Source organism: Erinaceus europaeus, chromosome 19, assembly GCF_950295315.1.
Source record: "Erinaceus europaeus chromosome 19, mEriEur2.1, whole genome shotgun sequence".
Lineage (NCBI taxonomy): Eukaryota > Metazoa > Chordata > Mammalia > Eulipotyphla > Erinaceidae > Erinaceus > Erinaceus europaeus.
In genome coordinates this window covers 58,193,948-58,337,286 of record NC_080180.1, presented here as the reverse complement: position 1 = coordinate 58,337,286, position 143,339 = coordinate 58,193,948, and the positions used below count along the sequence as shown (strand labels likewise).

Genomic DNA, 143,339 nt, shown 5'->3' with positions numbered 1-143,339 from the left:
ATTACAGAGAGTAGAGCAACAGTTGAAAAGTACAGCTGCAATTCAGAACACAATTTAAAAAGCTTTGCAATATTTTGTTAAATTTTGATAGAGTCACACACATGAAATGTGACTTGGTCGATGGATATGTGATTCAAACACTTTCAGCAGCTGAGACTACAGAGTGGAGAGTGGAACCAAATTCAGAAAACCAGAAGTAGGGTGTGGACAAAATTTAGAGGGCAGGAGTTACCCAAGGACTCAGTAGCAGCCTGGGAGGTGGCATGAAAGATAAAGCATTGGGCTCACCCACCCCACTAGGGAAAGAGAGAGGCAGGCTGGGAGTATGGATCAACCTGTCAATTGAGTGGAAGCAATTACAGAAGCCAGACCTTCCACCTTCTGCATCCCACAATGACCTTGGGTCCATACTCCCAGGGGGATAAAGAATAGGAAAGCTATCAGGGGAGGGGATGGGATATGGAGTTCTGGTGGTGGGAATTGTGTGGAGTTGTGCCCCTCTTATCCTATGGTTTTGTCAATGTTTCCTTTTTATAAATTTTTAAAAAAAAGCAGGAGTCGGGTGGTAGTGCAGCGCAGGTGGCACAGAGCGCAAGGACCGGCGGAAGGATCCCAGTTCAAGCCCCTGGCTCCCCACCTACAGGGGAGTCGCTTCACAAAGTGGAGAAGCAGGTCTAGAGGTGTCTGTCTTTCTCTCCCCCTCTCTGTCTTCCCCTCCTCTCTTTCTCTCTGTCCTATCCAACAACTACAACAATAAAAAGCAACAAGGGCAACAAAGGGGAATAAAAAAAAAAAAATAGCATTGGGCTCACAAACACAAGATCTTGAGTTCAAGTATAGGCTAGAGTCATGTGGTGGCATCCTCTCTCTCTCTCCCTCTCGCTCTCTCTCTCCACACCCATTGTTAGTAAATAAAATCTGTTTAAAGAAGCACCCGATAAACAAATTGGAACTAGACATCAAAACTAGATAGCCAGAGATTAGAGAGAATTGGTTTGTCAGACATCAAGATAGTGCCGGGGAAGTAGCTCACTGCATAAGATGTGTGTTTTGCCATGTGTGGTCCAGGCTTGGACCTGAGCACCACACAGGAGCCTCCATGGCAACGAAGTAGGCTCTGGTGCTGTCCTACCTTTCCCTTTCTCCCCCCCTCTCTGTCTTTATGTAAATGAGAGAAAAAGGGGGGAAAAGGAAAAAAAAAAAAAGGAGGTACCGGGTGCTGGCTCATCTGGTTGAGCGCACATATTACAATGCACAAGGTCCCGGGTTCAAGCCCCCAGTCCCCCCACAAGCGGTGAAGCAGGGCTGCAGGTGTCTCTCTGTCTCTCTCCCTCTCTATTTCCCCCTCCCCTCTCAACTTCTGTCTCTACCCAATAATGAATGTGTAAGTAAAATAATTGTAATAAAAGATGAAGCATTGTGCCTAGAGCCGGAACTGTGAGAGATCAAGAACCTTATCGATGAGAAACCCTCTACCACTTCCTTCCAGAACACAAGCCAGTTCCATCCTGTGGAGCTGAGGGTCTAAATACAGAAGACGACCCCCACTTGAAAAATGGCAAACAGATGGGAAAAAAAACCATGAATAAGGACCATTCCTTGCACTTGTGCAGACCCAGGGGTTTTCGACAAGGCCTGCAAGAGATTAGGCCCTTAAGCTTATATGAAACAAATAGCTCAAAGTTCTGAGAGAGGGGACGGATGTTATCACCGAGCTGCTGGCCAGAATGTTTGTGTTCTCCACAGCGTCCAGTGCCTATGTGTCAGCGGGTTAAGCGCAGGTGGCGCAAAGCACAAGGACCGGCATAAGGATCCCGCTTCGAACCCCGGCTCCCCACCTGCAGGGGAGTCGCTTCACAGGCGGTGAAGCAGGTCTGCAGGTGTCTGTCTTTCTCTCCCCCTCTCTGTCTTGCCCTCCTCTCTCCATTTCTCTCTGTCCTATCCAACAACGACGACAACAATAATAACTACAACAATAAAACAAGGGCAACAAAAGGGAATAAATAAATAAAATAAATATAAAAAAATTTTTTAAAAGAAGAAGAGGAGGAAAGAAAAGAAGACGGAGGAGGAAAAGGAAGAGGAGGAGGAGGAGGAGAATGAGAAAACAGGCTATCCTTCCCCACAGCATAAAGAAGCTTAAAGTGAAACTGAAGTAAAACAGTAAAACCTGTAAGTCAAGATGATACTGGTGATGGGACCAGCACACTAACTTCCCACAAAAGAAAACAGCAGTGACTACTGTCAGCACAAGAGGAAAGTGTGTGTGGGGGGGCAATTATTTATCTTTTTCTCATCACCTACCCATGATTATAACTTGTATAAGTTATAAAGCAATCATTGATAACATTCCCCAAGACAGCTATGCAATTTTATAGGGGAAAAAAGTTGTAGTACGTCCTAGCACGGCAGTGATTATAGATCACACACACACTTTAATCCTCTTTCTAGATCCATTCAAGCAACAACGGCTTCTTGTAGGGCCGAATTGTCTGTTGAGGGGGGAAGTGCTGGCTTTGGGGGCAGTAAACTCAGAGCAGAGAGTGGTGTCTGTGTCCTGCTGATTCCATGGATGATGCACTAGCTAGCAAACACCCAATCGCAAAGTATTTTTTTAAATGTCAAAAATAAATTCACTTCTCCACTCTCTAGAAATCAAACACTGAGAGCAAAAAACCATTCCCAGCTTACCTGGGCTAAAATGGATATCCGCTTTATGCCAGGAATTGGCTGGAGGTTGTGCCCATGAAGTGGCTGTCAGCTTAAGAGCTGATGGGGGAATTCCAGCAATAAAGGTGTGGATAATATACCAACTCAGAGGAAATAAAACCATCACATAACTAGACAAATGCCAGGCCCAGAGAAATAATTTCTCATTCATTTGAGAAATCAGAAAGAAATGGGAAAAGAGGGACCTTTAAAATGAAAAACCCAATGTGATAATATAAGGAAGAGCTTAGTTATTACCCTAAAAACACACAGTGATGTCTACCTCTAAATAATGTTTACCCAAGAAATAAAAGAAAATTTTACATGGTTTTAGGGTGTATTTTAATCTCGATGAAATGAAAGGAAGCACAGATTCAGTACAATAAGAGACACAAGACAAACATTGAATTGGCAAACAATAATAAAAACACTGATAAATCTAGAGAGAAGGACAGGTCCAGGGCTGGGGAGATAGGATAATGGTTCTGCAGAAGACTCACATGCCTGGGGGTCGGGCGGTAGCGCAGCGAGTTAAGCACACATGGCTCAAAGGACAAGGACCGGCATAAGGACCCTGGTTCGAGCCCCTGGCTCCCCACCTGCAGGGGGGGGTAGCTTCACAAGCAGTGAAGCATATCTGCAGGTGTCTATCTTTCTCTCTTCCCCTCTGTCTTCCCCTGCTCTCTCCATCTCTCTGTCCTATCCAATAACAATGACATCAATAACAACAACAATAATAACCACAACAATGTTAAACAACAAGGGCAACAAAAGGGGGGGGGGAATAGCCTCTGGGAGCACTGGGCTCATGATGTAGGCACCGAGCCCCAGCAATAATCTTGGAGGCAAAAAAAAAAAAAAAAGACTCGCATGCCTGCGGCTCCAAAGTCCCAGGTTAAACACTATGCAGAGTACTCAAAGTACACAACGAGGTATGCAAAGTGCAAAAGTTAAGACTGCATAAAACTTAACCAGTAACAGCCTGGGGAATGAGCTGGGGCAGTGAGGGATCCAGTGAAGAAGATGCAACAGGGGTACAGGCTGCACCCCTCAGGAAGCAGAAGAAACAGCATCTCAAAAGGGCTTGCCCAGATCCCAGGTAAGTTCATATAAAATATACTGATGTAAGCATGAGACAGAACAGAAGCTTAACTGAAAGTGTTTATAAAAACTCGGGCAGACAAACAACTGAGAGAAAATCTAACATCATCAGATAAAGAGAGGAAAACAAAAGTTGGATAAGGGCACGAGACCGGCCCACTTAATAATGGCCTGTCTGGTCAATATCACACCACCTGATCATCTGGGGCCCTAGTTAGGGAATCTTTGGATTCCCACACACACATGATGGGCCTTGACCTCTAATGGATCTCTCTCTCCACTACCACTGGTCACTTCCATAAGGAACAGCGTCTTGTGGGCCCTCCTAGGACCTTAGCTCTACCATAAAGTAATGACAGTGAGGATAGCCCCAGTCTCTGAAGGGAGGCTGGGGGTATCCTGCCCTAACACTTGAAAAAGTCTGGTCTTGAAATGAGTGCAGCCTGCAGTGTTCCTCAGATGTGACCATGAGCTATAAGCTCAGACCGGCAGGGACTCAGAGGTCACACGGGCTCTGGTGCTAAATATAAATGTGTATTTACATATGAGCCCTGGAGCAGGTGGATGGAGGGAAACAGTTCATTTTAACCATAATTTTTTTTATATAAGAATAGGAGCTACTCCCTGCCCTAATCCAACTTTCTAGCTCTTTTCTCCACTCTTACACCATTCTCTCAGACAATATTCTCATCCAACCTCAGCCCAGCTACCAAACTCAAGCAAAACTACTCTAGTTGTGTGCCCCCAGGAACACACCTAAAATGGTTCTCCTAGCTTTCTTCTACCCTAAAATCCCTAATCTCATCTGATCCTACTTTCTGGTTCGTGTTCATTAACCATCTTGTCTCAGCTTAGCTCATGCCACCTTCCAGACACCAAGCTACAGATAATACCATGACTCCACCCCGACTTCTCTGGGCAGATGACCTCACCAATGTGTCCTGGACCCTCGCATCTCCAGAGCTCTGGTCCACTAGGGAAAGATAGAAGCAGGCTGGGGATATGGATCGACCCGTCAACACCCATGCTCAGTGAAGAAGCAGCTACAGAAGCCAGAACTCCTACCTTCTGCTCACCATAAACAACTTTGATCCAGACTCCCAGGGGGGAGAAGGGACAGGATGAAGATAAGAGGACTCTGCACTCCAGCTCCATCAGCACCCGGAGAGAGAGAAGGAAAAGGAGAGGGCCACATGGAGGGAGTTATGAGGTCATCAGTGGCTTAGAGGGGAAGAGAGGAGTGAATCAGAAAAAGAAGGGACAGCTATGTGTACATGTGGACAGAGAGTTGTAGAGAAGATGGTTGGCCCATGTCTACAACTTTAGGGGGACTGTGGGGGATTGCAGTGGGGAGAGTGAAGATTCAGAACTCTGCTGGTGGGAATGGTGTGGATTCAAACCCCTGTCAATACGTAATTCTGTAATATAGAAAGAAAGAAAGGAAGGAAGGAAGGAAGGAAGGAAGGAAGGAAGGAAGGAAGGAAGGAAGGAAGGAAGGAAGGAAGGAAACTCAGGCAGAAGGAGTGGAGAAGAAACACAGACACAAAGCGCCAGGAGAATTCTGGCAGGGAGAATTAGCCCATTGGATAGCACACCACTTGGCTGCGTGCACGACCCAGGTTCAAGCCCCGCCTCCTCCACAATGAAGAAGCTTCAGTGCTGTGGGCTTTTCACTCTGGATCTCTGCCTCTGTCCCTCTGCCCCTTTAACACACCCATCCAGAAAGATCTATGTCTACCTAGGTTCAGAACAGCACCATTTGTAACAGCCAAAACCTGAAAGCAACTTAGGGGTTTAACAACAGATGAGTGGCTGAGAAAGTTGTGGGATATATACACAAAGAAATACTACTCAGCTATCAAAAATGATAGTCACCTTCATCACCTGCTCTTGGGTGGAGCTTGAAGGAATCATGTGAAGTGAGATGAGCCAGAAAGAGAAAGATGACTGCGGGGATGATCTCACTCAAGAACAGAAGTTGAGAAATAAGGACAGAAAGGGGAAACACAAAGCAAAACATGTAAATTTGTAAATCAATACTTGATTTGAATTGCTAATAAAAATTTAAATTACACCTGTGTTAACATGTAACTTTGTAAATCAATACTGAATCGCTAATAAAAATTTAAATTACACCTCTGTTAACATGTAACTTTGTAAATCAATACTGAATCGCTAATAAAAATTTTAAATTATACCTCTGTTAACATGTAACTTTGTAAATCAATGATGAATTGCTGATAATTTTTTTTAAAATTTTGGTCCATATTCCCAGAGGGGTAAAGAATGGGGATGCTTCCAATGGAGGGGATGGGGAGTGAAATTCTAGTGGTGGGAATTGTGTGGAATTTTACCTCTCTTATCCCACAATCTTATCAGTCGCTATTAAATCACTAATAGGAGAGAGAGAGAGAGAGAGAGAGAGAGAGAGAGAGAGAGAGAGAGAGAAGGAAGGAAGGGAGGGAGGAGTGTGGCCTGCAGCCAAAGTAAAACTTGGACTGGTTGTGTGTTTTGCACCAAAGCAAAGAACTCTGGGGAAAGAGGGAAAGGGACAGGGGTGGGAGGGAGAGCTTTCAGATCTTGGTACATGATGGTGGAAGAACCTAATTTGGGGGTGGGGTGTTTTGCACACCCCTACCATGGCTAGAAGGGAAATTGGACCCATGTGTCAACAACTATACTGTAAACCATTAACCTCACAAGAAAAAAGAAAATTTAAAAAGGAAGAAAGTTAGGGAGGGAGGGAAGGAGGGAAGAAGGGAGGGAGGGAAGAAAGGAAGGAGGGAAGGAGGGAAGGAGGGAGGGAGGGAGGGAGGGAGGGAGGGAGGGAGGGAGGGAGGGAGAGAGGAGGAAAGAAAAGAAAGCTAGGGCCCATGTCTACACATGCTTAGCACATGAGCCTGTGCATGCTCTGCATGGCTGCTGGCTGGAACTCACAGTCCATGGTCACAGCTGGGAACATTCTAGCCTGCACTCATTTCAGGAGCTGTCTTCTTCAAGTGGCAGAGTGTACGGACCCAGCCTCTCTTTGAGTGGGGCAGTTTCTACCAGCTTTCTAATCCTATCTGCAACTCTATCACCATCTTCCTAGACAATACTTTCAGCCCACCTGCATGTTAGCTGTCTGGCTCAGGAAAAAGTTAGTAGTCGTGGGCCCCTTGGAATAGACCAAAAATAAACTTCCCAGCTCCCTCCAACATGAAGACCCCAAAGCTCATCTGCTGTACTCTTACCTTTGAGATCCTGACTATTAAACAAATCATTCTGCTTTATATCTTTATGCTTGTCAGCCATCAAGTTGCAGATGCCACCATGACACCAACCTGACTTCCCTGGGCAGACGACCTCACCAACGTGTCCTGGAACCTCACCTCCCCAGAGCTCCCCACCTGCAGGAACCTCACCTCCCCAGAGCTCCCCACCTGCAGGAACCTCACCTCCCCAGAGCTCCCCACCTGCAGGAGAGTCACTTCACAGGAGGTGAAGCAGGTCTGCAGGTGACTATCTTTCTCTCCCCCTCTCTGTCTTCCCCTCCTCTCTCCGTTTCTCTCTGTCCTATCCAACAATGACGACATCAACAACAACAATAAAAAACAAGGGCTTTCTCAGCCACTCATCTGTTGTTGGGCACCTGGGTTGCTTCCAGGTTTTAACTACTATGAATTGTGCTGCTATGAACATAGGTGTATACATATCTTTTTGGCTGGGCATTATGGAGTCTTTGGGGTATATCCCCAGGAGAGGAATTACTGGGTCATATGGAAGGTCCATGTCTAGCCTTGTGAGAGTTCCCCAGACTGCTCTCCACAGAGGCTGGACCAATTTACATTCCCACCAGCATTGCAGAAGGGTTCCTCTGTCCTTACAGCCTCTCCAGCATCTGTTGCTGCTGTCCTATTTGATGTGTGCCATTCTCACAGGAGTGAGGTGGTATCTCAGTGTTGTCTTTATTTGCATTTCTTTCTCTCTCCCTCTCTACCATCCCTTTCATATTCAATTTCTCTCTGTCTCTATAAAATAAAATAAAAATTAATAAAATAGGGAGTCGGGCTGTAGCGCAGCGGGTTAAGCGCAGGTGGCGCAAAGCACAAGCACCAGCATAAAGATCCCAGTTCGAGCCCTGACTCCCCACCTGCAGGGGAGTCGCTTCACAAGCGGTGAAGCAGGTCTGCAGGTGTCTTATCTTTCTCTCTCCCTCTCTGTCTTCCCCTCCTCTCTCCATTTCTCTCTGTTCTATCCAACAACAATGACAGCAATGATAACAACAACAATAAAACAACAAGGGCAACAAAAGGGAATAAATAAATAAATAAATAAATAAAAGAAAAAATTAATAAAATTAAAATATGTGAATATAGAAAGAATAGCAGGTACTGTTATTCAATCTGCTACTTTCCTAAGTTGTTATGTGATCATTTTTACATGTTCTCTGTAAAGTTGAGTATATCTAGTAAATAACCTTATTAACTGGACCAATTATTTTTTTTCTTATTGGGGATTAATGGTTTACAGTCAACAGTAAAACACAATAGTCTGTACATGCGCAAATTACCCAGTTTCCCACCAGGTTCTCCTCTGCCGTCCTGTTCCAGCACCTGAACCCCCCCCCCCCAGAGTCTTTTTCTTCAGTGCAATGCACCAACTCCAGTCCAAGTGCTGCTTTGTGTTTTCTTATTTTTCAATTTTTTAAAAAATCATTAGTGATTTAATAATAAGGAAAGTAAGCTCCATGTTGTCCAGCTTATATCCTCCGATTGCAAAATAAAACTGACAATTAACTACCAAATACAGTCGAAACAAAGAACATCCAAGAAAATCATTTGGAAATATATTATTTTTAAGAAGTACAGTCGTTTATACTGATAAAGCCCTGTTACATTTTATATGCTATATACAAATAAGTAAACATGGAAAACAATTTGCTGTATAAAAATGCTAAGCAGAGATCAATGACAGAGAGAAAAATACAGCAGGATATGAACTGAAAGACTGACATGGTGCAGGAGACTGTTATTTTTGACTAAACAGTCACCAGAGGTTTAGCTGAAGACGTGCCATTTGAACCAGAGACCTGATAGAATTGATCATGACAAGAAAATGCCTGAAGGCAAGAGTGTGAAGGGGAAAAATGCACAAGTCTGTAAATCAGAGGAGTGTGAGCTGTCTTGGAAAAAGGAGCAGACTCGCCTTTGAAAAATACTGCTCAGAGATTCAAAAACTCTGGTGTTTTTGCACACACCAATACAGCTGCAAGAAGTGATAACAGCAAGTCTAAGAGAGATCAAAAAAAAAAAAATCCAGGGCATAAGTAACATGACAGAGCACGCAGATCCTTGCTCTGGTTATAATGCAAAGCGTTCGTGAATCCTGAATCTCCAAAATGCTAACTAGTGGCACACCTGCGGCCCTGCCCTGGAAGTCACACCTTGGTCATGGGGCGCCCAGTATACTCTTTGCCGTCACTTAGCAGCCCTGCCGGCCTGTGCTGACTTTTCTCACACCTAATGGCCATTTTGCTGGAAGCAGCACACACGTCCTCACTTACAGGGTCCAGGAACAACAGAGGCTGAGGTAACAGAGGTAGCAGAGCCGCCTTGGACCCCAGGTGGGCTCAGCCCAGATTTCCAGTCAGCACAATTCAAGACTCTGTAGTGGGGGCCGAGCGGTGGCGCACCTGGTTAAGCGCACACATTACAATGCACAAGGACCCAGGTTCAAGTCCCTGGTCCCCACCTGCAGGGAGAAAGCTTTTGCGAGTGATGAAGCAGGGCTGCAGGTGTCTCTCTGTCTCCCTCCCTCTGTATTTGCCCCTTCCCTCTCGATTTCTGGCTGACCCTATCAAATAAATAAAGGTGATTTTTTAAAAGTAAAGAAAAAAGAAAAGGCTCTGTAGTCAGGCTGGGGAAATAGCATAATGGTTATGCCAACGACTTTCATACCTGAGGTTCCAAGGTCTTAAGTTCAATCCCCTGGGACACCAGAAGCCAGAGCTGAATGGTGCGCTGGTAAAAAAAAAAAAAAAAACAACCTCTCAAACCATGGAACCAGGGCATAAAGAATCAACTGTGAGGAGCCAAACCTAAAATAGATGAAGTCAACTGAATAATTAAACAACATGACTGTGAATGAAAAAGCAGATTATACATTTTATTAGTAAAAATGTATATTTAGAAAAATTAATTTAGACATAGAAAATTAAGAAATGAGGATGCAAATCCGACTTCTTTTGCAGTCTGGGAATACTAGATCAATGTTCAGAGAAACCCCGCTTTCATGAAAACACCAAGAGCCAAGTGTCCATGCCAAGGTTTACTAAAAGAAATCAAATCTGATTTCTTCCATCTCTCTCAACCCATATTCATGGAATATAAAATTTAGTACTTTTTTTTTAGTATTTTCTTTTTTAACTTTATTTATTACTGGATAGAGATAGAGACAAATCAAGAGGAAGGGGGAGATAGAGAGGGAGAGAGACAGAGAGATACCTGCAGCCCTGCTTCACCACCATGATACTTTTCCCCCTGCTCATGGGGACCAGGGACTTGAACCCAGGGCCTTGTTTGTTGTAACAAGTATGCTCTATTAAGTACACAATCGCCTGGCCCCTTGCCACCTTTTTTAAAAGCACAAATGAAAAATAGACTGTTTTTTAATCTTTAAAAATTTGGAAGGGGAGGAGGGAGAGAGAGAGAGAGGTCCCAAAACAAACGTGTACACACAATGCTTCAATTCCTTCCCTGCCCAGCAGAAGCAGGGAGTCAGGGTTTCTCTGTACTAAACTGGGGCAGGGGTGGAGAGGGCAGAGAAGGGGAGGACTAGAAAGACTCGTGCTGATAATCTCAGCTGCCTTGGCCCATCATCTCTCACCCTAGAGTGAAGCAAGCCTCAACTGATGGATTTCTGAGAGGGGCAGACTGGGACAGCAACGTGCAAGGCTTGGCCAGAGCACCAGCCCCACTGCACTGACAGGGTCCTGCTGACCATAATCATGAAGATTAAATCAACTGAATGATGAAAGCCCCAAGATCAAAGTGATGCAAAAGTTGCCATTCCAAAGAAAAAAAAAACTATCTAATGCCAAAGTGGTTTGTGCAGCGGAGAGGTAACTCAAGGGTAAAGTGTAGGAATTGGCAATTGTGAGGTCCCAAGTTCGATCCCCAGTAACCTGATTCTTATTCTCCCTCCTCCCCGTAAACAAACAAACAAAAAAAATGAAATAAAATTTCAAAACAGACCCTCCCCCCACTGATAAATCAGTAACTTAAATTTCATAACAAAGAAATAGCTTGAAACATCCCAAGCAAGGAAATATGCAGTCTGGTCTCGCAGCAGCTCCTTATACAGATTCTCCTGCTGTCGTTGAAGTAGCTGTTGTATTGGGCACTGGTGAGATGGGGAACGAATAGAAGCTCTAGTAAATATTAGCAGCTTCTTCTTTTTGCCAATGTGCCTTGTAATGTAAAGTAATCCAGGAAGAAGAAATCAAGCCGGCAAGTGTGTGCTTAATGGGACAATCGTTTAGCACAGAGAACAGGAAAAAGATGTGGCTGTTTCTGTAGGGAAAACCACTGAGACCATCAACCCGTGCAAAACAGCAAGAAAGGAAAAGGAAATTGAGACGCTGGGCTATTCTTAGCAGAAGAAACAACCAAATGGCCAGTGTTTTCCCAAAAGGAGTCTGCTCACTCCCAGTTGGAAAATTAAGTGCAGAACTGATCACCAGAATAAACAAAAAAGAAAAGAAAAAAAAGACACTCTAAAGTAGATTTGTTTTCCAATCCCTGCACACAAGGACTAAAATCACTCTGACAAATTTGGATGGAAAGAACTTAATAATACTTTGTGACCTGGCATTCCTTGTAACAAATGAGGAAACAGAATCTTTCACTCTGGCATTATGTTCATAAACAAGAAAGCATCAAAAATTCATCAAGCATCAGCAAGTAAGTGTTGGAGCCAGCCAGAAATATTATTCCCCATAAAGGGTAATATATCAAATGGGTTTCAGTGGATGACGAAGTGGGAAAGAAACCTCTTCTATGTTCACATAATTTAGCAATTGTTAAGGGAGACTGATACTGCTTTGAAAACCCAACACTTCCCAGAAGTGGCATTCAACAGTGAGACTCTAATAGTCATGTGTAACATTCATTTAGAGAATGAAATTACTTTATTCCCTTCCCTTTAAATAATTCAACATCATATTACTTGATTTCACTATAAGTACAACCAAAGTCAAGTATCTTTTTCAAACTTCAGGCTCTAAGTTCTTTGCTACTTTAAGGAACAACAGTAATTACCATTATCAAATTTAATTTCTCTCACAATACAGGAATACTTAAAACCCATGTATGGAAGCAATTATTTTCCAACCGCATGGATACTCATGACCTAGAAGTCTACATGGGATATTCATTAGACACAGAAATCTCTACTCTGTGAAAATTAACACGGCACTTTAAAAGACTACACTACTTCAAAACACAACTCATACCTTAGTCCAGATATGTCATGGGAGTCTAGAACTGAAAAATAAACTGGGGTTTTTTAAATTTCAAAATTTTATCACTTTTTAGTTGATTTATTTATTATCGGATAGAGACAGTAAGAAATCGAGAGGAGAGGGGGAGATGGAGAGGGAGACAGACAGAGAGGCTCTACTTCACCACTCAGGAAGCTTTCACCCTGTAGGACTTTGAACCTGGGCCCTTGCACACTGCAGTGTGCACTTAACCAAGTGTGCAATCAGCTGGCCCCACAAATGTTTAATTATTGCATCACAACTTCAAACTTTTTGCAATAGAAAAAAACAACAGCAAAAAATATCAGTATTCATTTTATTTTTGCTTTGTCTCTTCAAATATTTAACCTACGAAGTCTCCATAAAACAACTTAAATGTTTTTTTGTTTGTTTTTTTTTACAACAGGGAACTTTTGATTAGAGCATCTTTGCATTTTGACTGCACTGGATTCAGAGTAACTTCAAAATCAACACTTACAAAAGGAAACTAAAATCTGTGTTGTGGGAGAAAACTGTTGTTGGGGTCAGGCAAGTGGCTCACCCAGTTGAGAACACACATCACCACGCACAAGCACCTACACTCAAATCCCTGGTTCCTACATGCAGATGGGGGGGGGGGGGGGCGGGGGGAGCTTCTCTGCCTCTAAAAGGAAGGAAAAGAAAAAAAGAAAGGAAGGAAGGAAGAAGGAAAGAAAGAAAGAGGAAGAGGAAGGTGGAGGAAGGCAGAGGAAGGGAGAGAGGAAGAAAATACTTGTTTAAATGTCTTTATTGGGGGATTAATGTTTTACAGTCAACAGTAAATACAATAGTTTGTACATGCAGAACATTTCCCAGAGGAAAAATACTTTTAAGCAAATAGAAGAACAAGCCATAAACCAAACAGACTATTTAGAAAATATGGTTTCTGAGATAAAGTGGTTTTTCTTCCTAGTGTTACCAACTTTTTAAATTTTTGTTGAGGAAAGGTTTTGCAAAGCACGTGTTGTCTCAGGAGTATAATTTCACATCTCCCCAAAATATGTGCCAACACCAAAGTGCCACTAAGATTAAAAAGAAAGAAAGAAAAAAACTTGCATCCAAAAATACACAATGATGTGGTCCTGGAGGTAGCCTAGTGGATAAAGCACTGAAATCTCAAGCAGGAGGTCCTGAGTTCAATCCCCAGCAGCACATGTACCAGAGTGATGTCTGGCTCTTTCTCTCTCTCCTCCTATCTTTCTCATAAATAAATAAAATCTCTTTTTAAAATGCACAATGACATTTAAAAACTCAAAAATAATCCTTTTTAAAAATATATTTTTTATTTATTATTGGATAGAGACAGAGAGAAATTGAGAGGGGAGGGGAAGATAGAAAGAGAGAGAGAGAGAGAGAGACCTGCAGCCCAGCTTCGCTACTCGTGACGCTTTGCCCCTGAAGGTGGAGATCAGGGGCTTGAACCTGGGTCCTTGCACAATTCAATGTGAGCACTTAACCAGGTGTACCACTGCCTCAATATTTTTTTAATAAATTAAGTTTTTATTTATTTATTTATTTATTTTCCTTTTTGTTGCCCTTGTTGTTTAACATTGTCGTGGTTATTAATGTCATCGTTGTTGGATAGGACAGAGAGAAATGGAGAGAGGAGGGGAAGACAGAGAGGAGGAGAGAAAGACAGACACCTGCAGACCTGCTTCACCGCTTGTGAAGCAACTCCACTGCAGGTGGGGAGCCGGGGGCTCGAACTGGGATCCTTAGGCAGGTCCTGGCGATTTGCGCCACGTGCGCTTAACCCGCTGCGCCACCGCCCGACTCCCAATATTTTTTTAAAAGAACTTCAAGGGGAAAAATATCTCAGCACGCCATCATATCTAAATTGTGGGCATACCTAAAACCATGATCTAAGTCGTTTGCTATTAAAGAACTACACATCCAAACACCAAAGGCACACTACACCATGTCAGAATGGTTCAAAAGCCAAAACTCTGACAATACCAATTGCCGGTACAGAAACCAGGCAATGGGTGGTGAAAGTGCAAAAACAGTCCAGCCATTTGGAAAGACAGTTTGCCAGTCTCTCATAAAGGTAAACAGTCCTACTACACAAAGCCAGCACGCAGGCATCTACGTATTGACCCAATTTACTCAAAAAGTCCCATCTGCAGAAATCTGGCACCACTCAAGTGTCTGGAAGTTGCTATGCCATTGTCACAAGCAAAAAACCCCCAACAGACCAACAAGTCAACAACTTGGATCTACAGGAGTGAGTGGTAAGGAAACAGATCAAAAAAAAAAAAAAAAAAAGCCAGCTTATTTGCAGCCTACCTGAGCAGATGGCCACCGGCACAAACTACCTCACCCAACAAGTGTTTGAAGCACAGCATCCAACTGTAATTGATAGAAAGCTGGAGCTTGAACTTTTGAACCTCCTAAATTCCAGGTGACACAGTCCTGGGGGCTCCGGGCACTTTTGTGAGTTTCACCTCCTGGAGGTCAAGCAGATTTTTACCAAAATATAGTAGAGGAAAGGAAATTGGTGGAACACTAGGAGGTGGGAGAGAGGGAGAAACAGTTAAGACCTGCAAGACTGCTCTGTTCTTAGCACTGCTCTACCTTCAGGGGGAACAATTAACCGCAGTTTAACTAGCTCTGCTATTTTAACAGCCTAGGTGACCTGCCCACGAAAAAAACAGTTCCAGTCCAATCAGTTCTAGGCTTCCCTGTCCACCTAGGGCAGGGATGGGGACACTTTTTCTGCCAAGGGTTGTCTGAGTATTTATAGTGTCACCGCAGGCCATACAAAATGTGCAACTTAAAAGAGAGCACTTAATGTTGTTATGCAGAGAGCTCCTAGACTGATCTGAATTTTCGAGTCCTGCCTGCTGTTGCCATGGCTGGGCCAGATATTTATTCCCCACCACCAACCTGAGGAGAGAAACGAAGCATGAGAAACACCTGTGAACCTCCCGAGTCCAGAAGCCTGGCTCATCGGAAAGCGGGCTAACCCCGGAGCTTTCCAGCATTTTCCCGCCCTAGATACCACATATCTCACTATAAGGGACCTATCTATAGCAGCTCCCAGCTCAAGTCTGGCTATCAAGAAATAAATAAGTCATACAATAGGGTATAAATTGACAAGACCGAGAAGTCCCAGCCAGACAGGGCAGGGCTGTGGAAATGATCAGACCAAGACTTTACAAAAACCTTAATATGCAGAAAAAGTGCTTATGGATAGAATAGCCAGCAGGCAAAAACAGATGGGCAGTAGTGAAGTGGAAAAACAGATGAACACAGGGGTCACGCTCTCCCTACTCAGCCTATGTAGGTATTTTAGTCTGTGTGCCTGGGTGAGATTTGCATTTCTGCTGTGGGACAGAGACACAGCGCCTAAGTCTGCATTTCCTCTGTGCCTGGTGGGCCTCGCAGCAGTTGGTGTCTGCGGCTACAACGTCTCCTCCCTCCACATTCCTAAGCTGGACAGCTATCAGCAGAGAGCTGGAAATCCTAAAGTCAAAAGACATACAAGATATGCAAAACACTGGGAGGGAAGTGAAGAAAGTTCTTTGATAGGGTTATTAGTGGACGAGACAGAGCTAAAGACTAGACCCAGCTGGGTGATGTCTCCACATGAACTTCAATACTTAAAAACTAAGTAGAGGTAGTTAAGCAGTAGCGCAGCGCATTAAGTGCGTGTGGCGCGAAGCCGGCGGAAGGATCCCGGTTCGAGCCCCCAGCTCCCCGCCTGCAGGGGAGTCGCTTCACAGGTGGTGAAGCACGTCTGCAGGTGTCTATCTGTCTTCCCCTCCTCTCTCCATTTCTCTCTGTCCTATCTAACAATGATGACATCAACAACAATAATAACTAGAACAATAAAACAAGGGCAACGAAAGGGAATAAAGTAGGAAGACTAATGAAAGAAAACAACAATACTGAAGAACTGTGGGACACCTTCAAAAGGCATGATATACATGCACATATACAAAAATAAGCAGAAGAAAAGAAGAATATTTTAAACCGTCGTGACTAAGAATTCCCCCCACCAAATCCATGCTAGATATCAAATCAAACTCAGGAAGCTCATAAAATATCAGGCAGGGGGGCCAGGTGGTGACGCACCAGGTTGAGCGCACATTACAGTGTGCAAGGACCTGGTTTTAAGCCCATGGTCCCCACCTGCAGGGAGAAAGCTTCACAAGTGGTAAAGCAGTGCTACAGGTGTCTCTCTGTCTCTCTCCCTCTTTATCTCCCCCTTCTCTCTTGATTTCTGGCTGTCTCTGTCTAATCAATAAATAAAGATTTTTTTTAAATATGGAATATTCTAAAATATATATATATATATATATATATATATATATATATATGGCAGAATAAATGCAAAAAGATGGCATACCGGTATATCAATGTCAAGATAGAAGATATCAAACATAAAGGAATAAAATTTTTGTGCAACTATGAATAGAAATTTTACTTATTACTACTATTATTTATTGCCTTTGGGGTTATTACTGGAGCTCAGTGCCTGCACTATGAATCCACTGCTATGGCGGCCATTTTTGTCCATTGTTGTTGCTGCTGCTATTGTTGTTGGATAGGACAGAGAGAAATGGAAAGAGGAGGGGAAGACAGAGGGGGAGAGAAAGGTAGACACCTGCAGACCTGCTTCACCGCTTCCCCTGCAGGTGGGAAGCCGGGGGCTCAAAATGGGATCCTTCCATTCTTCCTTGCTTCCTACTATGTGTGCTTAACCTGGTGTGTTACCGCCCGGCCCCAACTCATAATTCATTTAAAAAGTAGCAGTCAGGTTGGTGGGTCAGTGGTGCACCCGGTTCAGTGCACACAGTAGTCAGTGCAAGGACCTGTGCAAGAATCCAGATTCAAGCCCCTAGCTCCCCACCTGCACAGGGTCGCTTCATAGCAGTGAAACAGGTCTGTGTTTATTTTTCTCATTCTCTCTCTCTCTCTCCCCTCCTCTCTCAATTTCTCTCTATCTATTCAATAAAATGGGGGGAAATGGCCACCAGGAGCAATGGATTTGTAGTACTGGCACCAAGACCCAGTGATAACCCTGGGGTCAAAAATAGATGGATAGACAGACAGACAGACAGATGTAGTAATCAAGATCTCCTTCAGTTGGCACGGGTAACCAGGGAGGCACATTCAAACAGTGCTACTCAGTGACACAAATGAGCATTCCATGGGTCAACACAAAATACACACTACTACGCAGAGTTTACATAGGCTCCTGTGCTTAACATGGGCCCCAGATCAGATCCATGGGAATTACAGTTAATGGTATCTATATACTTTTCCCATATTTGGGAGCTACTCTCTCCCCTGATCCAGATTTCTAGTTCTGTTCCCAACTCCTGACACCATCTCCCCAGACAAAACCTTTAGCCCACCTGCATGGTAGCTGTCTGGCTCAAGCAAAATTAGTAAAATTTTGGGCCCCTTGGAATAGACCTACTAGTTTTTTCCAAAAAAGGAGACTGCCAAATCTCATCTGCTCTATTCCAATCTTTAGGTTCCTGATTATTAAATAATTTGCTCTGCTTTATATCTTAATGCTTTTTTAGACACCAAGTTACAGATGCTACCATGATGTCAAACTGACTTCCCTGGGCAGAGGACCTCACCAGTGAGTCCTGGAACCCCACTCCCCAGACCCCTACCCCACTAGGAAAAAAGAGAAACAGGCTAGGGGTATGGATCCATCTGCCAATGCCCATGTGCCTTCTGTACCCCATAATGATCCTGGGCCCATACTCCCAGAGAGATAAAGAATAAGAAAGCTTTCAAGGGAGGGATGGGATGTGGAACTCTGGTAGTGGGAATTGTGTGGAATTATACCTCTCTTATCCTGTGGTCTTGTCAATATTTTTTATTTTTCATTTTATAAATAATTTTTAAATAAACTAATTCATTAAATTAAAATTTTTAAAAATAAGGAAATTTCCGATGGAGGGGATGGGTAATGGAACTCTGCTGGAGGAAATTGTGTGTAAGAGTACCCCTCTTATCCAAAAAAACAAAAATTTAAAAAATAAAATAAAATAAAAACACAGTAAGTGAAAGAAGCCTGTCTGACAAAAGACAAATCACTGAAAATTCCAGGCCATTCTGGAAAAGTCAAAACTGATGGGAAACTCTTTGAAAATGCTTGACATGTGTTTGGGGACAGAAGTGCTCCATTAGGTGGCAGTTGGCAGTGAAATTATTTCCTATAATACTAAGTTGATGAATACCTGATATCATGCTTTTTTATTTTTTTTTTCACCAGAGCACTGCTCAGCTCTGACTTATAGTGGTGCTGGGGATTGAACCTGGGCCTTGGGAACCTCAAACAGCAAAATCTTTCACAGAACCATTACATTATTTCTCCACCAACCATGCACTTCGGAAAGCTCAAAAAAGCTTAATGAAGTGATAGGTACAACTTGCTTCAGGGGCCGTGCTGCAGTGTCACAGGTGTCTCCCCTATCTCCCTCTTTCTCCTCTCTCCACCACTTGATTTTGGTCTCTATTATTAAAGACATAATAAATAAATAAACAAATAAATAAATCCACTGGTCAAATCTTCCTGCAGGTACCAAGCCCTAGAAATAACTCTGGTGGCAAGTAAAGGAAAGATAAATAAATCAACATCACTCAGCACCAGTGAATGCACGGAATGCCTGGTACCAATATTGTTCCACAATAAAGGGAAACCAGGCTTCTTAGAGTTGAGTCCAGCTCATACCCAAAACTGAGGAAATGAGCACATATTCTCTTGCAGAAAGGAAGAAATGGCTAACACAGGCATGAGGAGGGGCCTGGAGGAGGCTGACCTGATAGAGTGCACAGTCTGCCAAGCTCCGAGACACAGGGTCAAATCCCCAGCCACAAGATGGGTGCTATGGTGCCTCTCCTTCTCTAAGTCACTCTGTTTGAAGAAAGAGAGATAGAAAGAAAGAAAGAAAAAAAGAAAGAAAGAGACGGAAGAAAGAAAGGCAGGAAGGAGAGAGAAAGAAAGAAAAAGAAAGGCAAGAAGAAAGGGGAGAGAAAGGAAGGAAGGAAGGAAGGAAGGAAGGAAGGAAGGAAGGAAGGAAGGAAGGGGCATTCCAGAAAGAAAGAAAGAAAGAAAGAAAGAAAGAAAGAAAGAGGCATTCTGAAAGATGGCAGACTGAGAAGCTGCTAGTGGCTTGAGCTCCGACAACATCTACTGGAAACGCCTAGACCAAGTAGATCAGAAGCATCCAATAGCACAGCTATATACAAGATACTGGATACTGTACAGCAAACCCTAACAAAAGAACTTTTCAAAGTTAACCCACTTACCAAATAATGTGATGATAACAATAACTATCCATTGTCTTTTTGAACCCTAAGACAGCAAGAACCTCACATCTCCACTATAGAGCCTATTATTTCCCCCAGTCCTAGAACCTTAGGATAGGGCCCACTTTCCCACATGCCTCTCCCAATCCATACCAAATAATATTGCATCCGCCAATCACAACCTAACCAACGCAATGATTGCTACCTCAACATGCTTCACTTCAGACTGTGTCCAGAGACTTCACGTGTGGAATGACAACCCTTCAGCTTCATTACTCGGGTGAGACCTTTCCTTTTATAGTACACTCTAATTTCATCTCAGGTGGTTCACCTTCTAACAAAGTCCCAAAACCTAGATATACACCAGTTTCTATGAGAGAGAGCTTATGTTCACATGTATCCATAAACTACTGCAAAATGTATACCTGAAAGCAGAAGTACACTAGAGTTTGCAGTGAGTACCTCCCTAACACTTCCTCTCCACTATTCCAAGCTTTGGGTCCATGATTGCTCAACAATTTGTTTGGCTTCGTATGTTAACTCTCTTTTTAATCACCAGGTTCCAGATGCCATCAGGATGCTGGCCAGGCTTCCCTGGATTGAAGACCCCACCAATGTGTCCTGGAGCTCAGCTTCCCCAGAGACCCACCTATTAGGGAAAGAGAGAGGCAGACTGGGAGTATGGATTGACCAGTCAACGCCCATGTTCAGCGGGGAAGCAATTACAGAAGCCAGACCTTCTACCTTCTGCAACCCTCAATGACCCTGGGTCCATGCTCCCAGAGGGATAGAGAATGGGAAAGCTATCAGGGGAGGGGGTGGGATATGGAGATTGGGTGGTGGGAATTGTGTGGAGTTGTACCCCTCCTACCCTATGGTTTTGTTAATTAATCCTTTGTTAAATTTAAAAAAAAATTTAAAAACCTAGATATAGACCAGGCTCTGTGAGAGAGAGGATATGTTCACACATATCCATAAACTACTGCAAAATATATACCTGAAAGCAGAAGTACACTAGAGTTTGCAGTGAGTATCCCCCTAACACTTCCTCTCCACTATTCCAACCTTTGCGTCCATGATTGCTCAACAATTTGTTTGGCTTTGTATGTTAACTCTCTTTTCAGCCACCAGGTTCCAGATGTCATCAGGATGCTGGCCAGGCTTCCCTGGGCTGAAGACCCCATCAATGTGTCCTGGAGCTCCGCTTCCCCAGAGACCCACCCTACTAGGGAAAGAGAGAGGCAGACTGGGAGTATGGACCGACCAGTCAACGTCCAAACATGGAAGCAGTTACAGAAGCCAGACCTTCCACCTTCTGCAACCCACAACGACCCTGGGTCCATGCTCCCAGAGGGATAGAGAATGGGAAAGCTATCAGGGGAGGGGGTGGGATATGGAGATTGGGTGGTGGGAATTGTGTGGAGTTGTACCCCTCCTACCCTATGGTTTTGTTAATTTATCCTTTCTTAAATAAAAAAATAAATTAAAAAAAGAAAGAAAGGAAGGAAAATAAAGGACGGAGGGAAGAAAGAAAGTGAGAAGAGAAGGAAGGAAAGAGGAAAGAAGGAAAGAAGGAAAAAAGGAGGAAGGAAGGAAGGGAGGAAGGGAGGAAGGGAGGAAGGAAGATAATTTTTTTTAAATCCCTCTAGGCAAAATACGCATGCACACACACACACACACACACACACACACACACACACACACACACACACACTAGCACTATTATTTCAAAGACACCTAGTTTAAACACAACATTACCAGCTGTGTGCTGTCCTGAGCCCCCTGATCCAGGCCCTGAACCCGGGTCTCGGTCACCGGAACCTCTCTGCGGCCTGGTCTGGCAGGTGCTGCGCCCCCAGAGCCCGGGCTGAGCCGCCCTGAACGTGGCGACCGGACTCGGCCCAGCCCAGCGCACGTGGCCAGCGCGCGCTCCTGCACCTGCCGCACGTGCCTCACCTGCCACACGTGCCTCACCTGCAGCAGGTGCCTCACCTGCCGCACGTGCCTCACCTGCGCGCCTTCCCAGGACGGGAGCACGGGCACGCGGGGGGCGTGGCGGACTGGACCTGGGATGGGCTCTCCTTTCACAAGCCCAGAAGAGCCCCTAAACTTCGCGGATGGCCCCCACCCCCTTGGAAATGGCCTGAATGCCCTGTCCACCACCTGCCTCCCCACCCCCCTCCCCCTAGTAAAAAGGTTTCTGACGCCCTTTAGTGAACAGCTAAGTAATTCTTTTTTCTCTTAAGTGCTTTCCAGATACCATACTGCGCAGTGTGCATGCCTTGTTCTTGCTCTGCTCATCTTGGATGGAGTTTGTAGGGATCCTGTTAAAGTGAAATCAGCGAAAAAGAGAAGGATGAATATGGGATGACCTCACTCGTAGGCAGATCCTAAGAAACAAAAACTAAAAGGGAAAACACTGAATTTGATGTATTGCACCAAAGCAAAGGACTCTGGGGAAGGAGAGCTTTGCGATCCTGGGAGGAAAAGGACCTAAGCTGGGCATAAGAGTGCTTTGCAGACTCCTATCATGGAAAGATGAGATATTGTGCCCACATGTTAACAACTGTACTACAAGCCATGAACCCACCACCTCCAACATGGACCCAGGTTCAAGCCCCCAGTCCCTACCTGTAGGGGAAAAGCTTCACAAGTGGCAAAGCAGTGCTGCAGGTCTCTCTCTCTCTCTCTCTCTTCCCCCTCCCCCTCCCTCTCCCTCTTCCTCTCTTTCTCCCCATTTTCCTCTCAATTTCTGACTGTCTCTGTCCAATAAATAAATAAATAGAATTTTAAAATGAGAGATAATAATAAAAATAAATAAAATTAAGTCAGTAGATCAAAAAAAGGTCACCCTGACCAAAACACACACATGAAAAATGTATATTATTACTATGAATCATATCAATTTCTGTATTGGGCTAGCTGCTAAGTTTTGTCAATTTTTTTTTTTTTTAGTTTAGCTATGGGCCAGCAAGATAGCTCAGCTGGGTAGTGTGTCTGCTTTGTCATGTACACCACCCAGGTTTGAGCTGGGCCCCCAGAGCACTGGAAGAAGCTTCAGTGCTATGGTGTCTTTTCTTTTTGTCTCTCTATCACTCTCTTTCTGTTGGAAAAAGTCGGCTCCCACCCCCCAAGCAGTGAAGCCAGCTTGTACCACTCTGACTTAGGAGTCTGGAATAGGGCAGAGAGATGGCATAGCAGCAGAGCACAGGACTTGCAAGCCTAAAGTCCCAATTTCAAACCATAGCATTACATATGCCCACGCTGAGTGTACTGTCACAAAACTAAAATAGATCTTTTAAAAAAATGTTTGGGGGTCGGGTGGTGGCGCAGTGGGTTAAGCGCATGTGGCGCAAAGCGCAGGGACCGGCGTAAGGATCCCGGTTCGAGCCCCCAGCTCCCCACCTGCAGGGGAGTCGCTTCACAGGCGGTGAAGCAGGTCTGCAGGCGTCTTTCTCTCCCCTTCTCTGTCTTCCCCTCCTCTCTCCATTTCTCTCTGTCCTATCCAACAACGAATTGCGTCAACAAGGGCAATAATAATAACCACAACGAAGCTACAACAAGGGCAACAAAAGGGGGAAAAAAATGGCCTCCAGGAGCGGTGGATTCATGGTGCAGGCACCGAGCCCAGCAATAACCCTGGAGGAGGAAAAGAAGGAAAAAAAAATGTTTAAGCAGTTCAAAGCTATGGAAAGATTAAAAGATTGAAGTCAGCTTGAGCATCTCACCACAATAACAGACCATTCCCTCAGCTGAGCATCTCACCACAGTAACAGAGCCATTCCCTCAGCTGAGCTTCACACCACAATAACAGACCATTCCCTCAGCTGAGCTTCACACCACAGTAACAGACCATTCCCTCAGCTGAGCATCTCACCACAATAACAGAGCCATTCCCTCAACTGAGCTTCACACCACAATAACAGAGCCATTCCCTCAGCTGAGCTTCACACCACAATAACAGAGACATTCCCTCAGCTGAGCATCTCACCACAATAACAGAGCCATTCCCTCAGCTGAGCATCTCCTTCCATGGTAACCTTCTGGCCAGTCAAAGCAGCAAGAGAGATGATGATATCATGCTCACCCAGGATGCTCCTGGCAGAGTCAGCCCCAAGGATCTCATTCCTCCTTCTCTTCCTCCTCTTCCCACCCAACCCCCTGCCTACCCCCCTGAAATCGCTCCTGCTTGTAGGGGGAGCTTGAAAATGGGGAGTTCTGACCTTGTTCTGTCATTGGCTACCTTTCTCCTCAAGAACATGTGGCCTTTTACACAGAGAAGGATGAATGGGGTGGAGAGCAGACATTACTACAGTTTCACCAAAGACAGTTCAACGCCTCTCCAAATGTCATGTTCTTCCGATTCATCGAATCTTCACAATCACAGAATACAAGTGCTCCTGGGTCCTTCCCCTTGTCTCCTGTATCTTCACGTCTTTTATTAACCAAGACTTTATCTCGTAAGTCCACTAATGCCTCACACTCCATTCTATTGTATTTCTGTTATGTGCTTATTATTTCCAAGCATCAGTAACAATAAGCCTAACTATTCAGCAATACACAGTTTAGAGCACATTACCTGAACAGTAGACTATCTAATTAGAATTGTCAGGTACCATAGCGTGAGGTTGTTAAGCATCTCCTATTATCTTGCTACCTTGTCATTTGAATGGGTCTGGCTTTTTGGACCCAAACAGACCTGGTTCTCACACATCACAGTATGCCTACCTTCTTTCTTGGGCATCATTTGACCTCTCAGAGTGTTCCTTTCTACTATATAATGGCTCAGATAATAGCTAAGCCAAGATATGTGGCTTATTTAGCTCTCTTTACACAGTGTCAAACAGCATACTCAGGTCACTTATAATCCTCACAGTAACTGATAGCAAAGCATTTTGAATTTTGATGAAAAATTAAAGAGCCCATGATCATGTGTTCAGAATCCCTGACTGAGCTAACTGGGAAATGTTATGCATGTACAAATTATTGTATCTACTGTCTAATGTAAAGATATAAAACATTAATTCCCCAATAAAGAAACTAAAAAAAGAAGAAGAAGAATCCCTGACTACTTAGCTGATCATCAAAGAAATGCAAATAAAGACAACAATGAAATACCATTTACAGCTGTGAGAATGTCATACATCAGAAAGGACAGAAATGACTAATTTGGAGAGGCTATGCAGGAAAAGGGACACTTCTGCACTGCTGGTGGGAGTGAAAAATGGCCCAACCATGGTGAGAAGCAAGTTAGAGGCTTATTGGGACACTAAGAACAGACCTACCTTATGACCCAGCCATTCCTCTCCTGGGGATTCACCCAAAGGAGACAGAAATACCTATCCAAAGAGATCTGTGTACACCTGTGTTCATAGCAGCACAGCTTGTGATCACAGAACCTGGTCGCAACCCAGACGTCCAACTTCAGATGAGTGGCTAAAACAACTGTGGTGTATAGACACTGTGGAATACTATTCAGCTGTTAAAAATGATGATGGTCTCTTTTGCATCCTCTTGGATAAAACCTGAGGACAGCATGATCAGTGAAATAAGCCAAAAAAGAGAAGGACAAATATCAAATGATCTCACTTATTAGCAGGACTTAATAAAGTAGGAAACAGGAAGGGAGAAAACAAAGTGAAACATGGACTGGACGTGGTGTGTTGCACCAAAGCAAAGGACTCTGGGGAGGGAGGCGAAGGGCAGAGAGGAAGAAAATTTGGGAGCCTGGTACATAATAACATTGTCTGCATATACGTCAGCGCAGTAGCCACCTCCATAAAAAATATTTTCTAAAAAATCACTGACTTAGAGTTTACAAGCTACCTACTAATAAAGTTTAATCCATCGGGGGCCAGGCAATGGTGCACTGAGTTAAGCACACATTACCAAGAGCAAGGATCCCGGGTTCCAGGTGCCACTCCCCACCTGCAGGGGGTCCACTTCACAAGCAGTGAAGCAGGTCTGCAAGTGTCTATCTTTCTCTTCTGAGATCAGACAAGATCGGGCACGTTCCGGGTGGTGTGGCCTTAGAACTTTCTCTTCGTTTCTCTCTCTCTCTCTCTCTAACTCCCATCTTCTCTCAATTTCACTTCCTTCCTCTCTCTCTCTCTCTCCCTCTCTCTCTCTCTCTTTCTCTAACTCCCATTCTCGCTCAATTTCTCTTTGTCTTATCTAATGAAAATTATAAAGAATAAAAGGTTGCTGGGAGCAGAAGATTTGTAGTGCCAGCTCTGAGCTCCAGTAATAACACTGGCGGCAATAAAAACAAATAATTTATCCATTAAAATAATAATGACATTATTACTACTCAATCATTCTACACACACACAAAGACACCAGTAGTGTTTAATTGTTATTGCAAATATCTGTAGGTAAAATTCAGACATAACTTTGCTTAAAAAAAAAAACTATCTCTGGGTATGCTTGTGTGTGTGTCTAGATAGATTTATATAGACATGCATATTTATACTATCAATATATCTAATTCCAAAGTAACATTGCAAGGTTTCTCCTGTCTAGTCTCTAATCTCTAATTTTTATCAGCCTTCTTCTATAGTGAAAACTCTGATTCCATACAACATTATCATGCATATTCATCTTCTCAATTTACAATGCACAGAAAATAGAAAACTATGCAGAACCACTATTACTGAGCCTACTGTGTGGAATTAAAATTGTAGATGTATGAAGTTTTGTTTTGTTTGTCTTTCCATTAAAGTGCACAGTCAGAGTTCATTCTCCTAACAAAATAGTAACAACTCAGAAAACGGGCTTAAGACATGAACAGATTTTTTTCAGTAAAGAGGACAGATAGAGGAGGCTGGGCAGTAACGCAGCAGGATAAGTACACATGGCTCAAAGCACAATGACCAGCGTAAGCTTCTGGCTCCCCCACCTGCAGGGGGTCACTTCACAAGTGATAAAGCAGGTCTGCAGGTGTCTATCTTTCTCTCCCCTTCTCTGTCTCCCCTCCTCTCTTGATTTCTCTCTGTCCTATCCAACAATGACAGCAACAGCAACAATAATAATAACAGCAACAATGAACAACAAGGGCAACAAAAGGGGAAAAAATGGCTTCCAGGAGAGGTGGATTTGTGGTGCAGGCACCAAGCCCCAGCAATAACCCTGGAGGCAAAAAAAAAAAAAAGGACATATAAACAGGAAATATACACATGGAAAGATGTTTGACTTAATCATTGGGGAGATGCAAAATAAAACACAATTTTATATCTCCACACACCTGTTAGGACAGCCAAAGTAAAATATATTGACAGTAGCAAATGCTCATGAAGGTTTGGAGAAAGCAGTGATTCACTCATTACTAGTAAGACTGTAAAACTGTACAGCCATGGGGCTGGGTGGTGGCACACCTGATTGAGTGCACATGTTACAGAGTGCGAGGACCTGGGTTTGAGCCCCGGTCCTCACCTGCAGGGGAAAAGCTTCATGAGTAGTGAAGTAGTGCTGCAGGTGTCTCTGTCTCCCTCCCTCTCTATCATCCCCTGCTCTCTCAATTTCTGGCTGTCTGTACCCAATAAATAAATAAAGACAATTAAATTAAAATAAATAAATTATATTGTACAGCCACTCTGGAAAAGTTTGACAAGTCTTATACAAAAGCACACAAATATCCAATGACCATAAGGCCCAGTAAAGGCTCTTTTTATTGCCTCCGGGGTTATCTCTGGGGCTCGGTGCCTGCGCTATGAATCCACAGCCTGGAGGCCATTTTTCCCATTTTGTTGCCCTTGTTGTTGTCATTATTGTTACTGTTGCTATTGCCGCTCTTGTTCTTGGACAGGTCAGAGAGAAAAAAACAACAGTGCATCACTCTGGCACATGCAATGCCAGAGACTGAACTTGGGACCTCATTCACACAAGTCCAGAAGTCTAACTACTACACAGCTTCCCAGGCCACAGGGGAGTGGGTTTGTAGATAGGGGACAAACCCAGGAATGCTTAAGCCTTATGGGGGAAAATATATATATTTCTATTTACTAATCTTTCACATAACCAATGATCTGTTTCTATGCATTTTACCCATATATATGCATATATATACATACATATATTGAATCACTCTGTACCAATTAATAAATGTATTTTCCCCTTCGTTACAGCAATAAATTTCATTCACAACTAAGCACTGGTCTGTTTATTGATTGCCTTTGAATTCACTGCTAGTCCAGCTCATTAAAATGACAATTTCCACTTGCCTTCGGGCCATCTCGTCAGCTGGAAATATGGAAATGTCTTTTGTTCCTGCTGACATGCTAACATCCTCATTATTTACGATCTTTTCTTTTTTTTAAGATTTTTTAAAAAATTTTTATTAATATTTATTTATTCCCTTTTGTTGCCATTGTTGCTTTATTGTTGTAGTTATTATTGTGGTTGTTACTGATGTTGTTGTTGTTGGACAGGACAGAGAGAAACAGAGAGAGGAGAGGAAGACAGAGAAGAGGAGAGAAAGACAGACACCTGCAGGTGGGGAGCCGGAGGCTTGAACCGGGATCCTTACGCCAGTCCTTGTGCTTTGCACCACATGCGCTTAACCCGCTGAGCTGCCACCCAACTCCCCCATTCACGACCTTTTTTCCCAAACCAGAGAGCTGAAAATTACTGCTGCCTGAGCACCTCCTCACCCCACTTATGAATCTTCTTTAGTTAATTGGGAAAACATTTCTCTGCTGTGCTCAAAGGAAAGAGAAGTGCTCTCCTTCCCTTCAATTACAGTTTTTTCTGGAAGAATCAGATACAAGAGGAAGATGAGTGAGGAAAAACAAAACATGGAAGGGAGTTACCTTAAATTGTAGTCACAATGATTCTTGAAAGCAACCAAGATAAGCCTAGCACAGCAACCTCTAACTTTCCATGTCCCCATGGGAGAAAAGAAATTATAGCCTGGTCGGGACTCTAAACAGATGTCTTAGCAAGTGGATGCATATCTAAGGAGGTTCAGCATAATGGAAATCTTACATGTGTTTAACACCTTTCCCTAAGAGTTTTTAACAACTATTATATTAATTTTATGAGTCTATAAAAATCTCTGAGCAGATATCCTCCTTTTTTCTTTTCTTATATATAAAAGTAATGCATGTCTTTCCCTTTAGTAAAAGTTCAGGTAATACTATACACAGAGCAAAATGGGAAGGGCCCCTCTCTCTCTCTTGCTCAAGGTCACACTGTTCCTTGAGCCATTTCCCCCCAGCATGTGGACACACAGAGAGCTAGCTGGGACAGCTAGCTATTCGCTGGAATATTTCACATCCTGTTTTTTTGAATATTTATTTATTTATTATTATTTATGTATTCCCTTTTGTTGCCCTTGTTGTTTTATTGTTGTAGTTATTACTGTTGTTATTATTGATATCGTCATTGTTGGATAGGACAGAGAGAAATGGAGAGAGGAGGGGAAGACAGAGAGGGGGAGAGAAAGATAGACACCTGCAGACCTGCTTCACCGCCTGTGAAGCGACTCCCCTGCAGGTGGGGAGCCGGGGTCTCGAACAGGGATCCTTACGCCCGTCCTTTTGCGCCACCTGCACTTAACCCGCTGTGCTACCGCCCGACTCCCTACATCCTGTTTTGTGAGATGGTTTTCCTGCATGAGGACATGACCTGAAGATGTTGCCATGACAATAACAGAGCCATGCCCACTTCTTGTAACTGACCCCCAGAGCAGCTTATGCTATGGACATATCAGAAGTTAGAAAATCTCTCCCCTAAAGGTTGGGCAGAGGTGGCACTGGTAGAGTGTACATGTTACCATGTGTCAGGACCTGGTTCAAGCCACCAGTCCCCACCTGCTCAGAGGACGGAAGCTTCACCAGTGGTGAAACAGTGCTGCAGGAGTCCCGCCCCATCTCTATTCCTATCTCCGTTCATTCTCTCAGTTTTTCTGTTTTATCAAAATTAAAATAGATACATAAAATCACTCCTCTAGACATCATGCATGAAATTTGATTCACTACAACAGGTTAAGAGCTCGAACATGCAGAGCTAGATTTCTTTTAAAAACAATATTTTTATGGGGGGCCAGCAATAGCAGCAGGTTAAGTGCACGTGGTGTGAAGCGCAAGGACTGGGGTAAGGATCCCGGTTCGAGCCCCTGGTTCCCCACCTGCAGGGGGGGGTCACTTCACAAGTGGTGAAGCAGGTCTGCAGGTGTCTATTTTTCTATTTTTCTCTCCTCCTTTCTGTCTTCCCCTCCTCTCTCGATTTCTCTCTGTCCTATCCAGCAATGACAGCAATAACAACAATAATAATAACGACAACAACAATAAACAACAAGGGCAACAAAAGAGAAAAAATAGCCTCCAGGAGCAGTGGATTTGTAGTGCAGGCACCAAGCCCCAGCAATAACCCTGGAGGCAAAAAAAAAAAAAAAAAAAAAAAAAAAAAATATATATATATATATATAAATTGGATAGAGACAAAGAAATTGAGAAGGGGTGAGTAGAGGAGAGACAGAGAGACACCTGCAGTTCTACTTCACCACTCATGAAGGAAGCTTTCCCCCTGCAGGTGGGGACCAGGGACTTGAACCTGGGTCCCTTGCACACCATAGTACATGCGCTTAACCAGGTGTGCCACCGCCTGGCCCCTCATTCATGTAGACTGAACCCGCATGACTCTGCCATCCGGCACGCAGCACCTCCCACCACCATTTCCCACCTCACACAGAATCCCACCTGCCTGCCTATAAACAGCTCGAGAGCAACAACTGGGCCGTGTTCTGGCTCCTGAGCCCCGTCACAAACAGGTTCTGCAGAAGCCTTCTGCTTCATTCCTTTCCAGAAAATCACCTCTCACACCCCAACTTTGGGGGGTGCACCATTTCCTAAATAAACTTATCTGTATTTATTTTTTATTGTTAGGTTAATGGTTTATGATACAGTTGTGGGGGCACATGGGTACAGTTTGTTTCTGCAAAACACTCTCACCTCCAACTTAGGTCCTTTTCTGTCATCATGTACCAGACCTGTAAGATCCTTTATTTGTTTGTTTATTTGACCAGAGCACTGCTCAGCTCTAGCTTATGGTGGTGTGCGGAATTGGGGGTGCCTCTGAGATCTCAGAGCCTCAGGCATGAGTCTCTTTTTTTTAATCTTTTTATTTTATTTATTATTGGGTAGAGACAGAAAAATTGAGTGAGGAGGGGGAGATAGAGAGAGGTAAAGAGATAGAGAGACACCTGCAGCCCTGCCTCACCACTTGTGAGGCTTTCCCCCTGCAGGTAGGAACCAGGGGCTTGAAGCTGGGTCCTTGCACACTGTAGTGTATGCAGTTAACCGGGTGCACCACCACCTGGGCCAGGCAAGAGTCTCTTTGCAGAACCATTATACTATCACCCTCGCCCTGTCCTTAGTTCTTTATCCAATAAATTTTCTTGTCACTGAACAACAAAAAGAAGATGTGCTATGACACTAATTAAATTGAGCACACCAGCAGGAGAGAGAAGGCAAAAGGAGACAGAAATCCACCCCAGTTATTCAATTTTAGGATAGGAACCTGAAAATTCTGTAGAGATTCGTTAGGGGAAAATTTAAAAATCCAATGACCCTCAGGAAGCTGGAAACCATTTGTAAACACGTCATAGAAAACCCAAGATAAAAATATATGTTCATTTTTTAAATACCCTGAGAGAGGAAGACAGGAGGGGGAGAGAGAAAGGGAAAGAGAGAGATAAGGAGGGGGAGAGAGAGAGACTATATGTATACCAGACAAGGTTAAGAGATGATGGGAGTTTTCCATTTACTAGAACTATTTAGAAAGACTTTTTTTTTTTAAGGAAGGAAAGAAGAAGGGAGGAAAGAATGAGAAGAGAAAATCAGAGAGAGAGAAAGGAGGGCCAGGCAGTGGCACACCTGGTTAAGCACACACATTACAGTGCCGCAAGGACCCAGGTTTAAGCCCCTGGTCCCCACCTGCCAGGGGAAAGCTTCACAAGTGATGAAACAGTGCTGCAGGTGTCTTTCTGTCTCTCTCTCTCTATCTCCCTCCTCAATTTCTCTCTGTCTCTGTCTCTATCAAAAAATAAACAAAATTTTTAAAAAAGAAATATGTTTTAAAAGAGAGAGAGAGAGAAAGGAAAGGAAAGAATCTTCACAGGCAAAACTGCTCAACTTGAGAGCAGAGAAACTTCTCAGGAGAGATGTCAGATTGGGAATAGAACAAAATAACGTGCTTTTCAGTGACCCCTTGTGTACAGATAAAATAATTCTCACGTACATCCAAAAGCAAATAAATAAGACCACTTGGCTCTGCTTCTGTGCTCTTTCAAAACCAGAGCCAGTGATCAGGGTTGTCAGCACAATCCAGCAGAAGTAACATAAATATTCTAATGGCTGAACCTTTCTCTTTAACAAACATGAACACAGAGGCGGTGTTTGTCTGCTCTCTAAAACGGGGTTGCTATTCTCTGTTTATGTTCCCAGAGAAAAAAGAATCCTTTTCATCATTTTCATGTTCTTATGTTCAAGCTGAAAGCAAAGGTGATCTTCCTAGAACTTACTAGTGAGGAGTCTTCCGGTAACCTCTGTCGGGGTGTTGGCCTCAGCTCCTCATCTTCCAGGCTTTTCTGGGACGGACATCCCAGCTCCTCTCCCATTCAATCATAACTGCATCATTAGTAGGCAACTCATTTGCATGTTGTTTACACATTTGAAATTCCAGCACACAGTTGTGCTAATCACGCATCCTTCTGGGCATATGGAGCATAATGATTCAGTCATGCTGCTGAAGATGCCAGGTGAGACTTATTGCTAGAATTTTATTCACATAGTCGACTAATATTTATGGAAAGCTTACTGGGTGCCAGGGCTTGTTCTATGTGTTGACGCTGACAGGGTCCCTGTAGTCCACAAACTTACAGTGAAGTAAAGGAGTGACTGACAGGAAGAGAGCTATTCAGATACAGCGGTAGGCCACCCGGAAATTGTCCTCCTTTTCAACCTATTTGTTGCCACAGGGTTATTGCTGGTACTCAGTGTTGGCCCTACAAATCCACTGCTCCAGGCAGCCTTTTTTTTTTTTCCTTTCTATTTTATTGGATAAGACACAGAAATGTGTCTTATCCAGAAAGTAAGGAAGAAAGAGGGAATTGGGTGGTGGTGCATGGGGTTAAGCATACACAGTACAAAGCGCAAGGACCCACACAAGGATCCCTGCTCGAGCCCCAGGCTCCCCACCTGCAAGTAGATCACTTCACAAGCGGTGAAGCATGTCTGCAGGTATCTATCTTTCTCTGCCTCTCCATCTACCCTCCCCTCTAAATTTCTCTGTCCTATCAAATAAAAAAAAAAAAAAAGCCACCAGAAGCAGTGGAATCATAATGCAGGCACCGAGCCCCAGAAACCTTAGGCAAAAGAAAAAGAATGAATGATAAACAGAATGGGAGAGACAGAGAAAGAGAGAGAGAAACCTGCAGACCTACTTCATCACTAATGAGACACCCCCCCCCCTTATAGTTGGGAAGCGGGGCTTGAACCCAGGTCCTTGCACATAATAATATGTACACTTAACTGGGTGTGCCACCGCCTGGTTTGCTACGAATGATCTGTACCTTTTTCTCTTGTGGTTTTGATCTGCATCATTGCAGCAGGAGTGCTAGCTCACCTGATAAGTTGTATGCCTTGCCACTCATGCTACCCAAGATTGAGCCCCATCAACTAATGAAAATACCACATTGAAGGCCTCTCTCTCTCTCTCTCTCTTTCTCTCTCTCTCCTTATCTCTCTATTTCTCTGCCTCTTTATCTGAATGAAAAAGTCAGTCTGGGAGCCGTGAAATCAAGTCAAGTATGCAATAGTTCTGAGCTACACACACACACACACACACCGCCATCATCATCATCCTCATATGCATTTTTCATGTGGTCAGTACTAGTTGGCAGAAAAAAATAAGTGAAAATAAATCATGAAAAATTTAACTTAAAAACCATAAAGACAGGAGTCGGGCGGTAACGCAGCGGGTTAAGCGCACGTGGTGCAAAGCACAAGGACCCACATAAGGATCCTGGTTTGTGCCCCCAGCTCCCCACCTGCAGTGGAGTCACTTCACAGGCGGTGAAGCAGGTCTGCAGGTGTCTTTCTCTTTCCCTCTCTGTCTCCCCCTCCTCTCTCAGTTTCTCTCTGTCCTGTCCAACAACAACAACAATAATGACTACAACAATAAAACAACAAGGGCAACAAAAGGGAAATGAATAAATAAATAAATGTTTTTTTAAGAAAACATAAAGACACAGAGCTAAAGATAACCAGAATTGTCACCTAATAGCACCAATATCTACAAGATGCACTGTAATAGCAGATGCAAATCTCTTCTTGTACCTGTAATTCTTTCTCAAGATTATGATGCCTATTTTGAGTTTTGTTTAAGGACCATGGTGCCCTTTTCCTCTCTAGCTTTTCACCCATCCAACTCATCCAAGAGCCTGTCTCATGTTTCATTCTGTCTCAATGTTTAATTCACATGCTCAGATGAACACAATAAATGGATCACTGCTTATCTGCTCTCATGTCCCCTTTTGGTGCAGAGTCTATGTGCTAATAAACTTGGATGCTTATTTCAACTTGAGTCCCTTCGTTTTACATGTCTAAATATTTTTTTTTTACTTTTTTCCCATTTCCCTGCAAATCAGGATAGAAGTTTTCCAAATAGAGTACTGCAAAATAGACAGGAAATTCAGAGACAGAAATTCCAGACACCCTGGAGCTCCTGCTCCATTCATGGGTGTTTGAAACATATTAAGAGGAGACTTTTTTGCAATACTTCCTACTTGGAGGTGGGTTCTTTGTGTCATTTTTATAGACACGTCACTTCTTGACATTCTTTGCAAGTCATTTTTGACACATATCATTATGATTCATGATTAACTTCTTTGAATTAGAATTTTTCACATTTCAATATGAGGCCATAGATGAATATTTTTTTAATTTTTTATTTATAAAAAGGAAACATTGACTACACCATAGGATAAGAGGGGTACAACTCCACACAGTTCCCACCTCCAGAATTCCATATCCCATCCGTCCACTGATAGCTTTCCTATTCTTTATCCCTCTGGGAGTATGGACCCAAGGTCATTATGGGATGCAGAAGGTGGAAGGTCTGGCTTCTGTAGTTGCTTCCCCCGCTGAACATGGGCGTTGACAGGTCGATCCATACTCCCAGCCTGCCTCTCTCTTTCCCTAGTGGGGAAGCAGAGCTCCAGGACACATTGGTGGGGTTGTCTGTCCAGGGAAGTCTGGCTGGCATCATGCTAGCATCTGGAACCTGGTGATTGAAAAGAGAGTAAACATACAAAGCCAAACAAATTGTTGACCAATCATGGACCTAAAGGCTGGAATAGTGCAGATGAAGAATTGGGGGGTCCTGCATTTTGTAGATAGCTAGTAGGCATGTTTTAGTTATATTCCCAAAGGCCTGTGGCTATACTAGTTATTTCTTTATTTTTCTTTTTTCCCTTGAGCCTGAAATCTGATATGCATGTGGATCCAAGTTATTGTCTGGGTTAATGATGTCATGGCTGACAGAAGGACCAGAAAGCTGGATCAGGGAAGAGAGTAGCTCCCAAATATGGGAAAGGGGTATAAACATTGTTGACTGTAATCCCCATTGGTTTGATTTGGTCTGTGGCCCATATTCAGCTTAGGAGCCTATGTGACCTCTGCATCCCTGTAGATCTGAGCTCACATTCTGTGGTCATGAGTAGGAACATTCCAAGCTACCCCAATATTGACTCATCTTCCTCAAGCTGCCCCAATATCAACTCTTCCTCTCTTGCCCATACAGTCTATTGTCCATCCTCCCTTCAGAGGATGGAACACTCTCTACCACTGTTTATCCAAGTTGAGGGCAGGGTCCTATGGGGATCCACAAAGAGGTCTATTGTGCTGTTCCTGATAGAAACGACTGGTAATAATGGAGAGAGGGATTTATTCGGGGTCTAGGCCTATCCTGTCTGGGAATCCCAGGACTCCCTGAATAGGGCCCCAGCTGATGGGGTGGCCTGATAGTGACTAAAGAGTCATCGTTAAAGTATGCCAGTCTCTTGCCCTTATTCAACTTTTGCAGTCCTTGCTTTGATGAGGTTAGCTTTGAAGTGAGTGAGAGAACTGTAATAGGAAGTAGGTGATGAGGGTAAGATGAATGTTTTTTATATCTACAGATTTTTTTTGCATATGGCTCTTAGATATCTGGATATCAATGACTAATAAGCCATGTCATGTCATGGCTTCCTCGGGGTGTGTGAATTGTGTGATGCAAGCTGTCTCTTAACTGTTTTACTGGTTCTTTTGCTTCCAGTTCTCATATTGAAACTAAATGCCTTGGTCAATTGCAACTGTAAGAAAGCTTTCTTTCTCTGTCAGGTGCTTGTGATGCTCACTTATCTCCCAAAGTATTTCACCCCAGTGAAATACTCTGCTCCTTGGTATCATTCCATGGACACAGGGCTCTTCCAACCAATCAATAAAAATTTCAGACTCCTGGAGGTTCCTTATCCCCCTAGAAAATGAAAGCCAGGGACCAGGTGGTAGCACACCTGTTTGAATGCACATGTTACAATGCACAAGGACCCAGGTTCCAGTCCGTGGTCTCCACCTGCAGGGGGAAAGCTTCACAGGTGGTAAAGCAGGGCTGCAGGTATCTGTCTCTCTCTCCCTCTCTCTTCCTTCCTCTTTCCTCTCAATTTCTGACTATCTCTATCCAATAAATAAATAAAGGTAATAGAAAAATTTTTTTTTAATTTCAGACTTCTGAATCTCAGCAAGAATACTGCGGACAGCCCGTCTACTGTGAGTAGCTGATGTGATGACATCCATCGTTTATCAGTACAAGCCACCTGGAATGCTGTGGTGAGTGTGATCTGTGGCAAGGGGTTTCTCTGTCTTCCTTCAGCAGCCTGGTCTGTGCAGAAGGGGGTTTCAGAGGGAAGCCTCTGTGTCTGATTCAAATACAAAATGGAGACTCCATCAACAGAATAACAACAAAGAAGGAGTGCTTATGTTATAGGGAAGGCTAGTGACTCCCAAATTAATATGAGGTTCTTGACTCTATTAGCGCAGAAATCACTAGTTTGAGGTTCTTACAATTTTTGTTCATTTGGGTTTTTTAATTTTTTATTTAATTTACTTATAAAATAGAAAATATTGACAAAAACCATAGGATAAGAGGGGTAAAATTCCACATATTCCCCACCACCTGAGTTCTACATTCCATCCCCTACCTTGATAGTTTTCCTATTCTTTATGTCACTGGGATCATAGACTCAGGATCATTAGGAGGTGCAGAAGGTGGGAGGTCTGGCTTCTGTAACTGCTTCTCTGCTGAACATGGGTGCTGGCAGGTCGATTCACACCTCCACCCTGTTTTTTTTCTTTCCCTAGTGGAGCAGGGCAGTGGAGAGATGGGGTTTCAGGAAACATTGGTGAGGTTGTCTGCCTGGGGGAGTCAGGTTGGCGTCATGATAGCCTCTGCAGCTGGTGTCTGAAAAAGTAGTATGATGTAAAGCAGAGCAAATTCTTGAATAATCTGGAACCTAAAGGTATTTGACCAAAGTAAAGTACTCTAGGGAAGGGGGCGGTGGGGAGGAGTTCCGGTCCTGGCGCCTGATGGTGGGGAAGGGCCTAGGCTGGAGGTGAGAGTGTTTTGCTGAGAACAAGATTATACACATGTGCCAACAACTATATTCACTGCAAACCATTAATTCCTCCCAAATAAAAAATTAAGTGAAAAAATATGTAATATATATGTGTGTGTATATATATATATATATGTATATATATATATATATATATATATATATATATATAGTCACCTTCTAGAATATTTCCACCTACCCAACCTAAAGTATATAGCTCCCATTCTTATCTCTAATTGAAAAATGCCCTTTTCCTTTATAGCACTTGGGATAATTTTTAACTGTGCTTTGATTTGTTACATATTTGATTTTTATGTTTCCCACTAAGCCACAAGCTCAATATAAATAGGAATCTGGTCTGTTTCTTTGAGACTGTTACAACCAATTGCATATCTTAATGTTCAATAATACAGGATGTGCAGCTAAATTAATGAATTAAAAGGCTATGCTGGCATGTAATTGCCCCATGTATCAGAGCCAAGAGGCAGCTCTGCTTCTCACTCACTATGTGAAATGGGACTCTCATTCATGGAAACTGAGGCAAATTCTCAGTTTAGTAACTGGAGAAAGAGCCCTGCATCATTCTGAGCAGAGAGCGCAATTACTTTGGTGAATTGTTTTGTGGTAGTCATCTTGGGAGGACAGGTGAAGGATGGTTTCCATCCTTAGACAGCGGAGGAGCAGAGGTGTCTTCCTTGGTAAGTGTAAAGTACTGGTACCTCCAGCTGGCAGTCATGTTGTGGCTAAGCATGGAGTGAAAGAATGGACCACATAGACTGGTTCATGTTGTCTTCAGCCATTTCCCTCCTGGGATGATGTGTGCGAAACATTGGGAAATGTACTTGGGCCTCTTGCTGTATGTCAAGAACACACGCTCAGAGGTATCATGTTGAGTGGAATAAGCCAGATAGATAAGACAAAGACCAGATAATCTCACACATAGGTAGAATTTAGGAAGCAAGGACAGTTAGGGATAACATAAGGTAGAACTTGGCCTGTGTGTGGTGTCTTGCACCAAAGCAAAAGACTCTGGGAAAGGAGGTAAAAGATAGTAGAAAATAATCCATGTTGGATGACAGTGTGTCTTGCAGACACCTATCACAGGAGGTGAGGGGTCGTATGTATGTGTCAACAACTGTACTGTAAGCCATTAACCCCCCCAATAAAGTGGGGGGGGCGCATGCAAAGAGTCAGCCATTTCTGATTCTCAATCTGCTGCTGAGAAGATCCCAATCAATTAGAAAGCAAAACTGACATTTCTCATATTTGGGTTAAAATCAAGTATGGGATTTGAAGTTGTACAAGACCTTAGGGTAAGAGGAGTACAATTCCACACAATTCCCACCACCAGAGTTCCACATCTCTTACCCTTCACTGGAAGCTTTCCTATTCTTTATCCCTCTGGAAGTATGGACTCAGGATCATTATGGGGTGCAGAAGGTAGATGCTCTGGTTTCTGTAATTGCTTCTTCTGTAATTGCTAGGCCTGGGCATTAGTATGCCCAGGCCTAGCAATTACAGGTTGGTACTCTCAACCTGTTTCTATATTTCCCTAGTGGGGTAGGGTTTTGGGGAGGTGGCATTCCAGGACACATTGGTGAGGTTGTCTGCCCTGGAAAGTCAGGTTGGTGTCATGGTAGCATCTGCAACTTGGTGGCTGAAAAGGATTATGATATAAAGAAGAACAAATTGTTTAATGATCAGGAACATAAAAGTAAGAATAGAGCAGATGAGGTTGGAGTCTCCCCTTTGGAAAAAGCTAGGAAGTCTATTTTAGGTATATTCCAAGGGACCCAAGACTTTACTTATTTTGCCTGAGCCTGGCAGCTAACATACAGGTGGGCTAAAGGTATTGTCTGGGGGAAACTGTGTCAGAGTTGGGAACAGGAATAGAAATCTGGATCAGGGAAGGGAATAGCTCCCAAATATGGGAAAAGTATATAGATACCATTAATTGCAAACCTTATGGATCTGATCTGGGGCCCATATTCATCAGAGGAGCCTATGTAACCTCTGGATCCCTGTAAATCTGAGCCCACATTCCATAATCCCAGCTAGGAACATTCTAGGCCGCACTCATTTCAGGACCAGTCTTCCTGGAGTGGCATAGTATGCTGACCCAGGCACCCTTCAGAGTGGAGCAGTCCCAGCCATTGTTGTTCCACACTGAGGTCAAGGTGCTGTAGAGGCCTACAAGAAGGTCCATGATGTTATTCCTGATGGAGATGATCAGTGATGTGCCAGTCCCTGTTCAGGTGCCAAGATGCCGGGCTAGCTTCGCAGGTGGAAGACAGATGACAAGGGACTCATGGCTGAGCTGGGAACACAGTCCAGTCTTTACTGATGAGCGAGGATGCAGTGCAATCTATCTAATCTCTCTTCATTAGAAAATCCTGTCCTTTATATCTCCTGAGGCGGAAGTGTCAGGAAGAGGAAGTAGGTAGGGTAGGGGGTGGGGAGAAGGAAGAAAGCAGCGAACCAGTGGGGACTAAACGGTGGAAAACAGGAAGTGACTAGGAGGTGGAAAACAGGAAGTGACTAGGAGAGGGGGCGGAGTGGAAAAAGAGAGTGAACCAGTGGGGACTAAACCAATGCGGGTCTCAAACAAAACAATGATTATGTAAATAGACCACAGCGTTAAGCAATGAAAGCAAACCTAACATAATGATCAAAACAGAAGGTCTTTTTTTTTTTTTTTTTTTTTATTTATTTATTCCCTTTTGTTGCCCTTGTTGTTTTATTGTTGTGGTTATTATTGTTGTTGTCGTTGTTGGATAGGACAGAGAGAAATGGAGAGAGGAGGGGAAGACAGAGAGGAGGAGAGAAAGATAGACACCTGCAGACCTGCTTCACCGCCTGTGAAGTGACTACCCTGCTGGTGGGGAGCCGGGGTTCGAACCGGGATCCTTATGCCAGTCCTTGTGCTTTGCGCCACCTGCGCTTAACCCGCTGCACTACAGCCCGACTCCCCAAAACAGAAGGTCTTAAAAGCAGAATTAGAAGCAGACCAACAGTGATGGTGGAGAGAGGGATCTGTTAGAGCTCTAGGCCCATCATATCTATGTGGGAATCCCAGGATTTCCTGATTAAGGCCCTGGATGATGGGGTGGCTGTATAGTGACCAAAACAGCCATCACTAAAGTGTGCCGGTCTCCTGCCCTTAAACAGCTTTTAAGTGGGATGCATAAATAATATAGGTTTAGAATCACTTGCTTTTTTTTTTTGTAGAACCTGCATGAATATTTATTTATAAAGTAAAAAATATAGACAAAACCGTAGGTTTTCTGGGGGAATACCTAAGTTCCAAATTCAAAATAAAAAGAAATAAGAAGGGGGGGTAGGCAGTGTCACACCTGGCTAAGCGCACATGCTACAATGCACAAGGACCCAGATTCAAGCCCCCTCAGTCCCCACCCCTGCAAGGAGAAAGCTTTGCAAGTGGTGAAGCAGGACTGCAGGTATCTGCCTGTCTCTTTCCATCTCTGTCCTCCCCTTCCCTCTCAATTTCTGTCTCTGTCCAATAAATTAAAAAAAATTTTTTTTTAAAGAAGTGAAAAAGGAGGTTTCATTTTAGGGATGCAATTTCACTATGGAAACTTGATAATGGGAACAGAAAGTATTCCGTTCACAAGCTTTTCATATTGCTGCCATTGTGTTGATAGGATTACTGGCATCTACATATAATCCTCTTTAATTAACTGAGCTACAAAATCCAAGATTGACTGTGATGCCAAGACTGCCTTTTTTCAGAGTATGACCTGAGAATCCGCACTAGGCACTATGATGGGGGCTCATTTCAGAATCTCCTGTCATTATTTCTTGACCTTTTACCTGGGGGGACAACCTTAACACTATATATCTGATCTTAAGCCCACGAGGTTAACAGCATAAATAATAAACTCACGGGACATAGGTAATAAGTAAGGGCAAACAGCCTGTATAGTCATTAATGGCAAGAAACAAGCCAAACTAGACCAAGCAACACAGAATTTGATTGGAAACAAAAACTGAGAAAATCAAGGAGGAAACAAAGGCATTTTAAAAATTCCAGGGGTTGGAGTCAAGAAGTAACTCATTCATGGGGCGGCAGGGAGAAGACAGCGTAATGGTTATGCAAGAGACTCCATCAGGTCTAAAGCTCGGATGACCCAGGCTCAATCCCCCTCTGGTAAAAAAAAAAAAAAAAAAAAAAAATCACTGGCTCAGCTGTTCCTGCCTCTTATCACTCCTCCTTCCAAGCTTCCCCAAGAGGTGAGAGAACAGAGCTGTCTTCTCAGAATAACACATATTCAGCTGTCTTGCAGTCCAAACAAAGAATGAAACCCCCCCCCCATAGTGACACTTAGAAAAAAAAAAAAAAACTCAGGGAAGTACGCTGACTGGTGGAGCTTGGGCTGTCTGCAAACTACCGAGTCAATCCCATTGTCAGGGAAATACCATTATCCCATTGGTTGGGGTCTGGTGCTCAGCCCGGAGAGATGCAGCTGTGTGAGGGTTGGAACTTTTGCAGCATAAGGATGTAAAGGAGTGAGAAGTCGCCCACCAAAAACAAGAGCAGTTTTCTCTCTTTTTAAAATATTTCTATTTGGGGAGTCGGGCTGTAGCGCAGCGGGTTAAGCGCAGGTTAAGCGCAAAGCACAGGGACCGGCATAAGGACCCCGGTTCGAACCCCGGCTCCCCACCTGCAGGGGAGTCGCTTCACAGGCGGTGAAGCAGATCTGCAGGTGTCTATCTTTCTCTCCTCCTCTCTGTCTTCCCCTCCTCTCTCCATTTCTCTCTGTCCTATCCAACAACAACAATAATAACTACAACAATAATAACTACAACAATAAAACAACAAGGGCAACAAAAGGGAATAAATAAATAAAATAAATATAAAAAAAATATTTCTATTTATTTATTATTGAATAGAGACAGAGAGAAACTGAGAGGAGACAGATTCACCTGCAGCCCTACTTTATCACCTGCTAGGTTTTTCCCCTGCAAGTGAGGACTGGGGGCTAGAACCCAGGTCCTTGTGCATTGTAACATGTGTGCTCAAACAGGTGTGCCACCACCTGACCCCAACAGGTATAGTTTTCTAATAAGAAAAGGGCCTGAAGGTTGGAGAGATATTCACTGGCTAGGGCATGTGTGTGGATTTGAGCCCCATCCCAGGTTTGAACCCCAGTAAAAAAAAAAAAAAAAAAAGGAAGCTTTGGTGCTATGTTATCTCTCCCTTTGCCTGTCTCTCTCTCTCTGAGAAGCCCTAACTACTTATCCACAATCTCTTTTCACTCAACATGTAATGCCAAGTGAGGGCTTGGTCTCTCTTTATGTCATCTATGACATATGGGTATATGTCATAGATGCTGAAAACAGAAGGCTTTCTTTGTGGGGGGTCGGGGGGTTGACACTAGTTACATATAGACACATCTCAGTATCTATTATTTCCAAGAAGCAAATTAATGTCCCGAGGATTCTGTGGCCCCATAACTAGAACCTACAGCTGTGCTTCCTTCCATGACAAAGGGAGTTTTGAGAGTGTGACTGCAGGGGCTTTGAGCAAGGGAGAGTGCCTGCATTGTTCAGTCACAGACAGAGAACCTTTACAGCCATGGTCAGAGAGAGAGACATGTGACATTGGTGGCTTGGAAGCCAGACAGTGCAAGTGCTTATAGAAGTGGCAAAAAAATCAAGGCAACGAGTGCCACCTCACCATGCTTCACTTCAGACTGTGTCCAGAGACTTCAAGTGTGGAATGACAACCCTTCAGCTTCATTACTCAACCACCAGGTTCCAGACGCCAGCATGATGCCAACCAGACTTCCCTGGACAGACGACCCCACCACTGTGTCCTGGAACCCGCTTTCCCTGAGACCCACCCTACTAGGGAAAGAGAGAGGCAGGCTGGGAGTATGGATCGACCAATTAACGCCCATGTTCAGCGGGGAAGCAATTACAGAAGCCAGACCTTCCACCTTCTGCATCCCACAATGACCTTGAGTCCATACTCCCAGAGGGATAAAGAATAGGAAAGCTATCAGGGGAGGGGATGGGATACAGAGTTCTGATGGTGGGAATTGTGTGGAGTTGTACCCCTCTTATCCTACGGTTTTGTTAATGGCTGCTTTTTTAAATTAAAAAGAAAGAAAGAAAAAAGAAGAAGTGGCAAATAAAAAAAAGGTAGAAAAAGAGTAAAAATCCTTCTCCTCCAGAGCCCAGCCCAGCCCAGCCACTGCCTGGCTTTAGCCAAGTGACACTGTCAGCACACTCTTGAGCAAAAGAAGCACAGGACAATGACTGGGCATTGTCTCACACCACTAAGCTGGTGGCCACTGGCTGGTGTGGAGTAAAAATCCAGCACATGGTAATCTGAAACTGTTATAGAATTTGACCAAAGGATAGACACTCCTGTGTACACACACACACACACACACACACACACACACACCCTTCATTAGATCATCTTGCAGTGGCAAAGAACAATTGTAGCCTATATGGAAGGATGTTAAAGTTCTGTTTAGAGGAACTCCATGGGGTTGGGAAGATTTGAGGACATAAGTGACACCAAGCGTAGTGCTCATTAAAGTGTGTTGAGTGCACTTGGCAAGTCTCAGGCTCCGGGAGCCTCAGTTTGCTTTGCTCGTCTGGTCAGTGAGTATCAGGTGAGAGGACAATCTACAATGCCCAGACAGATTGTCAGTTTTTAAAAATTGTTGACTTAGAGAAAAAAAAAAAAAAAGCCATTCAATTTTGCGAGTTTAATCTTTTGAGTGCAAAGTAAATGACATACAAGCCTAGGGAGAAATGCGATTTATCATTCTACACATAGCAAGACATACATTTCATTCACAGTAAGGAAGATAGGACAAAAGTGATTTGGGTAAAAGCTTGATCTTTCTCAAAAGCAATTAAGAGGCAATGATACTACACAACACTATGTTTTTTCCCCCCTCTTAGTGTAATCCTTTCAGTGACTAGAAGCTAGATGTTGAAGGATGTGCACTAAGGACATTTTGATTCTCCCTTAAAATTCAGAAACAAAGAAAATTCTTTCTTGGTTTGTTTTTTTTTTTTTCCCCACAGGGAAATGTTAATTTTCTGATTCTGGCCTGTTTCATAAGCTTCCACAGTGTAATGAGCCCACCTTGTGGCCTTTTACAATATTGCCACTTTTAAGTGAAATGTAAAAGTGTAAAAAATGTAAATGCTAATCATAGGTTGAATGATATTCCTTATTTAACTAAGAACTTAAAATTTTTTTTTGATATTAATAGTTTGTTACAAGATTGTAAGATTACAATGTCTAGATCCACATCATGGCCACCACCAAAGGTCTGTGTCCCCACCCCACATCTCCTAAAGATAACCACCATAGCCCTCAAAAGTCTTACAGTTTGCTTGCTTCTGTTTTGTTTGGATTTTTTTTTGTCAGGTTCATGTAAATCAGATCTCTAAATTCTACATATGAGTGAAACCATTTGTTAGCTGTCTTTCAACTCTTTATTTCTCTCAGCATAATCACCCCCAGTTCCATCCATTTTGTCCCAAAGAACACAATATCTTTTTTATTGCAGAGTATTCCATGGAATCTATGTCTCATAATTCCTTCAGCCAGTCATCTGATGATGGACACTTAGGCTGCTTCCACTCTTTGACTAGTGTGAATAATGCAGCTATGATAACACAGGAGTGCATACGCTTTGGAACTAACAACTTAATTTTCCTTCTTTCTTTCTCTCTTTCTCTCTCTTCCTCTCTTTCTTTCTCTCTTACTTTCTCTCTTTCTTTCTTATAAACGAACCAGTCCAGAGCACAGTTCTACTGTGTATGGTGCCAGGGGCAAAGTCCTGGGCCTCACACTTACAAAGCATGAGCTCTACCCACTGGGCCACCTCCCCAACTCCTCATCAAACAACTTTGAAGCAAGAACTGGGTTTCAAATTAAGATATGCTCACTACTAGAGGTACAGTGATAGGAAGTGCTCCCATGCAGTGGCCTGGGGGTGGTGATTGCTCAAACCCAGGTCTTTGCACATGATACAGTGCTCGCCTGCTCTTGTAGGTGAGCCATCTCCTGGAGCCCTTGGGTTCATTTTATATCTATACAAGTGTCACAAAATTGGCTGTATGACAATAAAATTATCCTTTGCTTATGAAAACACTCATTTGAGGAGGTATATGTACCCCTATGATCTTGACTGTGTTATTCACGATAACCAGTGTTGGACTAAGCCTCAATGTCCACCTCCCCCATGTGGTAGCTGGACTCTAACAAGGGTTTCAGAACCTGGCGAAGTGTGTGCTCTACTGGGTAAGAGACATAAGAGACAACAGACAGACAGGCAGGCCAGAGGCTCAATGCTAATGTATGCTGGGTGAGCCAGCTCCCAGCCTCCCAAGAGCTTTCATTATAAATTTCATTTCAAACTTAGTATAAGTCTTTCTAAAAGAAATAATTCAAAGATTTGTGTCCCTTTTAATAATGTCTTACAGAATTTCAGAAAAAGAGGGATCACTGTGTGGCTAGGTGGGGAAACACACCTGATTAAAGAGAGTTAAACGTTCTGGTGGGAAAGATCCCTTCTCCTATGACTGGCATTCAAGGTGAATTTCCCAGAAGCCTTCACATGTATCAGTCAGATCGCTGACACATCTCATCAGGGTTCATTACTTTCCAGAAAGATTGGTAGATTAAATTGCTCCAGACTAAGTTTGAAAGTGATTTTTCACATCATGAACATGTTTAAGCGAGTCTAATTTTACTCAATTTCTAAATTTAATTCATTAGATTTACAAGAGTTAAAGGGGTTTTCATTATTAAACTCTTAGCTCGTTGAGCCAGGTACTTGAAGTATTTAAAAGGAAAACCAAGTATATTACATTTAAATGCCATTGAATCTATTTCAGAAAATGTAATTGAATTTGTAGATGACATTAGTGTTTAAGCAAATTTTTACCTATTCAGTGGGATTAAGTGAACAGAAGTCGAAAGTTCCCTAAAAGTCATTTTATTTTACATAAAATTATCAGACTTAGAATTTTTAAAGTAGTAAGTTATAAGTGAAATAAACTGGAAAATATTTACAAATGAACTCGTGAAAACAATGGACACAACACTGTTTCTTGGACTTGGCGAGAACGCCAAAGGTCATGGAGGGGAGGATACAGAACTTTGAAGGTTGGCAGAATGCACACACACCAAGTGTGGATGTGAAATTGCACTCCAGAAACCTTACAGATGGTTTTTCTTCTTCTCCTCCTTTTCCTTGTCCTCCTCCTCCTCCTCCTCCTCCTCCTCCTCCTCCTCCTCCTTCTTCTCCTTTTTTCTTCTCCCAGGTTATCACTGGGGCTCGGTGCCTGCACTAAGAATCCACTGCTCCTGACAACCATTTTTTCCTTTTTTTTTTTAATTAGATAAGACAGAGAGAAATTGGGAAAGGAGGGGGAGGTAGAGAAGGAGAGAGAAAAACGCCTGCAGACCTGCTTCACTGCTTGTGAGGCGTCCCCTTTGCAGGTAGGGAGCTTTGGGTTTCAAACCCAGATCCTTGTGCTGGTCCTTGCTCACAGTACTATGTGCGCTTAGCTGGTGCTCTGCTGCCCAGTCCCCTAATATCTTTTAGTTTTATAAGACTCTGTTAAGGTGTTCGTTAAAAGAATTAAAAATAGAAGGAAGAAAGTTGTAGAACCATTTTCAGGGGCACTGTTTGTTGTGAACAGCAAACTTTGGTCCCAGACCCCCAAATCTTCCACAGCTTCACGGTTGTTTCAAGTGTCACCTCTTCTAAAAAGGTTCAGAGCTTTACATCACCCTCCCACTTAATTCTCTGAAGTGCTGTTTGAAGAGGAGCCCATCAAACATATGCACTGATACAAACCCATGTTCTCTCGCTCCTAACAACTAAATGAAATTTTAACAGAAAACCTCACCTTTAAATACAGTGACCCCCCAAATCCTTGCCTTTTCCACTGTGTTATTTTGCCTTATCTTGTTTTTTTAATATTTATTTATTTATTCCCTTTTGTTGTCCTTGTTGTCTTATTGCTGTAGTTATTATTGATGTCCTTGTTGTTGGATACGTTATTGTTGGATAGGACAGAGAGAAATGGAGAGGAGAGGGGAAGACAGAGAGGGGGAGAGAAAGATAGACACCTGCAGACCTGCTTCACCGCTTGTGAAGCGACTCCCCTGCAGGTGGTCTCAAACCAGGGTCCAGCCAGGGTCTCAAACCAGGATCCTTACACCGATCCTTGCGCTTTGCGCTACATGCACTTAACCCACTGTGCTACTGTCCGACTCCCTTATCTTGTTTTCTGAGAAAGACAGATCTCGGTTTATTCTGTATTAGTATATGTGCTGTGAACCCAAGCTGTACTACAAATGAAGTTGGAAAAAAAATTCATTCAGGGAACACCATTACTTATCTTGACATTTCATTCAGTTGTTCTAATTTTTGTTTGTATCTGAGTAGCTTAACTGACTCATAAGTTATAAACTTTTCAGAAAGATAAAACATTTAAAACTCAAGAAAGCAAAAGCTGTAACAGAGCTCCCAGAATTTTAAAAATGTAAAAGAACTTTATAATTGTGCCAGTCTGGATTTTTCCATTTCCAATGCTTGTCACAAAACCTGATTGATACATTATAGATAACCCATCAGTGTTTTTCTTGAATCACATTGAATGAATGAATGAATGAATGAATGAATGAATGAATGAATGAAAAAACAGAGAACTGGGAGTCGGGCTGTAGCGCAGCGGGTTAAGCGCAGGTGGTGCAAAGCACAAGGACCGGCATAAGGATCCCGGTTCGAACCCCGGCTCCCCACCTGCAGGGGAGTCGCTTCACAGGCGGTGAAGCAGGTCTGCAGGTGTCTGTCTTTCTCTCCTCCTCTCTGTCTTCCCCTCCTCTCTCCATTTCTCTCTGTCCTATCCAACAACGACAACAACAATAATAACTACAACAATAAAAAACAACAAGGGCAACAAAAGGGAATAAATAAATAAAATAAATGTTTAAAAAATAAAAAAAAAAAACAGAGAACTGAAGAGTCTGAGAAACAGACATGGAGCTTTATTTTCAGATGGGAAAACAGATTTGAAATAAAACACGCAGGAAACCACATCAGGGAGGCACTTAAGGATCCCATAAGGTTATAATTGAAAAATGAGCTATTTGACTTCATCCTAATGACTTTGTTAGGGAAGTGACACTGGAGCTGATGACACGGAGAATGAGATGTTTACATAGGCAGAATGGGAAGAGAGCAGGACCCCCAAAGAAACCGCTTGAAAATCAATTCTAATAATGACGGTGCCTAACACTATAAGACATCCTAGCTCCTCGTATGTATTTAGTCGTCATTCCCGTAGAATGAACTCCCTAGCCCTCCCAGCAAGTGTCTTTTTTTCAATATTTATTTTTTTATTTTCCCTTTTCTTGTCCTTGTTTTTTTTTGTTGTTGTTAGAGTTATTATTGTTGTTGTTATTGATGTCGTTGTTGGATAGGACAGAGAAATGGAGAGAGGAGGGGAAGACAGAGAGGGGGAGAGAAAGATAGACACCTGTATACCTGCTTCACTGCCTGTGAAGCGACTCCCCTGCAGGTGGGGGGGGACCCGGGGGCTTGAACTGGGATCCTTACGCCAGTCCTTGTGCTCTGCGCCACCTGCGCTTAACCTGCTGGACGACCACCCGACTCCCTGCAAGTGTCTTCTTGTGTATTCAGTGTTAGCACTCACCAGCGTGCCACACCCCAGCCCTGACTCCAACCACTCTCCGATTCCAATCTGCTAGCTGACTTCTACCTCCTATACGTGCAGGTCTACTGTAGGGTTGTGCCTAGACTCTGAAGTGAAATCACAACTGGTCTGCTTGTTGCTTGCATAACCCTAAGTATACATTGTTTAACCTCTTTTTCCGCCTCTATAAAATGAGGGTGGAAACTCTTCATAAGGGCATGTGCGTATTAAACATCCCTTGCACAAGAGATAGCATTGTGCCCAGCACATAAAAGACTAGCTCCCTAACACCAACCCAGGGGACACTCTACCAGTCCAAGCCCCAGTCTTCTCTTACTGCCTCTTGTGTTCTTCTTGTGTCTGACCTCATCCTTCATTACCCACAATGTTTAATCCTTCCCACCCCCCAAGTCATCACTCAGGCTCCACAGATCCATGTGCAGGGGCCCCATGTGACAGAAAGCCAGGGGCTTGAGCCCTGCTCTTCATGCTTGGTGCACTGTGTGCTCTCGGGATAAGTCATCTCCTGCCTGTTCATAAGCATAAGCCCAATTATTTTATTGGCTAGAGACAGAGACAAATAGAGAGGGGAGGGAGAGATAGAGAGACAGAGAGACACTTGCAGCTCTAGTTCACCACTCATGAAGCTTTCACCCTGCAGGTGGGGACCAGGGCTTGAACCTTGGTCCTTTTGCACCTAGTATGTGCATTTAACCGGGTGTACCACCTCCTGGCCCCATCGCAATCTTTATACACTGACACACACACACACACACACACACACACACACACACACCTCTGATCCAAATCCCACCACACAATGTAGAAAGAGTGAACTACGAAGCAAGTAGTTTATAGCCTCCTAGTTAATCACATGATGGGAAGGTTTTCTAATCAGATCTGCCTAAAAATTAGTATCAGATCCAAGGCAAAGACAATGATTTGCAACCACCTTTCACATGTCAATCACATATTTAAAAAACCTGACAAGAGACCCACCCTACTAGGGAAAGAGAGAGGCAGAATGGGAGTATGGACTGACCAGTCAACGCCCATGTTCAGCGGGGAAGCAATTACAGAAGCCAGACCTTCTACCTTCTGCAACCCACAATGACCCTGGGTCCATGCTCCCAGAGGGATAGAGAATGGGAAAGCTATCGGGGGAGGGGTGGGATATGGAGATTGGGCGGTGGGAATTGTGTGGAGTTGTACCCCTCCTACCCTATGGTTTTGTTAATTAATCCTTTCTTAAATAAAAAAAAAAAAAGAAAAGAAAAGAAAAAATAAATAAATAAATAAAATTAAAAACCTGACAAGCTTCACCCATGGCAAATATCATGCCTATACATCAGGTTTGGCCAAACCAGAGAAAAGGCTTATGGCCACCTATCACAATACTCTTGTGCCTGATTCTTTGTTGAATGCCCAAAATATAAAGGACATGAATACTCACAACTATTTTCATTATGAAAGGAAATTCACAAACAGTTGGGTAGTTGTGAGTATCTGATACGTCTAAAGCTTGGAATTTTCAACAACCTAAAGAAATGGAGACTCTAAAACAGATGCAAAGTGGGAAAAATTGGATTCAACTAAGACTTATCATCTGGAGAACTGATACACATGAATTTATTTTTAAAAAAAAATTTTTAAGGCAAAGCGCAAGGACCGGCATAAGGATCCCGGTTCGAGCCCCTAGCTCCCCACCTGCAGGGGAGTTGCGTCACAGGCGGTGAAGCAGGTCTGCAGGTGTCTATCTTTCATCTTCCCCTCTCTGTCTTCCCCTCCTCTCTCCATTTCTCTCTGTCCTATCCAACAATGGCGACAACAACAATAAAACAACAAGGGTAACAAAAGGGAATAAATATTTTTTAAAAAACTGCCATCGTCTGAATGTCATTATGTCAAGTATCTTCCTTTGATGCCATAAAATTTTGAATTTCCAGTTGTCCCATGCACAATCCCCAGACCCTTAGGGCAGAAGCCAGACATCAGAGGTGTGGGGGCCGCCTGTGTATATCACTGCTGTGTGCCTGTGGGCAGTAACCTCTGATATGCCTACAGCAGGATTCGTGTAGCATGGGAAACTGCCTGAGAAGCAGGCCCCGTGGAGGTATTATTAGACAAATAATGTGCCTGGCTGAAAAAGAACAGACATTTCGCAAGCACAGATGCAAAGGTAACAATCAGCAGGATTTCTAATGACAAGTAATAAGGAAGTCTGGGATCAGAAACTTCTTAGCTGAGGAGTAAGATACCCCAGCTCAGCTCACCACAGGCAGCAGGGGAGAAGTAAGAAGAGGGCCCAGGCAGTGGTGCACCCAGTTAAGCACACATAGGATCCGCACATGGATCCAGGTTCCAGCCCCTGGTCCCCACCTGCAGAGGAGACACTTGACAAGTGGTGAAGCGGATATGCTGGTGTCTATCTCCCTCTCTCCCTCTTTACCTCCCCCTCCTCTCAGTTTTTCTCTGTCCCATCCAATAAAATGGGAGGGGGGGCAGGCTTCCAGGAGTAGTGCATTTGTAGTGCTGACACCAAGCCCCAGCAATATCCCTGCAGGCAAAAAGAAAAAGAGAGAGATAAGAAAGAAGTAAGAAGATTGTACTTTGGGTTCAAACACGCCAGGCTTGAGGTCCAACGCCCATCACCAGCAGAACACCCAACAGCAAGAAGAGAAGCGTTCAGGACAAGTCTGAACTTGGGTGACACTCCTACACACAGAGGCCTGCTACGGTGGAGCCATGCGGACGTGTATAGCCACAGATGTGATGTCTTCACTCTTGTGGGCAAGTCCTAGACCAAACACAAGGGGGAAATACAGTGGTTCTGCAGAACCTCGGTGAGATGAAAGCAGTGAGGCTGGTCTTTGGTAAGTGAAGAGAAACAAATTTGTCCCTTAAAAAACAAAACAATGGGGTCGGGCGGTAGCGCAGCACGTTAAGCACACACATGGCATGAAGTGCACGGACCGGCGTAAGGATCCCAGGTTGAACCCCCGGCTCCCCTCCTCCACGGGGGTCACTTCACAGGCGGTGAAGCAGGTCTGCAGGTGTCTATCTTTCATCTTCCCCTCTCTGTCTTCCCCTCCTCTCTCCATTTCTCTCTGTCCTATCCAATGACATCAATAACACCTACAATAATAACTACAACAATAAAACAACAAGGGCAACAAAAGGGAATAAATAAATATTTTTAAAAGATTAGTCACATAAAAAAAAAAAAGCAAACTGTAAGACTTTCAACAACTCCAGTGGTTCTCTTTGGGAGGTGGGATGGTGAGGACACCGAACTTTGGTGGTGTGGAATTATAGCCTATAATCCTATAAAATAAAAACAATTTTAAAAAAGGAAAAAAGAAGAATTAAAAATATGTATCATGGTAACATAAGAACTCAACATAAAAAATCTGGGCAGGGGGCCTAGCAGTGATTCACCTGGTTAAACGTACATATCACAACACGCAAGGGCCAGTGTTGGAGCCCCCGCTCCACACCTGAACGTTTCATGATCTGTGAAGCAGGTCTGCAGGTGTCTATTTTTCTCTCTCCCTCTCTATCTCCCCTTCTCTCTCAATTTCCCTCTTTCCTGTCAAATAAAAACAGAAAGAAAAAAAATGGCCATGGGGAACAGTGGATTTGTAGTGCCAGCACTTAGCCCCAATGATAACCCTGGCGGAAAAAAATATCTGAGCACAACATTAAATCATGTTGGCGAAATAGTTAACTACAACTATAGCTATTACTATATAGTGTGGAAAAGGTTCCCAATGTGGAGGAACCGCCCAGCAGCCCCAAAGCAAGAGCTTCTCTTTATCTGAGAGGCTGGAAAAGGCTGGCTTCTCTCTTATTGTCTACTGGATGGTGACATTTTGTCTTCTCCTTGTTGAAATATAATCAGCCTGCCCCTGTCTGGATTATTAAGGCTGGAAAAAGATTCCCCTCTAAAGGGTATGGTTTAATTAGTTTAACAATGTGAAAGAATTAACGTAAAACTAAAAATAACTAGAAAAGGCTTAATCAACTTTTTTTTTTGCCATGTCCTGAAAAAAACAACACGGAGCAGTATTTTTTTTTGCTATTTATTTAATCACATTTCTAGTCAAACACACACAAATTTAATGTGGTTCATTCTTTAAACAAATGAGATGATGTGACTGTCTTTATCAATGCAAAAGAGCCCAAGGAAAAATATATCCAAAGCACCTTATTTTTCATAGTTGAATCAGCTCTGCTTCAAAAAGATTCTGCGGGGTACCAGTCTCCTGGAATAACTAATGTCTTCATAACTGCTTTTCTTTGAAAGTAATTTTATCTGTCATACAATCCCCTCTTGAACTATGTTATTAAACAGTTATAAAAGATAGAATTGGGGAGATCAAGATTAGTTCCTTCACAGAGGAGACCACAAAATCAGTAAAGCAGCATAACTCACAGAGATAAGAGGAAACCTTCACCTTTTGCTGCTATTGTACCAACCAAAAAAAAAAAATAATAATAATAATAATACTGAAATAAAAAGTTAAAAAGGCAGAGTTTCCACATCATCACACAACAAATGCTGGCTACAAATGGATGTCACTGTGTGTGTGCATGAATTTGTAGAATTTGGAAAGGGACCTGCTCAGAGATGAATTCTACAAAGAAAGGTATTTTTCAAAATTCTGCCTTTCTCCAAAAGACAAAACTCTTTTTAAAAAATTAGCACAGTGGGTTACGCACAATAGCGCAATACGCAAGGAGCAGGTGTAAGGATCCTAGTTCAAAACCCCGGCTCCCCACCTGCAGGGGAGTCATTTCACAAGCAGTAAAGCAGGTCTGCAGGTGTCTTATCTTTCTCTCCCCTCTCTGTCTTCCCCTCCTTTCTCCATTTCTCTCTGTCCTATCCAGCAACGACGACATCAGTAACTACAACAATAAAACAAAGGCAACAAAAGGAAAAAAATCAGTTAATAAAAAAAAAGAAAAAAAAATTAGTAAGTAATGAATTTGATTCTTTCTAAAAATAATTAGACCCTAAATGTCTGCCTTCCTGTGCTCTGTCTAGAATAAAAATAATCACACAGATCTGTGCAAAGTGCAAGGACTGGAGTAAAGACTCTGGTTCGAGTCCCCGGCTCCTCACCTGCAGGGGAGTCGCTTCACAGGCAGTGAAGCAGGTCTGCAGGTGTCTGTCTTTCTCTCCCCCTCTCTGTCTTCCCCTCCTCTCTCTATTTCTCTCTGTCCTATCCAACAACGATAACAAAAACAACTAGGGCAACAAAAAATAGGAAAGAGATCTAAAGACGGTTACTTTTGTGGGAGTTAGACTCTCGGCACCTATGAAAAACTAGTACTTAACATACATTTTTATTTATTCATTTATTTATTATTGGGTAGAGACAGAGAAATTGAGAGGGGAGAGGGAGATAGAGAGGGAGAAAGACAGAGAGATATCTGCAGCCCTGCTTCACCACTCGTGAAGCTTTCTCCCTGCAGGTGGGGACCAGGGGTTTGAACCCGGGTCCTTGCGCACTGTAATGTCAACACTTAACCAGGTGTGCCACTGTCTGGCCGCTTTCAACATACATTTTAGAGCATAAAGATGACTACTATTATACTCGTCTAATAGCAGCAGCAGTCTTACCCTCCCTCACAACAGAAATATGCTGAAAAAGATAGATGGTGTCACTCCTCCTGTCTTTATAGAGCTTGGGGAAGTGAACAGTTTGCCACAGGCCAATTTGAACTGCTTTTGGGGAGCCTGGTAGTGGAACATCCTGTTGAATACACATGTTACCATGGGCAAGGACCCAGGTTCAAGGCCACTGTCTTCATCTTCAGGGAGAAACTCTATGAGCAGCTAAGCAATGCTGCAGGTATCTATCTCCCAACCTTCTCAGTTTCTCTCTGTCTGACACCATCTCCCCAGACAAAGCCTTTAGCCCAACTGCATGTTAGCTGTCAGGCTCAGGTAAAATTTGATTAAGTCATGGGCTTCTTGGAATACACATAAAATAGACCTATTAGCTTTTTCCAAAAGGGAGACCCAAATTTCCTCTACTATAGTCTTACCTTCATGGTTCCTGTTTATTAAACAATTTTTTCTGTTCTAGATCTTAATGCTTTTCAGCCACCAAGTTGCAGATACTACCATGATGCCAACTTGACTTCCCTGGGCAGACTACCTCACCAATGAGTCCTGGAATCCCACCTCTCCAGAGCTCTGCTCCACTAGGGAAAGACAGAAACAGGGTGGGGGTATGAACCGATCTTCCAATGTCCATGCCCAGCAGAGAAACAATTATAAAAGCCAGACCTCCCACCTTCTGTTCCCCATAATGACCTTGGGTCCATGCTCCCAGAGAGATAAAGAATAGGAAAGTTTCCAATGAAGGATAAGGGATGTGGGACTCTGGTGGTGGGAATTGTGTGGAATTGTACCCCTCTTATCCTATGGTCTTGTTGATAATTATTAAATCAATAATAAATAAATAAATAAATAAATAAATAAATAGGAAAAGGAAAAAGAAAAAATTGGCTGCTGGGGTTCGGGCAGTAGCGCAGCGGGTTAAGCGCATGTGGCACAAAGCGCAAGGACCGGCGTAAGGATCCCAGTTCAAGCCCCTGGCTCCCCACCTGCAAGGAAGTCATTTCACAGGCAGTGAAGCAGGTCTGCAGGTGTTTGTCTTTCTCTCCCCCTCTCTGTCTTCCCCTCCTGTCTCCATTTCTCTCTCTCCTATCCAACAATGAATGACATCAACAACAATAATAACCACAACAAGGCTACAACAGCAAGGGCAACAAAAGGGTGAAAAAATGGCCTCCAAGAGCAGTGGATTCATGGTGCAGGCACTGAGCCCCAGCGATAACTCTGGAGGCAAAAGAAAAAGAAAGAAAAAAAGAAAGAAAGAAAGAAAGAAAGAAAGAAAGAAAGAAAGAAAGAAAGATTGGCTGCTAGAAGTGTGCAGGGCCAGAGCCCAGTGATAACTCTGGTAAAAATTTAATAATAATAATAATAATACTGCTCATGAAATTTCCTGAGAGAATGTATGAATCACTTTGACCTTTTCAGTTCAGGGTCAAAGTGGTAGAAGGTAGCCATTCCATTTTTCAGAAAACCCTTAGCAATGATCAATGTTCTTATCTCCTTCAGAAAGGAAACTTTTTAAGAAGGACTGGTTTGCCTTTCTTATCTATAGTTTGATTACAGAAGTCATAACAAGACAGCTACGGCACTGTGCATACAATTCCTCAGCTTTCTGTTAAAAGGGCCTTCACACCACTTCTGCCACCAACCGAAGTCCTCCAGCCTCATGCACTGGGACCCCAGTGCCCACTCTGCCTCCTCTTAATGTGCCCCCCACCCAGAGTCCTTGGCTTTGCTGCAAGAGGCCATGCCCCTAGTCCCAGTTTCACCTGTGTTTCCTTTCCTTCGTTTCTTTCTTTCTTTCTAATTGGGCAAGGTTCCCCCCACTCCTATGGATATCCAATCTTTGATAAGGGGGCCCAAAGTATTAAATGGAGGAAAGAGGCTCTCTTCAATAAATGGTGCTGGCAAAACTGGGTTAAAACATGCAGAAGAATGAAACTGAACCACTTTATTTCACCAGAAACAAAAGTCAACTCCAAATGGATCAAGGACCTGGATGTTAGACCAGAAACTATCAAATACTTAGAGGAAATACTTAGAGGAAAAAAAGTGGAACACTTTCCCACCTAAACCTCAAGAACATCTTTGATGATACAAACCCAGTTGCAAGGAAGACTAAAACAAAAACAAATCAATGGGATTATATAAAATTGAAGAGCTTCTGCACAGCAAAAGAAACCATCACTCAAACAAAGAGACCCCTCACAGAATGGGGGAAGATCTTCACATGCCATACATCAGACAAGAGACTAATCATCAAAATATACAAAGAGCTCAGCAAACTTAGCAACAAAAAAGCAAATGACCCCATCTAATTGGGTGAGATTAATGGTTTACAGTAAATAGATTTCTTGGTACATGTGTAACATTTCTCATTTTTCTGCAAAACAGTCTCACCCCCACCCTAGGCCCTTCTCCACTATCAGGCATCAGACCCAGAAAGCTCCCCACCTCCTCCCAGAGTTCTTTACATTGGTGCAATACATCAAGCCCAGTCCAAGTTCTGTTTTGTGTTTCCCCTTTCTGTTTCTATTTCTCAATTTCTATGAGTGAGATCATCCATATTCATCCTTCTCTTTCTGGTTTATCTCATTTACCAGGATTCTTTCAAGCTCTACCCAAGCTGAGGTGAACAAGGTGAATTCATCATTCTTAAAGCTGAGTAGTATTCCGTTATAGAGACCACAACTTGCTCAGCCACTCATCTGCTGTTGGACACCTGGGATGCTCCCAGGTTTTGGCTATTACAAATTGTGCCGCTATGAACATAGGTGTAACACAGATCATTTTGGATGGGTGTGTTGGGTTCTTTAGGGGATATCCCCAGGAAAGGAATTGTGGGGTCATAGGGTAGGTCCACTTCTAGTCTTCTGAGAGTTCTCCAGACCTCACCAATGTGTCCTGGAACCCTACCTCTCCAGAGCCCTACCCCACTAGGGAAAGATAGAAACAGGATGGAAGTATGGGTCGACCTGCCAATGCCCACGTCCAGCAGAAAAGCAATTACAGAAGCCAGACCTTCTACCTTTGTACCCCATAATGATGCCTGATTCATGTTCCCAGATGGGTAAATAATAAGAAAGATTTCAAGGGAGGGGATGGGATACAGAGCTCCAGTGATGGGAATTATGTATAAATGTACCCCTCTTAACCTATGGCCTTGTTTATATTTTCATTTTACAAATAAATTTTTAGATGGTGCTCTTATACGTACAGCATTCCTATAGGCTCTTATCTGTGAGCCTTTTGCCTCCTAATCAAATGTTCCATATACTTGGTCCTTAAGTCTCATTGAGTGGTACCCAGAAGCCATTTTTATCTCATGTTGAGCTATAGCAAAGTATCTGTCTTTCATTTCTTCTTTTTTTTTTTTTTTTTTTTGCCTTCGGGGTTATCGCTGGGGCTTGATGCTTGATGCCGGAGAAATTGAGAGAGGAAGGGGAAAGAGAAAGAGAGACAACTGCAGACCTGCTTCACTGCTTGTGAAGAAGCATTCCCACTGCAGGTGGGAAGCGAGGGCTCAAACCCAAATCCTTGTGCAGGTCCTTGCTCTTAGTACTGTGTGCTTAACTCAGTGCACCTCTGCACAGTCCCCTTCATTCATTCTATATATACATAGTGAGACTAACTGTATACCAGACACCGTTCTAGAAGCTGAGAGTGCAATGGGCGAGGGGCGGGGACACTATTAGATAGCTGTGAAATCATGTCTCTGAAATATTCTAACTTTAATAAACCAGAAATAATGGTAAAATTAAAAGCAAAACACATTGCCTTCCCCAGGCTGGGCTTATGGTGGTGGGCAGTACCACAGCCACAAGCTGAGACCCATTACCACTGCAAGAGGACCAGCTCACCAGAGCAGAAAGCTACTTTGCCTAAAGTCAATTTTCCAAAGGATTGATTCGCTGAATTCGCTAGCAGCTAGTTCCCTGGAAGCTAGTTCGCCAAAAGCCCATTTCCAAAAAATCCGTTTGAGGCAGAGCAGACTGCCAGATCGTCATTTTGCCAAACGACCATTTCACTGAATTACTGAGGGTTTTCTCAAGTCTCCATTTTGCAACAGCTCTTTAACCTTCATTTTGACAATCTGTCCGAGCTGAATGTTAATTCTGTGTTTTTGCATTTCAGACTCCCGGCCCTTCTCTGGCGCCGGGTCAGCATCCTCTGATGTGAGGAAATGGAAAGTTTCTCCTGCAGTGCTGTGGACTGGCTTCAGATGGAAGCTTTTGTCTGTGTCTTCCAGACACAGCCTTGGAGAACCACAGACCAAATGGATCAAGGCCCAATGGAGTTGGCCCTTCTGCAAGGTGGATTTTGCTAGGTTTTTCTTTTTTCTTTTTTCTTTTTTTAAAGCAAATTGCTCATTCATGGAATTGTCTCTCAGTTAAGGTTGCTCAGTGAAATTGCCCAGAGTTCATGTTTATTGAAGATGTCACACAGGTGAGGAAAGGCTTCAATGGGGAAATAAAGAACTGAACCTAGGCTAGAAAGATAAATTAGAATAACAGCAGCAGGGGAGACAGCATAATGGTTATGCAAAAACTTTTCAAGCCTGAGGCTCTGAGGTCCCAGGTTCAATCCCCAGCCCCACCATAAGCCAGAACTGAGCAGTGTTCCGGCATAATAAATAAATAAATAAATAAATAAATAAATAACAGCAGCAAAGCCAAGAACAGAAGAAACAAATGAGACAGCATATACAAAAAGAGAAAGAAAGAAAGAAAGAAAGAAAGAAAGAAAGAAAGAAAGAAAGAAAGAAAGAAAGAAAATTGGAGAAAAGAAACACCAGATTACCAGATGGTATCATGGCACATGGAGGCCTGGTGTGAATAGAGGCTGGAGAGAGCTGGAAGCTGAACCATGTTAAGTCTCAGAGGAACAGGTTTTCAGAAATGGGGGTCCTTAATGGGTCCTGAGTGGGCGGATACCATCATCAGGTTTGCATTTTGGAAAGATCATCTACAAGTGATGTAAAAATCTCATTTTAGGGAGTCGGGCAGTAGCGCAGCAGTTAAGATCATGTGGTGCAAAGTGCAAGGGCCGGCTTAAGGATCAAACCCCTGGCTCCCCACCTGCAGGGGAGTCATTTCACAGGTGGTAAAGCAGGTCTGCAGGTGTCTGTCTTTCTCTCCCCCTCTCTGTCTTCCCCTCCTCTCTGCATTTCTCTCTGTCCTATCCAACAACGACAACAGCAACAATAAAACAACAAGGGCAACAAATGGGAAAATAAATAAATATAATAAAAGAAATTTTTTTTAAATCTCATTTTAAGGGGGACAGGCAGTAGCACAGTGGGTTACGTTCACATGGCACAAAGTGCAAGGACCAGCATAAGGATCCGGGTTTAAGCCTTGGCTCTCCACCTGCTGGGGAGGTCACTTCACAAGCAGTAAAGCAGGTCTACAGGTGTCTGTCTTTTTCTCCCCCTTTCTGTCTTCCCCTCCTCTATTTCTCTCTATCTTCTCCAACAACAATAACAAGGGCAACAAAGTAGAGAAAATGACCTGCAGGAGCAGTGAATTTGTAGTGCAGGCACCAAGCTCCAGGATAACCCTGGAGACAAAAAAAAAAAAAAAAAAAAAAAAAAAAAAACACCTTATTTTAAGGGTGTGCTATAATAGGCCATTTTCTTACCTGTAGATTCATTATTGCAGTGATTTGGAAGAGAGTAGATTGCACCTCAATTAGGGAGGGGCTGGACGTGGAGCAGAGTAAATCATGCTTAGAGTGGGCTGGCTGGTGGTGCACCTGGTTGAATGCACGCATTATCATGCACAAGGACCCGGGTTCGAGCCCCTGGTCCCCACCTGCAGGGGGGAAGCTTTACAAGTGGTAAAGCAGTGCTGCAGATGTCTCTCTGTTTCCCTTTCTATCACTCCCTTCCCTCTTGATTTCTGGCTGTCTCTGTCAAATAAATAAATAAATAAATAAAGGTAATAATTTAAAAAGACCTGCATGGCAAGAAAAAACATCTTTAAAGGGAGTGGGGTGGTAGCGCAGCGGGTTAAGCGCACGTGGCACCAAGCGCAAGGACAAGCATAAGGATCCCTGTTCAAGCCCCCGGCTCCCCACCTGCAGGGGAGTCGCTTCACAAGCGGTGAAGCAGGTCTGCAGGTGTCTGTCTTTCTCTCCCCCTCTCTGTCTTCCCCTCCTCTCTCCATTTCTCTCTGTCCTATCCAACAATGGCGATATCAACAACAACAACTACTACAAGAATAAACCAGCAAGGACAACAAAAGGGAATAAATAAATAAATATTTTTTAAAATATTAAAAAATAAATCATGCTTAGAGTTATTTAGGAGGCAGAAATGTCAAAATTTGTTACAGGATATGGGATAAGGATGAAGAACACGTGCAAGTTAGCTTAGTAGACTCCATCTTGGCTTATCAGCCTCACTGTTGTAAACGTTAAGTGAGGGCACGGAGGTGAGGGGAATCTTAGTCTGACCAGACTTGAGTCCTCACAAAAGGACCATCTTTCTCTTAGAGCCACCAAAGCAGAAGATAGACAAAGGAAAGGTCAAGTGAAGACACAATTAAGAGGACAGCCATTTCCTGACTAGGATGAGACCTCATCAGACTCCTCGGCCTTGAACTTCCAGCCTTCAGAAGAGAGAGAACACATGTATTTTTGCGAAAGCCACCTAAATCTGTGGTAGCTGGAAGTCACACTCCTGATCTATGGCGACCTTCTAGCAAAAGGTACCTGGTTTGTTTTGATGGCATAAAGTCAATAAATCTAAAATCTGTGTACACATGTTGAGATATTTTAAAAAAAAAAAAAAGTTGTGTCAACTAGTAACTACCAGAATATGAAACAGGAATGTGACATTACTGAAAAAAGTCCTCTTCTGGATAAATGACATAACAACTCGCCTTCCTTATTTACAGACTGCTTGCATTAAACTGTGCCTGCATGAATTTTTTTTCCCCACCAGGGTTTTCCTTTGGGGGTTCATGCCTATACAATGCCATCACTCCCAGGGGTCTCTTATTTTAATTGTCAGAGATAAGAGATAGAAGGCAGAGGGAGAGACACCGCAGCACAGCCCCAGCACTCAGAAGCTTTCCCTGTGCCTCCTGTCCCAGGTGGTGACTGGGGGTTCGAACCACAGTTCTGCCCACATAGTAGCATGTGCTCTGGCAGGTGAGCTACTCCCTCACTCCTGAGAGTGAGTTCTGTTACAGCGAGAATAGACTTGGGGGGCCCAGCACCTGGTTGAGCACACATAGTACTAAGTGCAAGGATTCGGGCATGAGCCCCCAGCCCCCAGACCCCCGCTAACGCTAACGGGGGGGCGCTTCATGCGCAGTGAATGGAGCAGGTCTGCAGGCTGCAGGGGTGTGCACAGCCGGAGTCTTCAGGGAACAGAACAATCTACGGAGGGAAGGTGCCGCGGGAGGGCGCCCCCAGCCCCCAGCCCCCCACCCCGGGGCGCAGCTCGAGGCGCGGGGCGCCCCCTGCCGGCCGTTGAGCCCCCACCTGGCGCAGGGCCGGCCCTGGGCACGCGCACGCGCGGTTGGCAGCCTGCGGGCGGCGGCGGGACGGGTCCGGGGAGACGCGGGCACCCAGGGGCGGCGCCCACCGCTGAGCTGCCACCGCGACGGCCCGACAGGTGCGCGGGCTGGAGGCCACCTGCGGCCGCCCTGGGGGAGGGGCTGGGGCGGGGTATTGAGCGAGGGTATTGGGGGCCCTGCTGTCCAGGCTGCGCCCCTCATCCAAGTCCAGGAGAGGGGGCTGCGGAATTGGGGGGGTGCTGCTGCGGGAAGTGAAGATGGGGGGCGACGCTCGGGATGAAGTCCCGAGAGAGGTAATGGACTTGTTGTACAGGGCTGCTGCGGAAATGGGGGCCCGGGGTGCACAGGCCACCGGGGGCAGAGACAGGCTCCAGGAAGACCCCCCCAGGGCGGTAAGGGCCGCACAGACGGTGGGGCGCCCCCTCCCCAGATCCTGTGCCCACCTGCTGGGGCCTCACCCCCCCCCCGACCTCTCGGGTTGGACGAGGGGGGCAGGCAGCAGGTCTGCGGGCAACGGGGTGCAACAGGGTGCTGAGGCCCCAACAGGCTTCCCGGCCAGGGTGCGGAGGGTTGGGAAGGGCAGCCCAGGCGGCAGGGTGGCCCCTCCTGGGGGAGGGGGTCCCAGCGCCCAGTGTCCACTCCCCTGTGCCCCCCCACCCCAATGTCCCCGCTCTCCATCCGCTCCGGGGGTTCCAGGCGCCCCGGGAGCCGCAGGCCTTTGCTAGAGTAGTTGCTGCCCACCTGGGAGCCTAAGGCGCCTTTGGGTGCTGGGGCCTCAGGGACTGGCTGGGGGAGCACCCTCCCCCGGTGTCCTCACCTCAGCTGTCTAGCCCCTATCCGACTCAGCTAGGCCACCACCTCTGTGAAGAGTCCTTCCTGCAGTCAGTCACCGGGCAGCGGGCTTGGACCAGTGGACATGCCGGCCAGGGCCCAGGTGCGGTGCGGGGCTCAGCCGTCCCACTGGCCCTGCAGGCGGCTGTCTCCATCACCCCCTCCTCCTGAGCCCCTCTCGGACCCCAGACCTCAGGCTCCTCGCACTGGGCTGCCAGCCCCCCAGCTGCACCCCCGAGGAGGGAGCAGGCTGTGAAGACTCCCCTCCCACCTCCTGCCGACTCCTCTGCCTGTGAGTGAGCCCCTCACACCCCCTGCCGCCCCCCAGCACTGCATGGGCCTTGGTCAGGACTGTGCCCTCCCCTCCCCCACAGACAGACAGAAGCCGGGGGAGGGGGAGGGGAGCGGGCAGGCGAGCAGTGCAGCCCCCCAACCCCATCCCCCAGCTGGGTGAGAGCTGGCCTGCAGGCAGGGTCCTTCTGTCTGTCTCTCTGGTGGCTCCAGGCTCTGCTCTTGTCCCCAGGTCTGTCCTCCCAGTCTGAAGTCCTGGTGGGATGGAGCTGAGGACCCCTCGCTGGGAGTCCCCACAGAGAAGTGACCACAGCTTCACACCTTCCAGAAGCAACCCTGGGCCTGTGTGGGGACAGACAGGTCCTCCCTGCACTGTGGCCTCTGCCCCCCACCTCGGCTGGTCTCCATGGAGAATGGAGGGGGCCTGGGGCCTGCACCCCCAGGGTCTCTGCCTCCCTGCCTGGGATGTGACAGTCTCCTCAAAGCTGAGCACAACCCCCCAGTCATGGGGGCGCCCTGTGTGGGGTGAAGACTGAGCAAGGGCTTTGAGGAAGTGGAAGCACCAGAGGCCATGCCCAGTTGGCCTCAGCTGTGCAGGGGAAAGGAAAGGGGCTGCTCCCAGGATGGGGTGTCTCTGGCTCTGGGGACCTGGCTGAGAACAGCTGGTGGGGGAGCCTGCAGGCTCCTGCTGGTCCTGCGGTGTGGTTATGTGTGTGCTCGTCTAAACAATCACTAAAAAAGTACATAGGACTGCCGCCCTGCTGATTGTTGAATGTGCTTCCATATTGGGTCAATGCCTCCTATCTCTCCACAGTGGAGACCAAGGACCAATCTCTTCATAATTTGTGCTGGTCATTTCTTCTGCTTCGATTCCCCTCAGGAAGAAGGGGCTTCTGGTCCAGACACCTCCACTGGAATTCAGTCCACCCACCCTGCCCTGGGGACTAGGTGCTGATAAAGACTTGGAAGGACAGCAACTATGGGCGGCTGGCCGGCAGAGACAGACCCTTCCTGGTGCTACTGACCGCTGAGGCTGCGGCTGGAATGGCAGAGAAGGGTTAGACCCACTGCAAGGGAACGAAGGGGCCGTGTTGCATCGCCCTACACTAGAATCTGGAGCCTCCGTTCCCCGTGGGCACCCTGTTCCACTCTTCCTGCCTCTCCCGGCAAGGAGACCGGTCCGCTGAGCCAGCAGAGAAGCTGATTACCGCATCTGTTCCCAGGACAGTTTTAATTGGCCCAGGATTATCACTGGGGTCCAGTGCCTGCAGGAAGAATCTACTGTCGGAGCTGGCCTTTCTTTCTCCTTTCCTTCCATCCATAGAGACTAGAGAAACGGGTGGGAGAGGAAGAGACGCCCCTGTAATACTCCCACCACTCATGCAGCTTCCCCTGCAGGTGGGGGCCAGGGGGTTGAACCCTGGTCCCCGCACATGGTGAGGTGTGTGCTCTTCCGGGTGTGCCGCCCACCCGGTGCCGAGCATCTCCTCCCACGCAGCTGTGGAGGCTGCTGGAGACCTGAGAGCCAGGGGGGAAGATGCCCCGGAGTCTGGGCCACGCTGTAGCCTGTGTCAGCAGTGGGTGAGGCCTGCGTGTCACGGCCATCATGATGTGTACAGCCTGCACTGAGACGTCTCTCGGCCCCGCCCTGGGAGCTGCAGATGCAGGCTGGGCCGTGCTGGGAGCCCCACACACCCCCACCCCAGCCTGGGGTCCCACCCTGGGCACACAGGAAAACAAGGCTCCACCACGCAGGTCCCAGCAGCAGCATGTTTGGCTTCCCTTTCAGACTCCCAGCCCATCAGATAGCAGACCTGAGCAAAATCAACAGCTCACCGCCGCTGGCAGGAGCCACCAAGCAAAAGCAGAGGCTCCAGGTCCGGGGCCGGTGCTGCCCCTGCTGCCCAGGAGCCCCTGAGTCCGGCTGCTCTGGTGCCTGGGCGCCTCCGGCTGGACGCGGGGCCCATCCTCAGCTCGCAGCCTCCGCCTGCGGAGAAGACAGCAGGCCTGTGAGACTCGGGGGCCTCCCCCACCCCAGACGCGAAGGGGCAGAAGAGCAGGAGGAAGGAATAGCAGGGCAGGCAGCGTACCCCCCACCAGCGATGACCCAGTCGGGGGGCCGCCGCCTCGTCCCCCAGGGGCCGGGCTCTGCTCACTCACCAGGTCCTCAGACGGGGGGCTCAGCGTCCTCCTCAGCCACGGGCGGTGTGGCCGCACCTTCTCCTCCTGCCTCTGTGTGGAGGCAGCAGCACACGGCCCTCAGCAGGACGACCGCCCGCCTCCTGGCCGCACCCCAGCGGACGGGGAGCCAGCGGGAGGGGGGACGGGTGCTGTCCCCTGGTCTCTGGCCGGAGGAGGAGGAGGAGGAGGAAGGAGAGGAGGAGGACGAGAAGAAGCTACTGTCCCCTGGTCTCTGGCTGGAGGGGTAGGAGGCGCCGCTGCTGTCCCCAGTTCCCAGTGTAGCGTTGGTGGAGGAGCCCTTGTCACTCGCGTTGGTTCTGGAGCTGTGCCCGTGGGCAGTCCAGAGGACAGGGCTGAAGGTGGCCATGGAGAATTCCAGCTTAAGAGGGAGACTGGCAGATCTTGAGGGGACCTTGCGTCTTGGCTTCTGGGCCTTGTCCTCGCAAGAGCTGGAGGGCCAGGCAGGTGGACAAGATCGGCACCGTGGCTGCCGTGTCTCCGGCAGCCGCTTCAGGGCCTCCCCTGAGGTCACGGGCTGGACGGCGGCGGTGGCGGGCAGCAAGGCCGAGGAGGCCACCCAAGGGTGCGCCATGATTTCCTCCCAGCCGATTCTCCTCTGGGGGTTAAATTTTATCATATTGAGGAGGAGGTGCTGAAGCGCAGGCGACATCTTGCCGGGGAGGTGGAAGTATCTGTTGGAGTAGGGCTTCCCGAATTTCTCCACCGGGAAGGGCAGGCGCCCCGTGGTCATGAAATAGAGCACCACCCCCAGGCTCCAGATGTCTGCTTCCGGGCCATAGTTGCCCCCCTGGATGACTTCGGGGGCGGTGTAGACCGGGGTGCCACACAGGGTGCAGAGGGGGTCCCCCACAAAGTTTTTGCAGAGTCCAAAGTCGGTCACTTTGACCTTGTCCTGATGCTCTACCAAGATGTTCTCCGGCTTCAGGTCTCTGTGGGCGATGCCTCTGAGGTGACAGTGCCGGACCGCTGAGGCGAGCTGTCGGAACAGCTCCCGGGCCTCCCCTTCCCTCAGGGGCCCGTGGTCCACCACGTAGTCCAGCAGGTCCCCTCCCCTCACGTACTCCATCACCATGATCACCTCCCGCTCCGTCTCGAGGACTTCAATCAGAGACACGATGTTGGGGTGCTCCAGCATCCGCATGCACGCCGTCTCCCGGCTCAGCACCTCAGGGCTGAGGCAACGGGACTTCTTGAGAAACTTTACGGCCACTTCGTTCCCACTGCGGACATCTCGAGCCAGCTTCACCTTCGAGTAGCTCCCCTCCCCAACAGTCCTCAAGATACAGTAATTCTTAACCATGCCCTCGACCTTGAAGATAGACACGTCCATAGTCCCACCTCGCTCGCCACAGACTATGCAAAAACAGACTACTAACTGCCTCTATGGAAATGGTGGTGGTAAACTAAATATGCCAAAGTGCGCTCTAATATAACTTAAGAGTGGGGGGCTCATGAGAAAAGCAAAGAGGAGAGGCTGGGAGAGAGTTGCGAGAGGGAGTGGGGGCAGTCACATGGCCGGGGTCGGGGTTGACAGCCACGTTTTGGGGTTTTCTGTTTTGTTTTTCCTTACTAGTCGAAAAACCAAAATATTAGAGAAACATCTGGGTCAATTCAGTGCTATTTTCCTTATATTGTAAGACCAAAAGCCTTATGTTGATGTGTAGTGTTTGCTGAATAAAAATCTGATATTTGCTTGAAAGACTTGTCTACATTTAAGTCGTTCAATTGCTCGGTCTCAGGTTCCCTTGTATGATACCTAACATTTGTTGGTTTATTTATTGCCACCGGAATCATCGCTGTGGCTCAGTGCCTCCATGAGGAGTTCACTACTGGCTTGTCTTTCTCTCTCTCTGCACCGATGTTCCCAGGTCACTCCTTCGCCCCATTGTCTAATTTCCCTCAAAAAAGGAAAATAGTTTAAAAATTAAAATTACTGTGCAGTCAGACTCGCTGTGAAGCTGTGAGGTCGGTCCCGTGTCTGGGGACAGGAGGGCGGAGACTCTCGATGGCCCCACGGTCCTGCGCTCCCGGCCGCCGCCCTGCAGGTTTGGAGCCCCGCGGGGACTCGAACCCGGGTCCCGCCGCTTCCTCCGCCACTCGGCGCCAAGTGCCAGTGTCTCCAGGCTGCCGTCCCCCTGTGCCGGCTGGAACCCGGGGCCACCGCGCAGGAGCAGAGCCGCGGGTGCGGGCCCGGCGGAGGGAAGGTGCCGCGGGAGGGCGCAGCCCCCAGCCCCCAGCCCCCAGCCCCCAGCCCCCCACCCCGGGGCGCAGCTCGAGGCGCGGGGCGCCCCCTGCCGGCCGTTGAGCCCCCACCTGGCGCAGGGCCGGCCCTGGGCACGCGCACGCGCGGTTGGCAGCCTGCGGGCGGCGGCGGGACGGGTCCGGGGAGACGCGGGCACCCAGGGGCGGCGCCCACACCTGAGCTGCCACCGCGACGGCCCGACAGGTGCGGGAGCTGAGCTCCGAGGTCCGCCCGTGCCGGAGGCAGCCTGGCCTTGTGGTTGGTGCTGGGGTGTTAAGCGCCCTTGTGTTCAAACCCTAACCGGGCCACAGAGGCCTTGGCACTTTGGCTTCCCCAAAGGAGACTTTTTGTTTTTATTTTTATATTGGATAGGAACAGAAAGAAAGGGGGGGGGGAACAAACAAGCAAACAGAGAAAGACACCTGCCGCAGGTGGGGACCCAGGGCTTGAACCTGGGTCCTTGCGCTCTGTAATGTGCGCCCTTAAGCAGGTGCACCACCGCCTGGCGCCTACAGTAGGCTTGCTGAGACATGCAGAGTCGCCGGTGAAACTAAGCCCTGCTCCTCTGAACCACTCGGCCCTGCCATCCCCTGAGGCCTGGGCCAGGGCCGGGCGTCTGCAGCGCCACCCACAGGGCAGCTTTCTGGGGCTGCCCTGCACCTCGCACCACACGCCGGACTTGTTTCCCACTGTGAACTTGAGTTTTTCTAATGGGAGCAAGTCCACGAGAGCCGTATGCACGGCACAACCTGCTGAAAACGCCGCATGGGGATCTGAGAGATCCCTCACCAGCTGCGCATGAAGCCCCGGGTTCAAGCCCCAGCACCGCCTGGCCAGCTCCGATGTTGCGTTGTCCATCTCTCTCCGGTGAGTCTGCTCCACGGTACTGCACATGCCTCACGCCCTAGGTTCCCTCCCCGGGCCGCCGAAAAATGAAGTCAGATGGCCCTCGGGTGTAAAGCATGATCTGTTGGTGCCGGCTCCTGGAACCCATCTGCTCCTGATGACAGCGCGGCCCAGGCTCACAGGCAGGAGCGGCCTGGGGTCAATGCCTAGCGGGGTCTCTCCCTGCAGCCAGGCTCCCCTCCGGCTGTGACACTGAGCGTGGGGAGGACGGATCCAGAGCCACACCGCGCGGGGGCCCTTCCTGGCGGGCAGTGGCGGGCACCAGGGCCCCGGCCCCCTCGGGAGGCTGGCATGGCTCCAGCGAGGAGAAACCAACCGGCTGCAGCGGACAGGCTGGCGGGATTCTGGGGTGTGGGGCTCAGCCCTCCTTCTGTCTCTGCAGGCGTCTGTCTCCACCCTCCATCTCCTCCTCCTCCTCCTCCTCCTCCTCCTCCTCCTAGAAGCCCTCCCCCAACTCCACAGTCGGCTCTCCTGCGGGTGCACAGCACTGTGGGGACACGGTGGGTTGAGCCTGGTTGGAACCCCAGATACGTCTCCGTGAGGATGGAAGGCTTTCACCTATAAGCCTCCCCACCCCTCCCTGACCTCCATCTTGTTAGACCCAGAGGCTGCAGCCGTTCCCCCTCCACCTGGTCTGGATAAACCTGATTTGCTGAGTGGAATGCGGATAACCCGAAGAGCCCCTTCCTCATTAAGTCGCATGCCCCGGGGAAGGGGAAGCCAAGAGCCCGAGTCGTTAGAAGGAAGCTAGAGTTTAAAAATATCTGATGGGTTCTTGCTGTGGAACATTTGCCCCATGCGGCTTGTTGCCCCGGCACCCCGTCCCAGCACCCGGCTTCCTTTTACCCCATATAAACCCTGCCTTTTCCTTCAGTACACGCACTGTCCCCTGCCACAGTGTCCAGGGCCGTCACTCTGCGCGTGGGCTCACCCCCACCGCGGCCTGTCCTCCTCCTCCACGACTGGCGCACCTGGCTAAGCGCACACGTTATAGTGCACGAGGACCCAGGTTCAAGCCCCTGGTCCCCACCTGCAGGGGGAAAGCTTCACGAGTGGTAAAGCAGGGCTGCAGGTGTCATTTTGTCTCTCTCCCTCTCTATCTCACCCTCCCTCCAAAATAAAAGATTAAAAAAATATTTTTTTTAAAAATTGGGGAAGTAGTCCGGGAGGCGGCAGAGTGGTAAAATTTTGGACTTGCAAGCATGAGGTCCCGAGTTCGATCCTCAGCAGCACGTGTGCCGGAGTGATGTCTGGTTCTTTCTCTCTCCTCCTATCTTTCTCATTAATAAATAAATAAAATGTTTTTTAAAAACTTGGGGGAGCTGGGGTCTGGGCACCGAGGTAGCTGGGGCCCGCCCAGCAGGGGAGGCTGGGAGAGCAGAGCGTTGGCTTCCTCTCCGCGCACTCAGCGGCTGCCCTGGGTGGTATTTATTGTTTGACCCTGGTCGTCCCTACAGCAAACTCTGAACATGCAGCTGCCACACACACCCCCGGCCTGGGCTCTGGCTGGAGGGAGGGGGAGCTGCTGTCCCCAGAGCCCACGGCAGCTTTGGTGGGACAGCTGGTGACATCTGAGCTGGCAGGGCTGTTGATGCCGGCTGCTGGCAGGTATTGAGGCCTCAGGGTTGGGGGTGGTGGTGGCCACGATAGTCCTACTGTGTGTGGGGAGGCTGTGTATCTTGGGGGAGCATCTCCAGCCCTGGCCCCTGGTGCTTGTCTGCCCACGCATCGCCTACCGTCAAGGAGCTGGGGACCAGGAGAAGCAGACAGAAGCGTCGTGCCCACTCCCCCCCCCCATCTGTGGCATTAGGCAGGGTGGGGATGGGCAGGGGTTGCTAGGGTAGCAGATCCTGTGGGCACCACATATGCTGACAGCTCCCCTGCAGCCGCAGCTCCGGTGAGCAAGCCATGCGAGATGACCCCCGGTTCACGAGGTGCCCCCCCCCCCGTCCACCTCCCCCCCCCCCCGTCGAAGGTTTCAGGGCAGCATCAGTGGAGGTGTCAACTGTTGTGACCCCAACAGGAGTTCGGGACTATTAGCACACGGATGAGGGCACCCTGAGGCTGGGACACACAGAGAAGGGAGGTATAAAGCACAGGACTTGGAGCAGGTCGCTCTCTTTAGCTGCGGCTTCCTCTTCTGGTCGGAAGCCTCTCGACAGAGCTGTGCCAGGTATCCGCCATGGCGACTTCTCCTCGTGTGACTCTGCTCGCCGGTAAACGTTTAGACCCCTCTACTGCCATGAGCAACCTCTACCAAAGCTGATAATTGTTTATCTTATGGGACTAAACTTTTGATGACTATACTCAGACTTTATGGACCTAGTGTACTCTTAACCCTTGATGATAAGTGCTTATCTTGTATATGTGCTGCCGAAGCGAGCACAATAAGTGCTTATCTTGTATTTCAAGCTAATAAGCCTTGTATTGTGTAAACCCGTTCCCAGCTCCCCGCAGCAGTCCCACAAAACCCCCCTTTAAGTTAAAGTAACAACAGTCAGCCGTGGTGCTTGGGGGGCTGCCCCGCAAAGTACTTTCTGAGCCCCCCGGAGCCAGCCCCATCAGCACGTGGTCCTTCCTTAGGACGCAGGCTTCAGCTCCCTGCTGGCAGCCCTGCACAGCTGGCACCAGCTGTGGGAACACCTGGCAGACCTCCCCTTCCTCAAGGGGTCTTGGGGTGCTCCGGGCCCCCCCCCCTGCAACACCAGCAGTAGCTCTTGTCCCTCTTGATGACCTCATGCAGAGTCACAATGCGAGGAGGGGGGAGGCCCTCAGACTGGTCACCTCCTGGCACGGGCACTGGTGGCTGAGGAAACATTGCTACTGAAGCCCCCCGAGCGAGGGCCACGCCTTGGCCACTGAGATGCCGCAGGTGCCCGGCCTAGTGCTCCTCCCACCAGCACTGAAGGAGCTCCCAGCCCAGCCCTCGATCCTGCTCCCCAAGGCTGAGGTGGGGGTGACTAGGGCAGCCTCTCTCAGGACAGCGTCCTCCCTGAGGTGGGTGGGCTGGGTGGGCCGGGAATGCTTGCCGGGTGCCAGTGCCGGGTGCTGCTGTCTGAGCCGGGCTGCCGCTCCACCTGCAGGGCTCCTCCCTCTGTCACCGTGTCACCGTGGGCCCCCTTCTCTGCTCGAGTCCGTCCCTGAGGACCTGTCACTCCTTGATGGGACAGCCCTTCTCTCAGCCTTTTCTTTTAGAAAGGAAACATTTCAGTATAAAGACCTGAAAATTCAAAATAACTGTGTTGCCTGTATTATCCAGAACAAGGTATGTCCTCCCTCCCGGACTCACTCAGTCTCTCTCACCACGTTCAGTTCCTGAAGACCCAACACAGTGTTCACAATGGAATACGCCGCCAATGGCTCCAAACAGTCATGTGTGAACTAAAATGTCCTTTGTTCACATGGCGGAAAGCAGCCGGGAGAGTCATTCCCTGTGAGATCAGTGTTCCGGTATCACCATTCACCCTCAGTTCCCTGACAGCCTTCACACGTGTCCCTTCCAAGCCTCTGTAATGACACGTCTGCACATTCCAAGTCCTCTGCCAACAACTAACTCCCCTCAAGGTTTTTCTTCCTTGAGTTATATCGATTTGCAAATATTCCAAAGTTACTCCTGGGCTCTAGTTAGACTCATCCATAAACTCACTTTTCAACTGACTTCTGCAAACTAATTTAGCCTCAACTTTCCTCAGTTCAGCCGCTAGGTTTTTTTAACGGCCACTGGATAAGATTACCCCAAGTGAAAAGAAAAAAACAAAACAAAACAAAACCTCAAATATGAAATGTATTGTGGATCCTTTTAAAATTTTTTATTTATATTGACCGGAGAGAAACTGAGATGAGAGAGGTAGACAGGGAAAGAAAGAACGAAGGAAAGAAAGAAAAGGAAAGAAAAGAAAGAAGGGAAGAAAGGAAGGAAGGAAGGAAGGAAGGAAAAAAGAAAAGAGACACCTTGCCCGTCAGAAAGAAAGAAAGAAAGAAAGAAAGAAAGAAAGAAAGAAAGAAAGAGAAAGAGAGAAAGGAGAGACACCTTGCCCGTCCCAACTCTGGGAGTCCACGCAGCGCCGCCCTGAAGCTTCCCCCGGAGCCTGGCCACCGTGCTGGGGGTGCCACCGCCTGGGCCCTGGAGATAATGTGTTTTTCTAACTGTCATGAAAGATAGCGCTACTTAGTCAAGTAAACAACTTGAACATTTTGCCCATTTTCTACCGCCCCGCTTCGGTGAACTATTTCTCCCTACAGCTGTGTCTTCAACAGGGTCCGTGAAGGTCTGAGTTCACCATCCTAATGAGCTGTGATCGCACAGTATGTGCTCCTTGAGAAGCCTCTGATTATGCCCTGAACCCTTACGGTGACTCCTGGGGTTGGAATGTAAAAACAACAAACAAAAAAAAACAAACAGGATGACTGTAGACGCCTGTCCTGCAAGCCACCCTCTGGCATGCACTTACTTGCCTCAAACAAAGCTTTCACTGGATTTTCCTCCTTTCGAAACTCCCCTAATAGGATACAGACAGGTGTGTGTGTGCGCGCGCGCCGCCTGTCACTCCTTCTCATCTGTCATTTTCCTTTCCTGCCTTTTTGGGGGACAGTTCGTACATGTCCGACGTCTCACACACCAGCACTAAGAAGCCCAGGGACACACTGCGGCGCGCCTGCAGGAGGCACCGCGCAGGACCACTTGCTGGCGTGTGCACAACTTCTGCGTCCACAGGTCATGCATATCTGGGTTGTTTTAATTTATTTACTGGCTAGAAGTTGAGAGGGACACCTGCAGCCCTACTTCACCGCCTGTGAAGCTTGCCTCCTGCAGGTGCGGCGCGAGGGCTCGCACCCAGGTCCTTGCTCACGGCGACGCGCGCTCAGCCAGGTGCGCCACCGCCCGGCCTCTACCCGCCACCTGTTTACCTAGACGGCCCTTCGTGGGGGTTTTCAGGCGTAAACTTGACCCAGGACACAAGGGGAGAGGCCGCCAGCTCGGAGCCAAGCCCGAGCGCTCCTCCCAGGAGGCCGCCTATGACTCGACACACGCGAGCCGCCATGACGCAGGCGTGGCGGCGCCACTGGGCCGGAAGCGGCTGCGCCTGCGCAGCGGCAAAGGGGCGGGGCTTGGGGGAGGCCCTAGGGCCGCCGGGAAGAGACTCCCAGCGTTGGGACGACGGACGAGGAGGCGCGGCGCAGGGGGTGGAGCCGAGCAGCCGGGGGCGGGGCGACGAGGGAGGCGGGTCCTTCCGGAAGTTCTTCCCGCTCCCTGCCCCGCCCCAACACACACACACACACACACACACACACTTCCTGTTTCCCGGCACTTTAGAGTCGAGTTCCGGCGTGCTCACGTCCGCCTGTTCCCCCGGGCGGATCCGCCACCCGGAGTGACAGCGGCGGCGGCGGCGGCGGCTCCGGACTCGGCTCGGGAGTGCCAGGGGGGCTGCTTTCATCTCCCAAGCCGGGGCGCCCCCGCCGGCCCCGGCACGCCGAGGGGGAGCTTCTTCCGCCGCCGGCCGGCGGGCCGACTCGCGGCTCCGGGACGCCGATGCGAAGGGGCGGGCGCGGGCCGGGCGCTGCGGCGGCTCCCTCCCCGCCCCGGCTGGGCTGGGCCGCCCTGCCCGGCCCATGCGGCTGCTGAGGCGGCGGGGGCGGTGGTCCTGCCCGCCGCGGCCGCGCTCCGAGCCCCGGGCGGCCCCCGCGGCCGGCCCCTGAGCGCCCCGGCCCCGGCCCCGGCCCCGGCCCCCGGCGTGGCGACCATGGACAAGATCCTGGAGGGCCTGGTGAGCTCGTCGCACCCGCTGCCGCTGAAGCGGGTGATCGTGCGCAAGGTGGTGGAGTCGGCCGAGCACTGGCTGGACGGGGCGCAGTGCGAGGCCATGTTCGAGCTGACCACGCGGCTCATCCTGCAGGGCCAGGACGCCTTCCAGCGCCAGGTGGGCCACCAGGTGCTGGAGGCCTACGCCCGCTACCACCGCGCCGAGTTCGAGGCCTTCTTCAACAAGACCTTCGTGCTGGGCCTGCTCCAGCAGGGCTACCACTCGCTGGACAGGCGGGACGTCGCCATCCTGGACTACATCCACAACGGGCTGAAGCTGATCATGAGCTGCCCGTCGGTGCTCGACCTGTTCGGGCTGCTGCAGGTGGAGGTGCTGCGGCTGGTGTGCGAGCGGCCCGAGCCGCCGCTGTGCGCCCGCCTCTGCGACCTGCTGGCCGACTTCGCGCAGTGCGTCCCCAAGGGGAAGCTGACGGGCGCCTTCTGCCAGCAGCTGGTGCGGACCATCGGCCACTTCCAGTGCGCGTCCGGCCAGGAGAAGGAGCTGCGCGAGTACGTGGCCCAGGTGACCAAGGTGAGCAGCTTGCTGCAGAGCATCTGGAAGGCCGAGCCCTCCACGCTGCTGCCCTCCCTGCAGGAGGTGTTTGCCAGCATCTCGTCCACAGGTAAGGGGCCCCGGGGTGGAGAGGGTGGTGTGCGCCTCGCAAACCCTGTCTGTGTCTTCCCACCTTTCTCTCTTTCTCATACACACCCCACGCCTGCTTTCTTGTAAATAAATGAGAGAGGCTCCCCTCGAATACATAGGAAACATCCTCCTCTTTCTCCTCCTCCCCTTCCTCCTCTTCGTTTTTATTTTTAAGTTTTTGTATTATTTATTTTCCCTTTTGTTGCCCTTATTGTTTTAACATTGTTGTGGTTATTGATGTCGTTGTTGGATAGGACAGAGAGAAATGGAGAGAGGAGGGGAAGACAGAGAGGAGGAGAAAGACAGACACCTGCAGACCTGCTTCGCTGCTTGTGAAACGACTCCCCTGCAGGTGGGGAGCCGGGGACTCGAACCCGGATCCTTACACCGGCTCTTGTGCTTTGCGCCACTGCCTGACTCCCCATTATTACTATTATTATTATCTTTATTTATTGGCTAGAAACGGCCAGAAATGGAGAGGAAGGACCTTGATAGGGAGAGCGAGGGACTGGCTGGCGGCGCACCTGGTTGAGTGCACATGTTACAGTGCGCAAGGACCCGGGTTCAAGCCCCTGGTCCCCACCTGCAGGAGGAAAGCTTCACAAGCGGTGAAGCAGGCTGGCTGCAGGTGTCTCTCTGTCTCTCTCCCTCTCTGTCACCCTCTTCCCCCTCGATTTCTGGCTGTCTTTATCCAATAAAGATAATGGGGGAAAATGAGGTTTTTTTTTTTTAAGAGAGAGGGAGAGACACCTGCAGCACTGCTTCACTCCTGAAGTTTTCCCCCTGCAGGTGGTAGCCAGAGGCTTGAACACGCTCAGGTGAACCAGCCTTCCCCCCCCCCCCAAGCTTCCTTCTGTGCTGGGGAGGGGGGGGGGCGGTTCACACCTGAGTCTCACACATGAAAAAGCAGCTCACTAGCCAAGTGAGCTGTCTCGCCGGCCTGAGCACAGTTGAGAAAGCTTCGGATCTGAGACCTTTGACACCAAACAGGTTGCTTCATGGCCCAGCCTCTGCTGGAATTAAGGAATGTCTTGAGGATGACAGCAGCTCCGTAAAGCTTCTGTTTGTCGGTGACTAATGGAGGCATAATGTTATTGACCTCATTATTCTGCTGTAACCTTGCCATCCTCTCGTAATGAGTACTTCCCCCATTGTTTGAGTCCTCCCACTTGTTTGCTTCTGGACCAGCAGTCTGCTTGACTACAAGATTCTACCAGCTAAGCTACGGAGGCTTCCAGCATCGACGTTTCCTGTCGCAGAGTTCAGGCAGAACGAGGGAAAGAAATCAGAAGAGGGATTTTTGTGCTGGGTCCTCAGAGAGCAGGAAGAGGCCCGAGCGGTGCTTGGGCAGAAAATGCTTCCCAGCCAGCGCTTCAGCTGTGCATTTCCACTCCTTGGTGGGGCCTGGAGCGCCCGGCCCTGTGGGCTGTGAAATAATAGATCCCAGAGTGTTCACTTCCTCTCAGCCTGGTCCCGTCATTCTCCCTGGACTGGTGAAGAAGGGGGTCCTCCTTCTCTCTCGAGAATCAGAAGCGAGAGTTTTTACAAGCTCCATGCATCTTGATGAATTAAGTACACATATAAAAGGATTGTCGGTGGGCTGGCAGAATAGCTCACCTGGATAGTGCAGTGCTGTACCACGCACACGGCTCAAGTTCAAGCCCAGCCCCCACTGCACTGGAGGAGGCTTCGGTGCTGTGGTCTGTGTCTCTGTCTAGCTCTGTGTTAAAATCAATCAGTCAGTCAGTCAACCGGTCGTTAGGCATTTGTTTTTTAGTTATCTGAGTTGTTTCATTGATGCCCTTTTACCTGCACTGCCTGTGTTGTCAGATCTGTTAGAATTTCCTAGAACTTTTGTCAAGTCTAGCATCAGTCTCAAATTTGCTGAGTTTTTATATAGTCTAAGTGAAGGCCGCCTCCTCCCAGTCCACCCTAACTCCTGCTTCATTTTGAAGCCTTCCTTGCAGCTGTGTAGTGACTACTGTAGTTAGCATCTGAAATTGCCTTAGAAGGACTTAACCAACACCATGCCTTTTTTCCTTTAATATTTATTTATTTATTCCCTTTTGTTGCCCTTGTTGTTTTATTGTTGTAGTTATTGTTGTCATCGTTGTTGGATAGGACAGAGAAATGGAGAGAGGAGGGGAAGACGCGGGGGGGGGGGGAAGACACCTGCAGACCTGCCGCCTGTGAAGCGACTCCCCTGCAAGTGGGGAGCTGGGGGCTCGAACCGGCATCCTTCTGCCTGTCCTTGAGCTTGACATTCCTTTCTTTTCTGACTACTACATTTGAATGACTATTGTATCTCTACATTAGCAGCCTTGGGGGAAGCAGGGATTGGCTAGATCTGGTGTGCGAGGCCAGGGTTCTTCGTACCCCAGAGGTGAGGCAGAACAACTGACTCCCACTTTGGGCCGCCTTTATTTATTTATTTTTTAACCTGTTTGCTGTAAACACTTGACTTCAAGCTTGTCCTGCCCTTCCTTGTTTTTGATTTCTGGACCGCCAGACGCGTCCTATGAGCCCTCCGCGGCGCTGGCGAGCCTGGTGCAGCACATCCCTCTGCAGATGACCGCAGTGCTCATCAGGAGCCTCACTACGGACCCTGGGGTGAAAGATGCGAGCGTGACGCAGGCGCTTTGCAGGTAAGGCTGCTTCACGCCCTGCAGGGTCCTTGTGGACGCATTCGGGAGGAGAGGGTACTTTTGCCGTGCTTTGTGGGTAAGGACACACTTTAAGAAATGTTTAGAACAAACCCTAAACTCAAATATGCAAAGGTCGTCCACGTTCTAGACAGACACTTCAGTCATCTCACAAGTCTCTCACAAGTGAGTCCAGGCTTATTATCACTGAGGCTCAATGCCTGCACTACAAATCCACTGCTCTGGGTGGGAGTAGATAGCACAATGGTTATGCAAAGAGACTGTCATGCCTGAGGCTTCAGAGTCCCAGATTCAACCCCCCACCACCACCATAAACCAGAGCTGAGCAGTGCTCTGGGAAAAGAAAAAAGTCACACTATTTCAGATCCTCTGCTCCTGGAGGCTATTTTTTCATCTTTGGTTGCCCTTATTTGTTGTTGTTGTTGTTGTTGTTACTGCTGTTGTTGTTGGATAGGACAGAGAGAAGTTGAAAGAGAAGACAAGAGAGGGGGAGAGAAAGATAAACCTGCTTCACCACTTGTGAAGTGACCCCCCTACAGGTGGGGAGCCAAGGGCTGGAACCGGGATCCTCTACCAGTTCTTGGCTTTGCACCATGTGCGCTTAACCTGCTGTGCTACCGCCCAGCCCCCTTGACTATAGTTTTCTAGTTAAGCTTTTCTTAACCTTGTTTCCTGTCAACCCATTCTTGTTTTGTAAATCTCTGTGTATGCTCTGTGTGTATCTGTGTCTGTGGCAGCATTGAGTAGACTACAAGTCTTGGGAATGACTTGCTGTCTGTGTACCTGTTGGCACGTCAGTCATGAGGTGGTTAGCATTGCTGACTTAAGCATTGATGTCAGCTTCTCAGAGAGCTACATATCTACTCTATCATTTTCTCTATAGCAGAGATTCTGATATTCCCCGCCTTCTCCCGGTGGCTAGTCTAGTATTCAAAAAGACCTCTATCTTCCAACTTTTCCTCTTTTTTCCTCGTCCTCGTAGGGAGAACAGTGTTGTGTTCTGCGTAAAATGGGAATACTCATTCAGAGAGAGTATTAACTGACTTGTGGTTACTAAAGTAAGGCAGGGTGGCCCAGGTGTTCAAACTTGGGTCAGATTTCAGAGTTACCAGTAAGAAAATGGACCCAGAGTAGTCACGTTTGTTCATTTATTAATTTATTAAGCCAAGGCCTCATGCATGCACTATTTTACCACTCCTGTGCTGGCTTTTTATTTTCATTCAAATACAGAGATACTCAATGCTGGAGCTTCCTCTGGTGCTGTGGTTCCTCGATGTGGTGGTAGGGGCCTGAGCTGTAGGCATGGTTCAAGCTTCTAATCTATGTTACTTCTGCTTTAGAAACAGCTTAAATTCAAGCACATGTCACACGTCCATATAATTCTTGGGTAAGGCCTTTCAACAGCATCTTAGTAAACATGCAGTCAGTCACCAAGGGAGTGGTTATATCCATGGTGACTCCTTGTTGCTCTTAACCAAATATGGAGGAAAGTCTTTGTAATCCCAACACTTTGTTCTCCACTTTCAGAATGATTGACTGGCTGTCCTGGCCGTTGGCTCAGCACGTGGACACATGGGTGATCGCCCTCCTGAAAGGCCTGGCCGCCGTTCAGAAGTTCACTATCTTGATAGATGTCACGCTGCTGAAAATAGAACTGGTGAGTGGGGTCATATCAGCCTGCACTGGCACATGGGCACATCATGGGTCCTTTTGTCTTTGAATTGTCCCTTTAAATCATCCAACACTGCATGTGTTCTTACTTGGGGCATTGTTTTGAATAGGCTTTAGAGATTGTAAAAGTCATTTAATTGTAGGTAATTTGAATTATTTTGCTGCTTTTAAATCTCTCAGATGAGACGAACTCCTCATTACCCTTTGATCCAGCAAACCAAGCTTTTGCTCCTATTCTTTCAAAACGGCCTTTGTGCTTTCCAGTGTTATTATACAGAAGGAGTATTTCTCTTTTTCATTTACTGTTATTGTCGTCCCGTCCCCCCCCGCCAGAGCACTAGTCAGCTCTGGCTTATGGTGGTGCTGGGGGTTGAACTTGGGGCTCTGGAGCCTCAGGCATGAGATTCTCTTTGTATAACCTTATGCGATCTACCCCGAGAGGGATTATCTCTCAAACCTCCTGTTCTTTGCATTGACAACAGTTGGCACAGGTATTGTTTCCACTTAGAACATTTGTGCTCTGTTTTCAGGACCTTGTGCTCTGCCAGTTTTTGCCCTCGTTCACTGGCATCTCAGTGCCCGGTAGCAAGCCTTACAGATTTCAGTCTTTGGCCCACTTTGTTCTCAGTTCAGACTCTCAGCCTGTGTGTCCGATGGCTTTAAATAATGTCTCCCAGCTGATGGCTCCTGGGCTTTTTCTAGCTTAATACTCTCCCGTGAATCCACATTCATCTGTTCCGCGCTCTGTTCTTGAGTCTCCAATTCTGTTTATCCACACTCTGACCTCCCCGACTTGACCTTCCCCTCTCTAATAAATGCCTGCCTCATCCTTTGACTTGCTGAGGCCACGTGTCTCCTCGTGCCGTATTGGCCCGTATGGTACAGAGCCTGTTGGCTCCGTCTGCACCGTCTACCCAGACTCCTCCAGCCTGTAACCAGCCGCGCCACTGCTGGCCTAGCACAAAGCCGCCGTCGTCCCTTGCTGTGTGTATGGCGGCAGCCCCTGGCTTTCTGTCCTTGGTCCCCTGCAGGTGGTGCCGATGGTCTCGCAGGATCTGGTCCTCTGCTGCTTCTCTGACCCCATTCTCACTAGCTGTGCTGCCCTGTTTGTGCTCCTACTATCTGTTTCTGCTGTAGTGTTCACAAACCAGACTAGAGGCCTCAGGGCCTTTGCAGTACTGTTTGCTCTGCTGCAGTCCTCTTCTCCCAGCTCTCCACCAGGATTGCTCTCATTCCTTTCAGCATTGTAGTCAGGTGTCACGCAGCATCTGAAAATACTCTGTGCAAAGCAGAGCCCTTGGGCACTCAGCCTTCTCTTATCACCGTGCTCTAACATCACCATGTTTCGTATTTCCTCATAGCATCTGTCTACATACTCATCTTTACCCTGTTATTGCCTACCACCCTCCAGATAGTAAACCTTCAAAGACCAGAGGTCTTTCTTTTAACCTAGTGCTATGGCCGCTATGCCATGAACAAGAGTATAGCTTCTCGGTATTTGAAGAATGAACTGAATGTATAACCGCCCAGGCTCCCATTTACCTTGTGGATGTAGCCTGACAGATTTTCCCTTGACTTTGTCTTTGCTTAGTTGCTTCAGCCATTATACCTGCCTTTGCAACTTTCTCCCACCCCCAGAGTTTAGTAGCGTTTGTTATGATGAGACTCTTAAGCAAAGGGACTCTTCATATAAATATTGGTTGACGTAAGGGAATACACTGACAGGGTTAATACAAGGAAGGGAAGACACAAAGCTTGGACTGGAGTTGGTGTATCGCAAAGAACTCTGGGAGAGGGAAGGGAAGCAAGGAGTCTGGCAGTGAGGCTTCGGGGTGCTGGTGCAGGATGCTGGCGAGGGAGCCAAGTTGGAGGTGAGAGTTCCGCAGACACTGGTGACAGGGAGGTGAGAAACCACCCGTGTGCCAGCAACTGTACCGTGAGCCGTTCGCCACCTGCCCCCAACAAAGTGAAGAAAAGAAAGCATCTATAACTTTAAGGTGGATGTCTTGTCTTCTTTTGAAGGTTTTCAATCGGCTTTGCTTTCCTCTCGTGAGACCCGGTGCTCTTGCAGTTCTTTCTCACATGCTGCTCAGTTTTCAGCACTCTCCTGAGGCTTTCCATCTGGTAAGTCATGGCACAAGCTCCCTGCACGGAGAAAGTTTGTCAGTTGCATTTGCGTTGGCCGCTGAGTCGTGTCTGTGTGCAGTAAGCATGTAGGCTGTTGCTGGACTTAACTGCCTTCATGTGGCGTTTGGTTGTACAGAGGTTTGGGAATGTGGGATTTCCCCCCGACAGCCTCTACTAGCAACTGGAAGGTTGGCTTTGCTTAACGCCTGTAACGTGCCTCTGGCATGACGCATGTCTGATGCACATATGATAGTGGAGAGGGAAGAAGTGGTTGAAAACCACTGACTCTTTAGAATTTGAAGGGGGGTGGGGTAGTGGTGCACCTGGTTAAACGCACATAGTGCTAAGCACAAGGACTGGATTCAAGCCCCTCACTCCCCACCTGCAAGGAGCAAGCTTCACTAGCAGTGAAGCAGATGTGCAAGTGCCAGTCTTTCTCCTTCTCTGCCTCCTCTTCCCCTCTCAATGTCTCTCTGTCCTGTTAAATCAGAAAAATGGCCACCAGGAGCAGTGGATTCTAAGTATTGGCACCAACCCCCCACTATAACCCTGGAGGCAAAAAAAAAATTTTTTTTTCTTGAGAACATGAAAATATCAGTCCCCAGGATTCAGGCTTTTCGTCTTCTCAGCCCACACTATAGATTCCCTTAACTCCATTCTTAAATCTATCCAGAATCCTGTATTTTTTTCATCCAGATTCATCATTGATTTTGATTTTATTTCGGTTGATTTGAATACCAGCCATTGTAGTTGAGAAATGACAGAATGTGTGTTCATATAACCCGTGCTCCACATGAGTGCTTGTGCTCCCCGGGGGTCTGATCCGCAGATTTATAGAACTGGAAAGTCACGCCCAACACACTGACGAAGTAAGGCCTTAGGGATACTGACTCACCATGGCCAACTTCACAGAAGGCTAGTGAACAGAATTCACTTGTCGGTTTCTAACTAGATATATAACTGGTCTCAGAGAACCACAGATTCCAATGGACTGTGGAGTGCATCAAACTTGATAAGCAAATCCTTACATTAGACGTTGTCATCTGCAACTGCCCTAATCAGTCCGCTTGACCCCTATCAGTCATCTGATATCTGTTAATCAAATACAGTTCAAACTTTAGGTAAAAAGAGCAGGCATACTAACAGAGTGTGTTCTGGGATGGGAGGGGGAATCACTTGTGTGCCTGTTATTTGTCTCTTGACGTGATCATAGACCTTTGGCAAGAGGGTTGTTTTCGGATGTCAGGGAACGAGACTGTAGTATAAGCCATTCATTCACTCCAGCGTCAATTGCTTTTCACACAGGATCCTCCTTTAAGCTCTCTGGCTACTCATGCTCTACCATATGCCCATTTCTGCACATAGGTTTTAAAGACAGAAGAGCTCTCCTTACCTTCTTGTAAGAAGAGTAGTTGAAATAACAGATGACTGGCTTTGTGATATCTGGCTTTTTGAAATAAATATGAAACTGTTCGCTTATTGAATGTGCCCAAAGTTGAGAATTGTGGCGTGGCTTAGTAAAGCCTCAGCTCAGAGGCCTTGTGGCTGCCTCCAGTCCACCACGTCTGGCCTCCAGTAGTGACGCACTTTGCTCAGACCACCTGTTGCACAAATACGCTGGCAGAGAACTCTAAACAGACAGGCAGGATTTCTCAGTATTAGAAGCTGTCTGGCATCACAGCAATCTTTTCTTTGTGACTAACGAAGTCAATCTTACTCCTCTCTGTGATAGTGTTGCCCTTATAGGATGTAGTCATATACATACAGAGACCAAAACCACTAGGAAAACTGGACAATTTGGAATAGCAAATTGAATCATCCTCTTAAAATTTGTCTTCTGTTTCTCCCTTTACGTTTGAGGAAACAGAATACTTTGTATTTCTGACTGTTACAGCAAGAGTTTTTGATAGGTTTAGATTTATGTAGCAAGATTAGAGGGGCCGAGCAGTGGAACCCCCAAGTTAAGTGCACATATAACCATGTGCAAGGTCCAGGGTTTGAGCCCCCACCCCCACCTGTAACGGGTCGCTTCACAAGCAGTGAAACAGGTCTGTAGACCTGTAGGTGTCTATCTTTCTCTTTCCCTCTGTCTCCCCTCCTCTCTCATTGTCTCTCTGTCCTATCCAACAACATCAATGACAACAACAAGGGCGACAAAATGGGAAAAAATGGTCTCCAAGAGCAGTGGATTCGTGGTTTAGGTACTGAGCCCAGCGATAACCCTGGAGGCCAAAAAAAAAAGAAAGAAAGAAAGACTAATGAAGCCTAGTTCTTCTCCCTTGAAAATATTTGATTTGTGGCGTTTGTGGGACCTGTGAGCTAGCACAGTGATTGTGTACTAGACCTTCCTGCCTAGGACCCCAAGGCCCCAGGTTCAGTCTCCAGCACCACCAGATGCCAGAACTGAGCAGCCTCTGGTTTGTCTCTCCTCTGAGAGAGGCAGGGCAAGGGCGCGCAAGGTAGGAGAAATTAGTTGGAACAGATAGAGCACAGCATAAATGGAACTCCTTCAAGATCTAACTATCTAACATCTAGGTCTTGTTACGTAGTGACGTATTGATCGGGAACAACGTTGATGTGCTTAGTGCCAACACGAACTTCCCCACGTACACAGGGAAAACAGACACGTTGTCTTTCCACTTCATTTTTACCCCCAGTTCCTTGAAAGTGACAATTTCGAAGATTTTAGAGCCATCTCCCCCTCTCTCTGGAAGTAGGAGATAGGATTGTTAGTAAGAATAACCATGTTGACACGACACTTGCCTCCAGTGCTTAAGGAAAAGAGAAGCAACCTTAACCTCAGCTTGAATTTTGCGTGATAAGTTGTTCTGAAACATTCTTCCTTCCTTCCCTTCTTTTTTTTTTTTTTTTTTTTTAGACAGCCAGAAACTAAGGGGATAGGGATGGATAGAGAGAGAAAGAGAAAGAGAGACACCTGCAGCCCTGCTTCACCACCCAAAAGCCTTCCCCCCTGCAGCCAGGGAGCGGGGGCTCGAACCCTGGTCCTTGTGCATTTTGTAATATGCGCTCAACTAGGTGTGCCAACACCTTACCCCCTAAAACTTTTTTGAAGTAGACTTTTCTACTTTGCCATGTGCGTGTGATTCTGGTGAAAGATCTAAAATGTACACTAGATGGAGCTCATAAGCCAGTTTGGGTTTATCTTGTTAAAAGTACGTTCCTATTCGGACAGTCTAGTAAGTCTGCTGGCGCCCTAGTGTTTTCATCTCGGGTCATTTATTTATTTATTTATGACAGCAGTGACTAAGGATGAGGAGAGGTTTTAGATAGAATTAAAATTACATGTGGAATTTGTAAACTAAATTTACTGTGATCTTCCAGATACTTTAAAACAACTTTATTCATTTATTTGTCGGGTAGAGCAGGGAGAAGTCGAGAGAGAGAGAGAGAGAGAGAGAGAGAGAGAGAGAAACTGACCATACAGGAAATGGTTTACTGGTTGTCTAACCTTTGCATTCTTTTTTGTAGGTAGAGAAATTATTGCCAACTTGTATAAACTGAGACATACTGACCTTGTTTTTCTCTTCAGATTGTTCCTCATGTAGCTAACTTGGTTCATACCTTCAAGAATGATGGTCTACCTTCTAGTTCAGCCTTCTTAGTGCAATTAACAGAGTTGATACACTGTATGATGTATCATTATTCTGGATTTCCAGACCTCTATGATCCTATTCTGGAAGCGATAAAGGTACGATGATCCTTGGACCGGTGTTTGTTGAGCTGCGGGCCACGATGTGCTGGGTAAATGTGGTGCCACGCTCCTAGTTGTCATATACTCTTTCGTGGTGGTGTGCTTCTAATCTGAGACATGCAGTCAGAATCAGGGTCCTTCAATATGTGGGTGCATGGTCTCTGTCCTATTTGCTAGAACCATTCTAAATTAATAAAGCCACATTTCATTTCTGTAGTGCCATTAGTGCAAAGCTGTATTCTTACATTTATAACAGCTTGGGGGGGGGGGGAATTTATGAAAGGGAGAGAGAGTGGGGAGGAAGGAAGGAAGGACTGTGCATATCAGTCATATTTCAATATTAGAGATAGCTCACCTGGTCTGCCATCCGCATGCTGCAGGTTTGAGCCAAGTCCCCAGCCCCACACGGGGGAAAGCTTCAGTGTTGTGATCCCTTCTCCCCTCTTCCTCTTTCTCTGTATCTGTATCTGAAAGGCAGCCTTCAGTGGTGAAGCCCTGGTGATGACAGAGGAAAAAAAAAAACGGGGGTTGGGCCGGGTTGCAGCAGGTTAAGCGCACATGGCATAAACTGCAAGGACTGGCATAAGAATCCCGGTTCAAGCCTCAAGCCCCTGGCTCCCCACCTGCAGAGGAGTCGCTTCACAGGCGGTGAAGCAGGTCTGCAGGTCTCTATCTTTCTCTCCCCTTTTCTGTCTTCCCCTCCTCTCTCCATTTCTCTCTGTCCTATCCAGTAACAACAACAAAGTTAAACAACATGGGCAACAAAAGTGGGGAGGAGAGCCTCCAGGAGCCATGGATGCATACTGCAGGCACCGAGCCCCAGCAATAACCCTGGAGGGAAAAAAAAAAAAAAAAACCCTAAGGAAAGACAGTTTAATAGGATGGTTGCAAATGCCAATCATAAAGTCTTTATTTGAGGACCGAATGCTAGATCACTAGTGTGTGAGGTCCCGGGTACAAGCCCAGCATCACTTGGGAGAGCGTGCTTGGCACAGAGAGAAGCTTCATAAGAGGTGGGACGATGCTGTGGTGTCTCCTCTATTTCTCTCCCCTTTTGTCTGGAACCTAAAAGAAAAAAAAGGGCTCTAGGGGAGCAGTAGGACTGTACAGGCACAAAGCCCTTCCCCACCCTGGCAACATAACTTTCCTGGGAACTTGATGGATCAGGCACGCTGGTCTACTTGCGCTGAAGAAGGGCACTTATAAAACATTAATTCCCCAATAAAGAAATTTAAAAAAATAATAAAAAGGCAAAAAAGAAATACAGCACTCTACTCATTTCAAGTGTGCAGCATGATAATTTGATACTTGTTTATTTTTTTAGGACTTTTTTTTAAAAGAACATTCCTTTTAATTATCTTTATTTATTTATTGGATAGAGACAGCCAGAAATGGAGAAGGAAGGGGGAGATAGGGAGAGACAGAGACATCTGCAGCCCTGCTTCACCACTCGCAAAGCTTTCCCCCTGCAGGTGGGGACCAGGGGCTCAAACCTGGGTCCATATGCGCTGTGACATGTGCGCTCAACTGGGTGCACCGCCACCCAGCCCCTGGTGTTTGTTTATTTTGCGACGTGATCACCACCATAAGCCTAGTGTGTACACACAGTCCACTATCATATGTAAAGACTCTTGTGTGTGTGGTGACTTCTTAAAGATGATTGTTAATGCTTTATTCTCTTAAATTTGAGAGGACAGAAACACCAGGGTGGGGGAAGATAGGAAGAGAGACACCTGCAGCACTCTGACCACCTGTGCAGTTTGCCTCAGCAGTTGGGGACTGGGGACTTGAACCCAAGCCTTTGTGCACAGTATCATGTGCACTCGAGTGAGTGTGCCGCTAGCCAGCACCTGTGTTGACGACATCTGAGAGCTACCCTCAGGTTTCCAGATAGGAACCGCAACATTACTACTAACTATAGATCCTGCGCCCTGTATTACATTCCCTGTTGCATTCCAGATTTATTTTCCAGCTGAGGATTTGTGCCCACTGACCCCCTCCCTGGACCCACCTTCGCCTTTACCCCACCTCTGACAACCACCAGTCTGTCCCGTTACATGTCTTGATTTTTTTCAGTCTTGATTATCGAGTTTCTATTTCTAACAATTAATACTAAACAAATACTGTAGTAAATAGATATCTCTTATTTTGTTACCAGATGTGCAGTTTTTATTTATTTAGCTTACTCAGTTGCATGTAAATTTGATTCTTCATTCTCCTGAGTTTGAATAGCAGTGTTCTATTTCTGAAATATTTTACTGGCAAATAGAAATATGTGTGGTTCAGCTGTGAGTTGAATTCCTGATTCTTGCTTATTCTTTGCTATTGATAAACTCTGCCAATCAGGGTGAATTTTGAAGATTTTTTTTAAATTGGTAAAGTACTATCAGTGATTTCAAATTAAGTGGGGAAATAGAGTAGTTAAGTAGTTGGTGTTAATTTAATAACAAAAACAGTTTGTACTTAAAGCTTTTCCTTTTTATGTTTAGGATTTGCCCAAGCCCAGTGAAGAGAAGATTAAATTGATTCTCAATCAAAGTGCCTGGACTTCTCAATCCAATTCTTTGGCATCTTGCTTATCTAGGCTTTCCGGAAAGTCTGAAACTGGGAAAACTGGTCTTATTAACTTGGGAAATACGTGTTACATGAACAGTGTTATACAGGCATTGTTTATGGCCACAGAGTGAGTATAAATGTGAACCTTTTGGTAACTGTGGTTCTTGACATTGCTGATGAAATAATGTGAGATGGGTGTCTTTCCAGAAATGTGCCTAGTTTTATGTGATTGCCTTGTTCATATATGAAACTTCTTAACTCCCAGGAATTTTAACTAAACTGTAGCTTACATAAATCCTATCTTATATTATGCATTGCATTTAGAGGGCCACTGCTTCTTGAGTGTTCTGACTTGATTTCCTAGTGGAACAGAGGAATTGGTTGAATTTATTCCAGAGAGCTTGAAGTATCCTAAAAGTACTTTTTTGCTATTCTGCTAGTATATTTTTCTAACCTGTGTATCTTTTGAAAGGCTGTGTCTAGTTTTGCTGCTTATGAATATTGTGCTGTTTGTCACATTAGTAATTTCTCTGTTGTTTCTAAAGCACTATAAACTGCTGCTCACCTCAAAGCCAGTAGATGTTAGTAGAAACAGACTTGTTCCGTTGCCCACTTGAGATTCACTACCAAACCTGTTTGCGTTTGCAGTTATGCAAATGAGAAATTACAGGCAATTAGCTCTGTGAATGCTGTCTGTGAAGTACAAAATAGAATCTTTTACTCAAAGCTAATTCATGGTGAAATTTTCCACTTTGATACCAGTAATGACTCAAGGGACTTACTGAGTTCTAAGCCTTTGTAAGTTTGAAACTAAGAGGAGAAGTCACCTGCGTTCTGTCTTTTTGACTTCATAATATGCTATCAACACGGAGATAGTCTTGGCTTTGTTTAGTATTTTGTTGTTTTACTTTGTATTCTGGATTTTTGTTTGCTATGCTTTAAGAAAATGTGTTTTCTTAGAGACCAGGCATAAGGCTGAAGCCACTAGTCCAGTCGTCTTGTTTTATAGCCAACAAAGCAGAGACCCCAGACTGTTGGGATTGGCAGCAGCTTTTCAGAGAGTACATCATGCTACAGGCACCAATCACGTCACCTCAGAATAGGCAAGCAGCGTGTTATATTTCCTCAGAAATATCTGGATTATTCTCTATGGTAAAAAAAAATAATAAAAATCAGACAAAAATGTGTTAATAAAAATGTACTTTTGAGTTAAAAGAATAATTTTAAATTAGGCATTCCCATTCCCAAAGCATTATTGCAGGGTTTTTCCCTATAATTAGAAAGTATAACTAGTATGAAAAGAAACTCATTGTTTTTAAAGCTATTTATAGTGAATGATCCTGTATATATTACTTTCTGGCCATTTGCAGCTGTTTGTCACCAGGGTCATTGCCCAGTGCCTGCGTCAGTGATGACTCCAGTGCTCTTAGTGGCCTTTAGCTTTTTTCTTTCTTTTCTTACAGGGAAATGGGGGTGGGGGGGCTGTAGCGCTCATGCCCCATTTATGAAGCTTCCTTCTGCAGGTGGGGTTAGGAGGGAGCTTCACACCAAACTATTAGGGTTACCACACTAAGTCACTCTTAATTGTGCAGTGTGTTTTGATGGCGGAATTTATTTTTCATTTCATGCAGACTTGAAACAATTTAAAAACTGCTTGCTTAAGTTACTAATACCATGATCTATCTCCATTTGTTAATCCAAAAAAATAGCAGTAATATGTCCTAGCACATAGTCAGGTCACAGAGTTAGTGTCCATCCCCATGTCGTCACTTCCTCTCCTTCCTCTCGAGCTTGGAGGTAGCTGCATACTAGGTAGGGCGCCCTTGGGTAAGTGAAGTGTCACTTTAAGTGCAAGAAGTCCTTTAATAGCTAGCTTCCTTTGTGCTTTTGAGAAACACATGTATTTATACTTACATATAAACCATATTTCCTTTTCTTTCAGTTTCAGGAGGCAAGTGTTATCCTTAAATTTAAATGGGTGCAATTCATTAATGAAAAAACTACAGCATCTTTTTGCTTTTTTGGCTCATACGCAGGTGAGTATAAAGGTGTTTATGTTAACTTTACATTATGTCAAGCTTGCTGAGCCTTTTTAAACTAATGAAATAATGCATATCAGGACATGCCCTAAGATATCCTCTTCCTTATGACTTGTGCCCTTTGACTGTGAGTAGAGATCTTGTAACATTGTTTATCTGCCAAGTCAGAGAGCTTAAAATTTTCTGATGATGCATCATGTCCATAAATTAATCCAAGGAAATGTATTTATGTTGATGGCAAGAAAATCACTTTTATTGAGAGATACAAAAGCAGTTTATTCTAGGCATCCAAAGAGAAAGCCTTTTGCTCAGGGGACTTACAGTTTGAGTTTTGAATCCTATACTAATTAGAAATGTTATTATTTTCAGGTTTTACTCTGATTGTCTTGGTTACATAGAGGTCAAAATGAATAGGGAGTTGGAACCAACAGAGAAGACAGATTCAGAATTGGTGGGATCAAATTGATGGGAACACTTTATTCCTGTGTAAAGTCTGAGAAATGCCTTAAATGGACAGACTTAAGACAGAATAGACTGAGCACTGACAGTTATGACCTATGAGTGATGGTACTCTCAGAAAGTTACTTACATTATTCACGCTCTGGAGGGAGGGGGAGTAGGTCACAAACTTAACATCAAAGGGCCAAGAGGAATGCTCTGTACCTCCTAACTCTGCACCATGGCTTCCGGCCAGCGGACGGCATTTGCTGCCTGTCTGCTTCCTGCCGATCATATACTGTGTGCGGCAGGTGTCTCTGTGTATACATGGTGATGTCATGTAAACTATGTCAGTGCATTAAATTGGAGCTACTAGGAAATTAAAACCTTAGGACATTTTTTTTTCTCCCAAGAAGAGAAGAAAGACTTTAATAAGAGAATCTAAATTTCTGTCACAGCTGCGGCTTAGAATAATTACAGAATAATGAGGATTATGTTAGACAGATTTCTTTGTATGGTTGTAAAGAGGTCCCCCCCCCCTTGTAACTAATAAAGTTAACATTTACTGAGCTCCTGTGCCAAGACCTTGAAATGTTGCATCTCTTAATCCTCAGAATAAAATCTGTGAGTTATTAAGGTGTATGTACATTTTACAGATGAAGAAGCCAGACTTGGTGACTGCTTGCAGGGCCATGCAAACTAGTGTAAGGTTGGACAGGAACCAGATGATGGCAGCTAGTGTTCAGTCAGTATGCTGAACTGTCTTCCTCAGAGCACTAGAAAATTGCCCCCAGTTCGTATACAGGTACTCCTAACAAACACTCACTGTCAGGAGAATCAGACATTTTCTCAGTTCTCATATTTGAACCTAGACTGCTTCAGAGTCCACGAGCCCCCACTTCACCTGTGTATGAGCCAAAAATCAAAAAGATGTTGTAGTTTTTTCATTAATGAATTGCACCCATTTAAATTTAAACCAAGTCAGGCACAGGCAGTGTGCTCGCTTTTGCTATATCTATGGTCTAGTCGAGGAAATGCTCAGAGTCAGTATGCACGACCCTGCCAAATAGCCCCGTTAGCGCCTCACCCAGAAATGCCTGTTAGTCCGCGTGCCTTTCTCAGACTTGCTTTTTCAAAACATGATGAAATCAGGCACATGGTTGTCGCAGAGGGATGACACCAGGAGTATTAGTTGTATTAAGAGTTGAGAGACCTGTGTTCTAACCTGATCCTCTGCTGCTCATTTAGCTACATGGCTTTGGGCAAGTCACAGTACTGATCTAGTTTGTGTTTTGGTTTTTTTTTTTTTTCCCCTTTTGTTGCCCTTGTTTTTTTATTGTTGTAGTTGTTATTGTTGTTATTGATGTCATCATTATTAGATAGGACAGAGAGAGATGGGGAAGATGGGGAGAGAAAGATAGACACCTGCAGACCTGCTTCACCGCTTGTGAAGTGACTTCCTTGCAGGTGGGGAGCCGGGGCCTCGAACCAGGATCCTTACGCCGGTCCTTGTGCTTTGTGCCACGTGCGCTTACCCCGCTGCACTACCGCCCAATTCCCTGATTTAGTTCTTAAGTCTCATCTGGAAGAATAAGACAGTTTTGATTGAAGTTACCCAAATTTACTTCTTGCTGGTTTTGTCTGCCCTCCTGCTTGACTCTTTTTGGTAAAGCCCAAGCATGGAATACTGTCCTTACGTAGTCTGCATAAAGCAGATGTTAGGTTTTCAGTTGCTTGGTTCATGGTGTGAGGCTCACTTCCTTGTGTTTTTTCTGTTGCTAACAAAAGAGGGAAGCATATGCACCTCGGATATTCTTTGAGGCTTCCAGACCTCCATGGTTTACCCCCAGGTCACAGCAAGACTGCTCTGAATACCTCAGGTTTCTACTAGACAGGTAAAGCGTGTGTGTGTGTGTGTGTGTGTGTGTGTGTGTGTGTGTGTGTGTGTGTGTGTGTGTGTGTGTGTTGGGGGGTTGCTTTTGTTTAATTGATTTAAGTTTATTTTACAATACTGTAAAATCTCACGGGTATAGTTTTGCACGTATGTTTCACTGCACCCACCACCAAAGTTTGAGGTATGTGTAGGAACCAAAGACCAAGTGTTTTTTCAGATTCTTTCCGGAGTTTTTCCCTTTTCCAGCTACATATTGGTATAAAATTGAGCATAGATTCTTCCTATATACTTCCTCCAAAACAGTGTGATCACAACAGATTGAATGCAAAGCAGAAATGAGGCTCCAGCTGTCTTTTATTAAGACATATACATAAAAGATTTGCAAATGTAAAATCATTCCTCGCATTAGGTTTTTTGGACTTTAGAAAATGTAACTACAGGGGTGGGACTAGAGAGCATAATGGTTATGCAAAGAGGCTCTCATGCCTAAGGCTCCAAAGTCCCATGTTCAATCCCCTGCACCATAAGCCTGAGCTTAGTAGTGCTCTGATAAAAAGGAAAAAAAGAAAAAGAAAGGAAATGTAACCTCATAAAAATGCTAGTATATTAACACGTCGTGCATTTATTCTGATTTCCAATAAGCTAACTTTTTTACTTCCAGTTTTTTAATGCATCAAATAATAAATATAACCACATAAATGGAAAGCCCTTAAGCCCTTCACTTACTCTTAAGAATTAAGTCACTCCTGAGATCAAAAAAAGATAGTAACTGTGTTTTAGACCAGTTCGTAATTGGGTGGATTTGGCATATTTTCATGGTGTCCTTAGCATTTAGCTAATAAAAGCTTTTATCTTCTTGAATATCTCAGACTTTACCTCCCTTCTGTTATGTGATCAGTAAAATTAGTTGAGCTCAGTATGTGGAATCTTCTTTCTATTCACCTAAGGGTGTGTTGGAAGACTTATTTGTGCTAAGGTTTCTGAGATGCCAGGCAGGCAAAGACCTGTAAATATTTGCTGGACGTGTCTAGTTGGCTATTAAAATCACTATATGAAGAAAATGTAGCAAGAATATCGGGTGGGAGCAGTAAAACCCCTTAACTTTTAGTCTGTATCCCCAAACTGCTTGATATTTCTCTTGGTTAAAAGAGGATAAACTTTGTTTTTAAATTAAATTACAGCATTGTGTTTTATTTCAAAGCTTTGAGTGTCTATATAAGCCATCAATATTGTTACGTAAAAGAACGTTTAAAGCTAAGTGCATTAACTACATAACACTCTCCTGCAGGCTCCATGAAGAAGAAAAGATCTTGAAAGCTCAGTCCTCTCACAAGCTTCCAGAGAATCTAGGGTGCAGTGAAGCGTCACTACAGGAAGTGGCCAGTCAGGCAGCTGTACTAACAGAGCCCCCGTGCACAAGTGATGGAGAGAAGACTTTAATAGAAAAAATGTTTGGAGGAAAGATACGAACTCACATATGTTGTTTGAACTGCAGGAGTACCTCACAAAAAGTGGAAGCCTTCACCGATCTTTCTCTTGCCTTTTGTCCTTCCTCTTCCTTGGAAAACTTGGCTTTTCAAGATCCAGCGTCATCCCTCAGTACACAAGATGAGGATGGTGGTCTAGTGCAAGCCAGTGTGCCCGGACCATCGGAAGAGCCAGGAGTTTCTAGCCCCATGACAGCTGCTTTTGTCTGTGACTCAGCTGTGAGTGAGAGGGTGATGAGCAGTCCTCCTGAGGAGGAGCTCCACTGTCCTGACAACACCTCTGTCCTGAAGGAACCTAGCCAGCTTCTTGTTGATAAACATGTACCTCAGAAGCCAGGAGAAATCACCCCTTCAGTTACTGACCTACTAAATTATTTTTTGGCTCCTGAAATTCTTACTGGTGACAACCAGTATTATTGTGAAAACTGTGCCTCTCTGCAGAACGCTGAAAAAACTATGCAAATCACGGAGGAACCCGAATACCTTATTCTTACGCTCCTGAGATTTTCGTATGATCAGAAGTATCACGTGAGAAGAAAAATTTTAGACAACGTGTCACTGCCACTGGTTTTGGAGTTGCCAGTCAAAAGAACGCTTCCGTTCTCTTCCGTATCAGAGAGTTGGGCTCTAGATGTCGACTTGGCGGATATCGGTGAGAACCTAGCAAAAAAATTAAAGCCTTCTGGGACTGAAGAAGCTCGCTGCCCAACATTGGTGCCCTATCTGCTGAGTTCTGTGGTCGTTCACTCTGGCATATCCTCTGAAAGTGGGCACTACTATTCTTATGCCAGAAACATCTCAGGTACAGAGTCTTCCTACCAGATGTGCCACCAGTCTGAAACTCTGGCGATAGCGTCCTCCCAGAGTCATCTGCTAGGAAGAGAGAGTCCCGGCTCAGTTACTGAGCAGGATTTGGAAAATAAAGAAATGTCACAGGAATGGTTTCTATTTAACGACAGCAGAGTGACATTTACTTCATTTCAGTCTGTCCAGAAAATTACAAGTAGGTTTCCAAAGGATACAGCTTATGTACTTTTGTATAAAAAGCAGAACATTGCCAATAGTTTAAGTGACAGTAATTCAGCCAGTGGACTCTGGGTAAATGGAGACCCACCTCTACAGAAGGAACTGATGGATGCTATAACAAAAGACAATAAACTGTATTTACAGGTAAGTTAGAAATAAAGGTTTCATCATTTGTGGAGGATATTTTAAAGAGGCAGGTGGTTAAATGAAGGGCCTACTTACAGATCCAAACTGAATTTCTGCCTTGAAATTTCTGCACTGAAAGTGAGGATGGAAATATAGTAAGAACGGTTATTCAGAAATATACTTCTGAGTTTATCCAAAATGAGTTTACCTAGGGAATGAGATATTTCCGATGTTAGAAACTATGAAAACTCACTCATCTACAGATACAGTATTAGAAAACCTTTTGTTTTTAATTTTTTTTTAAATATGATCATTATAAAACCGTACCACATAGGTAGAGTTCCTTAAAATGAAAGTATTTCCCCCACTTTTCTTTAGTCCTACCTGCCAAAAGAAACTAAATGTGGTCTGAATTCCATCTAGCTTTTGTGTAACTATTTTAAGGACTAGTTATTAATCTTCAGGTAGGTAAGATAAGATGAGACTGAAAAGAAAAAGGATGTCGGGAGTCAGGTGATAGCGCAGCGGGTTAAGCCCACATGCAAAGCGCAAGGACCAGCCTCAGGATGCCGGTTCGAGCCCCCGGCTCCCCACCTGCAGGGGAGTCGCTTCACAAGTGGTGAAGCAGGTCTGCAGGTGTCTGTCTTTCCCCCTCTGTCTTCCCCTCCTCTCTCTCTTTCTCTCTGTCCTATCCAACAATGGCAACATCAATAACAATAATAACTACAACAATTAAAAAAACAAGGGCAACAAAAGGGAATAAATATTTAAAAAGAAAGAAAAAGAAGGATGTTTATATTTGAATTGTTCAGCAGTAAGTTCAAGGAGATATAGGGCAATTAGTAAATACAGCCTGTGTAATAAAGTTTTCAACTCCGCCAAATTTACTTAAAATACATTTTTTGCAGAAAGTTAGTGCTCTTTCTGCTATAATCTCTTCTATGAAACCTGCCAACTTGCTATTAACATAAAAGACTACCAGTTAATTATACGTGTGTTTGAATAATCAAAAAAAAAGTATGAATTTGAAAGCTAAGTTTCTAAAAAATTAAGACCCAGAGAAATAGTCCAGCGATAGCTTGACAGAATTGCCTGTCTGAGGCCCCAGAGGTCTCCTGTTAGATCCCTAGCCCTTCCACAAGCCATTGGTGATCAGTACTCTGGCCCCTCTCTCATAAAGATAAACAATTATTACATTTTTGAAGATCACAAAATCCCTCGAAGACATAGAATAAGAAAAAAGTGGGCCATTAATGTACTGATTTTCAGAAGGAGGTTTCCTCAGAAGGTGTTGAGATTTGTTGTGTCCTGAAGCCCTGATGGATGCATGGTGTTTTCACCATCTTCTTAAACTTTACTTCCTTGTTAACACAAAAGAAAGAGGGCCAGGTGAGCGTGCACTGGAGCATCATTCTGGCGCTTGCCGTGCAAGAGTTTTCTTTAAGTCCAGTGCTCTAGCCACGGGACCGGCTCCTGGACCACTTCCATTATTGTTTTAAAGTCCTTATGTTTGCGAGAAAGGAAAAGCATTTTGCTTTGTGAGTTTTGTGGTGTTCATGCGTTCTCAGTTCTGTCTTGCACCTCAGATTGCAGGTTGCTTAATGCAAAGAAGGCATGGATAATTTTACACTGAGGTATTTATGTCTCTCTCAGGCTGAGGAGCACTTTCTCATAACGACCTGCCAGTAGATGTGTGTGGTATTGAGATGTTATATTTGGCTTTCAGTTTTTAGATTTGAACAGATGAAGCCTGTAAGACATGCTTTTGTTACTCTGATGTCTGTTTTGATACTCACATTTGAGGCATAGTTCGAAATGTACACGTTTCATAGTGATGATGCCTTGGTGGTTTTTTGTTTGTTTGTTTTTAAAATATTTATTCCCTTTTTGTTGCCCTTGTTGTTTTATTGTTGTAGTTATTATTATTGTCTGTCTTCGTTGTTGGATAGGACAGAGAGAAATGAAGAGAGATGAGAAAGACAGAGGTGGGGAGAAAAAGATAAGACACCTGCAGACCTGCTTCACTGCCTACAGGCGACTCCCCTGCAGGTGGGGAGCCGGGAGCTCTAACCGGGATCCTTACTCCCGTCCTTGCGCTTTACCACGTGCAGCTTAACCTGCTGCGCTCCGCCCGACTCCCTGTGGTGATGCCTTGTAACAAGTAGCATTCAGTGGTCCCAGAGAGGTGGTTCAGTGGCTAAAGTACTGAGTTTACAGGCTTGAGGTCCCAAGTTCGATCTCTGATATCACACTCACCTGAGTGATGCTCTGGATCTCTCTCTGTCATAAAGAATATATGATAGCATAATAGTACTGCAAAATAACCCTTAAGCCTGAGGTTCTGAAGTCCCTGGTTCAATCCCCAGCAGCACCACAAGCCAGAGCTGAATAGTGCTCTGGTGAAAGAAAGAGAGAGAGAGAAAGAAAAAGAAAAAGAAAAAGAAAGAAGCAGTGTTAAACTTATTAACAAAACAGTTATAAAACTTGATTGAGGGGGTCAAGTGGTAGCGCAGCGGGTTAAGTGCACATGGTGTAAAGTACAAGGACCGGCATAAAGACCCCAGTTCTAGCCCCCAGCTGCCCACCTGAAGGGAGGTCATTTCACAGGGGGTGAAGCAGGTCTGCAGGTGTCTGTCTTTCTCTCCCCCTCTCTGTCTTCCCCTCCTCTCTCCATTTCTCTCTGTCCTATCCAACAGCAATAGCAACAATAACCACAAAACAATAAAACAAGGGCAACAAAAGGGGGGGAAAATAACTTAGCTGAATCTTAAAATGAGATAGTGTGACCAGTTTAAATTTTTTGGCATAAGCATGCAAATGGGCTTCTCTAGCATTTTAGCACACCCATATCAGCACACCTACACTGCTCTTTGTTACTGTTTTTTGTGGCCACCAGCTCTGTTGTTGAGGCTTGGTTCCAGCATTACAAATCTACCGTGCCTGGTGGTGGCTCTTTTTTTTTTTTTTTCTCCTTTCTATTCTATTTGGCAGGACAGAAAGAAATTGAGGAAAGAGAGACAGAGAAAGATCTACCTCACTGTTTCTGAAGCCCGCGCGCGCGCACACACACACACACACACACACACACACACACACACACACACCCCACAGATGGTGAGCAGGGGCTGGAACTAGGGTCCTTGTTCATGCTGGTGTGTGCACTCAACTTCCTATGCCACTGCCCATCCCCCCAGCTACATTGTCATTTAATACTTGACTGTCGGGAGTCGGGCGGTGGCAGCGGGTTAAGCACACATGACACAAAGCGCAAGGACCGGCGTGAGGATCCCCGTTCAAGCCCCGGCTCCCCACCTGCAGGGGAGTCGCTTCACAGGCGGTGAAGCAGGTCTGCAGGTGTCTGTCTTTCTCTCCCCCTCTCTGTCTTCCCCTCCTCTCTCCATTTCTCTCTGTCCTATCCAACAACAACAATGACAACAATAATAACTACAACAATAAAACAACAAGGGCAACAAAAGGGAATAAATTAAATAAATGTTTAAAAAAAAATACTTGACAGTCACAATCGAAATTCATACACATAATCTTAGGAAGTTATCTTTAAGATCCCAAAGATCTATTTGTCAGTGTTAGAAACAAAGTTACTTTTTCTAGTATTGACAGGATCTGTGGTGTTGAAAAGCCAGGGTAAAAACTGCAAGATGCCAACTTTTTGATGCTTCTCCTCGGAATCATCGCCCGACGCTGGAGAGCAGTGCAAAATTGTCACTGCCAAGGCTAATTTTGGGGGGAAAAAAATCTTTTCTTCGCATACATTTCTTGCTCTTCAGCCCACCTTACACTGGCCGTCTCCTCTCCGTTGTTCAGTGTCCGAGCTGTGAAAGTCGGCCCTCCGTTTAGGGTGCCATGAGAAACTGAGCGTCGCCCGCATGGATGCCCTGGGAAGAATCGCGCGCTCTGGCCCTGGCGCACAGCCACCACATAGGCAGCTTCTGTCCTCTCACGTGGTGTCATTCTTCTGTTTCTTTGGAAGAAGTAGTACTTGTGTGCCTTCGTTTATTTTTTCACTACATCCACATGGAAATCTCTGCCCAGTGTTTGTGTACTTTAAAGAAAATGGCGGACTGAGCCAACATTGTTAAACATGGATTTGAGCCGGACATGTAAATAGACCAAAAGTTGAGCTCACTTTGGCCTCCTTGTTCCTACACATACTGAAAGTCATTTGTCTAGTGCCACGGCGATTCTGTGACTAGAGCCGTGCTCCATTTACCGAAATAAAAACGAATTTGAATACTTGGTAAAAAAAATATATATATAGGGCTACAGATTATAGTCTATGAGAATCATATTCAGTGTTCTCCTTTGTGTTAGAAAAACTGCTGAACAAAATGCAAACTGTTTTTTCTACTCTTACCAGTGATCTGAGCTTTACGTCTGAAATCAAAACCATCATACATATTTTCTGTCAGCCATTTACCTATTTAAAATTCTAAAAAAGCAAAAGAAATACCTTTCTTAAGCAGCTCCATGTCTTGAGACAAAGGCTCCGTGTATCTCAGAAGCAAGAGCTTTATTAAGGCATTTACATCGTGTGTGCCCTTCAGCATAGCTTCTGAAGAGAGATTTCTGTGCACCACCCACTTCTTAAATCATCCCACTCGGTGGAGAGTATGTAGTTCACTGTCCACAGCCTTTAGAATCCCTATTTAATGCACTAGCAGAGAAAGCCACTCCTATTTGTACTTCTTTCCCCATTTGCATATCTGTCCATCCATCCCTCCGTCCGTCTTCCAACCATCCCTCCCTTCACTCACCCCTTTCATCTGTTTCTCCACCCATCCACCCATTAGCCATCCATTTCTGTGGCTTCTGCAGAGGAGCGTGGGGCCTGTCCCGCTCCAGCGGCCTCTTCTCTAGAGTGGACATCCTGTAGTCAGTACCTGACTGTCACGTCTGCTCTATCTGTGGGCACATACTTTTCCTTTAGTCATATTTGTAATGGTTTGTTTATTCAATATCTTTAAAAAATCTGTTTGTGTGAGTAACAATATGCCTACTCACCGGACTCAGGGTTTGATTGCATCCGGTTGTTCTTAATTTTAGGAACAAGAGCTGAACGCTCGAGCCCGTGCCCTCCAAGCTGCTTCTGCCTCCTGTTCATTCCGGCCCAATGGATTTGACGACAATGACCCGCCAGGAAGCTGTGGGCCTACTGGTGGCGGCGGTGGTGGCGGATTCAATACGGTCGGCAGGCTCGTGTTCTGATCCTGAGGAAGAGTCCACAGTGCACTGAACATAACCATCCCATTCTGTGACTGTTAAAATGCCAGACTGTAACAAACAACACTTCTCTTTTATTTTTTCCCTTTCATTAGACCCTTATACTTTAAGAAAATACACTCATTACTTGTTCTTTTCTTGACAGTACATTTCTTTAAAAAGTATATCATGGGAAAAAAAAGAAAAGATCTACCTCTTAAAATTCCATTTGCTTTTTTGTGGCTAGATATGTGTGACCAAAAATTTTCAGAGGAAAATACATACCTGGCCCCTAATGAAGCTGCATTCAATTTAGGAGAGGCATTGGAGTAGTCCTAATCCTCACTTTCACTGAGCAAAGAAATGAATTTCACTTAGTACCCTTTATAAAATGAGCAATATTAGAGGTGATGGAATATTACCCCAAAAATCAACTTTCACTTCCTGTCCTATCCAGTTAATGAATTCTAATCTTTGAAACTACCTGAGGCCGCCCAGTCTCTAAATGAAGGCAATAACATGAAGTCTCTCACACGGTAGAACTTTTCAGGTTTTTGTTCAATGCTGCCTTCGGCATCACTGCATTTGCATTTCAAGTTTCAAACAAGGTTGTTTATACATATGTGCTGCATTGATTTTAAGAAGGTGCATGATCCTATAGGAACAACGTTTTTACCTAAAATTGCTAACTTTGTAGTGTTTTTAATTGTCTTAAGAATTCGAAAACTCTTATCAATATTTCAGGGAGTAAATCTGTGTGTTGAAGGAGGTGGATTCTGTATGTGCCTTGCAGTTCTGTACTTCAGAATAGGAATCTTGGGCTGCAGAGTTTTGTTCTGTTCTGTTTTGTTTTGTTTTGTTTTTAATGAAATGTTAGGAAGTAACCTTTTGTGTAACATGAAAATTAATGAATTTTGGAGGGTATTAGCTTTTCCTGAAGTAAAACCTGTTGGTTCTAAATCAATAAATGTGATGACCGTTTTTAACCTTTGAGAATTCCGAAGTGAACCTAGTCAAAAATTCTTCTTTGTTATTTAAACCTCAGAATATTAAACGTTGATCACTTATTTCTAGAGTTGTATGTCTGCGTGTTGCTTGAGTCATACCTTGCATGGTGGTTTCAGATAAAATGTTGAAATGTCAGAGCTACTGCCCTGCATTTTCTTTTGCCAAGAAACAGAACATTTCTGGGCTCTGAGCAGACAAGGCTTTATACTCTTCCCAGCTGCTCCCTTCCTAAAGGTCTTAACTTATCCACAGTAGCTACAGTGTTTTGAAAATTGCTCATATTTATTTTGAAAACATTTTAAGGAAAGTCTGTTCTTTGGTGATAGTGGGGGAGGGGGTATCTCTCCCAAGCTTTTGACAGCAGTGGTTAAAAACAGCTCCTAGGAGTTGGGCGGTAGTGCAGCAGGTTAAGCGCAGGTGGTACAAAGCGTAAGGACTAGCATAAGGATCCCGGTTCGAGCCCTTGGCTCCCCACCTTCAAGGAAGTTGCTTCACAAGCGGTGAAGCAGGTCTGCAAGTGTCTGTCTTTCTCTCCCCCTCTCTGTCATCCCTTCCTCCATGTCTCCCTGTCCTATCCAACAACGACATCAATAACAACAATAATAATAACTACAATACAACAGTAAAACAAGGGCAACAAAAGGGAATAAAATATTTAAAAAAGAAAAACAGCTCCTCTTTTTACCACTGCCTCCAGCTCTTATTTCCAGTGTAAGGAAAATGAGAAATGATCATATTAGTTACAAATGAGATCTTTGTGGGATGGAGAATTCCCTCTACATGCAGGAACCCAGTGGGTTTTACCACTTTCTTTTTGCCTCCTGTGTTATCACTGGGGCTTGGAGCCTGCACTATGAATCTGCTGCTCCTGGAGGCCATTTTTTTTTTTCCATTTTGTGGCCCTTGTTATTGCTGACGTTGAATAGGACGGAGAGAAATTGAGAGGAGGGGAAGTCGGGGAGAGAAAGACACCTGCAGACTCACTTCCCTTGTGAGGCGACCTCCCTGCAGGTGGGGAGCTGAGGGCTTGAACTGGGATCCTTTTGCAGGTCTTGCACTTTGCACCATGTGCGCTTGACCCACTGTGCTACCACCTGGCCCCCATCACATTTTCTTTCCTGTGAGCTTTCTCTTGGTGGCAAGTTTCTAAGCTGACTTATGTGTTCCATCAACTCGCTAAGTAGATCATAATTTACTTCACCATCTTGGCTGTTAGTCAAAACGCTTACTAAAACTGGTAACTTTTAACATTTGGTGAGGTTGATATTGAACTCAGCTACTGAGAATGTCCGTGAAAACAATTAGGTCTACACAGTCTTATCTGTGGACATGAAATCTTGTGTGTGAGGAAATATATACTGAATTTTCCAAATGATAGCAAAAGGAAGAAACTCCAGTTATATTACTGAGCCTTCAGGACAACTTCATACCACTGTCAAAGGCTTGAAATTAAAGTATTTCCCTTTTAATATTAAATGTATAGCATCATTATTTGCTGAGTTTAAACCATTGGTATCTATGGAAGGCTTGAAACCAGAAAAACTACAAGTTTCACTGAAAAACTATTACAACCATTATGTAAAGAAGCTGTGAGTTTTCTCCAGTAAAAAGATTGCTGTGGTTCTCTCTTCTCACCCTATCATGAATAAATAAATCTTAAAAAAATAAAAATAAAAGCCATATAAATGTTTACTAATGACTGTCCCCATGTGGTAGGCAATGGAAGTTAATCCCCTTGGATCAGAACACCAGGAAAAAACTTACCCCACAAAATCATGTGAGGAATTTGCAGGAACACCAGTGCCCAGCTTCCATGTACTATAATTTAGTTGGTCTGGGCTATGGGCCCTGGTATGGTATTTTTCAAAGGCTTTTCAAGTGACTCACAGAATGTGAGACTGAGTACTGAGCCAGGCAGGGCAGGATAAGCTTTCACCCCCTTGAAATGGTGTGTGTGTGTGTGTGTGTGTGTGTGTGTGTGTGTGTGTGTGTGTGTGTGTGTGTTGTGGTGTGGGTGTGTACTGTCTACAAAGAGAAACATGAAAAACGTGAGATGAGATTAAAACAACTGCAGACCATAAATGACACTAGCGAGAGCTGGCAACACACTTGGCTGACTTTTCTTGGATTCTATTTTTACTGCTGGATCCACATTGGTTATGTAACATCGGGGCAAAAGGTCTTACATAACAAACCCCTTTGAATTTGTGGAACCCAGATAGTTGGGTTTTCTAAACATTAATTTCTCAAAATTATTTCTGTTGCAGCAGCTTTAAAGAAAGAGAAGCGTGACAGGGAGAGAAAACCAGAGCATTATGCTGGCATAGGTGATGCTGTGGACTGAGCTCGGGACCTAGTGTTTACTAGTTGGAAAAATAAAAAGCAAAGATGTGCTTTGTTAAAATGTGTATTTAGTGATCGAAAAAATGGAGGAATGGGCTTCGCAACTCACTGCTTCTGATTCTGTTCTGTTAACCTCATCTTTTGTTTCCCCTTTCTGTCCTCCTGGGTCCTCTTGTTAAGACACCACTGGTGAACTTACCACTTTGAGGTGTCTGCTCACAAAAGGCTCATCAGACCACCCCATCCATCTACCCCACCATTTCCCCAACTTGTATTTGTGTAATCACTGCTCCCCTCTCATGGTGTTCATCCTCACCTCCCGGGCTGCTTTGTTTGAGTCACCATAGCTGCTTCCTCCTGCACTGCTCGTAGGAAAGGCCTCAGGTTGGAATGAAGCAAATTCGGACCCAGAGCAAAGGCTAGTTAATCCTCTGTATCCAGTCAAGGTTCAAAGCTTTCCCACTTTGCAGAGGGGAAATGAAAGCCGTTTGAGGAGCCATCTGGAGTATCTGTCAGCGGCAGTACCATCTTGTCCCTGGGGCTTCTGATGCCGCCACACACAGTCATCCTGGTGCAATACACTGCTCGAGCCTACTCCAAAGATGGCTGTCCAAGGGCCAGGCACTAGCACACCGGGTTAAGTACACATGGTACAAGGCACAGGGACCGGCACCCCACCTGCAGGGGGGTCACTTCACAAGCGGTGAAGCAGGTCTGCAGGTGTCTGTCTTTCTCTCCCCCTCTGTCTTCCCCTCCTCTCTTGATTCATCTCAGCCCTATCCAACAACAAGAAGAAGAATGGACAAAAGGTGGCCTCCAGGAGCAGTGGATTCACAGTGCAGGCACCAAGCCCCAGGAGTAACTGAGGGGAACTTCAGTGCTGTGCTGCCTCTCCTGCTTTCTCTCTGTCTCTGTCTCTGTCCCTGTCCCTGTCTCTGATAAGGTCATCCCAGAGCAGTGAGGCCCCACAGTGTCAAAGAGAATGTAAAGCACTTTAAAAATATTTTTACTTACGCATTATTGGATAGAGAGAGAAATTGAGAAAGTGGAGAGGGAGAGAGACACCTGCAGCCCTGCTTCACCACTCAAGCTTTCATCCTGCAGGCAGGGGCCAGTGTCCTGAGCCCGGGTCCTTGCACACTGTAATGTGCCGCCACCTGGCCCCATAAAGAATTTTTTAGACAAAGGCTGTGCTATTTTCCCGTGACTATCTGCGTGCTCCACAAAGGAGGAGAGTGACGGTAGATGGGAGACAGGATGGGTGCAGAGGGACAGGGAGATGAGCTGTCTGCAGGGGCTCCAGAAACAGAGGGACATCTTTGGCTAGCCAAGGACTCATACTGGGCCCACGGGTGGCAACTGGGACCTCCCACTGTGTCCATCAGCTACCTAGCACATCAGACAGACAGACGGAATCTCCCAGCAGGAAGGAAGCAGGAGCCTAGCCGAGCTGAGCTTGGCAAGCACCAGCCTGTGTGAACCAGCCACCTGCTTATCTGAGTGGGAGATCCCAAACCAGGCACCGCAGAGAGTGTCTATATGACACTCAGAAGCAGACAGTGAGTGTCGAGAGATGCCCAGATGCAAAGTCAACATATGAAGTCTAGATGTGTGTCCACATTCTGGGAATAAGGGCCAGAAGACAGTGATGCCCTGTGCAGTAAGGTGGGTGTGGCGCAGAAGGACACCTCTGTCATAATCTTACAGACCATTATTCCATCAATAATAAAAGTAAAATTAAAAATTTATTGAAGTTGAAAGAGGAACAGGATAGACACAAATTTTTCTTAATGGTGCAGAAAAAGCAAAGTAGACTTCAGTGCCAGAGACTAACAGGACCCATTATGTTCAAACAGATACAAGCTTTTAATCGGAGGAGGGTGAAGAGATCAGTGTGGTGGATAATCTTTCCTAGGCACTTCCGTCAGGTACAGCATTCATTCAGAGACCACAGCAAGAATTCCAAGAAATTCAGAATTTCTTGTGGCACCATAATGGCCAAAGGCAGCTCAATTCACGTTGGAATGACAGACACAGTTCCTACAATTCTCCAGTCTCCGTGAAGCCTATGGACGGACTTCTCCAGAATATGATCATTTGGACCTTCCTCCCGCTGCCTTCACACATCCACTCCAGAGAAAAGTTCTCTCTGACGCTTAAGGCTTTTTACCTAGTACCTGGGGGCACTTTTGGAGCAAGTCAGGTTCTTGTCACAATGGTGTGACCTCATCTAAAGGACTCCTGATGCAAAGGAATATGAAAAGATTTGAGGGAACAGAGTCATACATGTTGAGAATGACAAGTTGCACTCGGGATGAAGGAGCACTAAGCACATTCATGCTGAGATCAAGCCAAACTGGATGAATGGGTGTGCAATTTCAATAGTCAATGCAAGGTTTCTCTTACAGCTACACTAGGATGATCACAATTGTCAGAACTAGAGAAAGTGTGATCCATCTCAAAAAAAAAAAAAATTACAGTGAAAGAAAGACCACAACAGGGAGTCGGGTGGTAGCACAGCGGGTTAAGCGCATGTGGCGCAAAGAGCAAGGACCGGCGTAAAGATCCCAGTTCGAGCCCCCGGCTCCCCACCTGCAGGGGAGTCGCTTCACAGGTGGTGAAGCAGGTCTGCAGGTGTCTGTCTTTCTCTCCCCCTCTCTGTCTTTCCCTCTTCTCTCCATTTCTTTCTGTCCTATCCAACAACGACGACATCAATAACTACAACAATAACAACAAGGGCAACAGAAGAGAATAAATAAATATTTAAAAAAAGAAATATTTATAAAAAAGAAAAGAAAGAAAAAAGACCACAACACTGCAGCTTCACTCCGTCAATTCGGTCGTCGAACCCAGGGCCTCATGCACGAAGGCTGGTGCTCTTCCAGCACTGTCTCCTTGCCCCAGTCTGTGTTTTGAGACATAACTGTCAGGATCCTGCCAGAATCCAGTGCAGAACATTCTCTGAAAGATATTGGTGGATTTGTGCCAACACTAGTCTGAGTTGTTGTTGTTGTTGTTTTCATGCAGTCTTGTAATTATTCATCAGGAAGAAAAGTGAAATTGGCAGAGTTGTCAGAATCACGGAACACTTTCTTTCAAAGCCAAAGGAAAAATAAGTAAATAAATAAATAAATGCAAGGCAAATATTTTTCTCAGAATTGTTTTTGAGTGCATAAACGGTAGCACAGACACGAAAAGGAACCCTCACAACAACGACAACAAAAATCACAGATCGGGAGAGAGTTAAGGATTATCCGATAATTATGTTTCATGTACTGCTGTTTGTGACATGTAATTATGTTTTCTGCAAATAGATTGAGGCTTTCTCTGGAGAAACACACAATAAGTGTTTTGTGTTGGTGCTTTCAGAGAGAGAACTGGAAGACTAGCAGCAGAAGGGAGTCTTGTTATTCATAAGGTTTTGAATATTGTATCATCTGTATGTGATTCTGTTTCATCACCATGTTAAAAAACAAAAAATCACTATTAACTAGAAAAGTCTAGGTACATTCTGATCCTTGGTGGTAAATATCATAAATCAATAGCTCCATTCTAGGAATTTTGTTGTTGTTGGTTAGATTTGCTTTTTCAATTATGAGGGTTTAAAGTGCTTTTTATAAAGACATACTTGTTAGGGCTGAGAGTACACCGAGTAGGATATATGCTTTATCAAGTGCACAGTCCAGGTGTGAACCCAGGTACCATATGGGAGTATCACAGCACTGGGGGAAGCTCCAGTAATGTGTTGTCTCCTGCTGAACTCCACACACTCCTCCTCTGTCTCTCTCAGTATAGCTTAAATAAAAAGAATGAAAATGTTGCTCTGGAGCTGTGAAATCATCCATACAAAAAACCCTGGCATGACACTCACATACACAAATATATATATATATATGGACAGGTAGTAAAATAAAATGTATATTTATGTAGATCTTAAGGGTCTTCACTGTAGAGATGATTCGGTTCTCTTAGCCACATGCCATGGGGAAAAATAATAAGGCAGTTACTACCTAGCCTGGATGTGAATTAGCAAAATGATGGAATCAGGCATGTGGCAAGGAAAAAAAAAAAGAAATTAATGAGGAAAACAAGTCTTGGGGTCAATTTTAAAATCAGCTGGGCCAGGTTAGGGAGAAAGCATAATGGTTATACAAACAGACTCTCATACCTGAGGCTTAGAAGTCCCAGGTTCAATCCCTTATCCCACCATAAGCCAGAACTGAGCAGTGCTCTGGTAAAAAAAAAAAAAAAAAATAGCTGGCCCCACAAGACTCTAGATCTCTGACTTCCTCAAGGGTTTATTGTTTTCCCTCTCTCTCTTTCTTTTCTGTCTCCCACAGCTCTGGCTCCTGGTGATGCTCGGGTTCAAGCCCGGAACCTCTCACATGCAGATTCTGTGCACAACCACTGTGTTGTCTCCCCTGTCAAAGCCTTGCTATTCTCTTTGTGGTCTGAGACATTACCTCAACAACCAGAGATAATGTCTCTCATGGGAGAGAACACAGAGCCGCAGATCTAAACGGATGGCCTCAAATGCAAAGAATATCTTAGAAATAAAATGCAAGGGACTGGCAAGCGGCTCACCAGGTAACTGCACTTGTTACCATTTGCAAGGACCCAAGTTCGAGCCCCAGGCCATCACACGGGAATGACTTCAGAGCAGAAGTTTCATAAGGGGTGGAGCAGTGCGGTATGTCTCCACTCCTTTCTCTCCCTCTCCATCTCTCTGTCTTTCGCTCTCTGTTTAGAAGAGAGAAAATAGCCGCTGGAAACAGCTGGGTTGTGTAGGCACTGAGCCTACACAACCCTAGGAGGAGAGAGAGAGAGGCAGAGAGAAAGAGAGAAAGAAGAAAGAGTAATAGTGAAAATAGGGGCTGGATGGTGGCGCACCTGGTTAAGTGTACACATTACAGTGCACAAAGATCCAGGTTCGAGCCCCTGGTCCCCACATGCAGGAGGAAAGCTTCCCAAGTGGTGAAGCAGTGTTGCAAGTGTCTCTCTGTCTCTTTCCCTCTCTATATCCCCTTTCCTCTCGATTTCTGGCTGTCTCTATCAAATAAAAATAATAATTAAAATTTTTTTAAAAAATAGTGAAAACTGAGAGTCAGGCAGTGGTTCAGCAGGTTAAGTGCACGTGGAGCAAAGTGCAAGGACCAGCGTAAGGACACGGGTTCGAGCCCCCAGCTCCCTACCTGCAAGGAAGTCGCTTCAAAGGTGATGAAGCAGGTCTGCAGGTGTCTGTCTCCCCCCCCCCCCGTCTTACCCTCCTCTCTCCATTTTTCTCTGTCCTATCCAACAACAACGACATCAATAGCCACAACAGTGTTAAACAAGGGCAACAAAAGGGAAAATAAATAAATATAAAAAATAGTGAAAATGTACTACTATTCTGTGAATGTGTTTGAAATTTACTAACTTGAAAGAAAGATCCTGAGAATTTCTGGCATATGTGATGCCAGGGATTGAACTCAGGACCTCCTGCTCAGGAGTCCAGTGCTCCATCCCCTCGGCTGCCATTCAGTGAGAATTTTCCTTCCTGCTGCTCTCTGTAGTTATTGCCTTTTAGACTGAAAGTTTTTTAAAGAGATATAAACAGGAAAAATGTAGAATCGTCTTAGGCACCTATCCCTTTCAACCCTGGCATTACTTTGACTGAATCCTAGACATGATTCTGTCTTTAAATCTCTCCATCTGCCTCGCTGAATCCTGAGAATTCATTTTAAAATAAAGCAGAACCACAATAAAATGTCCACACCTAAGAAGTGGACAGCAGGTTCTTGACATTGTGAGATCCCCGCTCGCTCAGCGAGTTGTGAGTTTGAAGTTCTCTGGGATGCTTGATGTTAAAGCTTCGGAACTGAACTCTAAAGCTGCTACAAACATTGTAATCGGTTGCTGTGACTCCTCAGGGTTTTGGGGTCTATATTTTTCTCTGAAACTCCTCCTCTTTCATTTTCCTTACAATTCCCCAGAGCTGAAGAAAACCCCTTTCTTTGTACGGGGCCCCAGAGGGAGGAGGACCCTCTAGAGATTGCTGTCACACTACCTCTGGACAGGTGTGTGGGGTGATTTCGTTGGCAGGCCTGTTCTTCTAGACTAGCCCAGAATCCTTGCACTCATTTTCCTTTTTCTTCATTGTTAGTTTTAGGAATTGCTTCCCCCCACACAAACACACAACAGGGTTATCGCTGGGGCTTGTTGCCTGCACATTGAATTCACTGCTCCCAGAAAGCTTTTTTAAATTTTTATTTATTTTTGATAGGACACAGAGCAACTGAGAGGAGAGAAGAGAAGGAGAAATGCCTGCAGCACTGCTTCACTATTCGTGGGGGCTTGAACTTGGATGCTTGCACGTGTGCTCAACCAGGTGCACCACTACCTGGCCCCAGAATTGTGTTTGTTTGTTTGTTTTTCTCTCCATGGTTATCATTGGGGCTCAGTGCCAGCAATATAAATCCATTGCTCCTGAAGCCATTTTTTCCATCTTCTTTGGATAGGACAGAGAGAAATCTAGAGACGAGGAGAAGATAGAGGTGGGGGGAGAAAGATAGACACCTGCAGACCTGCTTCACCATTTGTGAAGTGACACACACACACACACACACACACACACACACACACACATCTATTGAGCCAGAGGCTCGAACCAGGATCCCTGAGTGGGTCCTTGCACTTCGTACTATGTGCACTTCACCTGGTGCTCCACCACCCGACCCCCCTCCCAGAATTGTTGTTTAATTTGATTCCTTAGTGTTTTATCCTTACAGAGAGCATATGCATGATTTCAGAAAGACAACAAAGCAAGGTTTCATGAAAAACCAGGAAAGACCAACAGTTGGGACCATGGCAGCTGGGCCGAGCTTCAGAGGGGCAGGTGTGAGGCCTGAGTTTGTGCCCCAGCCTCACAGGAGCCAGAGCGAGGCGCTGGTTCCCTCTCCATCTACATCCCATCACGAAATCCTCATCCCTCTCAAGTCTCCACTGTGAGTGAAGGGAATCCGGCTCAGGGAAGCTGCCTGCTGGCTCTGGGTCAGTGTCACTCACCCCGTGTCCTGGGAGACGGTGCTGTGGATGAAACAGTAGACTCAGATGGCTTGAGGCCCCAGGTTCCAAGATAGTTCATGGGCACTGCTTAAAAGTAAGAGACTGGGGAGTCGGGTGGTAGCGCAGCAGGTTAAGCGCACTTGGCGCAAAGCGCAAGGACCGGCGTAAAGATCCCAGTTGGAGCCCCCGGCTCCCCACCTGCAGGGGAGTCGCTTCACAGGCGGTGAAGCAGGTCTGCAGGTGTCTGTCTTTCTCTCTCCCCCTCTCTGCCTTCCCTTCCTCTCTCCATTTCTCTCTGTCCTATCTGAGAATGACGACCTCAATAATAATAACTACAACAACAACAACAACAAAAAGTAAAAGACTGGGGGCAGAAGGGTAGCATACAGGAGCACCAAACGGAATAGTCTCTACTCAGACCTAAATTCCGTCCTCACCTACTTCCTACTACACGCCCCTCAATCACTCCAAAGCTAACCTGTCAGACAAAGTAAGGATTACAAAAGCTGAATACGGGCAGAGACTGGCACACTTTAATGACTCTTTAATCACTACCGGGCCACCCCATCACCTGGAGCCCTAGTCAGGGAGTCCTGGGATTCCCACACAGACATGATGGGCCTAGACCTCTACCAGATCCCTGTCACCACTGTCACTGGTCATCTCCATCAGATACAACATAATGGACCCCTTTGTGGGCCCTTATAGGGCCTTGCCCTCAATGTGGATCAACAATGGTAGGGACGTTCCATTCTCCGAAGGGAGGTTGGACAAAACACTCTACCTACTACCCGAGGAAGATGGGTCTCAAATTAGTGCAGCCTGGAATGTTCCTAGCTGTGACCACAGAATGTGAGCTCAGACCTACAGGGATGCAGAGGTCACATAGGCTCCTGTGAGGCATATGGGCCTCAGATCAAATTGATGGGGTTTACAGTTAACAATATTTATATACTTTCCCCATATTTGGGAGCTACTCTCTTCCCTGACCCAGCTTTCTAGTCCTTTTTCCAACTATGACAGCATCTCCCCAGATAATAACCTGAGTCCACCTGCGTATTAGATGTCAGGCTCAGTCAAAAACTAGTAAAACCATGGCTCCCTTGGAATATACCTAAAATACCTACCAGCTTTTTCCAAAACAGAGACCCCCAAATCTTCATCTGCAATATTCTTGCCTTTTAGGTTCATGATTAGCCAACAATTTGCTCTGCTTTATATCTTAACTCTTTTTCAGCCACCAGGTTCCAGATGCTACCATGATGCCAAACAGACTTCCCTGGGCAGATGACCCCACCATGTGTCCTGGAGCCCCACTTCCCCAGAGCCCTGTCCCACTAGGGAAACAGACAGGCTGGGAGTATGGATCGACCTGCCAGTGTCTATGTTCAGTGGGGAAGCAATTACAGAAACCAGACTTTCCACCTTCTGCGCCCCAATGACCCTGAGTCCATACTCTTTTCAAGAAAGAAATGCAAGTGTCTAGTATTTCCTTTTCTAGTATAGATTTATTTACTTATTTTTGTACCAGAGCACTGCTCAGCGCTGGCTGCTGAGGACTGAACTTGAGATCTTAGTCATTTTGCAGAATCACTATTTCTTCCTTCTTTTCTGGTTTTTTTTTTTTAAATAACTGATTTAAAAGCCTTGCCACTTCCTTGCCCGTTGCTTCTTTCCCTTCACAAGTTTTCATCTTTTTCTTTCTCTTTGCTTTTTTGAAAAGTTTATTCGATGTTTACTTTATTAGCTAGGACAAAGAGAAACTGGGAGGAAGGGGGCTGGAGGAGAGAGACACCACTGCCGTCCTGCTTCACCACTTGTGAAGCTTTTCCCCTGAAGGTGGGGCCTGGGGGTTTGAACCTGGGTTCTGGTGCACTGTAACATGTGGGCTCAACCAAGTGCACAACCCCTTGGCCTCTCCCCTTTACAAGCTTTCTACTTGGCTGGGACCTGGCAGAGTTGCTGCTGCCTCATGTGCTAAGACCGCTTGCGTGGCTGTTGTCTTTGAGCTCTGTGGGGACACAGGGCCACTTCTGTCACCCCTCCCCTCGCAAAAAAAAAAAGAGTGAACCACCCAAAATGAATCCAGGAAACTCCTCTCCATGTGCCCCAGGTACCAATACACAGCGGCCACGTCAGTGCATTCCCATCACCGACCTACATCGCCAAGACTTACTATTTCAGGAAATCTATAATGCACTGGGATTAACTGCAAAAGGAGCCCTTTCAGGAAATCTACCCAACTTAGTCATGAGCAGTGAGTGAGTCAAGCTCATCCCAGAAATCACCCAAGAAATCACCTCCTGGGAAGGTGCCAAAAACAGCCTTCAGAATAAGAAGTCATCCTGGGCAGGTTGTGTCTGAATCTAAACACACTCTTGATTTACTTAGAGACATGAAAGACCATTGGATGGAAGAGACTTGTGTGGGTCACTAAATATCATCAACCTTGCAGAGCTGTAGCTTGGAAAGACTTGAAAGATAGAGCGAAGAGAGGAGGGGAGAAGAGAGGAGGGGAGAAGAGAGGAGAGGAGGAGAGGGGAGGGGAGGGGAGGGGAGGGGAAGGGATGGGGAGAAGAGAGGAGGGGAGGGGAGGGGATGGGGAGAAGAGAGGAGGGGGGGGATGGGGAGAAGAGAGGAGGGGAGGGGGGGATGGGGAGAAGAGGGGAGGGGAGAAGAGAGGAGGGGAGGGGAGGGGAGAAGAGAGGAGGGGAGGGGAGGGGAGAAGAGAGGAGGGGAGGGGAGGGGAGAAGAGAGGAGGGGAGGGGAGGGGAGGGGAGGGGAGGGGAGGAGGTAGAGAGGAAGTGGAGGGGAGGGAAGAGGAGGAGGACCTGAGGATGTCTATCTGTCTCACCAGGTAGAGCACATTCATTAGCATGTTTATCAGCCAAGCTCAACACTGGCACCAAATACAAAGGTGCTTTGGCAACAGAGGAGCCTAGAATTTGTGTCTCTCTCTCTGTACCCCCAGCACCAGCCCCTTTTTTTATTTCCTTCTTCTCTTTTTATGTGAATGAAACAAAGGCCCAGAGTGGTGAGATTGTACGTGTGCATGGCTATGACTCTGGAAAAAAAGTTGGCTGATGGAAAAGCATGTTTGGACTTTCAAGCAAGAGGAAATCTGTCTCCGTGTGACAGAAAGTGCTCAGGCTGTGTGTCCTCCCTTTATTTTTTAATTTTCTTTTATCGTCTTATGGGGGAGGTTATTGGTTTGCAGTACAGTTGTTGAAACACAGGCACAGTTTTTCATCTCACTTTGATAGGGGTCTGCAAAACACGTCCCCCCAGTTAGGTCCTTTCAGCAAAGGGCACCAGAGCCCTAAAGCCCCCAGGCCCCTTCCTGCCCTCACTCCAGAGTCTTGTTTTTTGGGTTTTTTTTTTTTCTTTCTCTTTTTTTTTCTTTTTTTTTGCCTCTAGGGTTATTGTTGGGGCTCAGTGCCTGCACTATGAATCCACTGCTCCTGGTAGACCTTTTTTTTTTTTTTTTTTTTTTCCCTCCCCGTGGTAGACCTTTTTTATTTTATTTATTTTTTCCTAATTTTTATTAGATAGGACAAAGAGAAATTGAGAGAGGATGGGGAGAATGAGAGAGAGAGAGAGAGAGGGAGAGGGAGAGAGAAAGATAGACACTTGCCTTGCAGGTGGGGAGAAGGGGCTTGAACCTGGGACCTTGTGCTTGGTAACATGGCACTTATCCTAGTTTGCCACCACCTGGTTCCCCTGTCATATTATTAATATTATTATTATTATTAATCCAGGAAGACAAGGTCCATAGACTGGCCTTGCATCTGTGTTTCGCCCCGAAAGGAAGCCATTTCCCTCTTCTTGCAGCATGTCCTGTGCCCACCTGCAACACTTCCCAGCCACAAGGAGGTACTCAGCACAAGGGGACAGAGGAAACAGTACCCATTTGTGCTCAGGCTCAAGCCAGAGCTTCGAGATGAGCGGGGAGGAGGGGATTTCTGCCCTCTGCTCCTTGACGGACCCTCAGTGCTGACTGTGACGCAGACACACAGCAGGTGACCCGAGGGTGCCCAGTGCAGATCTGCGTGCAGGACTAGGAGAGGGCATGACGTCAACACGTGGGACTTGGCACTGGTCACGGAAGGTGTGACCACTCCTTGGTCATTTCTCAGATTGCTCTGGGACTCCGGTACCCTCTTTCCCTTGCTGTTCAGCTTCAGGATATCTGAACTCTACAGAAAGTTTATATATGTGGGCTGGGGGTGGCTTTTATGGCCGAGTGCACTCTTTTTTTTAAAATATTTATTTTGATTCCTTCTTGTTGCCCTTCTTGTTTTATTGTTGTAGTAATTATTGTTGTTGTTGATGATGTCATTGTTGTTGGATAGGACAGAGAAATGGAGAGAGGAGGGGACGACAGAGACGAGAGAAAGACACACACCTGCAGACCTGACTCCCCTGCAGGTGGGGAGCCAGGGGCTTAAACCAGGATCCTTACTAGGGTCCTTGTGCTTTGCACCACGTGCACTTAACCCGCTGAGCTACCACCCAACTCCCAGAGTGCACTCTTAAACTCATAGGAAGACCTAGGTCACAGCACACACACACACACACACACACACACACACACACACACACACACACACATACCCCTCTGCCACCACAAAGAAACACCATGCAAAGCAAAAGCTTCACAAACTATGCAGTACTGCTGAGGTCTTTCTCTCTTTCTCTCTGTCCATCTCTTTCTCTCTCACTCTCTGTTTTACTCTACCTGAGATAGAAAGGGCAGGGAAGGTCCATTGGGAGGGGTGGGATCATGCTGGAGTGAAGGCCCAGCAAAATTCCAGTTGGGGGGGGGATGCATTTAAAAAATAAATATAAATCTATCTGAAATGAATTTTAATCGAAGGTATAGGCATAGTTTGTTTTTTGGGAAAAAAAGTCTAATGCATAACAGATTGTGCAAACCCTCTTGAGAGATGCGGGTAAGAGCTGTGGGGTAGAAATCAACAGAGATGGAGCCACAGGAGCCTAAGATCACACAGCACTGTGCGTGCTTCACCAGGAGAGATACCCCGGGGTCAAGGCCTGGCACTGTTAGGGATCAGCAGGGCTAGGGACCCAGCGGTGAGCATGAGAGATAGTACAAACAAAAGAAAAGAAATGGCTAGTTAAAAACTCAGATGTGGGGGCCAGATGGTGGCACACCTGGTTAAGTGCACACATGACAGTGCACGAGGATGCAGGTTCAAACCAGCACCTGGTCCCCACCTGTAGGGAGGAAATGTTCACGAGTGGTGAGGCAGGGCTGCAGGTGTCTTTCTGTCTCTCTCCTTGTCTATCTCCCCTTCCCCCTCTCAATTTCTCTCTGTAATAATAAATATTTAAAAGAAAGAAAAGGAACTCAGATGTGAGCCAGAGGTGGCTGTCTCCAAAACAAACAACAAAACAACAACAAAAATGATGACATGGAAGATTGTCACACAGAAGAAATGGCAAGGATTCGGGAAAATTAATTCTAGAATGCTGCCCAGAGGGCTGATTCTCTCCTTGAAAGCAGGACGCCACTCAGTGTGTGTGTGTGTGTGTGTGTGTGTGTGTGTGTGTGTGTGTGTGTGTGTATGTGTGTGTGTGTGTGTGTACACATCTCCTTTGCTTCCTCACTCTCTCAGTAAAGGCTCCACCAACCTGAGCAGACGATATCTGGGTGACTCTTCCTCCCACCTCCCGTCAGAACCTGCAAACAAAGGAGAACACCTCTTGTCGTATGCTTTACATTGGTTTGTTCTAGCCCTCCCCCGCCAAGAGAATTGGATCAGTCCTGTTAATTTCGTGGGCCTGCTTGGCCCCGCCCCAAGGAACCCCGAGAGAGGGTTCCTGAGTCCGAGAGTTCCTGAGTTCGAGAGTTTCAGGGTTACAGAGTAAGAGAGAGTTCCAGTGTGCCAGAGTTTCAGAGGGTTCCCGAGTACGAGAGTTCGAGAGTTCCTGAGTTCGAGAGTAAGGGAGAGGGTTCCTGAGTTCCAGAGTAAGAGAGAGAGTGCTTGTGCCGCCACAAAGAGACAGCAGAGTTCTGTTTGGTGATTAGTTTGTCTTAGTTTATGAATCATTGTTCCTGAATAAAGAAATACAGCTTCCCTGCCCAGCCGTTGTCTCCACGTCTCTGTTACCCGCCTGTGAAGCTAGCCGGCCTGGCAAGAGCCTCCGAAATATTAATAACAACCTCTCGACCCTTACTGCCCCATGGAGAGCACTGTGGGTGGCACTGGGGGACCTTCCAGGGATGGGGGGGGGAGACACTTCAACATCTCTGTTCTCTCTCCATAAAAAGAATGAAAGAATTGTGGCATCATGCATGCGTGAGGACCCATGGTATTAAAAAAAGTATCAAAAAGAAAATAAGATAAGAGAGAGAGGAGAATGAGTAGAGTTTTGACTGGTAGGAGAAAACCAATACTTGCATTAATTATCTGAACCTTGATGCACAGTGATTAAAAATTCATACTGATAATATACGATGGAATACTACTCAGCTGTTAAAAATGATGAAGTCATCTCCTTCGCATCATCTTGGGTGGGACTTGAGGACATCATATTAAATGAGATGAGTCAGAAAGAGAAGGACAAATACTGAAGGTCTCACTTATAAGCAGGACTTAATATAAAGGGGCTGGAAGGGAGAACACACAGTGAAACGTGGACCGGGCAAGGTGTATGGATGGCCTCAAAGCAAAGGACTCTGGCGAAGGAGGAAGAGGGGAGGGTGGAAGAGAACATTGGGTCCTGGCACGCAATGAAGATGGACCCCTGTGTCAATGATGGCACTGTAAACCATTAATAACACTGTCAAAAAAAAAAATTCAGACCAAGCATCTGCTCTTTAACCCTTGCCTCTGTTCTCGACCCTAGATTATAGATTACATCAGTCAGAGTCTGGGTAAAGTGTCAAGAACCATGGTAGGTATCTCAGGCAGAAAGATATTGGATACAAAGAATCTGAGCCCTTGTACAAGCTGCTATGATGGGCAGGGAAGCACCTTGAAACATTCAGAACCTCAAAGGAAGCCTCTACCAGTGACCTGGCTGCTTGCTGCCCCACAGCGGGGCTGCCGGAGTACCTGGCCGCTTCTAGCAAAGCCCAATGCCTGACAGTGCTTGCAGGATTGCCTAGAGCTGCGGAGCCCACAAAGGTTTCATCTGCTTCTCCTTCTGCCCTGTCCCAAATCTCCACATGTCCCATCCCTTTCCAGCCTGGAAACCAGATGACAAAGCAGTTTGGAGAATGTCACTTTGGGGGGCTGGGCAGTGGCACACCCAGTTAAGCACACATAGTATAAAGTGCAAGGACCGCTCTCTCTCTCTCTCTCTCTCTCTGCACCCTCTCTCTCTCTCTCTCGCAAAAAAAAAAAAATTAAATAAATAAATAAAATAAATAAATAAATAAATAAAGTGCAAGGACCAGTGCAAGGATCTGGGTTCAAGCCCCCAGTTCCCCACCTCCACGGAGGACTCTTCACAAGCGGTGAAGCAGGTCTGTAGGTGTCTATCTTTCTCTTTCCCTCTCTATCTCCCGCTCCTCTCTCTATTTCTCTTCTGTCCTGTCCAATAAAATGGGGGAAAAAATGGCTACCAGGAGCAGTGGATTCATAGAGCCAGCTCCAAGCCCCAGCAACAACCCTGAAGGCAAAAAAGGAGAAGGGAGGGGGGATCTGTCACTTTGTGATGTAGACTAGACCACAGACTGAGGGGCACTGATTGTGAAGATCCCAACAGAAACTCCAGCATCAGGATCAAGGGAAATCTGTCCTTCTCGTGGCAACAACTGTGTGCATCCATCCTGTGGTTCAGTCACTCTCCTCTTAGAACTGTGTGACATTGTTCTCCTCCTCAAGACCTCAAGTCCCAGGTGCCATGACAGTGTGGGCTGGGCTGACGCCATGACTGTCTTCCCTGTTGTCCCAGAAGGAGCAAACCCTTGTTGTGAGCTAATAAGAGCTGGAGCATCATGCGGGTGACTTACTCAACTCCTAGGAGGGAGGCAAGATGGACACCTCTGGGGAAGGTTTTGCAGGGGGAGGCTTGAAAGATCAGCAGCCCTTCTGGGATCAGGCAAGCAAACCATAGTCAGCCAAGGTCCAGGATGTGACAGGCCTCCTCTGGAGTCACTCTCCTTTTCTGTCTTTGCTCAAGAAGCTTCTGCTACATTTGCTTGTTTGTTTTCAGCTAGTGACATCAGTCAAGGAGAACAGAACGGTATAGATTAGTCATAGGGCTGAAGAGAAAAGAGTGGGGTGGGGGCTGGGCGGTGGCACAGCTGGTTAAGTGCACAGGACATAAAGCGCAAGGGCCAGCATAATGATTCAGGTTCAAGCCTCCAGATCCCCATCTGCCGGGGGTGGGGGGGGGGGTCACTTTGCAATCGCTGAAGCAGGTCTGCAGGTGTCCTATCTTTCTCTCCTTCTCTCTGTCTTCCCCTCCTCTCTCTATTTCTCTCTGTCCTAGCCAACAACTACAAGTCCAACAAGGGCAACAAAATGGGAAAAATGGCCACCAGGAGCAGAGGATTCATAGTGCAGGCAGTGATTCCCAGAGATAACCCTGGAGGCAAAAAAAAAAAAAGTGGGATCATTTAATCACATTCCTCTCCTCTCAGCCACAGAAAACAAAAGCAGTTCTCACCAGCCCTCCCAGTGGAAGCTCCCTCTCCCTGGTGGGGAGAAGTACAAAGGGCTCACCTTCCTTCCCTCTAGCTCAAGACACTCCCAGGCTGTCAGGTCACCCTTCCAGAAGCTTCTCTGACCACCCAGGCTGTGAACATTGTTTCTGAAGGGACTTGAGGGGTGAATGGAGAGGAACACCCTGCCCTCCACTCCTCTGACCCTTCCCCTCACACACACACACACCCTGGGTGGGGGGCAGGGGGTGCTGAGAAACAAGATCAAGTATCAGGCTCCTATTTTGATCTGCAAAGTAAGAAAAACACTCTTTCATCTCCACCCTCTGCTCCCCAGAGACTTTTCTGTCTTCCCTCCTCTAAGTGCAGTGGAAGTTCAGCCTCCAGAGAGCCACCTAGGAAGATGACCTGCAGCTGGCCAGCCCTCACCTCTGAGCAACTGAGCTGAGGGCAGCATAGTGGGGAAAGGGGAGGGCTGGGCTGCAGACTGGTTTCTTCATCGAGTTCCACTCCTCAAGGCTGAGATAGAGCACTCAGGGAGGGAACAAAAAGGTACTGCGAGAACTAGTCAGTGAAATAAAGGCCCTTTAAGAAATATATTTTATTTGTTCTATGTGAATGAAAGAGAGAGATAAAGAGAAAAATGCACAAACATACACACACAGACAAGAGAGTGACTCACCTCTGGCTTATGGGGGTGGGGGACTGAACCTGGGATTTTAGAATGTCTGGCATGAAAGTCTTTCTGCATAACCATTGTGTTATCCGATATCTCTCCTCCTCTCTGTCTTCCCTCCTCTCTCCATTTTTCTCTGTCCTATCCAACAACAATGACATCAGTAACAACAATATTAACCACAATGATAAAAGCAACAAGGGAAACAAAGAGAGGAAAAAATAGCCTCCAGGAGCAGTAGATTCATGCCGCAAAAACCCTGGAGGCAAAAAACAATTCCCTTTTTTAAAAATCATCTTTACTTGTTGGATAGATAGAGCCAGTAATTGAGAGGAAAGGTGTGGTAGAGAGGGAGAGAGACTGAGAGATACCTACAGCCCTGCTTCACCACTCATGTTGCATAGCTGCAGATGGGGACCAGAGTGTTAAACTCAGGTCCTTGTGCATTGTGACATGTGTACTCAGCCAGGTGCACCACTACTCGGCCCCACCACCCAGCACCTCTCTCTCCCTTTCTGTCATAAGTAAAGAAAATATGTATTTTTGAAGAGGGCTCATTTCGTTTGTTGCTTGTGAGGGTTCTACATGAGACAGAAAGACAAGGCAGAACAACCCCTTGTACACACAGTGCCAAGAATTGAAACAGGAACCAAGGACATGAGTCTGGTGTTCTACCAGTTGAACCATTACTCCTGGCTGTTAAATCATTTTTTTGGTAAAACATTTTCATGGACTGATAAAATACTGAGTTGTCAGAAAAGTCATGACAAGGAGGAGAAGGAGAAGGAGGAAGGACTTGGATTCACTTCGAGATTTCCTCCTCAGCGTGGTGTATGTGGTATGTCCTTGAACTTCAGGAGACCCTAGGAGGGGCTGGTCAGGCTCAGAAGCCCTTCCAAGGATAACAGAGCAGTGAACACCAGGGAGGGACTGGGCTGGGAAGAATGCAGGCCCCTCATGGTGCCTGGACAATTGTTTGCAGATCCTGACAGCTCTCTGAGTACTGTTTGCATGTCCCTGTGATGGTCGGTCTGCCAGCTGGTTCTCAGTTACATTCTCTTCATAAGCTTCCCAACCTTCAGATGATTCAGTTTAAGCACATTGGAGCACATCCTGAGGTCCACATCTTGTCTGCAGAGAGGGAGAACTTGTCTGTCAATCCACAGATGATGATTTTGGTAGAACTCCATGCAAGGGAATGGAAAGAAATGAGGGAACTCACCCTCAATCCACCTGGCTCCAAAAACCATTTCTTATTTTCTCACACACCCTTTAGATTTTATCTATAACAGCAACTGCAGTTGACATATCATTTTCCATTATGCCTTTGTTTTTTTTAAAAATATACCAACCACAATTTTCTGTCTTCTTCCTTTGCTTGCATAGCAATTGAATCCACTGGTTGTGTGGTAATTCCTCCCGTTGATACAATGCAACTAACTGCAATATTCTCTTATTGTTGAATGCAGTTAATGTTTTTCTTTTTTCTATTACAGATAGAAACATCTGTCCTGCATCTGTCAAAATATTTCCTTAAGAAAAAATCTCAAGCATAGGATTACTTTGGTCAAAGGACTTGAATGTCCTTGTAGCTTTTACTGAGTGTGATCCCATTCCCTTAAAAAAGAAATATGCCTGGCGCAAAGCTCAAGAATTGGTGCAAGGACCGACGTAAGGATCCCGGTTCGAGCCCCCGGCTCTCCACCTACTGAACAGTCACTTCATAGGCGGTGCAGCAGGTTTGCAGGTGTCTATCTTTCTCTCCCCCTCTCTGTCTTCCCCTCCTCTCTCCATTTCTCTCTGTCCTATCCAACAATGAATGACACCACCACCAACAATAGTAACTACAACAAGGGCAACAAAGGGGGAAAAAATGGCCTCCAGGAACAGTGGATTCATGGTGCAGGCACTGAGCCCCAGCAATAACCCTGGAGGCAAAATACATATATACACACACATATATATATATATATATATATATATATATATATATATATATATATATCAACTAGAAATGCTTCCTTGCTACGGATTCTTGTCTTCACTTTGCCCCCGGCCTCAGGTGGCAGAGAAGGCATAATCCAGATTGCATCCCTTTGGTTACTACGTGGAGAGCCTGTGTGGGGCTCAGCTGCACCGGAATCCTCTCAGCCTCCCATTCTCGTGGCTTGTTCAGCACTGCAGACACAACAGCAAGAGCAGTTCAAACTGCAGAAAAGGAAAATATTCAAGGAAGAGTCATTTATTCTTTGAAGCAAGACATTTTCCTCACTTGATCCAGTGATGGAAAGAAAAAATTGAGACTAGTCTGGGGGCATGCCTGTATAAAGAAGTTATATCCTAAGTGAGTGCTTCTTTGATTTCACAGATAGAAACTTGCTTGTGTGAGGTCCTGGGTTCAGTCTCCAGCAGTGTATTGGCCAGACCAGGTCAGCGCTCTCATCTCTCTCTTTGATGTAAACAAACCCATATTTTAAGAAGATAACGAGGAGGTATCACTATCTGGCAAGATAACACAGCAGTTACTCCAGGGCTGGTCTTGCTGATGAACAATGTAATCAGGGAACCAGACTCTCCATCCATTCCTCTCAGCAGCCTCACACCTCAGTCTTTGTTGTGCGTGGTGGCCTCATGGTCACAAGATGTCTGCTTTAGCACCAAGAACTCAAAAGCAGGAAGCAGGAAAGATGGTGGCTAGGGTCAAGAGAAACTCAGTGTCTCTTTTCCTTTCTTTTTTTTTTTTTTAAATTTATTTTCCTTTTTTGTTGCCCTTGTTGTTTTTATCGTTGTTATGGTTATTATTGTTGTTGTTATTAATGTCGTCGTTGCCGGATAGGACAGAAAGAAATGGAGAGAAGAGGGGAAAACAGAGGGGGGAGAGAAAGACAGACACACCTGCCGACCTGCTTCACCACTTGTGAAGCGACCCCCCTGCAGGTGGGGAGCCGGGGGCTCGAACCAGGATCCTTGTGCTTTGCGCCATGTGTGCTTAACCCACTGCACCACCACCCGATCCCCGTCTCTTTTCCTTTCTATATCCCTCTTCTCTATTTCTCTTTGCCTCTGTGCAATAAATACTTACATTAATAGCAATTGTCTTGCCCTGCCAACAGAGGGTAGACGTTCCTTAACAACTCAATGAAATGAAATACCATCAAAAAAGTATTAATTCACTCTCTGACATGTGGCATGAGCTGTACCAGATTCTGTGGAGACCATCTACAACATTCAGTCCCTGTTCCTACAGAGAGTATAATAATCTGTCTGAGGAAAAGCAGAGGCAGTGATTCTACAAATGACAGATGGGAGCAGGTATAAGCAGTAGATTATTTGACCTTAACAGGCTTTGTTGAATAACAACAAGGGCAACAAAAGGGTAAAAATGGCCTCCAGGAACAGTGGATTCCTATTGCAGGCACCTAACCCCAGCGATAACCCTGGAGGCAGAACAAAACAAAACAACAGGCTCTGTTGAAAGACTGAGGTATAAGCTATTTCAAGTGGAGGTGGGTAAAGTCTTTGAATTTGACCTTCTTGTAGTGATCTATGCCTCAGCTCTTGCTCACCTCAACCCAGGGACACAGCCTTTCCTGATGTAGTCTGCCATTTTGGTGGCAGGGACCAATGGGATGTGTTTAGGGATTGCCTCAAGAAATCTTTCCTCACCATTCACCTCTTTGTTTTTAACACCTCACCTCAAGTCCACCCTCTTATCTTCTCTATGGTCTGCAAACATTTTAAGGAGCAAATGTTTAAGTTTCCCTTATGGCTACAAAACAAGTACATACTAAAGGAAACAATGAGTCTCTCTGCTTCTGACTGGATTTGGTGATGGCGGAGGAGAACCTAGGTGGGGAGGTTAAAATGTTATGCAGAAAACTGAGCAATGTTACACATGTACCAACTACTGTATTTCACTGTTGACTATAAATTAATCCCGCCAATAAAAAACAATGTTAAAAAAAAGTTCTGCTAAGTGACAAACTGCAGTTTACTTTATCTGTGCTTTAAAAATCACTCAAAGAGGCAGGGGTAGATAGACTAATGGTTATGCAAAGAGACCCTCATGCCTGAGGCTGCAAAGTCCCCCATACCGCCATAAAACCAGAACTAAGCAGTGCTCTGATAAAATAAATAAATAATAAAAATCACTCAAAGAAAAAGAATAGTTTGTGTTCCCTCCAATTTTCTTTTTTTTTTTTTTAATTCTTTATTGGGGGATTAATGGCTTACAGTGGACAGTAAAATACAATAGTTAGTACATGCATAATATTTCTCAGTTTTCTACATAACAATTCAACCCCCACTAGGTCTTCTTCTGCCATCATGTTCCAGGACCTAAACCCCCCCCCCCCACCAGAGTCTTTTACTTTGGTGCAATACACCACCCTCTCTTCAGTTTTTTAAAACGTATATTTATATTAATTTTCCACGAGATTAAGAGTTCCACAGGTGAGAGAGACACACAGAAGCCAGAACACCACTCCAGTAGATGTGGTGCTAGGAGTTAAACCTGACGCCTCAGGGATTCAAGTCCTGCACTCTTCCAGTTGAGCTATCCCCCCCCCCAGCTCTGTCCTTTCAACTAAGTTCCTAGTGAAGATCTGTAGCATTTAGAAATTACACACACGAAGTCTCTTAATAAGAGACTTAATAAGTCTCTTAATAAGAGTGCAAATGGACCCACTATTCTATTCTCCCTTCTGGAGAAAGTCCGTAATGTAGTTCTTTGGACAGGGGAGAAAGCCAGTTACTGAAGACTATATGATTTTCTCCTGGCAATCAGAGAATTCAAAAACACTGTGATTCCAACTGGGAGAAAAAAATGTTGACATCCATAAATGAATAATTGTCCACAGGACTAAAATCTCATTAGAAAAACTGCTAGCAGCTGTGGCAACGAAGAAACACTCCATCAGTTTAAATCAAAGCAAAGAGATTCCTCGCGGCCCTGGAGTAGCGTTTGGGCTGGGAATTTGCTTCTCATTTCCCTCCAGACTGAAACCCCCCCCAATCCTATCACACAGAGGGTCTTATTTTTGAATCCTTGGAGGCTACTCAGAACTTTCCGCAGGAAGCGGACCCTCACTAACAGGAAGTCCTGAGGTTATTTTTTTTCATTCTCCATTTGGGGAGAAGAATAGGAGTTCGGAAGTGGGGGATGCACCCTGGAGAAAGCTGCAGCTGAAAACCACTTCCTGTGTCCAGCCTGCCCCAGCCATAAATTAGTAGCTAACTCCCTGGTCTGCTCACCAGGCCTGATGATTGCCATCTTTTCCTCACATCTCCTTTGACAACTGTTGGTTAACTATTTCCTGCAAGTTCGAGGTGAGGAAACAACCCATTCTTTCACACATTGGACTCTGCCCCTTCCCACCCCCCACCCCCACCCCAACCTGGTGTCTGGGATTGTCAGTGATTAAATGAATTATAGTTCCTGCTGTGTTTGTGGTGCTAGGAAGCTTCGGCACACATATTCTGTGGTGAGTGCCTTTTCATCTTCTTGATTAAAAGGTGAAAATACCAGCTGGCGTGGGGGAGGCACCTTATGAGAAAACTTAGAGGGGGGGGGCCTTTAACAGTAAAATACAAATCACAAATTTAAATCTTATAAATAAAAAAAAGTCATGGGACATATATAAGTGTACCACTACGGTGTATACCACTATGTGTACAAGTACATATATATAAGTGTACCGCTATGGTGTATATCACTATGTGTACAAGTACATATATGTAGGTGTACCGCTACGATGTTTACCACTATGTGTACAAGTAAATATATGTAGGTGTACCGCTACGGTGTTTACCACTATGTGTACAAGTACATATATGTAGGTGTACCGCTATGGTGTTTATCACTATGTGTACAAGTACATATGTGTACGTGTACCGCTACGGTGTATACCACTATGTGTACAAGTACATATATGTAGGTGTACCGCTACGGTGTTTACCACTGTGTACAAGTACATATATATAGGTGTACCGCTACGGTGTATACCACTATGTGTACAAGTACATATATATAGGTGTACCACTACGGTGTATACCACTATGTGTACAAGTACATATATATAGGTGTACCGCTACGATGTATACCACTATGTGTACAAGTACATATATATAAGTGTACCACTACGGTGTATTCCACTATGTATACAAGTACATATATATAAGTATACCACTATGGTGTATTCCACTATGTATACAAGTACATATATATATAAGTATACCACTACGGTGTATACCACTATGTATACAAGTACATATATATAAGTATACCACTACAGTGTTTGCCATTGGATGAGGGGTACAGCTTTGGTGGTGGGAGTTGAAATTATGCCCGTTATCTTATAATCTTACAAATTACTATTAAATCACTAATATGTGTGTATATGAATGCATATGTTGTGTGTGTGTGTGCAAAAGTCATTCTAAATCTATTTTTAAGATTTTTTTAAACTAATTTATTTAATCTGATAGGACAGAGAAATTGGGAGGTAGGGAGAGAAAGGGAGGGACAGAGAGATAGACACCTGCAGACCTGCTTCACTGCTTGCGAAGCTTTCCCCCTACAGGTGGGGTCTGGGGGTTTGAACCCAGGTCCTTGTGCATGGTAATATGGGCATTTAACCAGGTGTGCCACCACTCAGCCCCTCTTGATTTTTTTTTAAATATTTACTTATTCCCTTTTGTTGTCCTTGTTGTTTTGTTGTTGTAGTTATTGATGTCATTGTTGTTGGATAGGACAGAGAAATGGACAGAGGAGTAGAAGGCAGAGAGGGGGAGAGAAAGATAGACACCACACCTGCAGACCTGCTTCACTGTTGTTAAAATTCGGAGGCTCCAGCTGGCCGGGCTAGCTTCACGGGCGGGTAACAGAGACTTGGAGACACACAGCTGGGCAGGGAAGCTATATTTCTTTATTCAGGAACAACGATTCATAAAATAACCCAAACTAATCACCAAACAGAACTCAGCTGCCTCTTTCCCCCGCAGCGGCGCCAAAAACTCTCCAACTTTGGAACTCTGGAACTCTCTCGGGGTTCCCTGGGGCGGGGACAAGCGGGCCCACGAAAACTAGCAGGACTGAACCAATTTTCTTGGCAGGGGGAGAGCTAGAACAAACCAATGTAAAGCATACAACACTTCACTGCCTGTGAAGCGACTCCCCTGCAGGTGGAGAGCCAGGGGCTCGAACCAGGATCCTTGTGCTTCGCACCACCTGCACTTAACCTGCTGCACTACCATCCGATTCCTTCTTCCTCCCTCTCCCCCTCCTCCTCCGCTTTCTCCTCCAGGGTTATCTCTGGGGCTCGGTGCCTCTACTGAGAATCCACTGCTCCTGGTGGCCATTCCCCCCCCCTTTTTGGGGGGGATAGGACAGAGAGAAATTGAGAGAGGAGGCAGGGTGGAGCAGGGAGAAATATAAACACCTGCAGACCTGCTTCATTACTCATGAATCAACTCCCCTGCAGGTGGGGATCTGGGGGCTTGAACAGGGACTTTTTGAGGGTCCTTGCACTTGGTACTTTGTGCACTTAATCCGGTGCACTATGGCCCAACCAAAAGGGTTAACTTCTTAATTAAAAAAAACAATATATATCCAAAAAGATCCGTGTACACATATGTTCTTGGCAGCATAATTTGTAATAGCCAAAACCTGGAAGCAACCCAGGTGTCCAACAACAGATGAGTGGCTGAGCAAGTTGTGGTCTATATACACAATGGAATACTACTCAGCTATTAGAAATGGTGACTTCACCATTTCCAGCTGATCTTGGATGGACTTTGTAAAATTCATGTTAAGTGAAATAAGTCAGAAACAGAAGGATGAATATGGGATGATCTCACTCTCAGGCAGAAGTTGAAAAACAAGATCAGAAGAGAAAACACAAGTAGAACCTGAACTGGAATTGGCGTATTGCACCAAAGTAAAAGACTCTGGGGTGGGTGGGTGGGGAGAATACAGGTCCAAGAAGGATGACAGAGGACCTAGTGGGGGTTGTATTGTTATGTGGAAAACTGAGACATGTTATGCATGTACAAACTATTGTATTTACTGTCGAATGCAAAACATTAATCCCCCAATAAAGAAAGTAAAAAAAAAAAAAAATGGAGTTGGTGGCAACCTTCCTCCTCCTTCCAGCATAAACAGGGTTTTCTCCTGTTGTCATCCAAGTGGCCTTGGTCGGTGGCCTTAGAATCTGCTTCTCTGCCCAAGAGTCTGCCGATAACCCAAACAAGTTGTGTTCTCTGTAGACACAAAAGAAAAAGTCACCTGTGAAGCCTGTTGTTATGAGTGGCTAGGGGAAGGTTGATAACTGTATCACTGTGGCTGGGGGGCCCAGTTTCCTGTGGACACGAGTCTGGCTGGGACTGCCAGCAGAGTAAACACGGCTTTCCTGTATGAAAGCCTTGGGGTGTCCCGCCTCTCCCTGAGAGTCTGCTTAACATTGGCACCATTGGCTCCACCAGCTTGTAGGACAGTGCCCCCCCATGCCCATCAAGTCCTGATTCTGCCCTGTTGGCACGTCAGATCACCCAGCAGAGTCTTGGTCCCCACAGGGTCCCCATGGTACCTTCAGATGTCTGGCGGCCACAAAGATGACAGAAATCCCTGCCCCGTCCTGCCAAGGATGCGCCTTTCTGGCTCAGCTTTGGCCAGACAGAGAGGCAGACACCTGCTTGGTATAGAACCTCGCTCCCATCTGGGACAAAGATAAAGATGGAGGGAGCCAAGAGCTTTTGTGCAGCTCCTGAAGGCCAGATGCTGCTCCCCACCCCCAGCTCACAGGGGCGGGGCGTGCAAGGCTTCTCTCTGAGGTCTGTGCTGGCAGCTGTCCCTGCTCAGGGCGGCATCCCTGCGGCAGTGCTTACTCTGTACTCAGAGAGATGGGCCCTCCCCACCCACGGATCACCAGCTTTCCCTGAGAGCTGGAGCCTTCCAGCCTGGAGCCTCGCACACCCCGGGGTCATGAGAACTGTTGAAGAGGTGACCCCATGGGCTCCAGGCCCAGCAGACAGAAACCAGCGCCCAGATGAGAAAGAGGCGTTTCAGCCTTAGCTTTAGTGACGGCTTGTGGGAAACCAGTCAGCTGGGACTTGTGTTTCTTTATTCCCCATCCGGGCTTTATTGCAACAGATTTTTTCAAAATAAAAAGAGAGAGGAAGACAGACAGATGGACAGACAGACTCAGTGCTGTACTACTATCACGCAGTGGACCGGGGGCTTGAACCTGGGTTGTGTGAGTGGCAAGGCAGGTGCCCTTCCAGATGGGAAATCTCTCCAGCCTCCAAGATTAAGTGACTAGTAAGTAATTAGAGAGGGGGAGAGAGAGAAAGAGCTGGGCGTCAGTGGCATATGCAGTTCTGGGGACTGACCTTGAAACCCCATGAAAGCAAGTCCTACACTCTACCCACCACACTGCATCACAATTATTACACATAAAAATAACTATGATTGGGGCTGGGAGGTGGTGCACTTGGTTGAGCGCATATGTTACAATGCACAAGGACCCGGGTTCGAGATCCCGGTCCCCACCTGCAAAGGAAAAGCTTCATGAGTGGTGAAGCAGGTCTGCAGGTGTCTCTCTGTCTCTCTACCACTCCCTCCCCTCTTGATTTCAGGCTGTCTCTATCCAATAAATAAATATTAAAATAAATAAATAAAATACTTAACAAAAAACTAAATGTCAAAAAAAAATAACTATGATCATTTTCCTTGCAAAATCTGGAGAAAGGAAAATAAACCAACGCTCATACCAAGAAAGAAAGGATCAGGAAGAAAGAGAGGAAGGAAAAAAGAGAGAGAGAGAAGTAAAGGAAAGGAAAGAAAAAGAAAAGAAAAACCAAAGCACACATGCTCAAGGACCAAGGTTCGAAACCCTGCTCCCCACCTGCAGGGGTAAGTCAGGTCTTCAGATGTCTCTCTCTCTCTCTATTTATTTATTTATTTTAATTTTTGTATGTTTTTTTTTATTATCTTTATTTATTGGATAGAGACAGCCAGAAATCAAGAAGGTGATAGAGAGGAAGAGAGACAGAGAGACACCTGCAGCCCTGCTTCACCACTAGTGAAGCTTTCCCTCTGCAGGTGGGGACCAGGGGCTCGAACCTGGGTCCTTGAGCATTGTAATACGTGTGTTCAACAAGGTGCGCCACCACCCAGCCCCCTATTTTTATTTATTATAGATAGAGACAGAGAGAAATTGAGAAGGGGGGAGATAGAGAGGAAGACAGAGAGACACCTGCAGCCCTGCTTCACCACTTGTGAAGCTTTCTTCCTACAGGTGGGGACCAGGGGCTTGAACCCTGGCCCTTGTGCACTATATGTGTGCCTTAACCTGGTGCACCACCACTTGGTTCCTCTCTCTCCCTCTTTCCCTCTCCCTTTCCTCTCAATTTCTCTTTGTCTTATCAAATAAAAAGGAGAAAATAGCCCCCAGGAGGTATGGATTCATAGTGCTGACACTGAGCCCCAGCAATAACCCTGGTAATCATAAAAAAAATAATAAATAAGAAGACTAATAAAGAAAAGAAAACGAGCTGAGTGTGAGTGATAAGAGAGTAAAGAGAAGAATCCTCGGAGAACATGGGAAGAGACTGCAGAGGAGCGAGCAGACATCCCCAGAACTGAGTCTAAGTCACAGTTCTTCATTAATCATGAATTTGGGCCCTGCCTCCCAGGGAGAAGGAAGTTGGGGTCTAAAAAAGATGGGCCAAGTGGATTCTACTGGCTCTGCCTTTTGCTGATGCCCTGCCGTGGCTTGGCCAGCACCAGTACTAATCCTGCCTTTATTTAAAATGCCATGATTTTGTTCACTATGGATTTTTCATTTTTTAAAATACTGTCTTGAATTTTCCTTGTGCAAAAGATGTTCATGCGTGAGGCTCCAAGACCCCAGGTTCAATTCCTAGAATTGCTAGAAGCCAGAGTTGAACAGTTCTCTCATATTAAAAAAAAGAAGAAAATGGAAAAGAATTTAGGGGCCTGGGCAGTGGCATATGTCACCAGGTGCAAGGACCCCCATTTCAGCCCCCGATCCCCAACTGCAGGGGGAGCTTCATGAGCAGTGAAGCAGGGCTGCAGCTGTCTTTCTCTCCCCCTTTCAAACTTCACTCCCTCTCAGCTTCTCTCTGTCCTGTCAAATAAAAACTGTAGGGGGGACTCGGGCTGTAGCGCAGCGGGTTAAGCGCAGGTGGCGCAAAGCACAAGGACCGGCATAAGGATCCCGGTTCGAACCCCGGCTCCCCACCTGCAGGGGAGTTGCTTCACAGGCGGTGAAGCAGGTCTGCAGGTGTCTATCTTTCTCTCCCCCTCTCTGTCTTCCCCTCCTCTCTCCATTTCTCTCTGTCCTATCCAACAATGACGACAACAACAATAATAACTACAACAATAAAACAACAAGGGCAACAAAAGGGAATAAATAAAATAAAATAAAATTAAAAAAAAAATTGTAGGGGGGAAAATGACCATCAGGAGTGGCAGTTTCATTGTGCTGGCACTGAGCTCCAGAGATAACCCTGGTGGCAAAAAGAAAGAAAGACAGAGAGAAAGAAAGAGAGAAAGAGAGAAAGAAAGAAAGAAAGAAAGGAAAGAAGGAAGGAAGGAAGGAAGGAAGGAAGGAAGGAAGGAAGGAAGGAAGGAAGGAAGGAAGAAAGAAAGAAAGGAGGAAAAGAAAAAATTTATCTTGCTTACTGAAGTTTCTGCATGCCATAAATTTTGTACCCAGGGTACAATATAGGGTATTGCAATCTCCTCTATGAAGGGTAGAGAAATTTACCCAGGGCATATCTGGGTTTAATCTTGGTCCCACAGAATAGCCTTTGTTTCACAATTTCACTTGGTGCTGTGAGTTAAAGAGGTGGAAAAATGAGCTATTCTCATTGGGGCTCAGTGCTGCCGGCACTACAAATCCACTGCTCCTAGAGGCCATGTCTTTCCCATTTTGTTGCTCTTGTTGTTATTGTTGTTGTTATTGCTGTTGTTATTGCTGTTATTGTTGTTGGATGGGACAGAGAGGAATGGAGAGAGGAGGGGAGGACACAGAGGGGGAGAGAAAGATACCTGCAGACCTGCTTCACCGCTTGTGAATTGACCCAACCCCATCCCCGCAGGTGGGAAGCCAGCAGCTTGAACTGGGATCCTTACACTGGTCTTTGTGCTTCGTACCATGTCTGCATACCCCTTTGTGCCACCTCCTAGCCCCCTTTTAAAGTTGTTTTAAGTTTGTCTGTTTGGGCAGAGACAGAGATAAATTGAGAGGGGAAGACGAGATAGAGAAGGAGAGAAAGAGAAATACCTGCTTCATTGTTCATGAAGATTCCCCCTTGCAGGTGGGGACCCAAGTCTTGAACCCAGGTCCTTGCATACTGTTAATGTATGTCTTCGACCAGGTGTGCCACCACCTGGCCCCAACTTTTCATTCTTTCATTTATTTATTTATTTATTTGTTATTGGATAGAGACAGAAAGAAATTAATAGTGGGGGAAGGGTAGATAGGAAGAGAGACAGAGAGAGAGATCTGCATGCGGTCGGACAGTAGTGCAGCGGGATAAGCACACGTGGTGCAAAGTGCAGGGACCGGCATAAGGATCCCGGTTCGAGCCCCCCGGATCCCCACCTGCAGGGGAGTCACTTCATATGTGGTGAAGCAGGTCTGCAGGTGTCTTTCTCTCCCCGTCTGTCTTCCCCTCCTCTCTCCATTTCTCTCTGTCCTATCCAACATCAACAACATCAATAACAACAATAACTACAATAACAACAAAACAACAAGAGCAACAAAAGGGGGGGGAGCAAAATTTAAAGGAGAGAGACATCTGAAGCTTTCTCCCTGCAGGTGGGGGCTGGGGATTGGGGACTCTGAATCCAGATCTTTGTGCACTGTAGCGTGTGCACTTAAGTTGGTACACCACCACCTGACCCCTCATTCTTGTCTTGTCTTTTCTTCTCTCTCCCCCCAGACAGAAAGCCCACAGCACTGCTCCATCATCCACACCCCTCTCCCATACTCTGGTGTTCATGTGGTGTTGGGGCTGGAACCGGGGGCTTTGTGCATGGTGACGGCCACTGGGTGTGTGCCAGCTCTGGGAGCCTGCCCATCCTTTGTGTGTCTGCACATGGACACTCTCTCGGGCCTCCAGACCTCATCCAACATGCTCCTGGATATTAATGTCCACTTCTGCCGTGGGAAACTTCCCACTGGAGTTCTTGCTTCCTGACTCTCAAAATGACCTCTCTCGTGGGTCGGCCTTAGTGCAGTGGGTTAAGCGTACATGGCGTGAAGGGCAAGGACTGTTGTAAGGATCCCGGTTTGAGCCCAAGCCCCTGGCTCCCCATCTGCAGGAGGGTAACTTCACAGGCAGTGAAGCAGGTCTGCAGGTGTCTGTATTCTCCTCTCTCCATTTCTCTCTGTCCTATCCAACAACAACATCAATAACAACAACAATAATAACTACAACAACCTTAAAACAACAATGGCAACAAAAGGGGGGAAAAATGACCCCTCTCTCTCTATCTTCCTTCAAGGCTTTAAATGGTGCCTCCAGCTCCTGCTATCTTTATGACCCTTGCTGTCCACTCTGAGAGCTCACTGGAGGAATGCACAGTGAATCTCTTTATTATTATTATTATTGCCTGCTGGGTTATTGCTGGGGTTCAGTGCCTGCACCGCGAATCCACTGCTCCTGGAGGCAATTTTTTCCCCTTTTGTTGCCCTTGTTGTTTCAGTCTTGTTGTGGTTATTATTATTGTTGTTGATGTCGTTGTTGGATAGGACAGAGAGAAATTGAGAGAGATGGGGAGACAGAGAGGGGGAGAGAAGGATAGACACCTGCAGACCTGCTTCACCGCTTGTGAAGCGACTCCCCTGCAAGTGGGGAGCCAGGGGCTCCAACCTGGCTCCTCCTCCGCTGGTCCTTGTGCTTTGTGTCACATGCACCCCCTGCCCTACCGCCTGACTCCCCACAGTGAGGCTCTTTACAGGGCTTGGAGAAAGCACTTCCTTTGAACTCTGAGGTGGAGATTCCTAGGCCAAAGTCCGTTTCTGTGGAGAGAAATGTGATTTGTGTGCCTGGCTGCCAATGGTGTCATTTTCTTTCCCATCCCTGAATCAGTCATCATCTCATAGAGAAAATATTCCCAGCCACCTAAGTCCACAACTGACTGCCCATGAAAATAAACTCACGCCTCCACCCCCCACCACCCCACACACACACCGGCCTCCCGGATTCCTGGCACATTTGATCTGCCCAGGGCTCAGCCACAACCCAAGGAGTCCTCAGAAAATTCCTGCACCCGTCTGGCCCTTGGACCAAGAGGAGAGGGTACAGTCAGAGGAGAGGAGACAGCGTCCATCAGAAGTGGACTTGGTGTCACACCGTCTCATCTGGGCTGTTGTTTTCTGTATTCTTTCCTAAATGGTTCCAGAAAAAATAAACCTGATCCTTGTGAGTGTCTATTTTTGGAGGTTGTTTCTTTCCTGCTTTGCCAGTCTCCGTGCAGATCCCAAGGGGCTGCTGGAGAGAATGATCTGAAGGGAAAAGGAAGAGGCGCTTTGGTGAAAGGCAGCGTGTGCTTTGCTTTGCCCGGCTTCCTGACCTCCAGAAAGGTCTCCTTTCGTCTAGGACCAGGACACGTTTGGAAAGTCCTCTGCAAGAATCATAGTTGCCAGAGCCAGGGAGATAGCAAGATAGCTTAACGGTGATCAAAAGACTCGTGTCTGAGGCTCTAGGTCCCAGGTTCAGTCCCTGGCATAACTCTAAGCCAGATAGATATAGATATGGTTATGGATATATAGATAAAGAAATATCTCATGGCCTGGGAGATGACATAGTGGTAGAAATCTGGGTTTATAAACATGAGGTCCTGGCACCTGTGACAGAGTGACTCTCTGGTTCTCTCTTTTTCTCTCAAGTAAATAAAATCTTTAAAAAAAAAAACTTTGTCGTTACTAATATCAGACACGACCTAGATAACTAAGTGGTTTACAACCAAACCCTTAAATTTTTAACACATTTTATGAGGAAAAACAAGTTTTATTTTTAATATTTTATTTATATTTAATAAAAGATACAGAAAGAAAAGAAGAGATCAAAGCCCCGCTCAGCTCTGCTTCTAGTGGTGTTGGAGATTAAACCTGGGACATTTTGGGGCTCAGGCATAAAAGTCTTTTGCAGAACCACTGTTCTGTCTCCCCAGTCTGACAAACAAGATTTAATACAACAACAAACCCAGGCAGGGCTGAGAGCACAGAGGCAGAGCAGCCAACTTGCTGAAACCTCCAGGACCCACAGATTCAATTCTCAGCATCCCCTATGCCAGAGCCAGCCAGTGCTCTGGTCTCTCTCCCTCTCCCTCGCCCTCTTCCCCTCACTCCCATGAAGTAAATCATCTTCAAAAAACCCACAGGGAATGGAGATAGCTCTTCAAGTTGTGGGAAGGAGCTGAGTCAGACCCTGTCAGCAAACATCCCTGGAGCCTGGGGACATGTAGCAACATGGCTTTTTTTTTTAACTTACACAGCAATTTTTTTTTTTTCCCAGGCATTGCAAAGGGTTCTTCCAGAAGAACCTGCAGCATCCCTCTGGGGAGGGCAGGTTTAGGAGCCTGACTGTCTCCGTAAGTCTGGGCTGTCCTCGACCTTGGCACCGGGGACACCTCAAGCTGGCAGGCTGTGTTTCGGGCCCTGCCTGCAGTGCAAGAGGGTGCCACCTCCCCCTCCACTGGATGCCTGTAGTCCCACCTTCTCTTTCCCCAGCTTCAAAAACCATTTCATATGAATGGATATGGGCCCTAGGTCAGATTGACATGGTAAGTAGTTCATTGTGTTTATATATTTTCTTCAAGTTTGGGAGCTACTCTCTGGCTTAATCCAGATTTCATTTATTATTATTATTTGGGTAGAGACAGAGAGAAGTTGAGAAGGGAGGGGGAGAGAGAGAGGGAGAGAGAGAGACAGAGAGACACCTGGAGCCCTACTTCACCACTTGTGAAGCTTTCCCCCTACAGGTGGGGACCAGAGGCTTGAACCCAGGTCCTTCCGCGTTGTAGTGTGTGCACTTAACCAGGTGCACCACCACATACACCTCCCCAATCCAGCTTTCTAGCCTCATTCTCAACTCTTGACACCATCTTCTCAGACAATAATTTCAGTCTACCCTCAGGTTAGCTATCAAGCTCCAGCAAATATACCATCATCATGGGCCCCTAGGAACATACCTGAAATAGATGTCCATACTCCCAGAGGGATAAAGAATAGGGAAAGCCATCAAGGGAGGGAATTGGGTATGGAGCTCTGGGGGTGGGGCACTGTGTGGAAATGTACCCCTCTTATCCTATAGTCTTGTCAATATTTCCATTTTATAAACAAAAATTAAATAGATTTCCTAGCTTCTATCCACCCCAAAATCTCTATTCCCATTTACTCTATTCCTACTTTATGGTTCCTGGTCATTAAACATTGTTGTCCTGTTTATGTGTTAGTGCATTTCAGCCACCAAGTTGCAGATTTTTGCTCAAAAAATGAGCAAAAACATAGATAGATAGTAATATAAATAATATTATATCTGTGACCTTGGGAGAACCACTGTAGTTTCCATGGGAGGGAATGGGGACACAGAACTCTGGTGGTGGAAATGGTGTGGAATCGTTCCCTTGTTATCTTGTAATTTTGTAAACCAATATTAAATGACTAATAAAAAGAAAGAGAATTTTTTAAATACTTATTTATTTATTCCCTTTTGTTGCCCTTGTTTCTTTTTGTTTTTGTAGTTACTATTGTCATTGTTATTGGATAGGACAGAGAGAAGTGGAGAGAGGAGGGGAAGATAGAGGGGGAGAGAGATAGACACCTGCAGACCTGCTTCACCACCTGTGAGGCAACTCCTTTGCAGGTGGGGAGCCAGAGGCTCGAACCGGGATCCTTCCACCGGTCCTTGCGCTTTGTGCCACCTGTGCTTAACCCGCTGCGCTACTGCCTGACTCCCAAGAAATTTTTTTTTTTTTTTTTTTTTGTATTTAGTGAGCGGGGAGAATCAGGGCACTGCTCCAACATATGCAGAGCTGGGGCTGAAACCTCCTCACAATTGCAAGTCCTGTGACCTACAGCTGCACCACCCCACAGACTGTGGGCCCTCAGATCCAGGCCCCTGTGACTCCATCCCAGCCTCCATCTCCCGATGAATGCTTTTTTACGGTGTCATGGGACTAAGCATCAAGGATACTGCAGACACAGCAAAACAAAAGCTGGGGAGGTCTGGCCAGCTGCAGTGGGTTGAGCTGGACGCATATGCATGAGGTCCTGAGCTGGTATTAGGCATTGCAGATGTCAAAAAAGATGATCTCTCTCTTTCTGTCATTTTTATACATAAAGAAATAAATCTTTAAATAAAAAGCATGATTTTTTTACTTTTAATCTACTTTATATGCCAGATGTCTTTCTTTTATTATTTTTCCATTTTTTATTAGTGATTGAATATTGATTTATAAAATTATAAAATAACAGGGGTATAATTCTACACTTTTCCCACCACCAGAGCTCTGTGTCCCTCCATTGGAAACTGCAGTAGTGCTCCCAAGGTCACAGATAAGGGCTGACTATTATTTCTGTAATGATTTATCTATATTTATATACATTTGCCTTTTTTTTTTTTCCTATGGCCCTGCCTTCTTTTCCTTTCCAAGTAACACCTACCCCTGTTACTACTTCCGAATGTCCTTCATTATTTTTTTTCTCTCTTCTCCCTCTGGGTCCTGATGGAGTTGGAGCTCTGAGCCCTAACACTTCTCCCCCCTCCCTCGGAGTATGGACCAAAGTTCTTTATGGGGTGCAGAAGGTGGGAGTTCTGGCTTCTGTAACTGCTTCTCTGCTGGATATGGATGTTGCCAAATCAATCCATACCCCCAACCTGTAAGAAAAAAAAAATGGGCTGAATCCCTGTTTAATAGGGGCTGAATCCAATGCTTTGACTTTCTCACTATGCGCAGAGGAGCATGGCACCACTCCTCCCTGAGCCCTTGTTCCTTTGTCTATAAAAACCTGAGAGGCATAAGGATCCTGGTTCGAACCCCCAGCTCCCCACCTGCTGGGGAGTCACTTCACAAGCGGTGAAGCCGGTTTGCAGGTGTCTATCTTTCTCTTTTCCTCTCTGTCTCCCCTTCTCTCTCCATTTCTCTGTGTCCTATCCAACAATGACATAAATAACAACAATAATAACTACAACCATAAAACAACAAGGGCAACAAAAGGGAATAAATAAAATAAATATTAAAAAAAAAACCTGAGAGGAGGGAGTCGGGCAGTAGCACAGTGGGTTAAGTGCAGGTGGTGCAAAGTGCAGGGACCGGCATAAAGATCCTGGTTCGAGCCCGGTGTGCAGTGGCTTCAAACAGTAGCCTCCTGGGTAGTGTATGCAGCCTGTTGCTTGTATAGGCTGCCCTAAGGGATCCTGGAGACAGCCCTTCCTGCTCTGTGTTCATCTTATGCCTGACCTCCTGTCCCTAACCTTAGGCTCCACACAGGGGTGCGAGGTGCTTTTGGGAAGCCTCAGGGCACCGAGGCCAGAGTCCACATTGGCCAGGTCATCATGTCCATCCGTGCCAAGCTGCAGAACAAAGAGCGTGTGATCGAGGCCCTGCACTGTTGTTAAAATTTCGTAAGGCTCTTGCCGGGCCGGCTAGCTTCAAGGTCGGGTAACAGAGACGCGGAGACAATGGCTGGGCAGGGAAGCTGTATTTCTTTATTCAGGAACAACGATTCATAAACTAAGACAAACTAATCACCAAACAGAACTCGGCTGTCTCTTTGCGGCGGCACAAACACTCTCTCTTACTCTTGAACTCAGGAACTCTCCAACTCTGAAACTCTGGAACTCTACTCTGGAACTCAGGAACTCTCCAACTCTCGTACTTGAGAACCCTCTGACTCAGGAACCCTCTCTCGGGGTTCCTTGGGGCGGGGCCAAGCAGGCCCACGAAATTAACAGGACTCATCCAATTCTCTTGGCGGGGGAGGGCTAGAACAAACCAATGTAAAGCATACGACAATTCCCCCTTTTCTTTTTAACTAAATGACTATAATATCAAGGGTGTGGGGTGAACAGAAACATATATAACAAAAACCAGCATGTTGCCAAGGGAAGGCCTGAGGGGGCCATATCTGAAAAAAAAAAACATTTCTTGCCTCTGGGGGGCTACTTGCCTCGCCGGGCAATTGTATGGGGGCGGGGAACGGCCTAGGGTCCCACAGGCAGCTGGCTGCAACTTACTTACTATGAAACAAAACTTGTTATTAGCATATCTACTGCACGATCCAACGTTTCTAATAGAGAAGGAATTTGAGACTTTTACATATCAACAACGTCTTTTAACCTTTTGTTACACCCATTCAAGATGGAGACACACCCTAGGTGTGGGCCGGAGAGGAAACCTCAGGCATGAGAATAATTAGCATAGCCATTGTGCGATCTACCATTTCTAATAGAGAAGGTAGTGTTTTACATATCAACAAGTCTATTTAACCTTTTGTTTAGACTAACTTAGTTAAAATATATTGATTGTTAACTAATTTTTACCTTAGACTTTAAATGTAAGTTAATTTTATCTTTATGAGAATTACATTGAAAACCTTTTTCATTTAACTTTGACTAGTAAGAATTTAGCCTTAAAGCTACTGTTTACCAAACTTTAAACATACACATAAACATGGTCATTAATACACAAGGAGAGAAACCTTTGTTACGAAGACATGTCATTTTAAACACGAATTTAAATCTGTACTGTCTTAGTGGTTGGGGGGGGGTCACCATTTGGAGGTGGCTTCCCGAGCAGCTCCATTCCCGCACAGCTTCACTTCTAGGAATTGCAGGTTGAGATCTCTGCACAAGTCTCTGCGTACTCCAGCTTGTCCAGCGGCTGGAGATCTCGTGTGCCCAGTTTCGGCAGGGAGCCCGGGGGTCCGGGAGGCCCGGGATGGTTCCAGAATTCATAGAAAGAGGGCAGGCAGGCCATCTTTGTAGAAGGCGTGGGCCTAGGTGCCCAGGGGTGGCGGCCATGATAGGCCACCGCGGCCCTGCCCCATGGCCCGTCGTATGCTTTACATTGGTTTGTTCTAGCCCTCCCCCGCCAAGAGAATTGGATGAGTCCTGTTAATTTCGCGGGCCTGCTTGGCCCCGCCCCAAGGAACCCCGAGAGAGGGTTCCTGAGTCAGAGGGTTCTCGAGTACGAGAGTTCCAGAGTTCCTGAGTTCCAGAGTAAGGGAGTTCCTGAGTTCGAGAGTGACAGAGTTCCTGAGTTCCTGAGTTCGAGAGTTTCAGAGTTACAGAGTAAGAGAGAGTTCCACAGTGGAAGAGTTTCAGAGGGTTCCCCAGTACGAGAGTTCCAGAGTGCCAGAGTTGGAGAGTTCCGGAGTTCGAGAGTTTCAGAGTTTGAGAGTAAGAGAGAGTGCCAGAGAGACAGAGTTCCTGGGTTCCTGAGTTCCAGAGTAAGAGAGAGAGTGCTTGCGCCGCCGCAAAGAGACAGCAGAGTTCTGTTTGGTGATTAGTTTGTCTTAGTTTATGAATCATTGTTCCTGAATAAAGAAATACAGCTTCCCTGCCCAGCCGTTGTCTCCGCGTCTCTGTTACCCGCCGTGAAGCAAGCCAGGCCGGCAAGAGCCTCCGAGAATTTTAACAACACTGCACAGGGCCAAGTTCAAATTCCATGGAAGCCAGAAGATCCACATCTCCAAGAAGTGGGGCTTCACCAAGTTTAACGCAGATGAACTTGAAGACATAGTGGCTGAAAAGCGTCTCATCCCAGACGGCTGTGGAGTCAAATACAACCCCAACTGCGGTCCCCTGGACAAGTGGCGGGCCCTGCACTCCTGAGAGCCTCAGAGGTGTCCCTTAATCAGTGACAATAAATCAAGATCCTGCTTTAAAAAAAAAAAAAAAAAAGATCCCAGTTCGAGCCCCCAGCTTCCCACCTGCAGAGGAGTCGCTTCACAGGTGGTGAAGCAGGTCTGCAGGTGTCTATCTTTCTCTCCCCCTCTGTCTTCCCCTCCTCTCTCCATTTCTCTCTGTCCTATCCAACAATAATAACTACAACAATAAAAAAACAACAAAGGCAACAAAAGGGAATAAATAAATAAATATATTTTTAAAAACCCTGAGAGGATAATTGTGAGAAGCAAAACTTTTGTTAAACTCTCAGACCATTGGTACTGTTCCTAGTGCTAGAACTCCATTAGAGTTGGCATTTGTTTTTTGCTTGCACTCTGCCAAACCCTTTAATGTATTAGCATTTGGCTCCACATGTGTCTCTGGAATCGTCATCACTAACTCCCGTTATAGACAAGGGAATGAAAGATCAGCGAGGCTGAGTAATTTGGCTCAAGTCAAAAAGCTACATCAAATACTCTCTGTTGCCTCTATTGAACCTGGAGCCATGGATCTTTAAAGAATTTTATTCCCATATCACCAGGCTTCTATTTCCTCACCATCTCTATTTTGCAAACAACAACAGGGCGGGGTAGATAGCATAATGGTTATGTAAAAAGACTCTCTCATGCCTGGCGCTCCAGAAGTTCCAGGTTCAATCCCCTGTACCACAATAAGCCAGAGCTGTGCAGTGCTCTGGTGTTTATCTCTGTGTCTTTCTCTCTCTGCATCTCTCTCAAAAATAAAATAAATAAAATAGTTTTAAAAACAACAACAACAACAACAACAAAAATCATGAGTGAACAAATCACTGTGGTGCTTCTTGAAATATGGGGATTGACAGGATAGCCATCAAGGAATGTGTTGATTTACCACACTACAAAGGAAAGAAAGAGAGAAGGAAAGAGAGAGAGAGAGAGGAATAAGGAAAGAAATTGATAGGATAGCCATCAAGGAATGTATTGATTTACCACACTGTTGTTAAAATTTTGGCGGCTCCTGCTGGCCGGGCTAGCTTCACGGGCGGGTAACAGAGACGCGGAGACAACGGCTGGGCAGGGAAGCTGTATTTCTTTATTCAGGAACAACGATTCATAAACTAAACCAAACTAATCACCAAACAGAACTCTGCTGTCTCTTTGCGGCAGCACAAGCATTCTCTCTCACTCTGCAACTCAGGAACTCTCCAACTCTGTCACTCTGGCACTCTGGCGGGGTTCCTCGGGGCGGGGCCAAGCGGCCCGCGAAATTAACAGGACTGATCCAATTCTCTTGGCGGGGGAGAACTAGAACCCAATGTAAAGCACACAACACCACACTACAAAGGAAAGAAAGAGAGAAAGAATACAAGGACCCAAGTTCAAGCTTCCAGTTCCCACCTGCAGGATGAAAACTTCACAAGCAGTGGAGCAGGGCTTCAGGTGTCGGTGTCTCTCTCTTCTATATCTCTGCCTCTCACCCTCTACTGAAAAAAAACAAAAAAAAAAGACCACCAGGGATAGTAGAGTCAAGCAGAAATCAAGCCTCAATAATAAATAACCCTGGTGGTGAGAGAAAACGCAAACAAGATCCAGTGAAATAGCTCACCTGGACAGGGCACTGCTTTGCCGTGTGTGCACCCCAGGTGTGAACCTGGCCCCACTGAATCAAAGGAAACCTCAGGGCTGTAGTCTCTCTCTGTGTGTCTCTCCCAGATAAGTACATAAAAGAACAAGTACAAAGTGAGACAGGTTTGCAGACGCGGACAGGACCCACTCTTCCTCTGGGCTGGGTGTCAGCACTGAAGCGGAAACATTCCCACAGCTTCTCTGAGCTGCAACTCAGACCTGTCTCTGACCCAGAAAGCGGGAGCAGGACTTCCACCCCTGACATCCTGAGTGGAGCTCTGGTCTCTCCTCTCTCGTTCTTTCTCTCATAACAATGAAGTGAAAGGAAATGAAATAGCTAAATAAAAAATAAGAAAATGCACCACCCTTTCCCCCACCACCCGCTTTCCCTCTCTGGCCCACACTGCACTCAGTTCTGCTCCTCCACGCCCTGTGACGTGAAGCTTGTGCTGTCTCACTGTTTTGCAGGTGAGCAGAAAGAGCAATGGCAGCTGTGTCCCTGTGGTCCTAGTGCCTCTCTCCAGAAGTCACTAAGCCCTCAGACCTTTGCTGACTGACATGCTAACTGCCTACAGCCTGGTTCCAGCCAGGTTGTCTGTGAGAAAGACAGAGAGAGAGAAGGGGGGGAGGGAGAGACGGCATTCCCCCCACTGCACCAGAGTTTCCTCTGCGGTCAGAACATCCCCCAGGTGGGTAGCAAGGTACATGCTCTACCCAGTGAGCTATCTCTCAGACCCAAGAATAGATTGGATTTGATTTTTTTTCAGTTGAAGATGATTCTCTCTGCCCCGAACAGGCAGTGTCTTGTGACTTTGTTCTCCCATTCCAGCTTTGTTTTTCAGTGCTGGTTATTTGGGGGAAGTGACATTAACGTTATTCTCCTGTCAGCGGGCACACAGCGACAGAAGCCTGGAACCTCGTGGAAACAAGACCGGGAGGCTGGGAAACCGTTCTCACGCAGCCAAACCTGGCACTGCTGGATGCCCTGTGCTCGGCAAAGGGTGTGGGGAGGCCGCTTCTGCAGCACCAGCTCAGCCAATGAGGGAAATGCTCCTGCCAACAGCAGGA

At 46.0% G+C, this 143,339-nt stretch overlaps 2 protein-coding genes, 1 long non-coding RNA gene and 2 pseudogenes across 6 annotated transcripts; 3 read left to right on the top strand and 2 right to left on the bottom strand.

Moving 5' to 3' along the window:
• Nucleotides 1-58,337: 58,337 nt before the first annotated feature.
• Nucleotides 58,338-60,419, bottom strand: LOC132534759 (uncharacterized). The gene is made up of 2 exons (XR_009546471.1): nucleotides 60,271-60,419; nucleotides 58,338-59,119 (listed from the first exon to the last, which is right to left on the bottom strand). It is a non-coding gene; the product is annotated as an uncharacterized LOC132534759 (long non-coding RNA).
• Nucleotides 60,420-62,016: 1,597 nt separating this feature from the next.
• Nucleotides 62,017-67,695, bottom strand: LOC132534783 (serine/threonine-protein kinase MARK2-like). Its single transcript, XM_060179212.1, has 7 exons — nucleotides 67,415-67,695; nucleotides 65,459-66,789; nucleotides 65,115-65,265; nucleotides 64,749-64,796; nucleotides 62,814-62,942; nucleotides 62,627-62,660; nucleotides 62,017-62,474 (listed from the first exon to the last, which is right to left on the bottom strand). Exons 2-7 carry the CDS (start codon nucleotides 66,778-66,780, stop codon nucleotides 62,017-62,019), a joined length of 2,142 nt encoding a protein of 713 aa, XP_060035195.1. The 5' UTR covers nucleotides 66,781-66,789; nucleotides 67,415-67,695.
• Nucleotides 67,696-73,969: 6,274 nt separating this feature from the next.
• USP38 (ubiquitin specific peptidase 38) lies at nucleotides 73,970-101,108 on the top strand. Of its 4 annotated transcripts, XM_007528312.3 has the most exons (10): nucleotides 73,970-75,054; nucleotides 77,584-77,719; nucleotides 79,265-79,394; nucleotides 81,431-81,532; nucleotides 85,086-85,244; nucleotides 87,737-87,930; nucleotides 89,746-89,839; nucleotides 92,069-92,175; nucleotides 93,463-94,831; nucleotides 99,878-101,108. In XM_007528312.3, exons 1-10 carry the CDS (start codon nucleotides 74,373-74,375, stop codon nucleotides 100,037-100,039), a joined length of 3,135 nt encoding a protein of 1,044 aa, XP_007528374.1. In that variant the 5' UTR covers nucleotides 73,970-74,372; the 3' UTR covers nucleotides 100,040-101,108. The 4 variants fall into 4 exon arrangements, with proteins under 4 accessions (XP_007528374.1, XP_060035015.1, XP_016045972.1 ...); XM_060179032.1 differs by lacking the exon at nucleotides 81,431-81,532 and having other exon boundaries at nucleotides 74,233-75,054; XM_016190486.2 differs by lacking the exon at nucleotides 85,086-85,244 and having other exon boundaries at nucleotides 74,233-75,054.
• A 36,973-nt stretch (nucleotides 101,109-138,081) lies between these two features.
• Nucleotides 138,082-138,207, top strand: LOC132534796 (small nucleolar RNA SNORA70; annotated as a pseudogene).
• LOC132534696 (uncharacterized) lies at nucleotides 138,158-141,209 on the top strand (annotated as a pseudogene).
• Nucleotides 141,210-143,339: the final 2,130 nt, after the last annotated feature.

Bases quoted from the DNA above. Each gene is read 5' to 3' on its own strand.
- LOC132534783 (XM_060179212.1), bottom strand. From the start codon at position 66,780: ATGGTTAAGAATTACTGTATCTTGAGGACTGTTGGGGAGGGGAGCTAC. The intron at 64,797-65,114 runs GTGAGCTGTTGA...CCTGGCTCTCAG, and splicing joins GGTGGCTCCTGCCAGCGGCG to GTCTCCAGCAGCCTCCACAG. The intron at 62,661-62,813 runs GTGGGGGGGCAC...CGTTGCCCGCAG, and splicing joins TGGAGAGCGGGGACATTGGG to ACCTGCTGCCTGCCCCCCTC.
- USP38 (XM_007528312.3), top strand. From the start codon at position 74,373: ATGGACAAGATCCTGGAGGGCCTGGTGAGCTCGTCGCACCCGCTGCCG. The intron at 87,931-89,745 runs GTGAGTATAAAT...CTTTTCTTTCAG, and splicing joins GCATTGTTTATGGCCACAGA to TTTCAGGAGGCAAGTGTTAT. The intron at 94,832-99,877 runs GTAAGTTAGAAA...TCTTAATTTTAG, and splicing joins ACAATAAACTGTATTTACAG to GAACAAGAGCTGAACGCTCG.